The following is a 127,785-nucleotide window of genomic DNA, read 5'->3' as shown; positions in this document are numbered from 1 at the left end:
AACCAGAGCAGCACACGGAAACGCCGTTCACCTTACCTGGAGCGGTACCTATTTATCTACTTGCATTTTGACGTGCTTTCGAACTGCTAGGTTGGCAGAAGCAGGGACCGAGCAACAGGAGCTCACCTCATCGGAGGGATTCAAACCGTTGACCTTCTGATCGGCAAGTCCTAGGCTCTGTGGTTTAACCCACAGCACCCCCCGTGTCCCGATGACCCTTGTGGTCCCTTCCAATTTTACAATTCTATTATTTATTAATTGCATTTATATACCATCTCCCCCACCCCCCAAGGAGCTCAAGGTGGAATATGTTCTCATTTTATTTCCACAACAACTCTGTGAGGTAGGCTAGCCTGAGGAGCACTGACTAGCTCAAGGTCAGCTAGGTAGCTTCATGGCTGAGCGGGGATTTGAACCCTGATCTCCCAGGTCCTAGTCTAACACTAACCACTACACCACATTAATAAAAAATACCAAAGCTGCTGCCCAGATAGCTGCAGTTCAATGTTGCAATTTTAAAAAAATAAAATAAAAATAAATTTATTTATTTGAGAAACTTGCTGTTTCCATCTGTGGATTTTTGGGTAGCTATTTTTTTAAATTGATCATTAATTGTTCTCCTTGTTCATTTTACTGGCAGTGGTGTTAAGTGGTTTTTTTAATTTGAACAGTGTATAAGAAATATTTTTATCCTCTCTTAGCTCCAGCAGTTCCCGGAAGTAGTACAGGTGGCTTTTAACCTTGAACTTCAGGTGTGCTGGGCAAATGCAAGCCTCTCCGGTGTGGGGGACAAGCAGTGGGGGCGGGGGGTGGGAATGTCCCTTCCCTGATTGCTTTGTGATTTGCAAGGCCATTGAGTCCCAGGCTTTGCTGGCTGAGGCAGAGCAGGAAGAGAGGTACCTGGATGCTGTGTCCATGGCAACCTGCCACCATCAACCTTTGGAGGAAAGACAGTGTGTGTGTGCAGATGGGAGCCTCTTAGAGAGCAGAAAGCAGGAGAGCGGAGTTGGGGGGGGGAAGCATTTCCCCAAAATAAGCAGGTGGATTATCAACAACTCGTACATTAGGAAGCCCATTACTTTCCCAATTACTGGTGGCTGATGATCAGGGTGCGTTTGTGCCAAATGAGGTTTCTTATAAAGATCAAACCTGTGTCTATTATTATTATTATTATTATTATTATTATTATTATTATTATTATTATTATTTCCTTCTGTCCTTTTTGTTCCCTTTCTCTCTAATCCTCTCTTTCTTGTCTTTTTGATTCTATCTGTTCTAGATATTACTCTATTGCATTGTGAAAACTTTAATAAAAATTGAGGGGGGGTTATTTTAAAAGTTGCACACTATTACAGCAAAAGAACATGTTCTTGGTGAATTGGTGAGCTGGATTCTCCACATGGGGCAGAAAAGGACTCCCCATTTGAAGTCTTGCAGAGTTGCTTGCCAGTCAGAGTGGGTAATACTGAGCTAAATGGACCAAAGGTTCAACTCAGTGTCTGTGTGTACTGTATGTATGTGTATATTTAGCAATCTTTTAATCAATTTTAATTATAATCAATCTTTTAATGTGGGCGGGCACACTTTTCAGAATCTGCTTAAAACATTTCAGCCTATTGAGACATGTAGAAGTCATGTGCTTTTATTGTCAATATTAATTATTCCCTTTCTTAAAAATAATGTTTTTAACTCGTATCTCTTATTGTCAGTGTGGAGCAGTGGTTAGAGCACTAGACTCCAACCTGGGAGACCAGGGCTCAAATTTCCACTCAGCTACGAAACCCACAGGGTGAATCACTATAAAAATTCCTTCCAATAGCACCTTAAAGACCAACTAAGTTAGTTCTTGGTATGAGCTTTCGTGTGCATGCACACTTCTTCAGATACACTGCATGCACACGAAAGCTCATACCAAGAACTAACTTAGTTGGTCTTTAAGGTGCTATTGGAAGGAATTTTTTTATTTTGACTATGGCAGACCAACACGGCTACCTATCTACTACTGGAACCAGGGTGAATCACTGTCTCTCAGCCTTACATACCACACAGGGTTGTTTTGAGGGAAAAATTGAGAACTATGTACATCCCCTTGTGCTCTTTGGAGGAAAAAAATAGGATATTAATGTAATAATAATAATAATAATAATAATAATAATATTTTTGTAACCCACTTAGATGTTCTATGTACAACCAAGCAGTATGTAAATTTTATTAAATAACTGAAAATAGACACCGGCTCCATCGTCATAACAACCACTTTGAGGCCTGCCAAACCATCCCTAATGTTGTGATTTTCCCAGAAGCCTCCAGGTTTGCCTGTGGTCTTTCTCTCTCTTTTTGGCTTCATTTGGCGTTCCACTTGGGACTCTGTGTTTGGCAGATTGGCTGTTTCTCTTTTCCTTTTGTAAGGCTCATGGATGAAAGAGATTTATTTCTCAAAGGCAAGGACTTCAACAAGAAGGGAGGGTGGGGAGTTTGGCTTTCGGAACAAAGACTGCAAATGTTTCCCACGAAATTACAATGGGCACTTTTTCCTCCTGGCTTCCATGGCGATCAGTCCCGGTTACGTAACAAGTTTGGACTCTTTTGCAGAGGACAACTGGAGGGAGGCGGAAGTGGCCAAAGGGGCAGTGTGACATTGGCCGGCCATCAGCTTCCAGAGCGGTCATCTGGGGTGCAAGTGGAGAGAGACACTTGTGCAGTGGTCAGTGGTAACAGGCTAGGTCCAGGCAACATGGGGGGGGGGGGACTAAGAAAATTCTTGGGAGAAACTAGGGGCCTAGATTGGAGAGATAATCGTTCCGGCAGAAAGGAGAGCTCCAGAGATTTATTTGTGGTCTTTGTTTTTTGTTTAATGAAGAGTTTACAAGTGGGAATTGCAGCAAAAACATTGCAGCATTGAGCGATCCTGTTCAGGGTTCTAATTGGCCAGCCATGCCCCACTTGGGGCTACTCCATTCCATGCCCTCTCTACCCAGTTTCCCCAGTTTCCTTTCCCAGTGGACACTTAATGTTCTGTGGCTCCTTGGGCCTCACTGGAATGGCTCCCAAGAAAGGACACGCGTCACCAAGAAAGAGGAAAAAGTGGCCGTGTTTATGTCTCGGTTCCATTTTAGAAAGAAAGAATGGCTACAATTGCAATAGGAATACAAGAAATCTCAGCCCAGTGGCGAAGACAGCCCTGTGTACCTGCTGTAGTCTAAGCGCTCATTGTGAATGGTCCACTTCAGGGCTCCCTCCTGCCCTCCCTATTTCAGGTTTAAAGTACACTAGACAGTCCTTTAGGCAGAAGATACATTCAAATAAGGTGTTTCGTAGAATTCGTACCGTTTAAACGGAAAGGGTTCTAACCATCGCAATAGGTGTTGAAATTCTAGGAGGTTGGATAGTTACGATGGAAAGGTCTCGGGGTGACATGCACATTTTTATTCCTATTTATTTCTTATTATTACTTTGTAAAAAAAAATACCTTCAAAGAGAGGACTATCCTCTGTAAAGGACATACAACACATACGTATAAGAATATGAGCCAATGGTCCATCTAGTAATAGAATCATAGATTTGTAGCGTTGGAAGGGACACCAAGGGCCATCTAGTCCAACCCCCTGCAATGCAGGAATCTCAGCTAAACATGGCTGTCAACTTGCAGATTTGAAAATAAGGGACCAGCAGCCTCAGAAATAAGGGATCAGCAGCCAAAATAAGGGATTTTCCAAGCACAGGTATGTTCATCTTCTGAGCCCCTCCAAGCCAAAGGCAGAAAGCCCAGCCAGCAGCCAAACAAAGCCTCAAGCGGTGGTTCCCACAGCGCAGCAACCCGGCAAAGGGAATGCAGCAAGAAAAACCACTGTCACCTCTCCTCTGGGAAGTGCTGAGCAAAGGCGAGTCCCCAGGCAACGCGGCAGATTTGATCGGCACAAGGCATGCAAGCTCCACCCCCCAGTCTTTCTTAGACTCCTTATTGGGTGAGCAACGCAGCCAAGCAACACAGCTGGAGCCTCCCTCCTCCCTGGCCGGCAGGGAGGGAAGGAGAGGAGCTGCTTCTTTTGAAACCTGGGATATTTAAGGGACATAATAAGGGACAGCTGCAGGACATGGCACTGGGATAAGGGACTTTCCCGCCAAATAAGGGACGGTTGACAGCTATGCAGCTAAACATCCAGTCTAGCATCCTGGTCTCAGAGCTGGCCACCCAGACCCTTGTGGGAAACCCTCGCCTATCCCGCAGCTTCCAGCAACTCTTATTCAGAAGCAATGATAGACCTCTCCTCCGTGAATCTGTCTGATCCTCTTTTAAAGCCTCCCAAATTGTCAGCCATCTTGCAGGTGGGAGTTCCACTGTTTAACTCAGCGCTGTGAGAAGAAGGTCTTCCTTTAACACTCCCGATCGCTTCATCGGATGTCCCCGAGTTCTAGGGTCATGAGAGAGAGAAAAATCAGTATTCTCAATCCACTTTCTCGATGGCATGCATAATTTCATAAATTGCTTTTGTGTCACCTCTCACTTTTTCTCTCTAAACTCCCAATGCTGCAATCTTTCCCCATAGAGGAGTTGATTCGTCTCAATGATCATTTTGTTGCCCTTTTCTGAACTGTATAATACCCATCTTAATTGTTGTAACCTGCCCAGGGACCTTAGGGTGAAGGGCAGATAGAAGAAGAAGAAGAAGAAGAAGAAGAAGAAGAAGAAGAAGAAGAAGAAGAAGAAGAAGACAGGGCCTGAGTGGATATTTTTGTGGGGAGGGGATGTGTTTGGTACTTTTGCAAACTTAATGTTTCCTTAGTCTAAGCATACAGAAACCTCCCCAATTACTCCCCTTTGGAAGTATTTGTGTTGGCACTCACCACCACCTGATTTCACTTATAGAAGGAACAAAGTAAATTTATACACACACACACATCATAAATCTATTCCGTTTTCAAAGTCATTCAAAAGACTCGGAACAGAAGGAACAAAAAACTGCATCAGCCACTTGATGCAGCTGTTGTTTGAGCCAGAGCGAAAGGCGAGGGAGCAAGGAGGTGGTGGGAGGGGCCTTAGCTCAGTGGGTGGAGCATCAGACATAGGTGAACCAATGATATGGCTCAGATGTCTACACTTCTATTTAAATCAGCCCTTCATTAAGAACGATGAGGACTATAATAATTTGGGGGGGGGGGGGCAAGCGCCATAACTCAGTGGGTAGCGCATCTGCTTTGCTGGCTGGAGGTCCCAGATGCAATCCTTGGTGTCTCCTGATGGGACTGGGAGTCACTGCAGACACAACTAAGCTGGGTAGACCAGTTGTCTTAGTTGGTAGGCAGCATCTGACATTCCTATTTAAAGCAGCCCTTCATTTGGACTTGGTTAGAGTGTGGTGCTGATAAGGCCAAGCTTTCAGGTTCGATCCCTGTATGGGACAGCTGCATATTCCTGCATTTCGGGGGGTTGGACTAGATGATTGGGTCCCTCCCAACTCTGGCTCTATGACTGACGAAGACTAGATTCTTACTTTGCTTTGAGGGAGAGTGTATTGCAGGCATGGCCAAACTCAGCCCTCCAGATGTTTTGGGACCATAGCTTTCAACATTTCCTTTTTTTTTTTTTGCAAGGAATCCTAGTCAGAATAAGGGAATTTCCGTTTAAAAAAAGAGAAACGTTGACAGCTATGTTTGGGACTACAACTCCCATCATCCCTGACCACTGGTCCTGTTAGCTAGGGATGATGGGAGTTGTAGTCCCAAATATATATGGCGGGCCAAGTTTGGCCATGCCTGGTGTATTGACAGCAGATTTGCATGCAAAAGAGCCCCAGCATCTCCAGGCGGGGCTGGGAAAAATATCCCCTGCCTGAAACCCTGGAAAGCTGCTGCCAGTTGGTGTGGACCAGGTTTCCTCAACCTCGGCCCTCCAGATGTTTTTGGCCTACAACTCCCATGATCCCTAGCTATCAGGACCAGTGGTCAGGGATGATGGGAACTGTAGTCTCAAATCATCTGGAGGGCAGAGGTTGAGGAAGCCTGGTGTGGACAGTACAGTACTGAGCCAGGGGGAGCAATGTTTTGACTGAGTATAAAGCCACTTCTTAGGGGAGGGCCAGAAGGCTCTTACAAGTGGGCCCCAGCAGACCCATCCATAGCTGTCAACGTTTCCCTTTTATTAAGGGAAATTCCCTTATTCCAAATAGGATTCCTCGCAAGAAAAGGGGAAAGTTGACAGCTATGGACCCATCCCCAAACGCCCAGCTGGGCTAATGTGTCTCCAACCACAGAATCTTCTTGAGCTCAGATTTCTTTCTTTTTTGGCCTCAATATTTTCCTAAGACCATTCTGAGACAGTCGGGTCTGTTGGTTTTCCAAGTAACCCTTCACTAATGGGCCATTTCGAGTCAGCACCCTGCAGTTCCTTCGGGAAGTATCCGATGCAGATCCTCGCCGGCCGGAGGCAACCTTTGCATTTAATGCAAAGCGCAAAACGCCTCGCTCCTGAGAGTTTGGAGGAGACGGGAACCCCGCTGCTCCTTCTGCATTTGATGTCGTTGTCTAACGGGATGTGAAATTAAAAGCGATATTTCTTAAACGAACCCGTCCTGCTGCCTAGGGCAAGCAGGACGCGGGCAGAGAGGTGTAAAGCATATGGCACCAACCACCATTCTTGCTTCAGAAATAGCATTAATGTGCTCCATTTGGTGGCTAACGCCCAGGAACCGTTAAGTGTACTATCTAAGCGCACTTTTCACAAACTGCACAGTTGGTGCCCTGCGCCATTTTACCCTTTGGTAGGCCAGCTATCAAGCGGGTTTACTGCCTTTCGTCTTCAGGGGGCTTTCCGCATCCTGCTGCCCAAATGGTTTAACCTCCAGTGTTACACAACAGTCCCCTCTTTTAATATTCTAATTAAATAATCGTCCTTCAACAGCCAGCAGTCTGTGGCTACAGAGCAGGCTCAGGGGGCCACATTTGAGACTTTATCGCTTTAGAGAAAAGGAGAGTAAGAGGTATACAAAAATATCTATAGCACAGAGGGGAGTTTTTCCTCCCTCGTCAACATCCAAACTGGTGGGAATCCAGTGAAGGTGAATGTTGGAAGATGAAAGAAAGTACTTCTTCACATAAAAGGTAAAGGGACCCCTGACCATTAGGTCCAGTCGTGGCCGGCTCTGGGGTTGCGGCGCTCATCTCGCTTTAGTGGCCGAGGGAGCTGGCGTACCGCTTCAGGGTCATGTGGCCAGCATGACTAAGCCGCTTCTGGCGAACCAGAGCAGCGCACGGAAACGCTGTTTACCTTCCCGCCGGAGCGATACCTGTTTATCTACTTGCACTTTGACGTACTTTTGAACTGCTAGGTTGGCAGGAGCTGGGACCGAGCAACGGGAGCTCACCCCATTGCTGGGATTCGAACCGCCAACCTTCTGATCGGCAAGCCCTAGGCTCTGTGGTTTAGACCACAGTGCCACCCGCGTCCCTACTTCTTCACATAGCACATCGTTAAACTGTGGAACTCACTCCCACAGGAGGCAGTGATGGCCAACAAATTGGGTGGCTTTAAAAGAGGAGTGGGCAAATTTGTGGAGAACAGAGTTATGTGAATGGCTGCTAGCCGCTATGGCTCTGCTCTGCTTCCACAGCCAGGGGACCAATGCTTCTGAATACCAGTTGCTGAAAACCACAGGAAGGGAGACCTGCTTTTGTGCGCAAGGGGGCTTCCTATCTGGCTGGCAACTGGGAGACCAGGATGCGGGACTAGATGGAGCACTTGCCTGATCTAGCAGGTCTCTTCTGTTCTCACTGGTCTGGTTTTGAGCTTCTTTAATCTCTCCTAGTCCCCTCCACCCCCACTTTTGGTACTTCTGCTAAATTCGGGTGTTCCTTGCATTTGGTTGGTCACTCTTTTGGCTTCCCCTCTATTCGCAGTCTGAACACTGGAAATAGAGAATGTTAATTCGTACAGCATCATCAGAATGTCTGGTTTTTGGAGAGGGATGGCAGATCAGTAGTGCACCCATAAGGTCTCAGGTTCAATTTCTGCCATCTCCGGTTAAAATGACCGGGAGATTATGGAAGATACCACTCTCTGCCTTGGGGGGCTTCTGCCAGTCATAACTGGTGGTACTGGGCTTGATGGGCAAACAATCTGACACGGAGTGAGGCAGCTTTACAGAGCAAGCTTAAGGGCAAGTCCCTGACCCGAGGAGATTACAATTCAGGGAGGGAGGAACAGGTAAATAGCACTGATGGCTAGGGCCCATTGGGGCTGGTAAGGCAAGGAGCCAACAGTAGGTGGCGCCAGAACCAATGAGAGGCCAGGCCAAGAGATTATAGCTTTGCCCCTGAGAGAGCTGAGCCTCTTGGTCAGAGAAGAGCTTTTTGCAAACACTCAGCTGCTTTTTGTGTAAACGGATGTAAAATGCATCAAGACTGATACTCCTTTTCTTCCTGGCCTGAATCTTCCAACCTTCCAAGCTTCATAGGATGACCTCATGTCCTGGTAAGAGGAGACGGCGAAAACTTATCCCATCCACTTTCTCTCCTCCCTCTGAGGTGGGAATACATACTCTCCAACATTTCTCTGATGAAAATAGGGACGTCCTGTTGCATCATGATCATTTTATTATTTATCCTCTGCCCATCTGTTTTTTGTTGTTGGTGGTGGCTCAGCTGCGGCTTTCTGCTTCCAGAAAAGAGAGAAACAGCCACTATGTGGTACCCTGCCCTCTTCTGATATGGAGTATCAGAGGTTAGATGGCCCTCTGCCATGTATTATCTCACTGATATTCCTGCGTTGCAGGGGGTTGGGCTAGATGATCCTTGGGAAGTCATCCAGACCCTAAGGAAGTCATCCAGATCTGTGGCCATTTCTCTCTTTCCTGGAAGCAAAATTCATAGTACAGTGGTACCTCAGGTTAAGCACTTAATTAGTTCCGGAGGTCTGTTCTTAACCTGAAACTGTTCTTAACCTGAGGTACCACTTTAGCTAATGGGGCCTCCCACTGCCGCCGGAGCCCAATTTCTGTTCTCATCCTGAAGCAAAGTTCTTAAGCCGAGGTACTATTTCTGGGTTAGCGGAGTCTGTAACCTGAAGCGTCTGTAGCCTGAGGTACCACTGTATGTGCTTTGGGTAACCATATGATACACCAGGCATAGGCAAACTCTGCCCTCCAGATGTTTTGGGACTACAATTCCCATCATCCCTGACCACTGGCCCTGTTAGCTAGGGATGATGGGAGTTGTAGTCCCAAATCATATGGAGGGCCGAGTTTGCCTATGCCTGTGATACACCAAGTCCCTATTCACTCTGGGGATCAACTCTCATTTCACTGTATGTCATATGTCTTTATATGCAGCTTTATTCAGTCAGGTCTGTCTGCACTGACTGGCAGCAGCTTTCCAGGGTTTCATAAAGAAATCTATCCTGGCCTCACTTGAAGATGCTGCCGGGGATTGAACCTGGAGAGGCCTCTCGTTGGACATTTTGGGAATAGAGTGTTGGACTAGAAGGAATCACAGAGCTGGAATGGGCCACGAGGGTCATCTAGTCCAGCCCCCTGCAATGCAACAATCTTTCTCCCAAGGTGGGTTTCGAACCCACAACCCTGAGATCAAGAGTCTCATGCTCTATCGGCTGAGCTATCCCAGACCTGGCCTGATCCAGCAAGGCTCTTGTTACTTACGCGAACAAACATACATAGATTAAAGAGAGACATATTTATTTGGTTTGGAGTTATTTCACTCCATCCTTCCACGTGCTCTCAAGAGGGATAGAACTGACTGGCAGATAGACTTGTTGTTGTCGTTTAGTCGTGTCTGACTCTTCGTGACCCCACGGACAAGAGCACGCCAGGCACTCCTGTCTTCCACCGCCTCCCGCAGTTTAGTCAAACTCATGCTGGTAGCTTCCAGAACACTGTCCCACCATCTCGTCCTCTGTTGGCCCCTTCTCCTTGCGTCCTCCATCTTTCCCGACATCAGGGTCTTTTCCAGGGAGTCTTCTCTTCTCATGAGGTGGCCAAAGTATTGGAGCCTCAGCTTCACGATCTGTCCTTCCAGTGAGCACTCAGGGCTGATTTCCTTCAGAATGGATCGGTTTGATCTTCTTGCAGTCCATGGGACTCTCAAGAGTCTCCTCCAGCACCAGAATTCAAAAGCATCCATTCTTCAGCGATCAGCCTTCTTTGTGGTCCAGCTCTCACTTCCATACAGCACTACTGGGAAAACCATAGCTTGAACTATACGGACCTTTGTTGGCCCTTCATGGATCACTGCCTTGCCGTGGCGAAGGGGCTTGAATAACTCAGAGAAGCTATGAACTATGCCGAGCAGGGCACCCAAGATGGACAGGTCATAGTGGAGAGTTTTGACCAAACGTGATCCACCTGGAGCAGGAACCGGCAAGCCACTCCAGTATCCCTGCCAAGAAAACTCCATGGACAAAGACAACAGGCAAATAGACAGACTGGTATAAATGAGATCAGGGAAGCGATGGAGAGAGCGAAGGCAGACACACGCCGGCGGGTGAAAATCCCATCGGCAAAGCTTCGCAGCGGATGCCGGCGCGCAAAGCTTCACCTGTTGATCTCCCCACCTGCCTCACACACCCCACCTCGGTGCGAGCGAGCCCTGCCGCGGACTCCTGCCTGGGCTCGCGTGTCCGATGGCTCAGCCTCGCGCGGCGATCCCGAGGGAGCCAAAAGCGCAGCCCAGCCGTACGCCCAGTCGAGGGCAAAGGCGCGGCGGACTCCAATTCCCGTGGTGCCGCGGGGCGCGCACAGGCGCACTGGCCGCCGGTGCCTTTGGGGAGGGGGCGGCGGGCGGGGGAGGGGGTGATGTCAGCCCGGCGGCTGCTCCCGGGCAGCCAATGAGCGGCCTCCGACGGCAGGTGGGCTTGGCTGGCGGCGCGCGCGAGAGGCAGCGCTGGCTGGCTGTCCATTCAAGCCCCGCTCGCGGCTCGGCTGCAGCAGCTGGCGCCGGCAGCTCCGGGCCGTCGCTTCTCCTCCTCCTCCGCCGCCTCGCCACCCCCCCCCCGCAGGCTGGGCATCCGAGGGGGCCGCTTGGATGCCCCTGCCCTGGGGGAGGCAGCGCGCTGAGCCCGGGCAGGGGCAAGCCAGGGCCGGGAGATGGAGCCGTCGGGGCCCTTCCACGACTCCGGCGTGGGCGATCTGGACGCCGACGAGTCGCGCCCGCCTTGCCCGCCCTCGGGGGACGAGCCGCGCCCGTCCGCCGCGCCCCCCAGCTTGGCTCCAGCGGCGGCGGCGACGACGGCGGCGGCGGCGGGTCCCCTGCGGGCTCCTCCCCCGGTGGCCGCCCTCCGCCCTTCCTCCCGCCAAGGGAGCCAGCCCAATGTAAGCGGCGAGCACTGGGCGGCCCCGGGCCACTCGCCCAGCTCCAGCGGCGGCGGCGGCGCGGGCGCGGGCGGCAAGCACCGGCAGGCCAGCCCGCTGGCGCACCGGCGGGACAGCAACCCCTTCACCGAGATCGCCATGAGCTCGTGCAAGTACAGCGGCGGCGTCATGAAGCCGCTCAGCCGCCTCAGCGCCTCCCGTCGGAACCTGCTGGACGCCGAGGCCGCCGCCGAAGCGCAGCCGCTGCAACTTCTGGGCGCCGGGGCTCACCCGCCGGAGATCGTCATCTCCCGGGAGGACAACCACTCCCCGCAAGGGCTGCACCCCAACACGGCAGCGCTGTCGGGGACCGGAGGTGCCCCCCACAAGCACCCGCCCGTCGGGGGGCCCTCCTTCGCCAAGGCGCCCAAGCGCAAGAACCAGAACATCGGCTACCGCCTGGGCCACCGGCGCGCCCTCTTCGAGAAGCGGAAAAGGCTCAGCGATTACGCGCTCATCTTCGGCATGTTCGGCATCGTCGTGATGGTCATCGAGACGGAGCTGTCGTGGGGCTTGTACTCCAAGGTAGGCGCCGCTCCCCCCGGAGCCTCGGAAGGCGTGTGTGTGGTTTTATTGGGGGGGGGATGTCCTGGAAGGCGCCTTCCAACCTCTCCAAAAAGCGCGCACCGGCGCTCTCCAAACCAAGAAGGCAATTTCTCAATCGCGACGCGTGACTTTGTTGGGGAGGGAGGGTGGAAGGAAAAAGGGGAGCCACGTCTAAAAATGGGTGAGGGTATCTAGCATCTTGTGGGGGGTGGGAGGTGGCGTTAACATATCTCAGTCGTAAAGGGGGTGGGATAGAAAGCTGCTCCCCCCCCCAACAGCAACCGAAGTTGCGCGCATGAATGTGCTCCCCATGGTAACGTTAGCGCCAATTGAAGTTTGCCTGGGTTTTCCCCTCCCTCCATTCACAGTTGCGGTTGGTTCTTTTTTTGGGGGGGGGCGGAAGGGATGGCATGCTTAGGTGAGAGGGAAGACTGGTGGCTCCTTCCGCCCAAATTGCTACCTTACCTCCCCAGAAAGAAGGCTTGATGGACCCCCCCACCCCCTTCTCCAGTAAGAGAGGGATACAGGTGGTATGGGGGGGGGGAGGTGGTAGATAGAGAAAGAGAGAGAAGGGCGGGGTCACAGTGCTTTCCCCCCTGCTGTGTAATCCAAACCGTGCCTATTCGGAATTAAATCCCATTAAACCCGGCGGGGTTTACTCGCATGTAAATGGGATCGGGCATGCAGCCTGGAGTGCATTTTCCCACCTAGCCAGCGTCCATCTCTATAATCGCTATTGGAAGATGCTTGGGGGTGGGGAGCAGGGGGGAAAATGGTCAGTGGGTTTCTGCTCACAGTATTCTCTTATTTTCCACCCACCCGACTTGACTCTTTGGCTTGCACGCCCTACTGCTGTCTCCATAGGAGAATATTCTGGGATGGGGGGGGTGGGCATTGGTGGCTGCCGTTTAAGGCTTGTAATACATCATAGCGGAGGGGTGATGGGTTGCATTTTGAGAGCTCCCCCACCCCCTGACTCAGAGCCGAGATTGTCCTCCATGTTCCCCCTCTTTCCTCAATCAGGGTTTTCTATGGGGTAATCTGGCTGTTGCTTTCTGTAGGGAGCTACTGGGGTTTGCAGCTGCTTTTCAGCTTGCAATCATGTGATTTTTGACAAGAGAGAGAGAGAGAGAGAGAGAGAGAGGAGGAGGATGGACAGGAAACCCCTTAATTATTTGAGACATGAGGCACCCCCTTTCTGGGCCCTGATGCTGCTGGGTTCGTGCCCCCCCCCCCCGAATCTGAAATGCACAGTGGTTCTTCTTCCCTCCTCCCTTCTGCTGCTGCTGTAGCTCAGTGGCAGAGAATCTGATTTTGCATCAGAAGCTATCTGGTTCGATCCTCGGTGGCATCTCCAGGTAGGGAGGTCCCCTTCCTGCAACCCTGGAGAGCTGCTGCCAGCCTGTGTAGACAATATTGAGATCAGTGGTCTGAACTCAGGCAGCTCCCCATGTTCCCTTTTTGCTGGCCCTTTTTAATAAAAAAAAGCACTTAAGAAAAGCCTGGCTGGATCCGGCCAAAGGCCATTTAACATGTTGCTCTCAGTCGGGCACACCTCTTCCTCCACTATATTTATGCAGGAATTAAAGGGCTTTGGGGGCTGAAATAACTCCTCAAACCCTTGTTTAGGGGTCCCTCTAACCTGACATTCGAGCTTCACGGGCACCAGAACTGTAGGGGGCAGAATTAAGGATGTTGCTCTGGCTTGGTATCTGCTGAGAGTTTTTATTGCTTGGGAGTTGCCTTCCCCTTGGGGGCTGTTGGCTCCCTATCTGAGCCCAGTTAGCCTTGCGCTGCCCTGTGGCACGGAGTTCCAGAGGTGAACTCTGTGCCGAAAACTCCCCTGCTTCAGCTCATTGATTGTGGAGATGGGGAAACTCAAAGCACTCTGTATGTTGCTGGACTCTCGAAGGATTGGTCATGAGTGATGGGAGCTGGAATTCCGCCACAGGTTCTCCATCCGTTGTTAAAGGAGTGGTGCTGGAGGAACGAATGTTTAAAGAATAACAGTCCTCGGCTGTGTGTACAGCTAGATACTGCCACCAATAACTGACATAATATTAAAACGTATTTATTTATCGTTAATTTTGTTGACAAATAATTTCCCAGCGGGCATCCCAAAGCGTTTTGCAATATCATGAAAGCATATATCAAACAGCTGCATGTGTTTAAAAACAGCTAAAATATTAGCGTATTTTAAAGACAATCTTAATTTTATATATAACACCCATCTTAAAACAGTAAGAACAATCGCTCATATATCATATAGATACAAGTGAGCTTAGCATGTCAGACTCAGACCTGGGAGAGCAGGATTCGAATCCGCACCCAGCCGTGACGCTTAGTAGGTGATCTTGAGCCAATCGCTTACTCTCAGGCTAGCCTACCTCCCAGGGTTGTTGTGAAGATAAAATGGGGTGTAGGGGAACAACGTAACCCGCCTTGAGCTCCTTGGGAGGAAAGGTGGGATACAGATGTAATTCATAATAATAATAATAATAATAATAATAAATTATAGTATCATTTGTGCATATGATCCTTTGGGAGGGCAGGATCTGTTCTGAATCCTCGCTGCCAATTAATGTCATTGGGTCATTCCCCAAATTCCAATATTAGGAAGAAAAGGCAATCGCTTTTTCTACCCATCCCCTTGACACCACTCTTTTCATAAGTTCTTGTTATGCACACACGCATCCCAAATCAGTCACCTTATTTTCCAACCTGAGGATGAGGAATCCAGTGGCCCTTTCCGATATTGCTGCCTTCTGACTCCCATCTCAACAGGCCAGTGCTGGCTGGGGATGATGGGAGTTGTAGTCCAACAACATCTGGAGGGTGACAGATGTTAACAGCCCTTCTTTATGCCACATTTCAAGCACCACAATACCACTTTAACTAGTCATGGCTTCCCTCCCTACTCCCACAAGACTTATGGGAACTGCAGTTTGTTAAAGGTGCTAAGGGTTGTTAGGAAAACCCCAGTTCCCTTCGCAGAGCTACAATTCCCAGTTCCCTGTTAAGAGGCATTGATTGTTAAACCACTCCTTAGGGAGGAAGAGCAGCATAGAAATTTTATATATATATATATATATATGCAGGTTTTGGTGTCTTCGGGTGTCTTCCCGTGTAAGAGTTGGGGTGTCTAGGCGACGTTTCGACGAGGTCTCACTCGTCATCTTCAGGCTGGTGCTGAAGATGTGAGACCTCGTCGAAACGTCGCCTAGACACCCCAACTCTTACACGGGAAGAAACCCGAAGACACCAAAACCAAGATGTGGTCATAGGGCATTGCCTGATGTTTGCTCCCCTCCGAGGGGCCTGGTATGGAGAGATAGACTGCCATGGGACATGGAAGTTCATACTTAGGTAAAAGTAAAGAGACCCCTGACCATTAGGTCCAGTCGTGTCCGACTCTGGGGTTGCGGCGCTCATCTCGCTTTATTGGCCGAGGGAGCCGGCGTACAGCTTCCGGGTCATGTGGCCAGCATGACTAAGCCGCTTCTGGCGAACCAGAGCAGCGCACAAAAACGGTGTTTACCTTCCCGCCGGAGCGGTACCTATTTATCTACTTGCACTTTGACGTGCTTTCAGACTGCTAGGTTGGCAGGAGCAGGGACCGAGCAACAGGAGCTCACCCCATCGCGGGGATTCAAACCGCCGACCTTCTGATCGGCAAGTCCTAGGCTCTGTGGTTTAACCCACAGCACCACCCACACACAGGTGGATTGATTTTGCCCCCTGAACTAGCTCGTTTGGAAAAAATTGTTCCATACGCCACAGTAGTGGGGTAGAGAATTTTAGGCTTGGGGGTTCAAGCCTCTCTAACTCCCCCCCTCCCCAGCCACACTTTTTAAAGTCTCTGCTTTGCATCCTCCATGGATGTTTTTGTGTGGCTGGAATGTGTTCTTGAACTCTGATAATGCGCCTTGTTTTCCTTGGAGGAAAATGTCGTGGGAATGTAGAATCATCGCGTTGGAAGGGACCGTCCGTGTCATCTAGTCCAACTCTCTGCAGTGCAGGAATCTCAGCTAAATGTAGAAACTAGCTGGAAGTACAGACGTGAAAATGGGCATCCGTTGCCCTGCCCACTTTGTCCTCTGGCCCCGCCCATGCCTGGCATGTGGCCCCCAGCAGGCAGTGTGGCCCTCAGACTGAAAAAAGGTCCCCTCTTCTCCTCCCATCACTGAGCATGTCCTGTCTCCCTCTGTTCAGCCCCTGCCCCCATTTGTGTGTTTGGCACTGTAAGCTCCATGGAGGCGGAGACCTGGCTTCCCCTCTAGGAATCTCCCTCCGGGGACATCTATGCTGCTGCTTTTCTTTTCACAATGACACTCTGCAGCATTTCAAGGTGCCTTTCCTTTTGGGAGGGCAGAAAGTGGCTGCAGTGCTTTAGCATCTGACCAGCAGGGTTGATGGGCAGGGCTTGAGCTACATGAGTGCACAGGGGGCTGGGGAGGCTGCAACTCTCCAGGTGTTGTTGGACTCCAACTCCCAGCAGCCCTAGCAGCTGGCATGGCCACAGCAAGGAATGATGGGAGCTGTAGTCCAACCAATAATCTGCAGGGCTAAAGACTCTCCCATCCGTGGCCCAGGTGAAAATTTTAATTTTGGTTTTTTTATTTTAATTTTGCCGCTTCTTCCTGGCCTCTTGCTAAACACAGATAATGGGGGGGGGGGCAAGCACACCGCGCCAGGCTTGCAAAGTTGTGGGTGCGATTGGGAATCTTAAGGGTGAGCATGTGTCCACCTGGACCTCTCTGTCTGGCTCGCCACACCCCTCGCTGGTTCTGCATTGCACCCTGATTATTTCCCCCAGGCTGGACTGTGTCCTTGGATTCCCGATTGTGGCTGCCTCGATTCCCCGCCCCTTCCTTAAGCTCTCTGCCTCCATGCCCTATCTGCATTATGGCTATAACAACAGTCATACTGCCCTGCCTTGCAAGGTTGTTGTGAGGATACTGTGGAGTGATGCATAAATGAGGGTTAGGGGAAACTGTGATTCCCCCCCCCCAACATTGATTGCATTCATATCCCACCATTTTCTCCAAGGAGATCAGGACATCTCCACAACAACCCTGTGAGGTAGGTTAGACTGAGAGGGAGCCACTGGCCCAAGGTCACCCCACGATCTTCTTGGTCAGGTGCGGATTTGTACCTTGGTCACCCAAGCCCTAGTCCAACACTCAAACCACCACACAACTATGGCCCTCCCAGATGCGTAATCCCTGACCATTGACCATTCTGGCTGGGGGCTGATGGGAGCTGGAGTCCAGGAGACATCACTGCACCCTTCTGTGAGTGCATTTAATATGTGGTCCCTGATTGGTTGGGACATGTGTTTAGGAAGCCACCGAGGCCCTCCAGGTGTTGCTGGCCTCCAGGTCCCATCATCCCTGACCATTATCCATGATGATGGGAGCTGGAGTCAAGGAGACTTCACTTCACCCTTCTGTGAGTGCATTTAAGATGTGGTCCCTGATGGGTTGGGACATGTGTTTAGGACACCGCCGAAGCCCTCCAGGTCTTGCTGGACTACAACACCCATCACCCCATGTGCTGTCTGGGGGCTGCTGGGAGCTGGAGTCCAGCCGCCTCCCCCGAGGGCACTGGGTCCAACCCCACCCAATCCCTGGGATGAATGCTAAGATATTCTCCCTTGCCCTGATTGCTTCTGATTCCGACACCACCTTCCCCGCTCTCCTGCCAGGCTCGCCTGGGTACCTGCGTGTCTGCATTTAGAAGGCTGGGGGAAGGAGTGAAGTTCTCTGCGGGGAAGGGAACGTTGGCATGGGAACTCTTTCCAGGGCCTGAGAAGCCTGGCGGGGAGGCAGGGCTGCTCTTTGGGGACTTGCCAAGGAAAATCACACACACCCTCACACTCTTCTCCCCCCCCACCACCCGGAAAAAAACCCACACAAAACAAAACCCCACGAAGAATGTGTGTGAGGCTGGCACTTTGCCACCTCTGGGGTTGGTGTGATCCGGAGCCTGCCCCTTGTTGCAACACAATAGCAGGTCCCAAGGTTAGGCTGGGGGAAGCGTTTCTTTGCTTTCTTCTCATGCCAGTTGGGAGCTAAATATATCTCTTGCCTTCTCTCTCTCTCTCTCTCTCCCCCCCCCCCCAATCTTGATTCTGCATTCACTCTTTTCCCAGCTCTGAGGAAGAGCTGCACTTGATATCTTTTTTAAAAATATATATATATTAAGGAGGTGATGGAGTCAGCTAAGCAGTGTGAGCTCCCAGCCCCAAATCCCTGCTTCCTTGTGAGTTGAACTGCTTTGTGCGGGGTAATCTGCGCATCCTCAGGGGCACCCTTGTTTTATGCAGATCCTTACCTTCTTATTTTGCTTTTTTTTCAAACCCCCCCCCCCCCAGTTGAATTTTAATAGCAGCTTTCAGGAAAAGGAAATGGAAGGAAAATAAAAGGAACTAGAAATATTAAGTCGCCAGAGTTCCAGGGTCGGGAAACCAAGCCTTATGAGGAACGGTTGAAGGAGCTGGGTATATTTAGCCTGGAAAAAGAGGAGATTGAGAGAAGAGAAGATAGCCATCTTCAAATATCTCAAGGGCTGTCACATGGAAGATGGAACAATATTGTTTTCTCCTGCTCTGGAGGGTAGGACCTGAACAAATGGATTCAGGTTACAAGAAAGGCGATTCCGACTAAACAACCCTCAGGAGATTGTGGACCTTTGCATTAGTTGAGATTCCTGCATTTCAGGGGGTTGGTCTAGATGACCCTTGGGGTCCCTTCCAACTCGACAATTGTATGATTCTGTGATTTACTGAGTTGACCATTCCCTTTGTTACTTAGAAAAACATTAGTGCATTTTTGTTTCCTTTTTATCAACATATTTGTTAATCTTTAAAAACTTCATACAGAGGAAACAATGGAAAAAGCACAGGATGAAAATAGGCAGACCCAGAAATGTATCTGCTTGCTTGTTTAGTTGCTCAAGTTTGTCATCTGAATCAAAGCTACAACAGTGGTACCTCGGGTTAAGAACTTAATTCGTTCTGGTGGGCCGTTCTTAACCTGAAACTGTTCTTAACTTGAGGTACCACTTTAGCTAATGGGGCCTTCCGCTGCCGCCACGCGATTTCTGTTCTCATCCTGAAGCAAAGTTCTTAACCCGAGGTACTATTTCTGGGTTAGCAGAGTCTGTAACCTGAAGCGTATGTAACCTGAAGCGCCTGTAACCCGAGGTACCACTGTACACACCAGATTTTAATCAAACTGTTCTGCTGCTGTTGGAGGGTTACTTTCCTTGGGCCTGCAGGCTCTGTCTGTGAGGTTCTGGATATTCAAAATGAAATTGCAGAGATGCAACAGTCAGAGCTAGGTTTCCTCCTTCCCTCTCCCAAACTGACTTTTATTCTCTCTCCCCTGCTGATGTGTAAATAAATCTTGCCAGCCCAAGGTCTGGTTGGAGCGTAGCTGTTGTGCCTGTTATGAGCTTGAGCTGAAATCTAGGAACTGTGAAATTTTTAGGAGGGGTGATGGGACAAGTGAGATCCTGGAAGGAAAAACTTAAGCACTCCTGAAAGCTGTCATCCTCACTTTGTTTTGTTTTTTTTTTTTTTACCTGGGAGTAAATCCCATTGGACACAGTGGGGCTTCCTTCTAAGTAGACTGAGGACTGCACGGTTAATCTTGTTTGTTCAGTGAGAGAGGCCGTAGGCACTGTCTGAAATTTCTCAAATGAATCTGATAGAGCTTAAAGATCACCATAGAACCGTAAAATTGTGGAGTTGGAAGAGACTCCAAGAGTCATCTAGTCCAACCCCTCTCAGTCTCCTCTTTTCCAGGCTAAACATACCCAGCTCCTTCAACCATTCCTCATAAGGCTTGGTTTCTAGACCCTAGATCATCTTGGTCGCCCTTCTCTGCGCATCTTCCAGCTTGTCATCAAGGCCACATTCACAACATACACCATAGCTTCTCCCAAACAATTCTGGGAGTTGTAGTTTGTCAAGGGTGCTGAGAGTTGTTAGGCGGTTCCCCCCTACAGTTCCCAGAATGGTTTAACAATCGATTCTTTTCCCCAGGGAATGCTGGGAATTGTAACAAAAATAAGAACACGTTATTGTTATTTTGGGTGTGTCTGGTGCTATACAGAGCCCATGAGGACAGGGCCCTGCCCCATGAGCTTACAGTCTTACAGGTTTGACCACAGGTGAAACAATAGAAGAAAACTGGAGGGCTATGTTATGTACTGAAGTTCGCACCCTGGGCCAGCAGGGGGATACTGTAGATAGTTATGCAAATAAGGGATCGAAAGTGACGTTCAGTGATTGGAAGTTTTAGAAAATTGTTACAGTTGCATTGTACAGGAGCGCTATATAAGCAGGCTGACTGAACCCTTCAGTTCAGTTCTGTTCTGGCCTGTGAATAAACAAGAGCTGTTTGAAGAATCGCTGTGTCGTCTGATATGTTCCCCCACAACTTAACAGCCTAGGTAAACAAGGAAGTGATATGCAGTGGTTAAGCTCAGTTAACAGGCACATTTTGAATGTGAGAGCACTGAGGGCACCTGTCACAAAAAAGCTGCTTTTAGGGGAATGGACATGGCCTAACGCAAAATGGCCGCAGTGTGACACAAAATTAGAGAGACAGCCACCCCATGCAACTGTATTCTTACCACAGGAAATCAGTTTTTTCCTGCTGATCCTGATTGTGGCGATTACACAATATTGATTTTTTTTTTTTACACACACAAACAGATGCTGTTGCTGTCTAACAGTAACAGGGAGCAGCATTCCTCAGTACCAGGAAAAATATGCAAGGTGGCCACAGTCACTCTCATTTTGCAGAAATCGCTTAGGATGTCCCTGCACATTTCTTCGTATTTATTAAGGGTGCTGAGAGTTGTCGGGGACTCATATTCCCCCTCACAGAGCTGATTTCCAGAGTGGTTCAACAATCGATCCCTCTTCACAGGGAACAGTGGGAATTGTAGCTCTGTGAGGGGAACGTATGCCTCCTCTGAAGAACTCTCAGCACCTTTAACGAACAACACTTCCCAGAATCCTTTGGGGGGGGAAGCCATGACTGTGATACCATAGTGCAGGCATAGGCAAACTCGGCCCTCCAGATGTTTTGGGACCATAGCTGTCAACTTTTCCCTTTTCTTGCGAGGAATCCTATTCGGAATAAGGGAATTTCCCTTTAAAAAAGGGAAACGTTGACAGCGATATTTGGGACTACAACTCCCATCATCCCTGACCACTGGTCCTGTTAGCTAGGGATGATGGGAGTTGTAGTTCCAAAACATCTGGAGAGCCGAGTTTGCCTATGACTGCCATAGTGCTTTAAACAAGGATGTGAATATGGCTTAACAGAGGCAATTTCAAGTACAGTGATACCTCGGGTTACATACGCTTCAGGTTACAGACTCCGCTAACCCAGAAATAGTGCTTCAGGTTAAGAACTTTGCTTCAGGATAAGAACAGAAATTGGGCTCTGGCGGCGCGGCGGCAGCAGGAGGCCCCATTAGCTAAAGAGGTGCTTCAAGTTAAGAACAGTTTCAAGTTAAGAACAGACCTCTGGAACGAATTAAGTACTTAACCCGAGGTACCACTGTACAGGATCCGGCCAAACAACTGTGGTGGTAATAATGGTCACATACACTATCCATTTAAAGCAGTGAGTGCTGTAACCAGTCATGGTTTCCCCCACGGAATTATGGGAACTGTAGTTTGTTAAGGGTGCTGAGAGTTAGGAGACCTCCTCTCTTTCCCCTTGCAGAGCTACAGTTCCCAGAGTGGTTTAAGGAACAGTCCCTTCTCCTCTGGGAATTATAGCTCCGTGAGGGGAAGTGGGGTCTTCTAACCACCCTTAACACATGTCGTCTCCCAGAATCCTTTGCGGGGGAAGCCATGACTGTTCAAAGTGGTATGATGCTGGTTCACATGCAGACTGCAGATGGGACCAATCTCTTTCTGCCCTGCCAGGGCTGTCGCTACCCGCTGTGCCAGCCGGACCAGGGCAGAGGAGGTGGGGGGCAGCATCCACAGTTGAGGGGACAGCTTGGCAGCTTTCTGCTCTCGATTCCATGCCGTTTGGCTCAAAGGAGAGGGTGGCACGCTTTTTGCGGTGGAGCTGGAGATTCCTGGGAGCTATAAATAATGCTCCGCAACCGCGCCTCTCCCCACCCCACCGCAAAAGCCCCAGTTCCTTCCCCCTGCCCTTCCCCGGCCAATCCTATTGTGTTCAGGAAATTGGAGCTGAGTTGGCAAGGGGCACCCTTTGCGTGGGCGGCTGGGGAAGAGGGGAACTAACAGCTGTGAGCAGAGGCGGGCAGAGAATTCCCTTCCACCAGGGCTGGGCTCGGGTGGCGCCTTGCCAGCAGTGCCCCTGCAGGGATGCCAATCAGCCTGCCTTTATCCTTAGAAATCTGCATGTTGCAGTTTTCTTCTTCTTTGAAATGGGCAACATTTTGTGCCGAAACCTTTTCCAGTTCCTCCCTCTCGCTGTTCTGCTTTGAGCCCCCATGGTCTCCCAACTGGGTATGCCTTTTTATTTTGTGGGGTGGGAGAAACAGAGTTTTTCTTTTTGGAGGGGGGCTGAATGCAGAGGAGCGGCTTCAAGCTGATTATTTATTGCATGCATATCCCACCTTTCCCCCCTGTACAGACTCTCCCCCTCCTCTGTTCATCCCCACAACAACCCGGTGAGGTAGGATAGGCCAAGAGGCCCTGACCCCAGTAAGCTTCATGGCCGAGTGGCGATTTGAACCCTGGTCTTCCAGGTTGTCGTCCAACACCTAACCACTGCACCACACTGCCTGTTATTACATTTCTATCCCATTTTCCTCCAGGGACCTCCAGGTGGCATACATGGTTCTCTCTCCCTCTCCATTTTAAACTCACAACAGCCCTGGAAGGTTGGATAGGCTGAGTGATTATGGCTACAGTGGTACCTCGGGTTAAGTACTTAATTCATTCCGGAGGTCCGTTCTTAACCTGAAACTGTTCTTAACCTGAAGCACCACTTTAGCTAATGGGGCCTCCTGCTGCCGCTGCGCTGTTGGAGCCCGATTTCTGTTCTTATCCTGAAGCAAAGTTCTTAACCTGAAGCACTATTTCTGGCTTAGTGGAGTGTGTAACCTGAAGCGTATGTAACCCGAGGTACCACTGTATTTTGTTGCCTTAGAACCGGACCCCTGGGGCGCCAGTCAATGTGGACAATGTCCAGGGAATTATGGGAATTGTAGTCCAGCAACATTTAAAGTAATCCAGGTGAAAATAGATTTCACGCAAAAAAACCCCCCCAAACCTCCAAAGTTACATGTGAGTGGTTGTATTTTCATGAAGTTATCTTCCTCTTGCTTGAGTGAAAGGTCTGAAAGTAGACATAAAACAAAAACGGGGAGGGGGGAAAGGTTAAGCCTGTTTCCCTCACATCCTCAGACCCAAGGTGTGGAATAATGGCAAGGGGAGAGACTAGTTCTCCCCAACAGCCTTGTGATGGGACCCAAGACATGGCGACCGTCCCAAGCTGACCTTGTGAGCTTTGTGGCTGAGTGTGGATATGACTGCATCCCTTTTCCACCCTAGACTGACACTCTTGAACCACATGGTTAGAGTGCTGGGGTAGGACTTGGGAGACGCCAGTTTGAATCCCAGCACAGCTTCATGAGTAAGGCACTTGGCTTGAGTTGAATGGATGTGGCTAGACTCCCAGCTCCTATCAACCACAGCAGCCGTGGCCAATGGTCTTGATTGCTCATGTTTAGTTGATTTGATCCAGGTAGCGTTTAACAAAGAGAGTATCAATTTTTCCCCGGTCTCTTTCTTGTCTCTCATCTTCAAATACATAACGCAGCAAGGCCAAACTATTAAGAGAGATTGCTCCATCCCAATTTCTGTGCTTCTTCCTTGCCTGTTCTCTGCCAGCAAGTCCAAATCTATTCCAGGCTAACATAATAAAAAAAATGAAATCCTTCCCTGATTTCTCTGGCAGGAGGATTTTACCTCAGACCTTGCCATCCAGCATAGCTACCTGTATGACACCCCTGTTTAACAAGGGGATGGAGCAACATCAGGGCTTTCAGTGTTCGAAACTAGTCATGCGCCGGGCGCATTTTGCACCTGGCTTTCGACCACAAGTGAAGATTCCTGGGCGCCTAACATCTCTGCCATTTTGAGGTGAATGCCTGGGGATAATCGGATCTGGACTGCTTTCACCTACTAACACCCTGATCATGTAGAATTCTATCAGTTATATTTTATCTGCACAATCGGAATTAATTTCTGGAACCAAAATGCTTTTTTTGTGCAACCTGATCACGAGCAGTCACCATTAAGAAAAAGGGGACGAAATAGGCCAATATATATGTGGACTGTCCCTGGATCAAGCGACTTTTCTTCTTTAAGTTCTCAAAGCTCGTAACCTAGCTCAGGGTTGATATCTGAACTAGCCAGATGCTTAGCTGAGAATCAATCACAGCCAGTCATTTATCTGAAAAATAAGGCTTTAGAGCTGTTTTGCCCCCAAATGGCAACTAGATGTTATGTTTTGGCGACTACAACCTTGGTTTAAAGGAGCCATTTTGGCGCCTAGCTTACATATCTGAGTTCCTAACACTGGCAGGCTTTATGGATTAGAGCAGGGGTCAGCAAACTTTTTCAGCAGGGGGCCGGGCCACTGTCCCTCGGACCTTGTGGGGGTCGGACTATACAGTTGTACCTCGGGTTAAGTACTTAATTTGTTCCGCAGGTCCGTTCTTAACCTGAAACTGTACTTAACCTGAAGCACCACTTTAGCTAATGGGGCCTCCTGCTGCTGCCGCGTTGCCGGAGCACGATTTCTGTTCTCATCCTGAAGCAAAGTTCTTAACCTGAGGTACTATTTCTGGGTTAGCGGAGTCTGTAACCTGAAGCGTATGTAACCCGAGGTACCACTGTATTTTGAGAAAAGAAGAACGAATTCCTGTGCCCCACAAGTAACCCAGAGATGCATTTTAAATAAAAGCACACATTCTACTCATGTAAAAACACCAGGCAGGCCCCACAAATAACCCAGAGATGCATTTTCAATAAAAGGACACATTCTACTCTCTTAAAAACATGCTGATTCCCGGACAGTCCACGGGCCAGATTTAGACGGCGATTGGGCCAGATCCGGCCCCTGGGCCTTAGTTTGCCTACCCATGAATTAGAGAAAAGGAGAAAGGCTGGAGGTGTGGATAGGGGAGTTTCCCATAAAGCGGAATGTTGGAAGGTTCAGGGCAGGCAAAAGGAACTACTTCTCTGCACATGGTTAAAATTTGGAATTGGCTCTGAGAAGTGTGAAGGCCACCAACTTTGATGTCTTTAAAAGAGGATTGTACAAAATCATGATGGGCATGGCTATGTTCTGCCTCCACTGTTGGAAGCGCTAATGTGCACCTGAATACAAGTGGCTGGGAATGGCAGGTGGGGGGAGTTGCTGGTGCGCTCAGGCCATAGCTGTCAACTTACAGATTTGAAAATAAGGGGCCAGCAACCTCAGAAATAAGGGATCAGCAGCCAAAATAAGGGATTTTCAGAGCACAGGTATGTTCGACTTCTGAGCCCCTCCGAGCCAAAGGCAGAAAGCCCAGCCAGCAGCCAAACGAAGCCTCAAGCGGTGGTTCCCACAGCGCAGCAACCCGGCAAAGGGGATGCAGCAAGGAAAACCTCCGTCAACTCTCCGCTGGGAAGCGCTGAGCAAAGGCGAGTCCCCAGGCAACGCGGCCGATTTGATCAGCACAAGGCATGCAAGCTCCACCCCCCAGTCGTTCTTAGGCTCCTTATTGGGTGAGCAACGCAGCCAAGCAACGCAGTTGGAGCCTGGCCGGCAGGGAGGGAGGGAGAGGAGCTGCTTCCTTTGAAACCCGGGAAATTTAAGGGACATCATCAATAAGGGACAACAGCGAGACATGGCACTGGGATAAAGGACTGTCCCGCCAAATAAGGGACGGTTGACAGCTATGGCTCAGGCCTTACATGCGGGCTCCCCCCCGGCGTGTTTGGCCAGCCACTGTGAGAACAGCAGGCTAGACTTGATGGGCTGTTACCCTGACCCAACAGGCTGCTGTTATGTTCAGTGGGGATTGGCTATGTTCTGGATTGCAGCCTGTGGATTTTGTGAGGAAAGCAGTTTTGGGATGGGCAGGTGCATGTGGGGGTAACCGCCGCCATTTGCTCTTTCCCCGAGCGATTTGCAAGTGGCTAATTTCAGGTCGCTTCGATCCATCCAGAGACACTAATTGGGTTTTGCGCTAGGCTGGGATGAGAAATATCTAAAGCCTCGAGAGGGTCAGGGCAGGAGTGTGTGCTCCTTGCGGATGGTACTAAGCATAATGAGGCTTTAATGCCTTTTTTGGTAAATGAAGGGGCTCTTTCCAACGGAGGGCTAACTCCTCCGTTCCTCAACGAGGGAGAGAGAAATCGATGGACAGTAATGGAGAGGATCAGAAGGAAATCGTTCTGAGAAATAGCTTTGGGTTCTCTGCTGCCTGGAGGGCCTCTCCTTTAAGCTCTCCTAAAAATTGCCAGCAGTCCGTTGCTCTGCGGGGCTCCTGTGCCTTTTTAACAGCTGCAAAAATCCAGCAGGGATGTTTCACCTCTCCCCATTGTCAGCCCTGTTGAATTTCTGCAGGCGGAAGGGTGATAACGCAGGTTCACAACCCCCTTTCTAAGATCCACACTGTTAAGTTGTGGGTGAACGTATCAGACGACACAGCGATTCTTCAAACAGCTCTTGTTTGTTCACAGGACAGGACAGAACTGAACTGAAGGGTTCAGCCAGCCTGCTTATATAGAGCTCCACTACAACGCAACAGTAACCACTTTCTGTAACTATCCAATCACCGAACGTCACTTTCAATCCCTTATTTGCATATGTGGACCTGAGTGAAAACTATCTACAGTATCCCCCTGCTGGCCCAGGGTGAGAACTTCAGTACATAACGCCCACCACTGCCCAGTGGGTTGGGAAACAGCTGAATAAGCAATAAAGAGGGATGGGGTGGGGTGCATTGTGAACCCCGCTTTCTTAGTCACACCCACTGCCAACATGAGGACCCTGCTGGGTTTTGCTCTGAGCAGATGAGGCCCCCCATTTAGCAGAGCTATTCTGTACCTGGCTCTCAACTCTCTTCCGCTTTGACAGGGAGCTGCTTTTCGATGAATAAAAATAATAAACGATGTGCCCCTGAGCACATGCCGAGTGCAGCCCTCATAAATGCATCTCGCGGCCAGGAGAGGAGCAGCAGCAGCGAAATGCTGCTAGATGCTTACTGTATTCTGCTTTTGCCTCCTGAAAAAGAATAAATCTGTATTTCTTTTTCTGTAAAATGAAAGAAGCCGGAGGGAGTAAGGGGAGGGAGGACGGCATACAACAGCCAATACAAGCACGGTGGAGAAATGGAAAGGACACAGTTATTACCCAAGCAATATCCTAAACTAATGAGTGTGTGTGCACAGGAAAGTGTAGTGGGGCCACCGAGGAAGCAATTACCATTAAAAAACAAAAATCAGTGAGGGATGTGTGCTCAGTAAATGAGGGCATGAATGAAAATGGTGATTATTTTCGCTCCAAGCTTTATTTTGCCCTCCAGGAACAGCAGGCACTGCACCCCTTGCAAAAGCAACTGATGGAACAAAATGCTTGTTAAGAAATCGAAATGCCTTTGCACTTCTTTGTGGCTTATTCTTTTTTTGGGGGGGGGAGGGGGAGACAAGGAGACACGACCGGATCACTTTTATTTGACCTTAAAGCACCCAAGGATGGGGAAGCGTGTAAAGTCCCCACCCCCCTGCCCGCTGCTGTTTCAAAATCATTCAAAATCATCTCCCCAGCTCAAGCTGTCCTTAGTTGCTGAGAAATGAGGCTGCAGTCCTCACCCCAATTACCGGGGAGTAAACCCCATTGAATTCAGTAGGACTCCCTTCTGAGTAGATGTGGTTAGGACTCTGGTGCAAGTTAATAAATAGTCCAGATGGGATGAAGGAGCGTCTCCACCCCCATTGTTCAGCCTGGACACTGAGGTCCAGCTCTGAGGGTCTTCTGCTGGTTCCCTCACAGCGAGAAGTGAGGTTACAGGGCCTTCTCGGTGGTGGCGCCCGCCCTGTGGAACGCCCTCCCATCAGATGTCAAGGAAATAAACAACTACGTTTAGGGAAGTTTGATGTTTTGTCGTGTTTTTAATATTCTGTTGGGAGCTGCCCAGAGTGGCTGGGGAAACCCAGCCGGATGGGCGGAGTATTAATAATAATAATAATAATAATAATAATAATAATAATAATAATATGATCCATGGGGTCTTTTCCAACTCTACAGTTCTATGATTCTATGTTTAAAGTGGTATGATACTGCTTTATATGTATGGTGCAGACAGCGGCCTCAGTTATGTGGATTTCAGTGAATGTACCATGAGTAGGACATGTATAGTTTGCAATCCTGTTATTATTGCTATTCATCACCCTAAAAACCCCTGCTGCTTCACACCCCTTGTGAAAGGGAGAAGGGCCTGCTCTGCAGGGTTATTGTGTGTGTGTGTGTGTGTGTGTGTGTGTGTGTGTGTTGCTTTGAACTTTACAGCTAACCTCTCCCTTCCTTCTCGGTTTGACAGGGCTCCATGTTCTCACTGGCACTCAAATGCCTTATAAGCCTTTCCACCATCATCTTGCTGGGACTCATCATTGCCTATCACACCCGAGAAGTTCAGGTAATGCCCCTGCGGTCCTACGAGTTGATGTTACATTGATTTCTCTATTATTATTATTATTATTATTATTATTATTATTATTATTATTATTATTATTATTTATTACCAATTGCTTGAAATTCCCCAGATGTTGTTGAACTACAATTCCCATCACCCCTAGCTAGCAGTGCCAGAGCTCAGGGATGATGGGAGTTGTAGTCCAACAACATCTGGGGACCCACAGGTTGAGAACCGCTGAAAGGTTTCAGCAGAACAGCAGTCTTCTCCAGCTGGCAGTGCCTGGTGGGATTTGTAGTCCAAAAACCCCCAGAGGACACACGTGCTGGCGATGACTTTTGTGTATTTATTTATTTATAATTTGACGCAGTTTATTTATATACTGTTTTTTAGCCTAAAGGGACCCCGAACGCAAGGAATGGCATATTAAAACGAAATACACACACCGTAGGGTGTGATAAAAGTGGCATAAATCAGTCAGCAAAATCACATCAGCCGGGGCACCCGCAGAGAGCTTTCCCTAGCTAGAGAACAAATGGGTGCTGTCGCCAGCTCTTCTTAAGGACTAGAAACCCCGAATAGACTTTTGAAACCCCAAACCAGTCTGTTAACATTTCTTCTTTATGCTTCGGTGAAGAGTTTCATTCGCGCTTCTATGTATGCCACCTTGGAATTCCTTTTTGAGGAACGGCAGCTGAAAGATTTGAAGCTGCAGGGTAGCTAAGCTGTGGTCTTCTAGGGGTAAAGGTAAATGTACCCCTGCCCATATGGGCCAGTCTTGACAGACTCTAGGGTTGTGCGCTCATCTCACTCTAGAGGCCGGGAGCCAGCGCTGTCCGCAGACACTTCCGGGTCACGTGGCCAGCGTGACGAAGCTGCTCTGGCGAGCCAGCACCAGCGCAGCACACGGAAACGCCGTTACCTTCCCGCTATAAAGCGGTACCTATTTATCTACTTGCACTTGGGGGTGCTTTCGAACCGCTAGGTGGGCAGGAGCTGGGACCAAATGACGGGAGCTCACCCTGCCGCGGGGATTCGAACCGCCGACCATACGGCAAGTCCTAGGCGCTGAGGTTTTACCCACTGCGCCACCCGCGTCCCTTCTAGTGGTAGTCTGTGAATATTGACCATATTGGTGAATATTCTGGTTTGACGGATGAGAGTTGGGGACAGCAACATTTGGAGGGCCACTGCCCGCCTTTGCTTTAAATGAAGAGTTTTGTGGGTACAACTTGAAGTAACCCCAAGTCATAGAAGGAAGGGGACTGGAATGAGACCTGACAACTCCCAACATGCAGCAGCCTGGAGGGGAAATTATTATTTATTAAATTTATATTCCGCCCTATACCCGCAGGTCTCAGGGTGGGCAATAAGTGTGGAGAGAGGATTAGGTTTGTCTTTGGGGTTTAGGCATTGCTGTGCAGCTCCTCGTCTCAGCCCATTGACGCCATCCTGCCAGTAAAACGAGATCCCTCCCTGCCTCTCCCTCAAATTTTGGGGTTTCTTTAGAGCAGGGGTCAGCAACCTTTTTCAGCTGTGGGCCAGTCCACTGTCCCTCAGACCATGTGGCAAAGGTAAAGGTAAAGGGACCCCTCACCATTAGGTCCAGTCTTGACCGACTCTGGGGTTGCGGAGCTCATCTCGCTTTACTGGCCGAGGGAGCCGGCGTACAGTTTCCGGGTCATGTGGCTAGCATGACTAAGCCGCTTCTGGCGAACCAGAGCAGCGCACGGAAACGCCGTTTACCTTCCCACCGGAGTGGTACCTATTTATCTACTTGCACTTTGAGGTGCTTTCGAACTGCTAGGTTGGCAGGAGCTGGGACCGAGCAACGGGAGCTCACCCCATCGCGGGGATTTGAACCACTGACCTTCTGATCCACAAGCTCTAGGCTCTGTGGTTTAACCCACAGCGCCACCCGTGTCCCTGACCATGTGGTAGGCAGGACTATTTTTTTGGGGGGGGGCGAAATGAACAAATTCCTTTCCCCCCAAAAAAGATATTTATTAAGGTTTTTAAAATATAACTATGAAAAAAAAAATACAAAAATACAACATAAAAACAGTTAAAAAACAAATAATTTTCCATAACATATCTTCTTTACGCTTATTTCCCCAGACCTCCTCGTACCTCCCTTCTTTGTATTCCACTTCAATTTGTTAGTTCAGCAAATCCTTACCATTAAGCTTTTACCCATTTATAAACCTTTTTTTTCATATCTCCTAAAGCATTACAGCTGGAAACCCCTTAGTTTCTATCCAACATCCTTCTAACATTCATTAATTTTACAATATTTCTGTAAATAGTCTTTAAATTTCTTCCAGTCTTCTTTCACCAACTCTTCTCCCTGGTCTCGGATTCTGCCAGTCATTTCTGCCAATTGAAATGAACAAATTCCTATGTCCCACAAATAACCCAGAGATGCATTTTAAATAAAAGGACACATTCTACTCATGTAAAAACATGCTGATTCCCTGGGCCGGATTGAGAAGGCGATTGGGCCACATCCGGCCCCCGGGCCTTAGGTTGCCTACCCCTGCTTTAGAGAGCTGATTTTCGCATCTGTGTGAAAATATATAAAGTAAAAAAAATATGTGTGGATGCGTTGGGAGAGGGAGCTTCCCCTTTCTCCCCTTCCCCAAAATGCTTTGTGATCAGTAGGAAATGTTCCATGGACCCAAATGGCTTGAGATCCCATCCTTTTTTTTGGGGGGGGGGTGTAGCCCAATGGGTGACAACTAGGCCTCCTCCTTGCCACTGTCTGGCTGTGGGTTGCCAAGGTTACCAGAGCAATTGACACGGCTTCCTGGCATTTTTGTTTTTGCTGATCGCATGTTCTCCTGCCGCCTTCCAGAAGGCTTGAATCAGGGGCTCACAATCAGGCTTCGGGTTTATTTGGGGTTTTTTTTGATGGGGTGGTGGTATGGGCACTAAACTAAACCCACAACCTTTCATTGCCAGGCTCATCTTCCCCATGAGGCATTTATTCCTCTTCCTCCTCCTCCTTTTTAAAAAAAAGTTAGACCCCACATGTGTGGATTAGGTCTGGCCTCTGAACATGTGCAGAGTGCCCTTCAAACGGTGCAGAAACCAAAGTGGATGAGAGGCATGGAAGCGAGTGTCAAACTTCAGCGTGTGGCGATACCTGACGCTTTTATGTATATACGAAGATAATTGGGTGGAAGAGGGGATTTTATTATTAATTATTAGATTTCTTGCCTGCCCTTCACTGTTAGTGAGGCGACGCCACAGTTTCAGATGGGCTTGTTGACAGCACTGATCAGTGAGCCCCTCTTTGAAAGCAACATTCAGGAGCTCTCCTGAACCTTCCCAATGCTCCTTTGGAACGGTGCCTTTTATTCTATTTTATTTTTTGCAGAAAACAGTCTCACAGGCCAAATTAGGAGCCGTGTTGGGCCTAGTAAGATCTGTAGGCCGGACGTTCCCTAACCCTTTCCTAGTCCAGCCATGACTGGACTCTGGCTCCTTTACACCCCCCCACCCCTCAGCTGCCAATATTTAAAAGCAATGAAAGAGGAGCTGGGGAACAATTCACACTGTTTTTCTTTCTTTCCGTATTCTGCTTTGGCCTTGGCTTAGAAAACCCACCCCATTCCCCTCCGCAAACGAGTATACCCAGTGGTTCCCTCTGAAATCCACCCTTGCCGGGGTCACCCTGACCCCATTGCTCATCTCCTCCTACCCCACAGATTTTATTAGCTCTGCAGCGTGCCAGGAGAGCGATGGGAGAAGGAATTACTCCTTCAGCTGTGTGTGTTTTCCTTGCTTGTTAAACAGGAACCGCTGCCAGATGGAACTGATTCTCGGTCTGAAGCATTCATGGGGGTCTTTGGGTCCAGGGTGGGTGTTTGTTGGGTGCAAGCAACTGGCCTTTTTGTGTTTTTTTAAAGATATTTATTAAAGTTTCCAATTTTTTTGCAAACAAAAGAAAAAACAAACATAAAAATATTAAAAACACTTAAATTTCACACCTTATTTTCTTGTAACTTATTTCTCCGACCTCCTCATACCTCCCCTTCTTGTATACCCAGTTTAAATTGTTTGTACAGCAAATCCTTATCTCAACATCTTAGATTATTATAGCTTTAAATTCTTGCTTACAAAAAGAAAGTCGTTTTATCATAGTTACAGCTTGAAACCACTTAATTTCAATCCAGCATCATTCAACATTCCTTAATTTTACAATGTTTTTGTAAATAGTCCTTAATTTTTTTCCAATCTTCTTCTGCCAACTCTTCTCCCTGGTCCCGGATTCTGCCAGTCATTTCTGCAAGCAACTGGCCTTTTTGGAGTCACACTCCCCATCGCAACCCCCATCTCACAGAGACTTCCCCTATTGCAAATCACAATTATTTCTGTGCATTTCAATGTTATTTTGTTGATTTATAGCAGGAATAGGCAAACTCAAGCCCTCCAGATGTTTGGGACTACAGTTCCCATCATCCTTGACCACTGGTACTGTTAGCTAGGGATGATGGGAGTTGTAGTCCCAAAACGTCTGGAGGGCCGAGTTTGCCTATGCCTGATTTATAGCATTTATACCCTTTAGCCAAAATGGCACTACAAAAGGGGTGATGTTTTGCCCCTGCACCTCCAGATATCAAGCACAAAGTTGGGGGTGATCTCCAGAACCCCCCACCCCCATCCCTTTCCCCAGCTCTAGGCTTGGGGACGGGGAGGTAGTTTTGGGGGACTGATCCTGCAATGGAACTGCAAGTGGATCCCAAGCAACTGGGGAAATTGGCTGCATTATGATGTCATGGTAAACTGTGGTTTGTCATTTTGGGGTTGAACCTAGCTTCTGCTGGGATTGTGCATGCCCCGCCCCCTTTTCACCTCCATTTTTGAACAGTTTAACCACAGTTTAGGGTGTGGGTGCAATCTTAACTATGGTTTGTTTGAAACAAGCTGACTTTGTAAACTGTGGTTTGAAGTTGGCTTGTTTCAGACAAACCACAGGGTTTTTTTTTTGCTTCGGGTGACAAGACACACTGTAGTTGATCAAAACTGGAAGAAGAAACCTTGAAGTTTTTCCTGGTCAGGCCAGCAGTGAGGTGGGGAAGAGTAAGAGCCCAGGGTGGAAATTGGGCTTGCTCCCATTTTGATAAAACCATGGTTTGTTGTGATGTCCAAAGGCAACAGCCTTTCTTACAGCTCCAAGGCTGGAAGGAGAGCGAGGGCTCATCATGCCCTCCAACAGAATTGTGGCCTGCTGTTTCTGTACTTACACAACTGCTTCGTGGCAGGTAGGCATTCAACAAATGTAGCAACTCAGAACGCTGCTGCTCAATACCAAGAGAAGCTTCAGATTTTGAGTTTCTGCCCGTCAGACACTAAAAATAAATTGTGTTTGAGAGATTTGTTTGTGATGAGCCTGCACACTTGCCTACGTCTTTCGGGCTTCTCGGAGTTAATGATATTTTGTCCGCTGAACTCCTTTTTGCTGTTGTCATTGCTGAATTTTCTGTGTGCTTGTCTTGCTGATTGTTTTATTTTTAGAATGCATTTTTACATAAGCCAACGAATCTGGGAAAGGTAGCATATAACGTTTTAAATAAATGAAGCACACCCACCCAACCCAAATTTGTATATCTAGTAAAAGCTCCCTTGATAAATAAATAGATCCAAATTTGCATGTGCCCATTGGCATACATTATTTTACTTCTCTCGAGGCTCTCGCTTCTGAAATTTCAACTTTTGGCCCATGTATTTTTAAAACACCTATCTTGAGGTCTAGAACCATTCTTATGAAAGAAAGAAAGAAAGAAAGAAAGAAAGAAAGAAAGAAAGAAAGAAAGAAAGAAAGAAATTGGATATTTCCGGATGTGGAGTCACTCATCTGGTATAAAGCCTGCATTTTGCAATTATGGGGTCTCCAGAACCATCTAATAATAATAATAATAATAATAATAATTATTATTATTATACCCCGCCCATCAAACATTAAAAGCTTCCCTAAACATCTCTAAGATGTGGGATTTCATCCTAATTGGGACCAGCCCACCCATAAGGCAGAGGGAGGCAACTGGAAGCAGGGTCCGCAGGGACAACAGATTCTGATGCCTATCTTTCTCCTCCTCCTCGTTCCTGCCGTAGATCTTCCCTCGCCCCCTTCTTTCCTGGTGCCATTTTGGAGTCTGTCTTGGGATGGCGCTGGGTTCTCCCGTTGGTGGTTTCCCGTCTCGATCCTCCCAGCATTCCTCTGCTTCCAACCATGACAGTGGCTGTGTTCTGCCCACATGGCCGGAGGCAGCAATGATTCTGAATGAATACCAGTTGCTCTTGCGCCCTTCTAAACCTGTTTTTCCAATAAGGGCATGCTGGCTGCTTCTCCTGTTTCAGTGCCGCCACCAGCTCTCCCTCAGGGCTCGTCTGACGCCTGTTAACGGATTGCAGCTCTCTTTAGAGGGACGTGTTCTGTTTGGGAGTGCTCTGTCCGTATCAATTTGGAGCGAGCCTGCTCCCGTGTTGGTGGAGGGAGGGAATTGGGGGCACATTTGTCCGTTGTCAGGCAGCTGTCAGCGGTCCTAAGACCTAATGGAGAAGTGGAAGGCTGTAGGGGTGGGAGCGCGGAGTTAACCCTCGACGCCATGGACTGGCTGGATGCAGAGGAGAGGTGGGACGCTCCAGCTGGGGAACCCCCAAAGGTAGAAGACTTGGGGATGGGTGGTGGGACTGTTAAGTTGTGGGCGAACATATCAGACGACACAGCGATTCTTCAAACAGCTCTTGTTTATTCACAGGCCAGGACAGAACTGAACCGAGGAGCTCAGTCAGCCTGCTTATATAGAGCTCCAGTACAACGTAACTGTAGCAGCTTTCTAAAACTATCCAATCACTGAACGTCACGTTCAATCCTTCATTTGCATACAAGCTATCTAATCACTGAACGTCACTTTCGATCCTTCATTTGCATAACTATCCACAGTATCCCCCTGCTGGCCCAGGGTGAGAACTTCAGTATATAACAGGGACGGCGATAGGTGGTCAGAGGGAGAAGACAGGGAGGAGGTGTTGCCCGAAGCTGAAGCGGTAACAGGGTTTAGTGAGCAGGGAGGCCAAGAGGCGGATATGAGTCTGGCTGGTGAAGAAACATGGGTGTCTCCTCCCTCGCCCTGTCTCCCAGGAACAGGGGAGGTGTGAAGTGGGAGGAGCAAAGGCAGGTGTGCCGGCATAGTCTCAGATTGCTTCTGAAGGACTGGGGAAGGAGTAGATTGAGGCAGCTGTGGGAAGGGGGGAGTGGATCTTCAGCCTCCACAACTGCATCGTAGGGGCAAGACCTACCAAGAAAAATTGCTGTGCTCATTAGGCCAGGCCCTCCTGAGCTGACCTTGTTTCTTCTAATAAAGAGTTGTCTTCACTTACTACATGTGGTTTATTGCTGGCTCGCTTCTGACACTTAGGGTGGTCTTTCTCTCTCTCTCTACAGTGGTACCTTGGTTTCCAAACAGCTTAGTTCTCGAACAACTTGGAACCCGAACGCAGCAAACCCGGAAGTGACAGTTCCGGTTTGCGAACGTTTTTTCGGAAGCTGAACCTACCCCGTTTTTAGTATTCTGCTTCCGATTTGAGCGTTCCTCTTCCTATTTGAGTGTTCCATTTCTGATTTGAGTCCCCCGTTTCCGATTAGATATTTGGAGCTTATATTTGGTGCTTTTGTTTTTGCGGCTTTTTTGGTTAATTTGTTTTTGGGACTGTGTAGAACCCAGTTCAGCTACAGATTGATTGATTGTGTGAGTGAAGAAATGGATAAAAGCTGCAAAGCCAAGAGAACCATTAACAGAGCAGCAACAGAGGTAGTAAAATTCATGTTAAATTTCTGATTTAGGGGTTGTTTTTTTAAAGTCTGGAACGGATTAATCCATTTTGCATTACTTTCTATGGGAAAGCGTGCCTTGGTTTTGGAAAGCTTTGGATTTGGAACAGACCTCCAGAACGGATTAAGTTTGATAACCAAGGTACCACTGAATATACCATAGATCTGTGTACAGAAAGTCTCAGTGGGGCAGTCCCCTGTCCCCTCGGCTTAAAGGATCTGGAAATCAGGGGTGGGGAGCCTCCACCCTGGGGCCAAATATGGACATTGAGACCTCCTTGTCTGACCCTCAGGACTCTCCGTGCATTAGTTGCTCCGCCCACTTTTTTGCCTCTGGCTCCGCCCACCACTGTCATATGCCTCTAGGCCCCCGGAAGGCTGCCCAAGAGGGAATGTGGCCCTCATTCTCAAGAGGGTATGTCATGCAATCGTAGCATGGGGACAGCTTTGTTTAGCACTGCTGTGAATGGGGCTGCCTTGATTATTGAATGAGCTGTCAGGCCGACTCATAAAACCATGTTCCTTTGATGGACCCCCGTGGGCGATTTACCTGCAGGGATGGGAAGTCGGCTGTGCTCTAGGCGTGGGTGGCGAGGTATAAGAAACAGCAGTTTTGGAATAACACGTACCAAAATACATAAAATCTGTCAAAAGAGCAAACCCTAATATATTGTGAAGGAGATAAATCATTAGTTTTATCATTAACGAAAGTGATAAAAATCCTAACACTGTCCGGCAAAGTAATATACAGTGGTACCTTGGGTTAAGAACTTAATTTGTTCTGGAGGTCTGTTCTTAACCTGAAACTGTTCTTAACCTGAAGCACCACTTTAGCTAATGGGGCCTCCTGCTGCTGCCGTGCCTCCGGAGCACGATTTCTGTTCTCATCCTAAAGCAAAGTTCTTAACCTGAGGTAATATTTCTGGGTTAGCAGAGTCTGTAACCTGAAGCGTATGTAACCTGAGGTACCACTGTATGCCGTATTTTTCTGTGTATAAGACAAGGTTTTCCCCCTAAAAAAATAATGTAAACAATTAGGGGGCATCTTATACTCTGGGCCATCTCCTCCCATTTTCTTAAATCCGAGTCTCCAAAAATAAGGGGGCATCTTATACATGGGGGCGTCTTATAGACGGAAAAATATGGTATATATTGCTTGTCCCCTGATTACTTTCAAGTTAGGTCAGTTTTCCTTGAAGTTCTGTAGGAGACTTTAAATCCCTAGAACAGCTCAGTCGGTAAGAGCATGGGACTCTTAATTTCAGGGTCAGGGGTTCGAGCCCGACGTTGGACAAAAAAGATTCCTGCATGGCCTGGGGTTAGACTAGATGACCCTCGTGGCCCCTTCCAACGCTACGATTCTGCGAGTGGTTCAGAGGGTGTATGACACAGCTGCATCTAGGAGCCTATGATCCAGCCTGAAGCTGGGATGGCTTGCACGCTATTGTACAGATGGCCTCCTGCTGCTGCTGTGACAATACACAGCCGCTCCCAGCTGCCCTTTCACCCTGAGTACACAGAGAGAAATCGGCTTCGTGTAACTAAGCATGAACCCGGCAGCTGTGGAGGGTGCTAATCCCACCTCCTCGCCCTGTGCAAAACATCTGCTTTCTTCCGCTCTGCTAGGCTCAGCGTCTCTTCCCGGTTTTTCTCAGGCCCCCGTAACCCAAGACACGGTGTTTTTGATACTGGTGGGAGCCGGGAAAAAAGGAGGAGAATTTGCCTCGTTGGCAATTTCCTCCTCCTTTTAAGAAAAAGATGCCTGGAGATTGCAGTGCAGAATGCTCTGCTGTTGGTCAGGGATGCATTTCAGAAGAGGAGTCCAGAACAGGGGTCAGCAAACTTTTTCAGCAGGGGGACTGTCCCTCAGACCTTGTGGAGGGCCGGACTACATTTTGAAAAAATATATATATAAATGAATGAATTCCTATGCCCCACAAATAACCCAGAGATGCATTTTAAATAAAAGGACACATTCTACTCATGTAAAAACACGCTGATTCCCGGACCGTCCATGGGCCAGATTTAGAAGGCGATTGGGCCGGATCCAGCCCCCAGGCCTTAGTTTGCCTACCCATGGCCCAGAAGGATCAGGTCAAAGTTTGACCGTCAAAGCCCATCTTGTGCAGTATCCTGTTCTCCCAGTGGCCACCTCGATGCCTCAACAGGAAGCCCACAAGCAGGACCCGGGTTCAGGAGCTGCTGGCCCCTACTGTGTTTCCCAGCAGCTGCGATTCAGAAACATTACTGCCCCTGACTGTGGAGGGAGAACGTAGGGAGATCCTAGCCATTGTGGCTAGCAGGCATTAATAGCCTTCTCTGCGTATTTGCCTAGTTAGTTCCCTTTTAAAGCCGTCCAAGTTGGTGGCCATCCTTGCCTCTTGTGGCGGGGAGTTCCATAGTTCAACTGTGCCTTGTGTGAAGAAGGACTTCCTTTGATCTGTCCTGAATCTTCCAACGTTCATTGGATGTCCCCATGTTCTAGTTACGGGTAGGTAGCCGTGTTGGTCTGCTGTAGTCGAAACAAAATAAAAAAAATTCCTTCTAGTAGCTCATACCAATAACAAACTTAAAGGTAAAGTAAAGGTAAAGGGATCCCTGACCATTAGGTCCGGTCGTGACCGACTCTGGGGTTGCAGCGCTCATCTCGCTTTATTGGCCGAGGGAGCCGGCGTACAGCTTGACTAAGCCACTTCTGGCGAACCAGAGCAGCGCATGGAAATGCCATTTACCTTCCTGCTGGAGTGGTACCTATTTATCTACAAGCACTTTGTGCTTTCGAACTGCTAGGTTGGCAGGAGCAGGGACGAAACAATGAGAGCTCACCCCGTCGCGGGGATTCAAACCGCCAACCTTCTGATCGGCAAGTCCTAGGCTCTGTGGTTTAACCCACAGCGCCACCCACATCCCACCTTAGAGACCAGCTAAGTTTGTTATTGGTACCATATGAGCTGTATCTGAAGAAGTGTGCATTCACACGAAAGGTCATACCAATAACAAACTTAGTTGGTCTCTAAGATGCTACTGGAAGGAATTTTCCCATGTTCTAGGGTTATGAAAACCCATCCCCTTTCTCGACGCCATGCATATTAGCATAAATTGCTTTTGTGTCATCTCTCTCTCAGATTTTCTATCTAAAACTAATAAATTCCAAGTGCTGCAATCTTTCCTCCTAGGGGATCTGTTTCATCCCCTTGATCATTTTGTTGTCCTTTTTCTGAGCTATGTAATATCCATCTAATTGTTGTCACCTGCCCTGGGACACCATCAACAACATCAACATCATCAACAAGAACAACAACGGACAAGATCCAAGTGCAACAGCAACTCTCCCTTCAATTCCCAGCTGCTGGTATTCAGAGGCATGCTGAGGGAGAACATAGTCTCTTCTTCCATAAACTCATGTCATCTTCTCCAAAGCTATCCAACTTGTTCGCCATTATTTATCTTGCAGGGGTGAATTCTAGAGTGAATTCTGAATGGAGCCTTCCCATTCAGAGGCAGTCTACCTCTGAATAGTGGATGCTGGGGGAAGAACTGTGGGAAGTCAGAGAACATACAAAGATAAGAAGAGCCCTTCTGGATCAGGCCGGGGGTGAGACTCTAATGCAAAATGGCTGCCCTCCCACCGAAAGAGCAGAAAAGAGAAAGGAACGTAAAGAGACTGGGGGGAGATAATCTACAGTGGTACCTTGGGTTTATTTGTTCTGGAGGTCTGTTTTTAACCTGAAGCACCACTTTAGCTAATGGGGCCTCCTGCTGCTGCTGCGCTGCTGGAGCACGATTTCTGTTCTCATCCTGAAGCAAAGTTCTTAACCTGAAGCACTATTTCTGGGTTAGCGGAGTCTGTAACCTGAAGCGTCTGTAACCCGAGGTACCACTGTATTCATTTGTTGTTGTTGTTCATAAATGAACATGTTTGAAACCCTTTCTTCTTTTCTCAGCACTGTTCCATCTTGGTTGTTATATCACCTGTCACTGGTGTGCTGCTGAAAACATTCCCCCCCCCCCCCGAACCCAGGAATCATTTTGAATTACTGCAGCCAGCTATAATATGCATAGCCACAAATGAAAAGGCATAACTCAACGCTGGCTGGCAAATTTTTAAACCGTCTTTATGGAATAGAAAGGAATTCAAGGAAAATACACAGCAAAACCAACAGAGCATTAAACAGGAGGATTCTGGCACGCCTTCCCATAATTGTACCAGAAGAAACTTAACCTGTTGAATTTCTGCCTGCTATACAGCACAAGTGGCGCTGTGGGTTAAACCACAGAGCCTAGGACTTGCCGATCAAAAGGTCGGCGGTTCGAATCCCCGCAACGGGGTGAGCTCCCGTTGCTCAGTCCCTGTTCCTGCCAACCTAGCAGTTCGAAAGCACGTCAAAGTGCAAGTAGATAAATAGGTACCACTCCGGCGGGAAGGTAAATGGCGTTTCTGTGCGCTGCTCTGGTTCGCCAGAAGCGGCTTAGTCATGCTGGACACATGACCCGGAAGCTGTACGCCGGCTCCCTCGGCCAATAAAGCGAGATGAGCACTGCAACCCCAGAGTCGGCCACGACTGAACCTAATGGTCAGGGGTCCCTTTACCTTTTTATACAGCACAAGAGCCCCGTCCCCCCCCCAGTGCCAAACAAAGCCTAGGTTGCCATCCTGTACCTGCCTACCTGGGAGTAGGCCCCATTAAGAGACTTCTGAGTAGACATGCCATATCTTTCTAACACAAGTTTTTTAAAACAATGCCTGGTGTTTAGCTCCCGCACAGAAAGAGGCATGCCTGAGCCTCTTTGTAAAGTTTTTGGATTTGCTTTTTGGTGAGCGAGGGGGATTTTTAAATTAAAAAACCATTCCACTACCTTTATTGTATAGTAGTATTTTCAGAAAGTAACTTCTATTTCTATGGGTTCCAAGCTGTTTTTGGACTACAACTCCCATCATCCCTAGCTAGCAGGACCAGTGGTCAGGGATGATGGGAATTGTAGTCCGAAAACAGCTGGAGACCCAAGTTTGGGAAACACTGGGTTAGACGTTTGGAAGTCGGAAGACCTTCTCGCTGATCTGGCGTAGATCACTTGAGCTTCTGTCTGCTGTAGATAATGTGTGAATACTGGTGATCTGGCGTAGATCACTTGAGCTTCTGTCTGCTGTAGATAATGTGTGAACACTGATTATATATTTCTTAATGTCTTTATACGGCCATTGCATCAATGCTCTGTGCTATCCAAAAAGGAGCCTGCTTTGTAGACTGGTCCAGGCTTTGGTGGATGGTGTGGAGGTTGCCGAAATGCAGGTGGAATTTCTCCCCAGGGGCTCCTCCCTGCTTGGCTCCAGGTGATGCAGATGTTATTGATGTGTCTCAGGTAAAGGTCAGGCCTCTGGGGGAGACGAGGCAAGAGAGCTTTGTTCCGAATCAGACACATGATTGAATTCTGGCACTCTGCAAAAGCACCCATGGCGTTGCGATGCTGCTCGTGTTCCCCAACCTGAAATTATTGCGGGTTGGCATAGAAAGTTGGTGGAGGAAATATGGGAAGGCCGGGAGGGGGGAATGAATGGTTGTGTAATTACAAGTCTGCAACAAAATGTTGCTGCGTTCTGTTCAGCAGCTCTGTTCCTACTCTCCCTGGTTTTCCACTCTTGACCCCCCCCCCCGGCATTTAGCATTCTGTGCTCGTTTGATTTCTCCCCCCCTGCAAACGGGTTTTCCCACCTCCAGATCTTTTTATTGTTACAGAATGGGTATAGCTCAGTGGTAGAGGATCTGCCTTGCGCGTTGAAGGCTCCGGGTTCAATCCCAGGGACGTCTGGGAATGTCCCCTGCCTGAAATGATGAGGAGCCTCTGCCTGTCAGTACAGTGGTACCTCGGGCTAAGTACCTGAAGGAGCGTCTCCACCCCCATCGTTCTGCCCGGACACTGAGGTCCAGCGCTGAGGGCCTTCTGGTGGTTCCCTCATTGCGAGAAGCGAAGCTACAGGGAACCAGGCAGAGGGCCTTTTCGGTGGTGGCGCCCGCCCTGTGGAATGCCCTCCCATCGGATGTCAAGGTGATGGACAACTACCTGACATTCAGAAGACATCTTAAGGCGGCCCTATTCAGGGAAGCTTTTAATGTATGATATTTTAGTGTTTTTTGGTTTCTGTGGAAGCCGCCCAGAGTGGCTGGGGACACCCAGCCAGATGGGCGGGGTACAAATAATAAATTATTATTATTATTATTATTATTACTTAATTTCTTCCGGAGGTCCGTTCTTAACCTGAAACTGTTCTTAACCTGAAGCACCACTTCAGCTAACGGGGCCTCCTCCTGCTGCCGCGCTGCTGGAGCACGATTTCTGTTCTCATCCTGAAGCAAAGTTCTTAACCTGAAGCACTATTTCTGGGTTAGCGGAGTCTGTAACCTGAAGCATATGTAACCTGAAGCGTATGTGGCCCGAGGTACCACTGTATAGATAACACTAAGCTAGGTGGGCCAAGGAAGTGTAAGATTGGCAACAGAAGGTAATGGAATACTCAGAAATACAGTGGTACCTTGGGTTACATATGCTTCAGGTTACGTATGCTTCAGGTTACAGACTCTGCCAACCCAGAAATAGTGCTTCAGGTTAAGAACTTTGCTTCAGGATGAGAACAGAAATCGTATAGCGGCAGCGGGAGGCCCCATTAGCTAAAGTGGTGCTTCAGGTTAAGAACAGTTTCAGGTTAAGTACGGACCTCTGGAACGAATTAAGTACTTAACCCGAGGTACCACTGTAGCTAAATTAACAGGGAAAATCCAACAACAGGGCGATGAAACATTTCAAAAAGAATGGAAAAAAATTATGCTGTACATAGGAAAGATATGCGTGAAATAGAGAAACCAGTAGAATTGAAACAAACTTCATAATGTGCAATACAAATAACTTTATTGGAAAAATAACAACAATAAGAAGAAACATGTACAATGCGATCAAAATAAACAATAGTTGCAAATGATATATAGATAGACAATAAGAACTGTATATATAGGATTTATTCATCTACAGACATTTTATGGACAAATGTGGAAGCAGAATAACAATATATAAAATATATAAAAATATATAAAATGGATAAAGATAATGCGAAAAATTTAGAGGTGATATAAATAAGTCAGAAGAAGGAAGGAGGGAAGTCAGCTCTTAGGAGCAAGTACAAATGTAAAATGTAATATAATATGTATGTGTAATATGAAATTTGTAAAACTAATAAAGATTATATTGGGGGGGGAAGCTAGGTGGGCCCAAGGGTCTGTGAAAATTATAAGGCAGTTTCCTACGTGTGAACTGTGCTACCTTTTAAGATGTGTTAGTTTGCACTAGGGAAGTTTCTGGTGACAGATGTCCACTGCGAGAAGCAATTTCATCTTGTCTTCTTTGCCAACTTCCGTGAATTCTGCTCAGAAAGTTACTTTTATCTGTCTTCAAGGGCTGGGCTAGGAAGCTGTGTGTTTCCAGACTCTGGGCTTTGCACAAAGCCAAGGATTAGCTTTGGAAAGGTGGTGGGTCATTAAAAGTCTGCAAGGTTGCCTAACCTCATCTATGCTTGCTGGACCTCTCCAAACTGCAGAACTGGTGGTGTTGTTGTTGCGGCTGTTGATTAAATTTGTATACCCTCGGGTCTCAGGGCAGTTCACAACGTAAAATCACAATACAGTGGTACCTTGGGTTAAGAACTTAATTTGTTCCGGAGGTCCCTTCTTAACCTGAAACTGCTCTTAACCTGAAGCACCACTTTAGCTAATGGGACCTCACGCTGCCGCCGCCTTGCCGCTGCTGCGCAATTTCTGTTCTCATCCTGAAGCAAAGTTCTTAACCCGAGGTACTATTTCTGGGTTAGCGGAGTCTGTAACTCTTCGTGAACCCCTGGACCAGAGCACGCCAGGCACTCCTGTCTTCCACTGCCTCCTGCAGTTTGGTCAAACTCATGCTGGTAGCTTCGAGAACACTGTCCAACCATCTCGTCCTCTGTCGTCCCCTCCTCCTTGTGCCCTCCATCTTTCCCATCATCAGGGTCTTTTCCAGGGAGTCTTCTCTTCTCATGAGGTGGCCAAAGTCTTGGAGCCTCAGCTTCACGATCTGTCCTTCCAGTGAGCACTCAGGGCTGATTTCCTTCAGAATGGAGAGGTTTGATCTTCTCGCAGTCCATGGGACTCTCAAGAGTCTCCTCCAGCACCAGAATTCAAAAGCATCCATTCTTTGGCGATCAGCCTTCTTTATGGGCCAGCTCTCACTTCCATACATCGCTACTGGGAAAACCATAGCTTTAACTATACGGACCTTTGTCGGCAAGGTGATGTCTCTGCTTTTTAAGATGCTGTCTAGCAGTAAGTGCTACTTAGCGGCAAATACTTCTGGGGTGAGCTGTCCCTGGCAATGAGTGGCGGATTCTGGAGTTAACACCTGCCTGAGTTAAAGCTCCTTAACAGGCAAGGGAATCCTTGCCATGCATGACAGCACCCCCCCCTCGCTCTTTCATTAATTAGCATTTCACTCTGGGCAATTCCAAATGGGTTTCCTCTCTGAATTGCAATGCAATCCCACCACAGCCCCAAGAGAGACTTAAAAAGGGAGTGTTTGTGGTTGGGAAAGCCAGGCATTTAAGCTTCTGGCATGGAGTGTGGTGTGTATTTATTAATGCTGCTTTATTTATGCAACGAGAGAGGAGGGGAAAGGTTGTTGGTGTGGGCCTGAGGATCCCCAATTGTCCTTGATTTGATTGGCTTCCATTATGCTTCGGGGGCAGGTGGGCAGTATTGAGTAAGTGGCATTTGGTAGTCCCTCCTCCTCTGTATTATTACTGTTATTATTATTGTTGTTGTTGTTATTATTATTATTATCACCTCCCCCCCTTAATAAGATTTTCAAAAAAACAAAATACAATATAAAACCAAACTAATCTAAACAAATATGAAGTGGGGAGGGGAAAGAGTACAGTGGTACCTTGGGTTACAGACACTTCAGGTTACAGACTCCGCTAACCCAGAAATATTACCTCGGGTTAAGAACTTTGCTTCAGGATGAGAACAGAAATCGTGCTCCGGTGGCGCGGCAGCAACAGGAGGCCCCATTAGCTAAAGTGGTGCTTCAGGTTAAGAACAGTTTCAGGTTAAGAACAGACCTCCGGAACGAATTAAGTTCTTAACCCGAGGTACCACTGTAATACAAAGTCCTTTTTCACGGGTTAATCTTAACTTGACCCACACAGAGAAAGGTGAATATATACATTACCAAAAAAATGTTATCGTAGTTAAGCAGACCTTAACCTAATGCGGTATTTATTGCTGAATTTGTCCATGGAAAGTCTACGTTTGTCCACAGCTTGTTCATGTGTAGTGAGTTTGTATATACCTTCAATCTATTTGTTAAAGGGAACTGCATTTTTTATTTTCCCTGTTCATCAATACCTCTCTTTTTGCCGTAGTACTGTAATGCTCCTGTAAACGATCATGGTTTCCCCCAGAGAATTCTGGGAGCTGCCTTTCGTTACACTTGCAGAGAGTCGTTAGAAAAGCCCCGTTCCTCTCCCAGAACTACATTTCCCAGAGTTTTTTGTGAAGAGGGACTAATTGTTAAACAATTATGGAAGCGATAGCTCTGTGATGGGGCCTATTGGGGTCTCCTGACAACTTTCCTCACCCTTAACAGCCATGGCTGCCCCCAGAGAATTCTGGGAGTTGGCGTTCATTCAGTTTAGGAGAGCCCTAATTCCCAGAGTTATCTGGGATGAGGAGAAGGTCTATGATTTAACCTCTCTGGGGACTATAGCTTTAGGAGAGGAACGGAGTGGGGGGGGTCCCTAAATATTTCTTGGCACCCTTAAACTACAGCTCCCAGAATCCTTTGGGGGAAGCCATGAGGTATCATAGTGCTTTAAATGAATGTTGTAGATGTGGCCTTCCCCTCTGCTCTCTCTTCCCCTGCTGCCAACTTAGCATCAGGGAAGACTAATTAGGTACCTCTGGACTTAGGATGGGGTTGCCATGGAAACCTGGTGGCAACGTTCACATGTTGTTGGGTAGGGTAGGAGTGAGCCCGTCTCCGAGAAATAGATCCATTCTGTTGTTGTTTGGGGTAGAGGGAGGACGGATGTCAAGAGAGATCAATGGAATTTCTGTGTGTATGTAATGGAGCCCCAGGCAGGAAGGGCTGAGTTGCTGGCTGGCGGTTGGCCCAAGGCCTCTGGCTCCCTTTAAATAGACTACAGCTGCCTTGCAGATAGGCAGGCATGAAAACTTTCCAAGCGGGGAGCCCAGACGCTGCTCTTGGTCACGATGATGGCGGAGGGTGGGAAATAATAGTCTGCAGTTCTCACACACAATCCCATTAATATACCTGCAGGAAATCTCGACTCCCCCCCTCCTCTCCAATGGGGAATATTTCCTGCAGGTGTATTAATGTGATTATCTGTGACAAATGCAGGTTGTAATTAAGCATTGGTTTCCTATACACACAATGGAAGATCTCCACCTTATTGGCCAGCAGTTATCCTCCCTGCTCTGTGAGGACAAAGGTTGCCTAAGAGCCCACTTGAATCGAGTCCCCGCTGTCTCTGGCCCTGCATCCTGTTTCTCACACTGGTCCTCCGGCCCGATGTCTCCAGGAAATGGACAAGTAGAGACTATTGAGGTGAAGAAGAAGGGGGCAGAGGCCGGAGTGAGATCTGTGAGTTGGAAAGGGTGTCTTTTCTTTCCATCTTCTTCAGTATCCGCTAGGAAACACGCCAAACTTTGGTACTTGGGACTGGGTGTGGACTGTGTGGCTGCCTGCTGAATGGGACACAGATATGGGTTCTGCGGAGAGCGGGGGGTGGTAGATGGGTGGGGACTATGAGTGACAGCCAGGAGGCTGAGAGGGAAGGTGCGTCCAAAGTTTGTTTATAGTTTATAGTTGGTTTATAGTTATTGGTTCATAGTTATTAGTAATTTTGTATTAATGTAACATTTTTATAAGCTAACTATGCATTTTTTAATACTCGATGTTTTAGTCAGTACATTGGTTAGAATTACACACGCACACTGCTTTTTTTTCTGGGGGTACGCATGCCCCTAAACATTTTGTGAATCTAAGTTTGGCCTCATTGAGGGGCAGTATGAGTAGGAAAATGAGAGTACTCCTAAACATTTTTAAAGAAAAAAAGCAGTGTAGATGTGTGTATGTGTATATATACATATACATATACATACACATATACAGGTATAAGTTTATATATTTATGGGGCAGTATAGAAATGGTGTAAATAACAATAATAATAATTATCCACTATAGCCCTAAGTTAAGGTCACTTATGCTTGACCCCAGTGCTTTTTTCCTTAAGAAATGTTTAGGGATATTCTCATTTTGACTCAAGAAAATCACCACTTTATAGTTCAAATCGGGAGAAATAAATACAGCAAATGGACAAAAGTACAAAGATTCACCAAATGTTTAGGGGGGAATGCTTACCCCTGCGCCCCCCCCCCAGGAAAAAAACACCACTGCTTGAACCTATCCACTCACAAAAGGGAGGTATTGACACATCTTGAGGGAATCCCCAGAAGAACAAGAGAGAGAGAGAGAGAGAGAGAGAGAGAGAGAGAGAGAGGAAAAAACTTTTCGTGAAAAAAAATCCTAAACTCAGTGAGGATTCATCATTCTCAATGTCCATTGAATGTTAAGTATCTGCTGGGGAGAAACTGGGGGAGGACGGAATGGAGTATTGTGGAGTGGGGCACGGCTGGGTGACTGGCAGACATCCTTTTACAGGATGCCCCACGCTGCGACGACATTCTGCTGCCAGCCCTGCCCACCCATCTCTTCTAACCCTTGCCGTTTTCTCCCTTCCCTCCCCCCCCCCCGCCAGCTCTTTGTGATCGACAATGGTGCTGACGACTGGCGGATCGCCATGACCTACGAACGTATCCTCTACATCAGCCTGGAGATGTTGGTGTGCGCCATTCACCCCATCCCTGGGGAGTACAAGTTTTTTTGGACGGCCCGGCTGGCCTTCTCGTACACGCCTTCGCGGGCGGAGGCGGACGTGGACATTATCCTCTCCATCCCCATGTTCCTGCGTCTCTACTTGATCGCCCGGGTCATGCTCTTGCACAGCAAACTCTTCACGGACGCTTCGTCCCGCAGCATCGGGGCCCTCAACAAGATCAACTTCAACACCCGCTTCGTCATGAAGACCCTCATGACCATCTGCCCCGGGACTGTCCTCCTGGTCTTCAGCATCTCCTTGTGGATCATTGCTGCCTGGACGGTGCGTGTGTGTGAGAGGTGAGCTCGCGAGTCGCGCACGGAGACGCAGGGGGTGTGCCGTAGGGAGGTGCCTCTTGTGTGTGTCCGGCTGGGGGCTGATGGGAGTTGGGATCCAGGAATATTCGTTGAACTACAACTCCCATCATCCCTGTCTATTGGCCGTGCTGCCTGGGACTTATGGGAGTTGGGACCCAGGAATATTCATTGAACTACAACTCCCATCATCCCTGTCTATTGGCCCTGCTGTCTGGGACTTATGGGAGTTGGAATCCAGCAATATTCAATGAACTACAACTCCCATCATCCCTGTCTATTGGCCGTGCTGTCTGGGGCTGATGGGAGTTGGGACCCAGGAATATTCGTTGAACTACAACTCCCATCATCCCTGTCTATTGGCTGTGCTGTCTGGGGCTGATGGGAGTTGGGACCCAGGAATATTCAATGAACTACAACTCCCATCATCCCTGTCTATTGGCTGTGCTGTCTGGGACTTATGGGAGTTGGGACCCAGGAATATTCATTGAACTACAACTCCCATCACCCCTGTCTACAGGCTGTGCTGCCTGGGGCTGATGGGAGTTGGAATCCAGTGAAATTTGGAGGCCTATAGGTGCGACCACTCCTGCCAAGGGCCTATATTTGTGTGAGGAGGGGAAAGGTTATTCTGTGAGCTGAAAAGATGGATGTTGGCAAATCATTCCTCTGCAACCTGGGCCATTCTGCACCATACAATTCAAGCACATTGACAGCCATTGTTTCTCACAAGGATTTTGGGGGACTGCCATTTGTTAAGGGCACTGAGAGTGCCCTATTCCCCTCACAGAGCTGCGGTTCCTAGAGTGGTTTTAACCATCCATCCTTCTTCCCAGGGAACTCTGGGAATTGTAGCTGGGGTGTGTGTGGGATAAGAGGCCTCCTAACCCTCCCTTGACAAACAACAGCTCCCATGGTGCTTTCGGTGAAGCCGTGATTGTTCAAAGTAGTACGGTACTGCTTTAAATGTGTAGTGCCGATGGGGGTCTTACTCGCCTGCCCTAGGCATTTGAAACTCTTATGATACCACTTTGTCGTAGCTTTTCCTGTAGAATCCTGGGAGCTGTAGTTTGTTAAGGATGCTGCGAGTTGTCAGGAGATCCGTACTCCTGTCCCAGAACTACAGTTCCCAGAGTTTTCTGGGAGGAAGGCTTGATTGTTAAACCACTGTGAATTGTAGTTCTGTGAGGGGAATACAGAGGTCTCCCAACAACTCTCGGCACTTTTAGCAAACCACAGTTCCCAGGATTCTTTGGGGGAAGCCATGACTAGTAAGGTAAAGGTAAAAGGACCCCTGACCATTAGGTCCAGTCGTGACACACTCTGGGGTTGCGGCACTCATCTTGCTTTATTGGCTGAGGGAACCGGCGTACAGCTTCCGGGTCATGTGGCCAGGTCATGACTAAGCTGCTTCTGGTGAACCAGAGCAGCGCACGGAAACACCGTTTACCTTCCCACCGGAGCGGTACCTATTTATCTACTTGCACTTTGACGTGCTTTTGAACTGCTAGGTTGGCAGGAGCAGGGACCGAGCAATGGGAGCTCACCCCGTCGCGGGGATTCGAACCGCCAACCTTCTGATCGGCAAGCCCTAGGCTCAGTGGTTTAACCCACAGCGCCACCCGAGTCCCAGGATTCCCAGGGTTCTCTGGGGGAAGCCATGACTAGTACCAGTGCTTTATTGATATGGTTTTGTGTGTGCCAGCATGCAGCTCTGCCACCCAGCAACTACAAAAAGTCAACATTTGTGCACTCCTCTTGTTTCGTTGCTTTGCATAAGTTCTGCTGGGGTTTTTTGCCACTCACAAAGTGATAAGGGCATGGAAAGGAAGAGCTGTGGTTCATGGGTAGAGCGCTTGCATGCAAAAGAACCTAAGAAGAACTAAAAGCCAGTCTAGTCCACTGTTCTCACGGTGGCCAAACACATGCTCAGGGGAAACATGCAAGCAGAACCCGAATGCAATAACACTTTGCGCTTCTGTGGCTTCCACCAGCTTCTTGGGCTTGCCAATTGGAAGGTCGGTGGTTCGAATCCCTGGGACAAAGTGAGCTCCCGTTACTCTGTCCCAGCTCCTGCCAACCTAGCAGTTTGAAAGCACGCCAGTGCAAGTAGATAAATAGGTACTGCTGCGGCGGGAAGGTCAACAGCATTTCCATGCACTCTGGTTTCCATCACGGTGTCCCATTGTGCCAGAAATGGGTTAGTCATGCTAGCCACATGACCCGGAATGCTGTCTGTGGACAAACACCGGCTTCCTTGGCCTGAAAGCGAGATGAGCGCCGCAACCCCATAGTTGCCTTTGACTGGACTTAAGTGTCCAGGGGTCCTTTACCTTTTTTCCTTATTCAGAAGCACGGCTGCCTCTGACCGTGGAGGCAGAGCACAACCATTGTGGAAATAATAATAATAATAATAGTAGTAGTAGTAGTAATAATAATATTTTTTTATTTGTATCCTGCCCTCCCCAGCTGAGCCGTGCTCAGAGCAGCTAACATCATAAAAACAACACAATATGCATAAAAACAGACATCAATTAATTAAAATACATCTTAAAATTAATTCAGACACGTTAAAATCTGGGCAGGTGGCAATTAAAGTGGTACCTTGGGTTACATACGCTTCAGGTTACAGACTCCGCTAACCCAGAAATAGTGCTTCAGGTTAAGAACTTTGCTTCAGGATGAGAACAGAAATCGTGCTCCGGCAGCAGCAGGAGGCCTCATTAGCTAAAGTGGTGCTTCAGGTTAAGAACAGTTTCAGGTTAAGAACAGACCCCCAGAACGAATTAAGTACTTAACCCGAGGTACCACTGTATCAGGTTGGAATTGAGAGTGGTTCAAGCTGGTCCCATGCCCAATGCCCAGCATTCCCAGATTGGACTGGAAAAGACTCCTGTTTGGGAAAGCTCTGGAGAGCAGCTTTCAGTCAATGCAGGTCAAGAATTGCCAACCTGGTGTTCTGCAGATGTTTCAGACTGCAGCTCTGATTATACCTGACCCTTGTCCGTGCTGGCTGGGGGTTGGCAGGAGTTGGAGTCCAATGACATTTGTGTTTACTCAGATTTAGCTCCTTTTCTCCGGCAACCACTCATGGGCCCATCGGTTCCCCAGCCAAAATTGGGTAGCATTTGTTGGCCAGACCTTCCTGTCACAAAACCTCTGCCACAGAGAGAGGTGGCATTGCCCGGCGACAGATGACTCAGGACGAACCAGCTGCCTCCGATTGGCAGGAGAGGCCTCTGGCGAGCAGAGCACGAGACAGGCGACCCCCGCCTTCAGCCGTCAGCCTGGTTCCTGTTTTGACAGGGGATCGGTTTAAAGCGGCAACTGAGTTTCTGCTCTTTTCACCCGTCCCCAGAAAACCTCAGCCACCCACCCACCCACCCAAAAAAGACCTATTGCCACGGGCAAAAGTCAACCCGCAGTTGAAGAAGACAAAAAAAAAAAAAAAACCTCCCAAAGATGCGAGATTGTGTGTGCCAGTCTCCGAACCGTTTGCAAGGCTGGGTGCCAAGGAAGAGTCACCACTCGTGGGCATTCCTGCAAAAATAATAATTAAGGGAAAGGACTGACTAAGCCTTGCCCCCACCCCAAACGCCCACGACCTCATTAGTGCCTGGCAAGCGATGGGAGCGGCTTAGAGGGTGGAATATACCCCTGTTGCCAGGCTCCCTAGCAGCCAGGCTCCCTGGGAAGTGGAGGGAGAAGGGAGAGAAGAATGAAAGACTCAGCGAGCGGCGGATCTTTGCCAAGGTGGGGGAGGTTGGCAGGATGCCAGCGGGTGCCCTGCGGAACGCCAGATGCCAACAATTCTCTAGCTGCCAGCTTCTTTTACTCCCCCTTCGCCTTCCACACTGAGTAATCCGGTCCACCCTAATTCCACGTGTGTGCGTTTAAGAAGAAGAAAAACGATTCATTCTCCACATTCTATCTATCTATATCTATATCTATATCTATATCTATATCTATATCTATATCTATATCTATATCTATATCTATATCTATATCTATATCTATATCTATATCTATATCTATATCTATCTTTCTCTCTCTCTCTCTCTCTCTCTCTCTCTCTCTCTCTCTCTCTCTCTCTATCATCGATCTATCCATCATCTATCTATCTCTCATCTATCCATCTATCTATCTCTCTATCTCTCTATCTCTCTATCTCTCTATCTATCATCTATCTATCTATCTACAGTGGTACCTCGGGTTAAGTACTTAATTTGTTCCGGAGGTCCGTTCTTAACCTGAAGCTGTTCTTAACCTGAAGCACCACTTTAGCTAATGGGGCCTCCCGTTTCCGCTGCGCCGCCGGAGCACGATTTTTGTTCTCATCCTGAAGCAAAGTTCTTAACCCGAGGTAACATTTCTGGGTTAGCAGAGTCTGTAACCTGAAGCGTATGTAACCCGAGGTACCACTCTCTCTCTCTCTCTCTCTCTCTCTCTCTCTATCTATCTATCATCTATCTATCCATCTATCCATCATCTATCTATCTATCTATCTCTCTATCTATCATCTATCTATCTATCTATCTACAGTGGTACCTCGGGTTAAGTACTTAATTCGTTCCGGAGGTCCGTTCTTAACCTGAAACTGTTCTTAACCTGAAGCACCACTTTAGCTAATGGGGCCTCCCGCTGCCGCCGCGCCGCCGGACCACGATTTTTGTTCTCATCCTGAGGCAAAGTTCTTAACCTGAGGTAATATTTCTGGGTTAGCAGAGTCTGTAACCTGAAGCGTATGTAACCCGAGGTACCACTCTATCTATCTATCTATCTATCTATCTATCTATCTATCTAATCTGTACCCTGCCTTTTTTCTCCAAAGACCTTGAGGTGGCCTACGTGGCTCTCTCCCTTCTCATTTAATCTCCATGACAACCCTTTGAGGTAGGTTAGGCTGAGAGGACACAGGGACTGTCTTAAAGTTGCGCTCAGTGAACTTTTGTGGATGAGATGAAGGTTTGAACCCTGGTCTCCTAGGTCCTAGTCAGGTTGGATAGCTCAGTTGGTTTGAGCGTGGTGCTGATACCGTTGAGGTTGCAGGTTCGATCCCCGCAGGAGACAGCTGCATATTCCTGCATTGCAGGGGGTCAGATGAGATTATCCTTAGGGTCCCTTCCAACTCTGATTCTAGTCTGATGCTGTAACCACCACACCATGCTGGCTCCCCAGTGGATGATGTCTACCTGCGCTGTAAGAGGCAGTGGTATGCTGGGCATCACAGGTGGGGTGTGTGAGGTGCTCAGGTCCTGCTTGCAGGCTTTCCAAAAGGCAACTGGTTGGCCACTGGGAGAACTGGATCCTGGGACTAGATTGGCCATTGGCCTAATCTAGAAGAGCTCATCTAGGTTCTTAAGAAGCCCCTTAAGAGTCAACATCAACACAACAGTCATTTCGCAGATAGCAATTCATGGGCACGTGTTGTTGTTGTTGTTAAAGGTAAAGGTAAAGGGACCCCTGACCATGAGGTCCAGTCGTGACTGACTCTGGGGTTGCGGCGCTCATCTGGCTTTATTGGCCGAGGGAGCCGGCGTACAGCTTCCGGGTCATGTGGCCAGCATGACTAAACTGCTTCTGGTGAACCAGAGCAGCGTACGGAAACGCCGTTTACCTTCCCACCAGAGTGGTACCTATTTATCTACTTGCACCTTGACGTGCTTTCAAACTGCTAGGTGGGCAGGAGCAGGGACCGAGCAACGGGAGCTCACGCCGTCGCGGGGATTCGAACCACCGACCTTCTGATCGGCAAGTCCTAGGCTCTGTGGTTTAACCCACAGCGCCACCCGCGTCCCATTTAGGACGCCCATTTAGGCTTCATTCCTGATGGTGAACAAACAGCAATCTTTAATCAGGACTACACCTGGTAGGAAGCAGATGCTCCACCAGTGAACTACATCCCTTCTGAGGAACATAGGGATCTGCCTTCTACTGAGTCCACCCAACTCAGTATTGTCCACACTGACTGGCAGCGTCTCTCCAGGGTTCCAGACAGGGACACTTCCCAGCCCTACGTGTCGATGCTGGGGATTTTTCTGCATGCAAGGACCTTTTGCACGCAAGGCAGATGTCGTACCACAGGCAGAGATGCAGCTGCATTGAAAGGGTCAAGTTAAACACAGACACCCCTTTCTACCTCTGTTTCTCTGCTTGCAAGGGGTCGATCTGTTCAGCGGTAGGGGAGGGGTGGTGTTTAACTTGACCCTCATCTCTTCCTCTTTGCGAAAGGGTGTGCGGACAGCCTAGCTCTAGGAGTCTAGCATGCAGAATCCTTGCTCTTGGAAAGGAACCCTCACCCACTCAACACGCACCGAACGCAGTGTGGAGAGAAACCGTTTGTCGGGTGACAGTGTGCATGTGCGTGAGAATATGCATGCGCACGCCAAGGGTCCAGATGTTTTCACCGAAAGCAGGAACAGCTCACATGAGAGCAACAGCTGGCCTCCAACCAGACTCCCCCAAATAAAAAACTCCCAAAGGGACGGAACAGAAATTTGGCTGCCGGTGCCAAGTGCAGATATCATCTGCTCTCTGTGGACACCCAACCTTGTTTGTTTCCTTGGTTGCCCTCCCCTCTTCCTCCCCACACCCAGCAAGAGGGAGCAGTAGGGAGGGAGGGAGTTTCCTTCCCTGGCTGTGGTACCCCAAATTAACAAATCTGCTAAGCGCTGCTAAACAGGGCAAGGGTGGCTCAGTTGAGGAGGCCTCTGTTCTGACTGTCACTGTCTGTTGTTCTGTGTTTTAAAAAAGGAAAATACAGTGGTACCTTGGGTTAAATATGCTTCAGGTTGCATACGCTTCAGGTTACAGACTCTGCTAACCCAGAAATAGTGCTTCAGGTTAAGAACTTTGCTTCAGGATGAGAACAGAAATTGTGCTCTGGAGGCCCCATTAGCTAAAGTGGTGCTTCAGATTAAGAACAGTTTCAGGTTAAGAACAGACCTCCGGAACAAATTAAGTACTTAACCTGAGGTACCACTGTAGAGAGATGGAGGGCATAGAAAACAGGTAGAGTGGTGGGGAAGGGGTTAAGATAACCGCCACTCGAATTGGGGGGGGGGAGAGAAAGGGTTACGTTAGCCACTACCCAGAGAGGTGTGTATGAGGGATGGGGTGAAGTTAACCCCCCCCTTGAATGGGTGTATGTGAGGGAAGGGGTTCAGTTAACCACCACTCGAAGGACAGGTGAAGGAGGAGGCAGTGAGTTTAGTTAGCCACCCCCCCTTCCTGCCTGCGGGTTTTTCCTCTACTAAAAATACCCTTCCGCTGTGCTATGGCATTATTCAGCAGATACAGAGCTGGGAACCGGCACCCGTGCTTGGAATAAATGTGCAGTTAGAGAGAGATGTACAAACACTCTCTCTCACTTTCTCTCTCTCTCACACACTGAGCCTTGGTGTTCACAAACAGCCTTGTACAGGAGTTGCATGTGGAAGAATCGTGAGGAGGGGGGGGCAGATAACACGCACATGGGGTGCAGGCGGGACTCCCTGGCAACCGGGGAAGAGAGCCAGGAATAACCACCTGTCTTGCAGAGTAGCTCTAATTTAGAAAATGGGGAATGAGCAGGGATGCGGCGGGGACAAAAAGGCATGTGTCGATCGGTTTTTAAAACCCCGTTCTGCTCAAGGGATCTCTCTTTTGAGTTGCTGGAGGCGGCTGGCATTGGCCGGCACTCTGGCACCACATTTCCTTATGCGCCCCCCCCAGGCATGCACCTCCCCCCCCTTTCATTGCCCCACCCACCCACTCACTTGCAGAATCATGGCTTAGCAGCAGAGCTGGTCCTGCAGGAGATCCCAGCTTCAATCCCCAATGGCCTCTCCAGGTCGGGTTAGGAAACCCTGCTTGCAACCCCGGGGAGCTGCTGCCGGTCAGTGCGGACCATGCTGAGCTGCATGGACTGGTCCTCTGACGCAGTGTAGTGCATGACTGTAGCTCAGCGGTAGAGCATCGGTTGGTTGCAGGTCCAGCAATCTCCTAAGTAGGGCTGGGAATGCCCTTCGTCTGAAATTTTGGAGCGCTGCTGCTGGTCAGTGTAGACAGTATGGAGCTAGATGGACTCAGTATAAAAGCAGCTCCCAGTTCTCTTTAAAATCAGCTGTTGGTGCAAAAACATGAGGGCTGGTATCCAGTGGCGTAGTGCGGGGGGTGCAGGGGGGCCAGCTGCACCGGGCGCAACATCTGGGGGGGCGTGCTCGCACTCTCAGCTCTCTGCCCCTACCTGGCTCACTCACTCTCTCTCACTGCAGTGCTGGCTGTGCGAATCCGATCCGAGCCGCCGGGTCGCCACCCACTGTGGAGGGGGTGGGTGCCAGGCGTGTGGTGCGGAGAGAGAGCGAGGGACTATCTGGGGGAGGGACAGTGCAGCGGCCGCCCAGCGCAGCGCTGAGCGCGGGAGAGAACCACACCAGACCAGACCAGGCAGCAGCAATAAGAAGCTGGCAGCGGCGGCAGGTTAGGGGTTAGGGGGCGCAAATTACTTGCCTTGCCCCGGGTGCTGACAACCCACGCTACGCCACTGCTGGTATCTTTGTAGGAGGAAAGTAGCTTGGATCCTGGCCAGCTTTCTGGTTGCCCCTCATTTTTAAAGGGTAGAAAAGCGGTGGGTGCTGCAACAAAATGTTTCAGCAGGAAATGTTCCTGCCCAGGGTGCCAGCCACTTATCGCTGCCATTTTATCCTCTTCTCTTTCCCCTATGAATCCATCAGTCTTCTGTGCCTGCTGGACATGCTCAGTCCTCACTGGTTTGCTTTTTTGGAGGGGGGGGTTCCCCTCCTTGTAGAATTCCTTCCAATTTCATTTTTGTACTGTTGCAAAATTTGGGGTTTCCCTCAAACCGCTGCGGTTTCTCTTGCACCTAGTGCTGTTTTGGCTACATGAGGATACAGCTGGCGGAATGAATTTGCTTATTAATATATAGCAGCGGGGGTGGGGGGACCTTTTCCAAAGCCCAAGAGCGGCATTCCACCCCCCTTTTTAAAAATGCATTTTCCATTTTTCTATTTACAAATCATACTTTACTGTCAAATATTCTTTCCAAGGCATTCGTAATAGATCCACTATTGCTGCATATCCATATATTAATTCACCCTACTTTCCCCCTTCCAGTCCTCCTTTTTATTTGTTGTTCAGAGGATTACCCCTATTTGTAGTTTTGATTTAGCATCAACTCCCCAAAAGTTTCCCCATTAGCCCTTCATTTGTTTTCCATCCTGATTCCTTATTTTGGCTGTTGTGCTCGTGAGTTTGGCATCTTCTGTCAATTCATACAGCCATTGTTCTTTTGCTGATGTTTGTTTTCCTTTCCAACTTTTAGCATGCACTATTCCAGCCGCCGCTGCTGCATAAAGAAATAAATTGAGTACCCTCGAGGGGAACTCATCACCAATTATCGCTAATAGAAAGGTTTCTGGTTTCTTTGGAAATGCATTTAAAATAAATAAATTAAAAAAGCTCACCATAGACGATCTCTTAGTATTTGGCGGCATAGTATTTGCCACCACCTATGTATAATAATAATTTTTTATTTATACCCCGCCCTTCCCTGTTAAAAAACCGGGCTCAGGGCGGCTAACAACAAATTTAAAACACTTAATTATAAAAGAAGCATTAAATACAGGATAAAAACATGAATAACAATAAAATTCAAAATTCAAAAATCAATTTAGGGGAAATAAGCATTAGATATGTATGAAAGATCCCTCAATCTCTTCACATTTCCAACACAGTTTGGACCCTCTCTTGTACATTTTAACCAATTGACTGGGCGTCAGATACCAACCATAGAGACTTTTTTGTATGCTTTTCTTTATCAAATAGCAGGCGGAACAGTTTATGGTTCTGTTCCAGGGCTTTTCCCAGGCTATGATTTCGATGTTCTAACCCAGGCATAGGCAAACTCCAGTCCTCCAGATGTTTGGGACTACAATTCCCATCATCCCTGACCACTGGTCCTGTTAGCTAGGGTTGATGGGAATTGTAGTCCCAAACCTCTGGAGGGCCGGAGTTTGCCTATGCCTGTTATACTCCGATACCTATAGCCCAGTGTACCATTGCGCCGGAGGCCTGCATTCCCACCTGGGCAACATTCTGGGGGCCACATGCCACTGACGGTCAGGACCGGGGCAAAAATGGGCAGTCCAGTGAATATAAATAAAACAATAATAGATTGTAGGCAGGGCCAGCCACAACAGTTTTATAATCTCCACACCCGCCTTTGAAGTTATATCTGTGTTCTATTTCCCAGCTTGGTTTCAGTGACATGCTGGCAGACATCCTTGAGACTTCTCTTTTTATTCGCGAGCGGCTCTTGAGGATGTGCAGAGCGCACAGCTGAGCAGCCACACTGGACCGCCTTGTGGCTGTGCTTGGTTTAGGGTGGACGGCTAGCGGTCCTGCAAACTGCATTTCCAAGCACACTTGAAACCATCAACGCCTCCCCTCTGGAAAGCGAATGTCTTCCCTGTGGGATCAGAATATTTGGGGAGAGAGCGGTTGTATCCTATGCTAGCCCTCCTCCGAGTTAGACCCATTGAAATGAACAAGCAAACTGAGGCCCTTGTGCCTACTTGTGAGTAGGATTACACCCCGGGCCTCTTTCAGACGGGGAGGCAAGCAATCCTTCCTTCTCTGCTTCTACAAAGGCTGTGGGTTGATTTGAAATGGATAAGGGGAATTTATCTGACTCATGGGCGCCACCTGCTGAGACCTAGTTTCTTTCCTCCGCTTAGCCAGAGTCTATCAGCCACAGAGGATTGCTTTTGGAGTGGGGGGGGGGCGCGGCGGCGCTGCTTTCCGAAGGGACTCCTGCTAAGCTTGCTGGGTTTTAAGCCGGGAGAGCACTTCTGATGCCAGGCGGGGCTGTGACTTGAAAACGAGCTGCACAGAAACAGAATAGCTCCTGAGCATGCACAGAGTACTGACAAAACTGCTACCCCTACCCCACCCCTTGGAGCTGGGGTGCTTGGATTTCCATGTTTTGCCAGGTGTCGAATGTCATTCTCATAGGGCTTGTATGAATGCCTTTGATTACTGGTTGCGGGGGGGGGGTTCTGTTGTGCAGGCTTCCCTGCTGGGGCATCTGGTCGGTTATTGCGGGGTCAGGATGCTGCGGTCGACAGATCCCTTTATTTAGCCTTGTCACGCAGGGCTTTTCTTACCCTAGAGAATAAGGCTACCGGTGACTATTAGCTGTGATGATTCAGTAGTGCTTCTGAATGCCAGAGAGAGGTTAGAGCTCTCTTATGCTCAGCTTCTGTTTGCATTGGGTTGGCTGCTGTTAGGACAGGAAGCAGGAATAGATGGACCATTGGCCATCTCCGGCAGGACCCTTCCTGGGTTCTTCTGCAAACAGTCTTAAGACTGAGCTGCTTCTCTTGAATGAATTTTATTATTTCGGTCACAGACCAGGTCCAGCCCACATACAATATCAAGGAAGTCATAAAACACGATAGGGATACATTTGAATTTGCAGTTAGGTATAACAGGGACGGGACGTGGGTTAAACCACAGAGCCTAGGGCTTGCCGATCAGAAGGTCGGCGGTTCAAATCCCCGCAATGGGGTGAGCTCCCGTTGCTCGGTCCCTGCTCCTGCCAACCTAGCAGTTCGAAAGCACGTCAAAGTGCAAGTAGATAAATAGGTACCGCTCCGGTGGGAAGGTAAACGGTGTTTCCGTGCGCTGCTCTGGTACGCCAGAAGCGGCTTAGTCATGCTGGCCACATGACCTGGAAGCTGTACGCCGGCTCCCTCGGTCAGTAAAGCGAGATGAGTGCCACAACCCCAGAGTCAGCCACGACTGGACCTAATGGTCAGGGGTCCCTTTACCTTTACTTATAACAGGGACAATACAGATATAGCAACAGTTAAAAATATATATAAATTAAAACTTACTCACTAACATATAACCTAAAATTATCATTTAAAACCTTAATCATTATGATAGCACAGCTTGTTCCCTAAGTTTTATGGCAATTGCACAGAATTTGGCTACCCTTAACGTGATCTCAGGATCCTTGTCCTCTCCCAGGAATTTAGACATGGAAGTTCGGATTCATTTGGAGATTTTTGCATAGCAGGGGTAAGAAATACCGAGTGTATATCCCCGTAGAAACGGCAGCGTAACAAGGCATGAGAGACAGTTTCTACCTCCGTCAAGCCGCAGGGGCAGACTCGTTCCGCGTATGGTTTACCCTCAAATCTGCCCTGCAATAAGGCAGGTGGGAGCACGTTGAATATAGCGAGGGTAAATGACCGTCTGTATTTAGGTATTTGTGTGAGCTGCTTCTCTTCCCTTCCAGTGCCATTGGAGGGTGAACCTGGGGGGCTTCTGCACGCAGGGCAGGTGCCCTACCCCCAAGCTGTGGTGCTTTCCTTAAACGTAACAGCAAGACTGCGGTTCTGAACAAGGGGCTGCTTTAAACAGGGATTTGAATAGTTGCCCCATAGCAAATTGGACCATTGGCCCATCTAGTTCAATGCTGTCTACACTGACCGGCAGTGGCTCTCCAGGGTTTCAGGCGGGTCTCTCTCCCTGATGCCATCAGGGACTGAACCCAGGACCTTCCACGTGCAAAGGAGATGCTCTGCCACTGACCTGTTGAACTCCACTGCCGTCAGAGGTCTTTTTAACTGGAGATGTGGGGAATTGAAGCCAAATAATTTCTTGGGCTCCATGATCACTGCAGATGGTGACAGCAGCCACGAAATTAAAAGACCCCTGCTTCTTGGGAGAAAAGCAATGACAAACCTAGACAGCATCTTAAAAAGCAGAGACATCACCTTGCCAACAAAGGTCCATATTGTTCAAGCTATGGTTTTCCCAGTAGTGATGTATGAAAGTGAGAGCTGGACCATAAAGAAGGCTGATCGCCGAAGAATGGATGCTTTTGAATTCTGGTGCTGGAGGAGACTCTTGAGAGTCCCATGGACTGCAAGAAGATCAAACCTCTCCATTCTGAAGGAAATCAGCCCTGAGTGCTCACTGGAAGGACAGATCCTGAAGCTGAGGCTCCAATATTTTGGCCACCTCATGAGAAGAGAAGACTCCCTGGAAAAGACCCTGGTGTTGGGAAAGATGGAGGGCACAAGGAGAAGGGGACGACAGAGGACGAGATGGCTGGACGGTGTTCTCGAAGCTACCAGCATGAGTTTGACCAAACTGCGGGAGGCAGTGGAAGACAGGAGTGCCTGGCATGCTCTGGTCCAGGGGGTCACGAAGCGTCGGACACAATTAAACAGCTAAACAACAACAGCAATGCCAGCTGCTGAGGATCACCACCAGGGAGAGAGCTGCCATTGCAGTCTCGTCCTGCTTCCGGCCATCCTGGAAGAGGCATCTACTTGACCTCTGGGAGAAGAGGCTGCTGGCCTAGATGGACCGTTAGACTGATCCAGCAGCCAGGCTGTTATTGCATCCTTGGGCCGTGAAGCCTTCCTCCTGCATCCAAGGCTTGTGTCAGTTTTTCTGCCTTCTTGAGAAAGGAAATGCAGCCCTTTCTCATTAGTGTACTGGGAGCTGTCCTCCTCCTCCTCTTCCTCCATGTAAACCTCTGTTTGTTTGTTTGTTTGTTTGTTTGTTTGTTTGCTTGCTTGCTTGCTTGCTTGCTTGCTTTCTTGCTTGCACACACCTGCCTGCCTCCAATTCCCTTAACGAACACAGCCAGAGATCTGCAATATTCCTGTCTGTCTTCTTCAGAGAGGAGACGTTTCCTTTATCTTATATTGAGTGGTGGGCTCTTGTGCTTTGCCAGTGCCTTCCACGTGGCCCATAATAGCAGGTCTTCTCCCTAGCGGGTCTTCTCACCCTGACCTTGTTGCTTGCCTCGCCATCCCAGTGCTGGGAATCACAGCAAAGTTTTATTTTTAAAAACTCTTTTGGATAAGTCTTAGATAAGTCATCCACGTCACATTAGGGTGGATGCGGCTTTCTGACTTGTTAGGTCCTGTTCTCTTTTAATAATGTGAAAACCCTAATTATCTATAGAAGATTTTAAAAAGTGAGCACCTCCTTATATGCCCAGAATATTTCCTTGTCCAGGTTTTCATTGAATTGCTGAGCTAAGAACATCAGAAGCTGCCCCATAGGAGGCAGCTTCCTAAGACCCTGTTTTAATCAACCCTCGGTTCAGAACCATGAGGACTAGAATCTTACTATCATATTTAAGGAAAGGGACACACAGTTACCTCAAGCTAAACATGAGTGGCACCTCCCAGGAGTGGCACCCCATGACCCCATTGGCAACCTTTGTCTCCAAGGAAAACCCTGAAAAACGAAAGATTCCCACAGGCTACTAAAGAATGCTAAAAGGTGGAGGCCTATGCAGTGGTACCTTGGGTTAAGAACTTGATTCGTTCTGGAGGTCTGTTCTTAACCTGAAACAGTTCTTAACCTGAAGCACCACTTTGGCTAATGGGGCCTCCCACTGCTGCTGCACAATTTCTGTTCTCATCCTGAAGCAAAGTTCTTAACCCAAGGTAATATTTCTGGGTTAGCGGAGTCTGTAACCTGAAGTGTATGTAACCTGAAGCATATGTAACCCAAGGTACCACTGTATGATATATGGGGGCGAGAACCCAGGTGACAACAGCCACAGTCTGGCCGCCATGGTCTAGACTAGGTAGGATCCTGCTCGCACCAGGCCTGATCCCCTTGGTGGAAACAACAAATATCAGCAACGTTAAGATCACAGGCCATGCTCCAGTAGAAGCTACCCTCAAACTAGGAGAGGAAATACAAACCACCCCATCATGGTCCTTCAAACACCCCATACTGGCCACAGACCAAACAACAAGGGAGAGTCTCTTGACAGCATAACCACCCACCTCCTCTGGGATGCAACGAAAGCAGTTTCCAGGTGAGCTCGTATATAAAAAAAGGAAAGGGGCACTGCATGGTGTCTCCCTTGCATGCAGAAGGCCCTGGGTTCAAATGCAAATAACATTTCCAGATAGGGTTGGACAGCCTTGCAAAACCCTGTCTAGTTCAGCATCCTCTTCTCGCAGTGGCCATCTGGATTCCTGCAGGAAGCCAAAAGGCAGAGCGTAAAGGAAAGAGCCTTTCTCTCACTGTTATTCCTGTTGTTGTTGTTTAGTCGTTTAGTTGTGTCCCACTCTTCGTGACCCCCTGGACCAGAGCACGCCAGGCACTCCTGTCTTCCACTGCCTCCCGCAATTTGGTCAAACTCATGCTGGTAGCTTCGAGAACACTGTCCAACCTTCTCGTCCTCTTTCGTCCCCTTCTCCTTGTGCCCTCCATCTTTCCCAACATCAGGGTCTTTTCCAGGGAGTCTTCTCTTCTCATGAGGTGGCCAAAGTCTTGGAGCCTCAGCTTCACGATCTATCCTTCCAGTGACCACTCAGGGCTGAATTCCTTAAGAATGGAGAGGTTTGATCTTCTTGCAGTCCATGGGACTCTCTAGAGTCTCCTCCAGCACCAGAATTCAAAAGCACCCATTCTTCGGCGATCAGCCTTCTTTATGGTCCAGCTCTCACTTCCATACATCACTACTGGGAAAACCATAGCTTTTACTATACGGACCTTTGTCGGCAAGGTGATGTCTCTACTTTTTAAGATGCTGTCTAGGTTTGTCATTGCTTTTCTCCCAAGAAGCAGGCATCTTTTAATTTCGTGGCTGCTGTCACCATCGGCAGTGATCTGTTATTCCTAGGAATATAATTAGAGGCCTGCTGGACCAGGCCAGTGGTCCATTTGTTCCAGCATCTTCTCACAGTGTCCAGCCAAATGTATCTTGGGGAGCCTGCAATGGGAACCTGAGAGCAAAAGCAGCTCTCCCTGCTTGCGATTCCCAGTAACGGATAATTCAGAGGCCTGCTGCCTCCGACAGGGGAGGCAGGACACGACTCTTGTTCCTCACCCCTCTTTGCGTGAGCCTTGTCATAAATCATCTCTGACCTTTCAGTTCCCTTCCCTATTTAGCTCCGACCTTTAACATGGGACCTCGTTTTCTTGACAAGTTTGTCCCTGTGTGCACAGTTGATCGGCAGCTTACGTTTTATTTGCAGGAGGGGTCACTTTGAAGTCAGTTGATGGGCAAATTTTGCCTCCCTCCCTGTAGGATAGCTGGCAAATCCCCATTGCCAAACCAGCCACCCCTTAACTGCCAAAGACCTGTGCAGAGAGGTCTTCAGCATAAAGCAAATGTTCCGCAACACAGATGTTCAACGCAGCTCTGTGGGGTGGGAGTTTCACAATTTAGTGCTGTTGACATGAATCACCTTAAGCTGGGGCAAGAGTCCTGACTTCCTAGTCAAAGGCGTTATCCGTATTCATCCTGATGCAGAGCTCTGTGTAACTTCAAACCTTGTGTATTCTAAGAGTTCTGTGTAACATGGAAGATGATTTTTTTCTATAACAACACTACTCCCCACCCTTCAACCTGGACAAAGTCCTAGACTTAATCTAAAAACACTGAGAGATTTTCAAGTGTTCTTTAATCCTTCAAATTCCCTGGGTTGAGCCTTAGCTTAGTAAATGGTGGCCTGAGCTTTTGGTTGAATTGCCCCCTGCCCAAACTTCCTCCACTTTCTGCAAAATAGAATTCGGGGAAGGCAAGTGTTTCAGGCGAACATTGAGTGGGCCTGTTTGTCTCTGTGTACGTACATCATATTTCACTTTTATGCTCCCATACTTCACGAGCCTCTTCACATCCAGGAGATGTTGGGAATTAGATTTCCTCTCCCCCCCTTCTCCTTCTTTGGGAAGAAGAAAAAATTGCATGCCAAAACCCCCATAATTCTGAGAGTGATGGGTTGAGAAACTTGGACCCAACTGATCCCTCAAGAAACCAAGCCAAAATAACCCCATCTGGCTTTTGCCTGTTTAACGATCTGGTAGAGAGGCTGCGAAAGACGAGGGAGACGTACTTTGGGATCCCGTTGCTGACAGCTGGGCCCTCTGTCCTCGCCCAAAAGCAAGACAAATCCCATCTTTAAGATGAGAATGTCCAGCGTTGTCAACTGGCCGGCAACTTGATTTTATGTTGCTGTTGTCCGGCCGTGGCACCAGGGTATTGATAGGGGTGGGCCCGGCTTCAGCTGGGGAGGGTGGGATATAAATAAAATTATTATTATTATTATTATTATTATTATTATTATTATTATTATTAACCCTGTCTTTTCCTGCCTGGTTCAAGTGCTTCTGGGTAGGAAATGATTTCCTCTCTCTCTCTCTCTCTCTCTCTCTCTCTCTCTCTCTCTCTCTCTGTGTGTGTGTGTGTGTGTGTGTGTGTGTTGAATTAGAGCGGGGAGAAGGGGGACTTCAGGCATTTGGGCTGAATGTGGCCCTCCAGACCTTTCTGTCTGGCCCTTGAAATTCTCTCCAGATGCCACCTCCCCAGTGTTTCCTTCCTTGGTTGCCAAAATATGCCTTTCTAGCCAACAACCTTCCTGGTTGCAATTTTAACCCGTTGGTTCTCTAATCCTGCCTTCTGGAGCATCGGAGTACAAGTCTACTGTTTCTCCTGCATGCATTGTTAACAGGATGCAAATGATTCTTGGCAGTGTTTTCTTTCTTAAAAACAAAATAAAATGTTTAGGTGTACTCCTGTTTGGACTCAAGAAAATGACCATTTTATAGTTCAAATCGGGAAAAATGAAAACAGTAAATGGACAAAAGTAGAAAAAGTCACAAAATTTTAAGGGTTATGCGTACCACTACGTTCCCCCACCCCCCAAAAAAGAATTTTTTTTGCATCTTCCAAGGGAATAAGAGTGAACAGGGTTGCAGCGTTAGTGTTTTTGCCAGGGGTGTGGAAACTCTGGCCCTCCAAACCCCTTTTCCTGGCCCTGGGGGCTCCCCCCAGGCCACACCCACTCCCTGGCCTTCCTCTGCCCTCTCCTGGAGTGTTTTTGCAAGACTGGCATTTGTCCTTGAACTCTGATCACGGCCAGATGAGGGATAGAGAGGGGGCGCAAAAGCATCTACAGAAATGAGCCTATGGTCCTGATTGGTTTGCAAGGAGATCAGGCAATGTTGTATCAAATAAAGGGGTAGCTCAGTCGATAAAGCACGAGACTCTTAATCTCAGGGTTGTGGGTTCGAGCTTCCTGTTGGGCGAAATATTCCTGCATTGCAGGGGGTTGGACTAGATGACCCTCGTGGTCCCCTCCAACTCTACAGTCTTATGACTTTTTGCCCTTTCACTGCATCTCCTCCCCTCCATGACATTCCTTATTGTAATTTGTCCAATTTCTTCTTTTGGGGGTGGGGGTTGGAGAGCAGGTTTGTTGTGCTAGACTTTCCCTATTGACTGTAATTGCTCACCCTGCCTTTTCCAGTCCATGACTGGAGCCCACCCCCCAAAAAAGGAATAGCTTGGTTGAGGATGTAAGGACATAAGGAGGACATGGATCAGGCCAATGCCCATTCAGTTCAGCATCCTATACTCACAGTGGCCAACTAGATGCCTGCAGGAAACCTTCAGAGCAGGACCCCCCAAGCACAAGAGTCCTCCCCCAACTCGGCCGTTTCCAGCAGCTGATAATTCAGGGGAAAAATGGCTGCTTCTGACTGTGGAGGCAGAACGTAACCACGGTGGTTTGTTGCTTAGTTGTTTAGTCGTGTCCGACTCTTTGTCACCCCATGGACCAGAGCACGCCAGGCCCTCCTGTCTTCCACTGCCTCCTGCAGTTTGGTCAAACTCATGCTGGTAGCTTCAAAAACACTGTCCAACCATCTCGTCCTCTGTCGTCCCCTTCTCCTTGCGCCCTCCATCTTTCCCAACATCAGGGTCTTTTCCAGGGAGTCTTCTCTTCTCATGAGGTGGCCAAAGTACTGGAGCCTCAGCTTCATGATCTGTCCTTCCAGTGAGCACTCAGGGCTGATTTCCTTCAGAATGAATAGGGTTGATCTTCTTGCAGTCCATGGGACTCTCAAGAGTCTCCTCCAGCACCAGAATTCAGAAGCATCCATTCTTTGGCGATCAGCCTTCTTGATGGTCCACCTCTCACTTCCATACATCACTACTGGGAAAACCATAGCTTGAACTATACGGACCTTTGTTGGCTGGGTGATGTCTCTGCTTTTTAAGATGCTGTCTAGGTTTGTCGTTGCTTTTCTCCCAAGAAGCAGGCGTCTTTTAATTTCGTGGCTGCTCTCACCATCTGCAGTGATCATGGAGCCCAAGAAAGTAAAATCTCTCACTGCCTCCATTTCTTCCCCTTCTATTTGCCAGGAGGTGATGGGAGCCTTATTCCTCCTCCTTGAGTTTGCCCAATCCTCTTAAAAACCCATCCCTTTGGGGCTTAGTTTCAATTGCGCTGCAGCTGCCTGTCCAAGCAGTGCTTGTGCTTTTGCAAATGTGATGCAGGAGCGTTAAATGTTGGTGCCATTGGCAGCCTGGCGCCTGGGTTGGCCTGACAGCAGTTTTGCTGTCCTCACGGGTCATCATCACCTGTCAGAATCTGAAGCATCACCTGTCTTCAGCTGAGCTCCCTCTCACTTCTTTCCCACTCAGACACTTCCAGCCAGTGGAGGCCAGTCTGTTAGGGCAAATAGGGCACCACTGCCTCAAACTCTCCACCAACACCGGTCACGTTTTTATACTTAAAACCAATAGGTTGCACTGTGACCTCCTTAGTGGCTGTGTTGCACTTACCCTTGTGTAAATTAAACATTAATAAATAAGGAAAAATGGTACGATGTGTTATAAGAAAGTACTAGAAAATATATTAAGTGTAAGGTAATAAGTATAAGTACTGTACATTCAATGTTGTAAATGTAAAGTACATCGGGAAATGAGAGGAAGTCTGTCTTGACATAGTTTAGTTTATTGGATTCGACTGTGGTTTATTTTTGTTTAGTCAGAAAGTATAAGAAAAGAGCACATATAAGAGCACGTGTAAGTACAAGTTTAAATCAATATTTAACGGTATAATTATTTAAGGCTGTTGTTATTATTATTAGTTTTACCTTTTCTTTGTACGTTTTACCTTTAGTTTTACCTTTTCATTGTCTGTTTTCACTATTTATTTCACATTTTTGTTTTTGTGGCTCTTTTTTTTGTTTTTTGTGGTTGTGTGGAACCCATTTCAACTACTGATTGTGTGACTGCAGTACAGTGGTACCTCGGGTTAAGAAATTAATTCGTTCCGGAGGTCCGTTCTTAACCTGAAACTGTTCTTAACCTGAGGCACCACTTTAGCTAATGGGGCCTCCTGCCGCTGCCACTGCGCAATTTCTGTTCTCATCCTGAAGCAAAGTTCTTAACTCGAGGTACTATTTCTGGGTTAGCGGAGTCTGTAACCTGAAGCGAGAGTGAGAGATTTTGCTTTCTTGGGCTCCATGATCACTGCAGATGGTGACAGCAGTCACAAAATTAAAAGACGCCTGCTCCTTGGGAGAAGGGCAATGGCAAACCTAGACAGCATCTTAAAAAGCAGAGATATCACCTTGCCAACAAAGGTCCGCATAGTTAAAGCCATGGTTTTCCCAGTAGTGATGTATGGAAGTGAGAGCTGGACCATAAAGAAGGCTGATCGCCGAAGAATGGATGCTTTTGAATTCTGGTGCTGGAGGAGACTTGAGAGTCCCATGGACTGCAAGAAGATCAAACCTCTCCATTCTGATGGAAATCAGCCCTGAGTGCTCACTGGAAGGACAGATCGTGAAGCTGAGGCTCCAAGACTTTGGCCACCTCATGAGAAGAGAAGACTCCCTGGAAAAGACCCTGATCTTGGGAAAGATGGAGGGCACAAGGAGAAGGGGACGACAGAGGGCGAGATGGTTGGACAGTGTTCTCGAAGCCACAAACATGAGTCTGACCAAACTGAGGGAGGCAGTGGAAGACAGAAGTGCCTGGCGTGCTCTGGTCCATGGGGTCACGAAGAGTCGGACACGACTAAACAACAACAAACCTGAAGCGTATGTAACCTGAAGTGTATGTAACCCGAGGTACCACTGTACATTGTTTATTGCTTTCATTTTATGGATCAATGGTCTTGTTAGTAAAATTCATGTTAAATTGCTGTTTTAGGGGTTGTTTTTAAAAGTCTAGAACGGATTAATCCATTTTGCATTGCTTTCTATGGGAAAGTGTGCCTTGGTTTTGGAACGCTTTAGTTTGGAACAGATTTCCGGAACGGATTAAGTTTGAGAACCAAGGTACCGTTGTAATTAAAAATAAAATGATCGAACCCACTACTCTTCAGAAAGTAAGCACCCTCCCTCCCCCTTTTCGTGTGGTCAGGCACAAAGTTTTTCGTTTGGGGTGGGGAACAGTGGATATATGCAGTTCCCAAATTCTTGCCAGGGGCATTTTTGAGGATGTGGGTTTCTTTGATTCACAGAAATGTCCCTTTCCAGCTGCACGTTTTCTTGCTGCCCCAGAATGGTACATTTGATGTCTGGTTGGCATTCTAGGAAATAAAAAGTCCTGGGCTGCCTCCCCTTGAGAATATTTTGAGAACGCAGTACCCGTTTTTCAGTTTGAAATGTTTTATGGTCCCTGTCTAACGTGCAGCGATACTTTTTGCACAATGGCAAGAGTTGATTACAACTCCCGGAGGTCTCTCTGCACTAGTCTGAAACTGTCTCACCATTCCTGCTCATTCTCACCACAGACATATTTTATTTTATTTTTTAAAAACCCTCTAAACGGGTTTACATAAAATGTAATACTACAGATTAAAATTGCCAATGAAAGTCAGAAGCTAAAAGCTGACGTTTGCATTCAGTGCTAATCCTATTCAGAGTAGACACATTGGAAGTTAATAGACATGGTTAACTTAGATTCGTTCATTTTGATGGGTTTACTCTAGAAGGATCTAGGAGTCTTGGTTGACCACAAACTTGACATGAGCCAACAGTGTGACGCGGCAGCTAAAAAAGCCAATGCAATTCTGGGCTGCATCAATAGGAGTATAGCATCTAGATAAAGGGAAGTAATAGTGCCACTGTATTCTGCTCTGGTCAGACCTCACCTGGAGTACTGTGTCCAGTTCTGGGCACCACAGTTCAAGAAGGACACTGACAAACTGGAACGTGTCCAGAGGAGGGCAACCAAAATGGTCAAAGGCCTGGAAACGATGCCTTATGAGGAACGGCTAAGGGAGCTGGGCATGTTTAGCCTGGAGAAGAGGAGGTTAAGGGGTGATATGATAGCCATGTTCAAATATATAAAAGGATGTCACATAGAGGAGGGAGAAAGGTTGTTTTCTGCTGCTCCAGAGAAGCGGACACGGAGCAATGGAGCCAAACTACAAGAAAGAAGATTCCACCTAAACATTAGGAAGAACTTCCTGACAGTAAGAGCTGTTTGACAGTGGAATTTGCTGCCAAGGAGTGTGGTGGAGTCTCCTACTTTGGAGGTCTTTAAGCAGAGGCTTGACAGCCATATGTCAGGAGTGCTCTGATGGTGTTTCCTGCTTGGCAGGGGGTTGGACTCGATGGCCCTTGTGGTCTCTTCCAACTCTATGATTCTTGATTCTGTGATTCTACTCTGAGTAGGGCTAGCATTGACTACAATCCAGGTTGGCCTTATTCCCCCCCCCCACCTCCCATTATAGTTAAAATTGGATAAAAATATGTAAGAATGCACATCAGCTTTACATAGCTGGGCAGGCTTGCCTAAGCAAAAAATATTTTTTTGCAGGCACCGAAAACTAAAGCGAAGGTGCCAGTCTAATCTCAACGGGCGAGTTGTTCCAGAGAATAAAAGATTGATTCTGTACACAATAAACAATTATACGACACCTGAAGGCAGCCCTGTATCTGGAAGATTTTAATGTCTGCGATGTTTTGCTGAGTTCTGTTATATTCTGTTGGAAGCTGCCCAGAGTGGCTGGGGCAACCCAGTCAGATGGGCAGGGTACAAGTTAATAATAATAATAATAATAATAATAATAATAATAATAATAATGGGATAGCCTCTCTGTTTGGCCCATGGGGCTCTCTGTAGGCCCCACCCCTTCTCCCCAGGCCACACCTTTCCCTGCTCCTGTTTTGACTCCTTGAGTGTTTCTGCATCTTTCAAATCTGATATAATGCCTTCTTCCATGGATGTAGTCTTGCGAGAATTGTGTGTTGAAACCAGGCTACTGTAGGAAGGTAAAGTTTGCATTTATTGCTCCGCCACTTTTGCTTCTGGCCCCTCCCCCTGCTGCCATGTGGGCCCCCAGAAGATTGCCCCAAAGGCAATGTGGCCCTTGGCTGAAAAAGATTATTTATGTATGGAGCTGAGGCTCCAATACTTTGGCCACCTCATGAGAAGAGAAGATTCCATGGAAAAGACCCTGATGTTGGGAAAGATGGAGGGCACAAGGAGAAGGGGACGACAGAGGACGAGGTGGTTGGACAGTGTTCTGGAAGCTACCAGCATGAGTTTGACCAAACTGCGGGAGGCAGTGGACGACAGGAGTGCCTGGCGTGCTCTGGTCCATGGGGTCACGAAGAGTCAGACACGACTAAACGACTAAACAACAACAACTACTGCGGCCCGTGTTTTGTTAGTCCCAAAAATGGAAAAGGAGCAAAGTCCCAACTGAAGAAGAATGGCAACTTAAGCGGAGAGAATATGCGCAGCTTGCAGATTTAACATACAGAATTAGAGAACAAGAAGAACATAGCTTTAGAGAAGATTGGAAAACGTTTATTGAATATCTGGGGGGAAATTGTGCACACCTGAAAACGTTGGCAGGGTTAAGATAAACTCGACAGTGTAAATAAGTTTGATGGGTGCAATAATGGAATACTGAATGGTTTAGTTTTTGAAAAATATGCAGTAATCTATGATATGTGTTAAGTTGTGGGTGAACATATCAGACGACACAGCGATTCTTCAGACAGCTCTTGTTTATTCACAGGCCAGAACAGAACTGAACTGAACTGAAGGGTTCAGCCAGCCTGCTTATATAGAGCTCCATTACAACGCAACAGTAACCATTTGCTGTAACTATCCAATCACTGAACGTCACTTTCAATTCCTTATTTGCATATGTGGACCTGAGTGAAAACTGAGAACTTCAGTACATATCAATATGCAAAACAAACAATGGAAGGAGAAGAAGGGAAGTCACACTGATATTTTCAGGATGTCAAATGAGTATTTTAAACTGTGTAACATAAAATTTAATGAAAATTTTATTTTTTTAAAAAACGTTCCTTACCTGTGCCTGTATTTCCTCGGCAGGTACCATGACCAGCAGGACGTTACCAGCAACTTCCTGGGTGCCATGTGGCTCATCTCCATCACGTTCCTGTCCATCGGCTACGGCGACATGGTGCCACACACATACTGCGGCAAAGGCGTCTGCTTGCTCACAGGCATTATGGTAAGTGGGAACCTCGTGGGGGCAGTCCTGGGGGAAGATTAAACATTCTGCGTCTCGTCTGAAGTGCTGTTTCAGGGCTGGCAGCCTCCCGATGCTGTTGGACTCCAACTCCCATCAGCCCCAGCAGGCACTGGCCAATCCCTTTGTTCCCCTCGGAGAGCTACAGCTCCTAGAGCGGTTTAACAATTGGTCCCCTCTTCCCATGGAACTCTGGGAACTGTAGTTCTGGTAGGGGGAAACAGGGAATCTCCTAACAGCTCGCAGCTCCCTTAACAAACTATAGCTCCCAGAATTCTTTGGGAGAAGCCACCACTAGTGCTTTAATAATAAGAATAATAAAGGGACGCGGGTGGCGCTGTGGGTTAAACCACAGAGCCTAGGACTTGCCGATCAGAAGGTTGGCGGTTCGAATCCCCGCGATGGGGTGTGCTCCCGTTGCTCAGTCGCTGCTCCTGCCAACCTAGCAGTTCAAAAGCACGTCAAAGTGCAAGTAGATAAATAGGTACCGCTCCGGCGGGAAGGTAAACAGCGTTTCCGTGCGCTGCTCTGGTTCACCAGAAGCGGCTTAGTCATGCTGGACACATGACCCGAAAGCTGTACACCGGCTCCCTCGGCTAGTAAAATGAGATGAGCGCTGCAACCCCAGAGTCGGCCACAACTGGACCTAATGGTCAGGGGTCCCTTTACCTTTACCTTTACCTTTACCTTTACCTTTAATAAGAATAATAATGCATTGGGGAGGGGGCATTATTGTGTTGTTCTTGTTTCTATTTTTATTATCTACCTTGTGTTTTCCGGTTGTGATTTTATGTGGTGAACCGCCCTAAGACCTGTGGGCGTTGTGCGGTGTACATATTTAATTAATAATAACAATAATTAATAAGTGCAGGCAAGTGGGGTCTGCCTGGCAGCAGCCTCCGCTGCTTGCCTGTGTGTGTGCAAACGAGGATGTTGAATGAAGATGGCCGTTCTCGCCTGAACCAGCAGAGCCTCTTTGGCAGTGGCGTAGCGTGGGTTGTCAGCACCCAGGGCAAGGCAAGTAATTTGCGCCCCCTAACCCGTGGATTTGCGCCCCCTAACCCTAACCCCCAGATGTTGCGGCCGGCCCCCCCTGCACCCCCCACACTACGACCCTGCTCTTTGGTAAGCTCTGCTGGTTAGGAATGGAACCTCCATGTCCAGTGGCAACCTGCCTCTAAATACCCAGCTGCTACCAGCTGTAGAGGACAAAGCACAGGAAGGGCTGTTGCCCCCGCGCCCTGCGGGGTGTGATTTCTCAAGAGCCTCTGGCCCAAGACTGTGGGAAACAGGATATTGGACTGCTGGACGGGTCTTTGCTTGTCCCATCCAGCAAGGCTCTTCCTGAACACTTTCTGCCGTGGTTCCAACCTCTCCAGAGTTGTCCCAGATGTCTTCCGGAGCCAGCTGTGGAGCGTTCTCGCCTGCCCACCCCCAGCCCACTCCATTAATCCAAGCTACTTACACACACAGCACCATTTCTGGTTTGTTTATCTCTCTTTTAATTAATGAGCTGGATTGGGCTGCCCTACCCCACCCAGGGGAAATATACAGCAGCAGCAAGTCCTCTCCCCTTCCGAATGTTGCTGAAGGTTTGCAACTGGGTGGAGATATTCCTTTGACAGATTTATTTCTCGGAAGCCGGATCCACAGCCTGGTGAGAATCCTAGAGCTTTATGAGTCAACGAGCAACGGTCCAAAACTTGTGCACATTCAGGGTTCAGGGAAGGAGCACAGGCTCTGCGGCAATGTCCAGCTCCCTGAGAGGCATGGCTTTAATTTCAAAACCATGCCTCTAGGCCTCATGGTGGAGAAGAAGCTCTTGAATCCAGTATACCTGAAGGAGCGTCTCCACCTCCATCGTTCTACCCGGACACTGAGGTCCAGCACCGAGGGCCTTCTGCCGGTTCCCTCACTGCGAGAAGCCAAGTTACAGGGAACCAGGCAGAGGGCCTTCTCGGTAGTGGCGCCTTCCCTGTGGAACACCCTCCCACCAGATGTCAAAGAGAACAACAACTACCAGGCTTTTAGAAGACATCTGAAGGCAGCCCTGTTTCGGGAAGCTTTTAATGTTTGATGTATTATAGTATTTTAATATTCTTTTGGAAGCTGCCCAGAGTGGCTGGGGAAGCCCAGCCAGATGGGCGGGGTATAAATAATAAATTATTATTATTATTATTATTATTATTATTATTATTATTATTATTGAATTGCCTGCTTTGGATACCATTCCTATAGGTGTCTACCAAGAACTGAGGATCAGCTCAATACATTTAAAGCGCAGTGTTATGTGGCTTCCTGCAAAGGATTCTGGGAGCAGTTGCTTGTTAAGGGTGCTGAGAGAAGACCCCAGTGCCCCCCACATAGAGCTACAGCTCCCAGAGTTACCTGTAAAGAAGGTTTGATTATTAAACCACTCAAGAGAACTGTAGCTCCGTGGAGGAAACAGGACTCTCCAAATAACTCTCAGCTCCTTTAACAAACTACAGCTCCCAAAGTTATTTGGGGGAAACCGTGGCTGTTTAAAGTGGTACCATGAGGTGTTAAATGAATGGTGTAAAGCTAAAGGTAAAGGGACCCCTGACCGTTAGGTCCAATCGTGGCCGACTCTGGGGTTACAGTGCTCATCTCGCTTTACTGGCTGAGGGAGCCGGCGTACAGCTTCCGGGTCATGTGGCCAGCATGACTAAGCCGCTTCTGGCGAACCAGAGCAGCGCATGGAAACGCCGTTTACCTTCCCGCCGGAGCGGTACCTATTTATCTACTTGCACTTTGACATGCTAGGTTTGCAGGAGCAGGGACTGAGCAACGGGAGCTCACCCCATCGCGGGGATTCGAACTGCTGACCTTCTGATCGGCAAGCCCTAGGCTCTGTGGTTTAACCCACAGCGCCACCCGCGTCCCAAAATGAATGGTGCAAATTAGCATAAATCCCATGGAGTTTGGCAGGTCTTATTCCCAGGTCGTTGGATGGAGGGATTGCAGCCTATATCTCAGAAAAGGCAGCTGAATACAGATTTCCCAGCAGTTGCTGGGTTGCTTGAAAACCTTTTCCCCTTGCTGGAAAAGGTTTGGAAAAGGCCAACCAAAATCTTACAACATTTGGGGCTTTGGGGTTTAGAGGAAAGGGGGAATATGACATGATAGAGGTACCTAAAAGCAAGCACGGCATGGAGAAAAAGTTCACAGAGAGAAGCTTCTCTCTTTTACGCTACTTGGAGCCATCCGATATAGCTGAATGTCGGAAGATTTGGGACAGATTAAAAGAAGGCACTTCTCCACTCCACATGGTTACTCTGTGGAACTCCCTCCCACAAGGTGTATTGACAGCCACCAACTTAGTCAGCTTCAAGAGAGGATTAGACACAATTCATGGAGGAAAAGATTATCAGTGGCTACCAGCCACAATGGCTATTTTCTGCTTCCACCGTCAGAGGCCGCATTGTTGGGGATCGGAGGTGGGGAGAATTGCTGTTGCTCTTGGGGTCCTGCTTTGGGGTCTTTGGGGCATCTGGGTGGCCACTCTGAGAACAGGATGTGCTAGACCGGATGGGCTATTTTCCTGATCTAGGAGTCGGGCTCTTCTTATGAGCAAAACCCAGGAAAACGATTTGTGCGAATGGGTAAGCCTGCCCTTCCTTTTGCAAGAAAACGTTCCTGTTTATTTATTTCACTATTCAGAAGCCTGCCAGCGCAATGTTTAAGAACACCATTTCCCCGACTCCCCAGAGGTCAGTTCTCTGGGATGTGCAGTGGTGCCTTGACAATTCTTTGCCATCAATCAGTCGTCAATAAATAAATACCACGTGCTTTATTTGGAAGGGCTTGGCCAGCCTAGACCCTTTCCTTTTGTCCTGTCCTCTTTTCTTCTTCTTCTTCTTGGGAACTCTTTTTTTAAAAGACCCATCATTAATCTGAGACTAGGGAGGTTTCCACACGATTTATCAGTGCTTTGGCACGGCAATCTTCAAGGATCGTCTCCATTGCAGCTGGAGAATCATTAATTCAGCAGCACCCAAATAATCCTGGTGTGACCTCTTGATGCATGTTGGGATGGATTCTGGAAAGACACACACACACACACACACACACACACACACACACACACACACAGCAGCTTCTTTAAAGTTTCCAGGGTTCAGCCTGGCTTCCTTTTGAACTTCAGCAGAGCTGGGGAACAATTTGCAGCCTGGAGGCCACATTCACTTCTAGAAGCTGGTGAGGGTCTATGGTAGGGTTGCCAACTTGAATAAAAGACAGTATTGGGATGTGTGTGTTTTGTTGACACTTTTCACAATACAGTCATACCTCGGGTTACAGATGCTTCAGGTTGTGTTTTTTGGGGTTACGGACACGTTGAAACCCAGAAATACCAGAACGGGTTACTTCCGGGTTTCAGCAGTCGTGCATGCGCAGAAGCGCTAAATCACGCTTTGCGCATGTGCAGACGCTCCGAACCTCAGTCCGCACATGCGCAGACGCACTGCTGTGGGTTGCGAACGTGCCTCCTGCATGGATCACGTTCGCAACCCAAGTGTCTGCTTTACAATAGAAGACAACCTAATCTACATAAAAAGAGGAAGAAATTAAATGAAAAGAAACAGAAGAGAACGAAAAATGCAAGATCCCCTCTCACAAATATTTCTTAAACTTTGCCCCATACAGAAAAAGGTGCGTACCCCCAGCTCTCACCTGGGAGCATCCCTCTCTTCTCCCACCTCTCACCCTGAGAGATCTCGCAGCGGGTTGGATCCCTTCCAACTCTCCTATGATTCTATGGACCCAACAGTTGGAGCCCAGTGGTGCTGGGTAGACCACGTGTCCTTCAGCTTTGGGTCCCCCAGGTGCTGCTGGACTACAACTCCCATTGTCCCCAGCCAGCTTAGCCCGATGATCATGGATGATGGGGATTGTGGTCCAGCAATGTGTGCTTGGATCCTGCACGCTTGCTGGTTTCCTGGTTGGCTGCCCTGAGAACAGGATGCTAGATTAGGCGGGCCATCACCCTGATCCAGCAGCGCTTTTGTGTTCTCAACATCCCGAGACCCAAGATGAAAAACGACACCATAAATACTGAGCTTGATGTCTCTGGGGCCATCTGTGCTGGTCCTGGGGGGGGGGGGGTTACCATGAGGCATGGTCAGAGTCTGGTCCTGGGTCAAGGGACTGGAGACTGTCCACCAAGGGCGAAGCGGGGTCCAAAGCAAGAAGCCAGGCGTGGTTGGGAACTCCGGAAAAACAGGTCTGGGTGCTGGCAGAAACAGGTTTCCAACGACGTTGCTCCCGCAACCTGGGTCTGGGCTGACTGGCCTTTATCTCCTCTGGGGCCTAGGAGGCGAGCACTCCTCCTGCGGGAACTTAGTTCCCTCCGCCTCTCTGCCCTGAGCCTCTGCAGCTCAGGAGAGGCTGGAGGGTTACCGGACCCAGAGGCCGCCTCACCTTCCCCTGACGGGGCTGAGAGTGGAGCACCTGCAGGCAATGGGTCCTCCATCACCTCAGGAGCCAGAGCAGACTCAGCTTGTGCCTGCACCTGAGGATCCAGCACAGGTGAGGACCCTTCAGGCTCAGGCCCCAGCCCCGGCTCAGCTGGTTCTGGAGGCGGGGACTCCTGTGCAGGCTGGGATTCCTCCGGTTCAGCCTCTGAATCAGATTCCCAGGCCATCACACCATCTCACTGAACCAGAGGCTCCCTCCCTCTCTTTCTGACTGGTGGCTGCCTCTTGCTACTTTCTGACCCATACCAAGTGGAGATGAGAGACAAAACAGCGGCTTCTCTGTCTCCTGCCCCGCTGGAAACCTTGGAAGCTCGATTCCACCCTGCCTCAAGACCTGCCGTTTGTTCTCCGAGGTTCCCATCCCTCTGAGCTTGGCACCTGCTCTTGTTTATTTTCGCTAACCCTCCTTTGAACACCCGCCACTGGAAAGGGTTGATCGGCCATGTGCTTTTCCTTGGGGCACATAATCGGGATCTCTTAACGCAGATCGATTTCCCCTTAGTGCTGGTTAACAGCCTTTCTGTCCACAGTCATGTAGGTTTGTGTGTGTGTGTGTGTGCGCGCGCGCTTTTAACCCAGAGGAGCGGCCTTTACTGAGTCAGCTCAGCTTTCTCTCTCTCTCTCTCTCACACAGCCTTTCTTTTCTTCCTCTCTGTGATCCATTTACTGGTGATTCCAGGAATTGAACCAGCAGCCCTTCTGTATCTGTCAGAGCTGCTTGAAGATCCTAGCTCACAGAGGATCACGCTAGCCAGCGATCATTAAGTAAAAGTCTTTATTGAATTACAGTTTCCATTCTCACGCTGCTGCGCGCAACTCTACGTCTAGTAGCTAGATCGGCGAAGCTCCGTCTGAGTCTCCGCCCCGTGTGCACCAACTTAATATCCTAGCCTTGCTCCACCTTTTCCGCCTGACTGTCCTCCTCTGGGTCCCTCTACCCCCCGGGGCTTCTTCCTTCCGGGATTCTTCTGACGCTGACCCGGACCCTCCTGCCTCCTTGCGCCGGGCTTTAGGACCTGGTTCCCTTTCGGGGCTGCTTACTGCGCCGCCTTCCTCTGCATTTGAACTTGGCGCGCGCGCCCAACCTTCCACTTTCCGCTTAACCGTTTCTTCGCTCCCCGATGGAGGTGTGGCCACTCCTGACTCATGCCCTCCCTCCTGTGGTGAGCTGCCAGCGCTTCCCCCCTGGCTCCTTTCCTCTTCCCTGCTTCCTGGCGGTGACGCTGGTCCCGATTTCCAGCTGCTCCCCCCTGAGTCCCCTCTGGCTCTATCTTCCTGGGGTGCCCCCCTAGACTCCCCCCTTGCCCTGGCCACTGGTGCTCCTTTCTGTGAATCCTCTGATTCACTGGAAAGACTAGGAGATCTCGGGTCGTCGTCATCACTCATCTTTTCTTCTGCCTCCTCCCCTTCGCTCTCTGTTTCCTCCCTTGCCCATGCCTCTGCTCCTAAACCCCTGACATCCATCCCCCCCTCGAAGCCCCCCATTCCCCCCTCCCCTCCTTCCGGTGCTGGAGCTGGGGGCTGCTGTTGCAAAGGGACGAACGTCGGATATCGGTCGCTTCCCGTGGCGGGTCTCCATCTGAAGTCTCGCGGGTCTTCCTCCCTGCTCTCGTCGACAACGGTCACCTCCGCTTCCATCTCTGTGCCGCCGTGCTCGAAACCAGGGTCGTCCCCGAAAACGTCCATGTCCGTCTCTCCCTCACTTCCTCCTGGCGGTGTTGCTCGTCCTGGGCCTTCCAGCCACCGTCTGCGGAACTGCTCCTCTGGGCTATCGTCCCACCAATACGAGGGTTCTGATGCAGATCCCGAGGGTGACCCCTCCGGGGAACGGACGTCTTGTGTCGGGTCCTCGTCCGAGTCGAACCCCCGGAAAGTGCTGGCCGAAAGCGTGGGCGTGAAAAGCCAGTCGTCGAAAAAGTCTGCTGGCATAGGTCTATGGGGGAAGAGGGCATGAAACTCGTCTTTGAGGAGAGGTTCGTCCAAGGCGTAGCCCGGCACCCAGCTGTTCGCACTGGCCGGGGTGCCCTCCTTGGCGAGAAAGTATTCTACCCCCTCTTCCCCCCATCTGGAGTCCAAAATCTCCGTGACTTCGTTGATGCGCTCCTTCTGTGCCACTCCCGCGTGCCCTGTTCTGTCTCTGACCGGACTCGGCGCCGTTCCGGGTTCCTGGAACCTGTGCGGTGCCTTGTAGGGAGTGAGCACCGATCTGTGGAATACCGGATGCATTCTGGAACCCTCTGGAAGTGCCAGTCTGAACGCTACCGGGTTGACCTGCTCTTCGACTTGGTAGGGCCCCAGTTGTTTATGCCCTAGTTTCTTCTTGGCCAACGACCTGGCCGGCACTGCGTGGGCTGCTAACCAAACCCAGTCTCCCACGTGGAGCTCTTCGCCAACCCTTCTGTGCTTGTCCGCTTGTACCTTGTATGCATGCTTGGCCAGCTCCAGGTGGCGCCTCAGCTGATCGTGGACTTCCTGCAGCTCCGACGCGAACGCATCTGCTGTCTGCGGCTCCCCCTCTCCCATTCTTTCCAGTCCCGGGAAGGTTCTGGGGTGCCTCCCGTTGTTGGCGAAGAACGGCGTGACCCCCGTGGACACGTGCTTCGTGTTGTTGTAGGCGAACTCGGCAAGCGGCAGGTAATCCACCCACGTCGCAGGCTGTTGATTTGCATAACATCTCAGGTACTGCTGCATGATGGCATTGACCCGCTCCGCTTGCCCGTTGGTCTGCGGGTGTCTCGCCGACGCCAGGTTGATCTTGACGTTCAGGAAGCCCATCAGCTTCTGCCAGAAATTCGAGATGAACTGCCGCCCCCGGTCGGACAGAATAGACCGTGGCAGACCGTGAACCTTGAACACGTGGTCTATGAACAGTTTGGCGGTTTGCTCCGCCGTGGCCACCTTAGCACACGGAATGAAATGCGCCATCTTGGAAAACAGGTCTACCACCACCAGCACTGCCGTCTTGCCCCTCGAGCTGGGCAGATCCGTGACAAAGTCCAGGGCCACCCTTTCCCAAGGTTCGACCGGAGTTTGCAGCGGTTCCAACAGTCCGGCCGGCGGTTTGTGCACTGGTTTGGCCCTCTGGCAGGTGTCACACCTCGCCACGTAGTCTGCGACCTCCCCTCTCATTCCAGGCCACCAGAAATCCCTGGCTACTAGTTCCACCGTCTTCTCCTTGCCAAAGTGCCCGGCCGTGGGCGCGTCGTGCAGCTGCTGCAGCACCTTGGCGCGAAGGTCGTCTCCCGGCACGTAGATGGCCCCTTTACGGATGAGCAATCCATCTCGTAGCTGGAAACCGTCGGCCGCAGCCGTGCCCCTTTGCACCTCTGCCATCTTTGCTTGCGCGAAGGAGTCATCCTGCAACGCTCGTCGCACCGCCTCCAGGTCCACGGTGGCCGCGGCGCACGCCCATACTGTTGGTGCGAAGATGTGCATGGCGGCCGCTGGCGTTGCGTCCTCCAGATACTGTGGCTTACGGGAGAGGGCGTCCGCCATGATGTTAGTGTCCCCCGGGACATACTCTATGCGGAAGTCGAAGTTCGCAAAAAACTCAGCCCAACGTATCTGCCTCTGGTTTAGGAACTGTGCCGTGCGCCAGTGCTCCAGATTCTTGTGGTCCGTGCAAACCTGCACCGTGTGCTTGGCGCCGATCAGGAAGTGCCTCCACGCTTTGAACGCTGCATGAATGGCCAGCAACTCCCTGTCCCAGATGGTGTAGTTCTGCTCGGACTTGCTGAGCTTCCTGGAGTAAAACGCTGCCGGTCGCCACACCCCCTGCTGGTCCTTTTGCAGCAGGACCGCCCCCACGGCTCTGTCCGAGGCGTCTGTCTCCACCCTCATCGGCCTGCTGGGGTTGACGTGAAGCAGCTGCTCTTCCGACGCGAAGAGACGCTTGAGTGCCTGAAAGGACTGCTCCGCCTCCTCTGTCCAAACGAACTTCTTTTTCTTGGAGCTAAGCGTGTCTGTGATGGCCGCTGTCTGCATAGCGAAGCCCTTGATAAACTTGCGATAGAAGTTCGCAAAGCCGACAAACCTCTGGACCTCCTTCCGGTTGCGTGGACTCTTCCAATCCAATACCGCGCGAACCTTGGCGCTGTCCATGGCGAGCCCCTTGTCAGACAACTTGTAGCCCAGAAAATCCACCTCCGTCACGTCAAATTGGCACTTCTCCAGCTTGGCGTAGAGCCTATGTTGCTTTAGTCTGGTCAGCACTTCCTTGACGTGTCTGTCATGCTCCTGCTGCGATTCCGAAAAGATCAGGATGTCATCTAAGAAACAGACGCACGTCTTGTAGAGAAGTCCCGCCAACACGTGATGCATGAAAGCTTGAAAAACGTGGGAGCCATTCTGCAATCCAAAGGGCATAACTCTGTATTCGTAGGTACCCAGTGGCGTGAACATGGCCGTCTTCCACTCATCTCCCTCCCGCATACGAATGAGGTTGTACGCCCCTCGCAGGTCTAACTTGGTGAACACTTTCCCCTTCCGCACCTTCGCCAGGAGGTCGTCGATTCGGGGCATGGGGAAGTCCGACGGCTTGGTCCCATTGTTTAAAATGCGATAGTCCACGACCAGTCTTTTTTGGGGTGTGTCTCGCTTTTTAACAAAGAATACTGGACTGCCCCCCGCTGCCTTGGACTCTCGGATGAAACCGCGCTCCAAATTATGATCTATGAACTGTTTGAGTTCCTGCAGCTCGTCCTCTGACATGGAATACAGTTTCCCCTTAGGCAGCGCCACCCCCGGCAGCAGGTCAATCTTGCAGTCATATGGTCTGTGAGGGGGTAGCCTGTCTGCCTCCTTCTCGCAGAAAACTTCCAAAAATTCTGCGTACTTGTGGGGAATCGCTTGCAGCGTGCCTAGCAGCAGCTGTGACTCCTCTTCCTCTCCTTCCTGCCGGGGCACGATGCAGTGTTCAGCACAAAAGGAAGAGCCGAAGATCAGCTGCCTCTGGTACCAAGCCAGCGTTGGGCTGTGCTTGTCTAGCCAACTCATTCCCAATACAATGGGCGTATCCGATAGTTGAGTGACATTGAAGCTGATGATTTCTTTGTGATTTCCAAGTCGCATCGCCATGGGCGGCGTCTGCTTCACCACTTGCCCCCCTAGCAACTCCCTGCCATCCACCGTGACAACCTGCAGGGGCAGTGTGGCCGGCAGCAACTGTATAGCGTGCTTGTCGACAAAGTCCTGCCCTATAAAGTCCGCGTTGCTGCCCGAGTCAACTGTGATGGGCACGTCAGTGGTGATTCCATTGGGCAGCTGGAGAGATGCGGTGAGCCTCACCACTGGTTTGGGCGGGAGGGGGTTCACGGGCTGTAAAACCTCTGGGGACTGCGTCACTAACACGTCTGGCTGGGCCCCAGGGCCTCTTCCTCCAGCCAGACTGCGTCGTTTCCCTGCTGTGGTCCCCCTTGCTGCGTTGCTGCAGTCACCATTGCCGAGGCTGCAGTAAGCTTGTGGAGCCTCTGGGGACACTCTTTTGCCATATGCCCTGGCTCCTCACAGACGTAACACTTCCTGTTCCCTCTAGGAGGCTTCGCTTTCACTGCTGCCGGTGCTAGGGCTCTGGTTGCTGACTGAGCCCTTGCACCTCCAACCTCCATAGGTTCGGCTCCTCCTCCTGGCGGAGGCGTGGATTGCGCCCGCGCTGCTTCTCTGGGAAGGAAGGAGGGGCCCCTGGCTGGTTCGCGCCCTCCACGCCCTTCGTCCCTGCTCCACGGACGTCCTTCCAGCCTCACCCCCACTGCCAGTGCCCTCTGAACGACCTCCTGGGTGGTTCGGGGTCTCTCCCCCCTCGCGATCTCATCTTTAATCGAGTTGTGCAGCCCCTCCCAAAAGAGGTCTCTTACAGGAGCCGAATCTCTGTCCCATTCCAGGGCACTGACCAAGGCGAAAAAGCGGGCATGATACTGCCTGACGCTGGCCCTCCCTTGTCTCAGCCCATGCACCTCCTTCCGTGCAAGATCCACGTCAATACTTGATAAAAAACACCCATCCATCGCTTTAATAAAGGCATCTGCATTCTGGAGCGCCGGATCCTTATCTCTCCATAAATTGCGTAGCCATGCTCTAGCATCCCCATGCAAATGGGACATGATGAATCCCACTCTCTCTTGCTCATCTCTAAAGTCTTTATGCAGCAGTTGCAGTGCGCACAGTACGTCGGCTCTAAAGTTGGGATACTGTTGCAGGTTCCCATCGAAGTGAGAGACCAGCCCGCCTGTCCGTCTCGCCAACCCAATTCCCTCCTGCCGGGGTGTCTGCTTTGTCAGCACGTCTAACCTGACCTGGAGATCCCTGCAGGCGGCAGCTGCTTCCTCCTCTCTCTTCCTGGATGCGAGAGCCTCGGCATTCAGTTGTGCCACTGCTTTTCTGAGTTCCTCTATCTGCTGCTCAGCCGTCATGTCGTCTGCCGTTCGTGAGCTCGCTAGTAGGCACCTGTTTCTCTCCCCTCCTCGAGGCTGTAGATGCCCACAATCGTGAGACGGAGCTTACTGTCAGAGCTGCTTGAAGATCCTAGCTCACAGAGGATCACGCTAGCCAGCGATCATTAAGTAAAAGTCTTTATTGAATTACAGTTTCCATTCTCACGCTGCTGCGCGCAACTCTACGTCTAGTAGCTAGATCGGCGAAGCTCCGTCTGAGTCTCCGCCCCGTGTGCACCAACTTAATATCCTAGCCTTGCTCCACCTTTTCCGCCTGACTGTCCTCCTCTGGGTCCCTCTACCCCCCGGGGCTTCTTCCTTCCGGGATTCTTCTGACGCTGACCCGGACCCTCCTGCCTCCTTGCGCCGGGCTTTAGGACCTGGTTCCCTTTCGGGGCTGCTTACTGCGCCGCCTTCCTCTGCATTTGAACTTGGCGCGCGCGCCCAACCTTCCACTTTCCTCTTAACCGTTTCTTCGCTCCCCGATGGAGGTGTGGCCACTCCTGACTCATGCCCTCCCTCCTGTGGTGAGCTGCCAGCGCTTCCCCCCTGGCTCCTTTCCTCTTCCCTGCTTCCTGGCGGTGACGCTGGTCCCGATTTCCAGCTGCTCCCCCCTGAGTCCCCTCTGGCTCTATCTTCCTGGGGTGCCCCCCTAGACTCCCCCCTTGCCCTGGCCACTGGTGCTCCTTTCTGTGAATCCTCTGATTCACTGGAAAGACTAGGAGATCTCGGGTCGTCGTCATCACTCATCTTTTCTTCTGCCTCCTCCCCTTCGCTCTCTGTTTCCTCCCTTGCCCGTGCCTCTGCTCCTAAACCCCTGACAGTATCCAAGGAGGCCGCTTTGTCAGTGAGTTACAGCTCCTCCCCAGGATCGCCAATCTCTTTCCAGTCCTCATCTGCACATGGAGCAGAATGATGAAATGGATTGAACCACCTTAGACTGCAGGCAAAGAGGAAATATTACTCCCTCTTTGAAACAAAAAAGATGCTCTCTTGCCTTTAAAAAGCTCCCTACAAATAGCCAGCCAGCATACATGTCCTAGCTCAGGCATAGGCAAACTCCGCCCCTCCAGATGTTTGGGACTACAATTCCCATCATCCCTAGCTAACAGGACCAGTGGTCAGGGATGATGGGAATTGTAGTCCCAAACATCTGGAGGGGGGAGTTTGCCTATGCCTGTCCTAGCTATTTTCCCCCCTACTTGTAAGGCTTTTCAAACAACAACAACAACAACCTAACAACATTTATTAAGTTTTACTTACATACACAAAAAGCAAATTATGAAATAATTTTATAGAAAGGAAATGATAAATACTATAACCAGCAACATTAACTCATGGTTCTCGGGCTTAATGCAATAAGGTATGTTATTTATATACAGTGATTTCTTCTATAGCTAGAGCAAATTTCTGCTGTTCCTTCCCCTTTTATATTTGCAGGGAATCCCGTGTGGATAGGAACCACATGCACAACACAATTTCCAATTACATTGCAGGAATATATGGAGTTTTTAAATCTGGAAGAGCACTCTGAAGTGGTCCAGTCTGAAATGGTGCCATTCGTTTTATTTACTTGTTCTGTAACATATGTTGATGGAGAATGATGGCCGACCAACGGTGATATCAGCTGATTGACAGCTGGGAGTGGGTTGGTTTTTTTTGGTGGGGGAATGGCCTCATGAACCAAGATTGGCATATAGGTCAATTACTGTTACATCGCTTCAAATTTCAAGCTGAAATCTGGTTCCCTGCCATTTTAAGTCATTGGTTCCAATCCTTCCAACTAACTTCTACTCAAAGTAGATCCACTGATATATATATATATATTTAAAAAGGTAGCAAAACACCTAAAGTTAGTCAGGCCCATTACTTTCAAGAGGTTTGTTCTGAGCATGCAATAGATAAAAAAACAAGAGGCACACATGAGAGTTCTTCTTATTTTAAACATGCGGTTTAAAAAGTAATGGACACACCACATTAATGTGGGTAAGTGCGTACACACACACACACACACACACACAGATACTGTACACCTCATGAACACAGACGCACCCAGCTGTCAGGCTTGAAATTAGCTATTAAGCCAAATTTTGTGTGTGAGAAAGAGAGAGAGAGAGAGAGAGAGAGAAAGAATGTGAATGAATGAATGAATTCTTCTGCAGGTTGCAGCTGGGAAGAGAAGGATTAACCCACGGGTCACCAAACTGTCCCTCAGACCTTGTGGGGGACTGGACTATATTTTGAAAAAATAAACAAATGAATTCCTATGCCCCACAAATAACCCAGAGATGCATTTTAAATAAAAGGACACATTCTACTCATGTAAAAACACGCTGATCCCCGGACCGTCCACGGGCCTGATCCGGCCCCCGGGCCTTAGTTTGCCTACCCATGGGTTAACCTTTCCAGGAAGATCACAAGCCCCTTGCCCTGCAATTAGACTGTGGGGTGGGGAGCCTTCTATTGGAGCTGATGTGAAAACTTTTTAAAAACCTAATTGCATCAGGGGAGGGGAGGAACATCCCCCCCCCAGGGGCCACATTTGGCCTGCAGGTTAGCAGTTCCTCATGCCTAGCTTAAGGGCTAGCCTCTTTATTCTTATTTTTTGTTCTTAGAAGAAAAACGGGTCTTTCAAGATGCCAGATTGTTGCGCTCCATGCAATATTCCGCACTTACACGGTAACACTTGTGGGATTGCGGGACACAGCCAGGGATAAGCTGATACAAGGCAGGGCGGTAATGGAGACGCAGCCGAGCTGCGCATTGGCTGCTTGGAGAGCTCAAGCTGAGCTGGAGAGGAAATCCCCTCCAGACCTGGCAAGAGTGACCTTTCTACGCCATTCATCCAGAAAATGAGTCTTTTAGCACCTGAGGCTTCTTCCCTGCCAGGGCTGGCAGATCTCAGAGCACAGAGGTATTAAAAAACAACAGCGAAATCTCCCGCTAAGTAGGATCCTGCTGCTTCAGGGCCGAGTGGGCAGGAGGGAGGGAGCGGATAACTGCAGAGTTCCTCCAGAGCGGCAGGGCTCTGCTTAATATTTAAAACCAGGGCTCGGTCGGCAAGTTACCGTATTTTTTGCTCTATAAGACTCACTTTTTCCCTCCTAAAAAGTAAGGGGAAGTGTGTGTGCGTCTTATGGAGCCAATGCAGGCTGCACAGCTATCCCAGAAGCCAGAACAGCAAGAGGGATTGCTGCGTTCGCTGCGCAGCGATCCCTCTTGCTGTTCTGGCTTCTGAGATTCAGAATATTTATTTTCTTGTTTTCCTCCTCCAAAAACTAGGTGCCTCTTGTGGTCTGGTGCGTATTATAGAGCGAAAAACACGGTACTTTTTATGTGAATGCTTAAATGAAGAATGATAAATTTTAGTAGGGCATCTCCAGGAGTATTGGATGGGTCTCACCAGCTCATCCTTTAGTTTGTCAATTTTGTTTTCTCGCTGTTCCCCCTTTCCACAAGCTTTTTTTGTGTGTGTGCATCGGCTTGCATTTTGGGGTGCATTTCTTCAAATACCCGTGACCCCAGTGTTTACATTTTTGCAAGTGCTTTCCCAGCGGTGGTGTAGCAAGTGTTTCCCAAACTTTGGGGGGCCACCCCCCCTCTTTGTGCCGTATACTCACCCCTACCCTGTAAAAAACAACATTTGGAATTATTCAGAATTAAAAAGCATTATTCCAAGCAACGTTCAAAATTTGCTGGGTGCAAGGTGCATTTTGCAACCTAGTGAAGATGGTAGAATGGCGTCTGAAGTCTCCACCATCTGAAGGTATATGCCTGGGGATTCTTGGATCTTGGCTGCTTTCACACACTAGCAACACATCCTGCAGAATTCTACCAGCTATATTTTATCTGCACAATCAGAGTGAATTTCAGGAGCCAAAAATGCCGGTTTGAAAAATACGACTTTCGAGCCCCAAAATGGCCACTAGGCGTTCCGTTTCAGCAACTGTAACCTTGGTTTAAGGAGCCGTTCGGCACCTGGTTTATATATCTCAATTTCTAGCGCTGGTTCTGAGTTACCGTGGAGCAGGCTTCTGAAATCTTTGAAGCTTGGCAGAGCATCTCTCCCGCAGATTCCAATTAGCAGATGATGCATCATTGACCATTCCTTTCACTGATATGTGTATTTTTGGCTGGAGAATTGCATTTCAAAATTCACGGCAGCTTTCCAGAGGATAAGTGTGTTTCGGTTCATGCATTGGTTTCGAGAAGGGGCACAGTTGGTAGGTTTGCAAGGTAAATTAATCCCCCTACTTCTCAGAGAGCTGGGATAGCTTTCGCTTCCCCGCTGAGTGCGCAGCTGGTAGCAAACCCAGGTTTAAGATGTGGAATGACACATAGGAGTGTTAAGATTTTTCCTGAGTTGAAGTACGCTTCCAGTTGGAGTGCAACTCTGCTTGTATCGATGCTGATGGGATCTGCCTTGGAAGGAAGGTGGTAGAGAGGATAACCTCCCGACTTCCTAGACTGTGTTTCTGACCTAACCTGTGCTGACCTTCCTTCTGCTTTTGGACGGATGCTCTCAGGGTTGCTGACCTCACTTCCTCCTTCTCAGCGCCACCTTGGGAGAGAAGACCGCTATCCTTTGTTTCACCCACCTGCACATATCAAAGAGCAAGCGTGGTTCTATGCATCTCCATCTTGCAGCGTTTGAGAACTTTAAGTTGAGAGAAAAGGCGAAGGTGGCATGATAGAAGTTTATAAAAGAGCCAGTGTGGCGTAGTGGTTAAGAGCGGTAGTCTCGTAATCTGGTGAACCGGGTTCGCTTCCCCGCTCCTCCACATGCAGCTGCTGGGTGACCTTGGGCCAGCCACACTTCTCTGAAGTCTCTCAGCCCCACTCACCTCACAGAGTGTTTGTTGTGGGGGAGGAAGGGAAAGGAGATTGTTAGCCGCTTTGAGACTCCTGAAGGGGAGTGAAAGGCGGGATATCAAATCCAAACTCCTCCTCCTACTCCTCCTCCTCTTCCTCCTCCTCCTCCTCCTCCTCCTCCTCTTCTTCTTCTTCTTCTTCTTCTTCTTCTAAAGTTATGAACTCTAGAGGACTTGTGGACATCCAACAGTGGAAGCAGAGCAGAGCCACCATGGCTAGTAATAATAATACTAATAATAATAATAATAATATTTATTTATACCCCGCCCTCCCCAGCCAAGGCCGGGCTCAGGGCGGCTAACAAGCAATAATAAAAACAAGTTGAATGAATACAACTTAAAAACAAGATTAAAATACAACATTAAAATATTAAAATGCAGCCTCATCACAGGAGGAGAAAGGAAAAAGAAAGAGGGGGAGGGAATCAAATTGGCTCCAAGCCAAAGGCCAGGCGGAACAACTCTGTCTTACAGGCCCTGTGGAAAGAAATCAGATCCTGCAGGGCCCTGGTCTCATGAGGCAGAGCGTTCCACCAGCCCGGAGCCAGTGTTGAAAAGGCCCTGGCTCTGGTTGAGGCTAATTTAACTTTCTTAGGGCCCGGGATCACTAGGGTGTTGCTATTTATGGACCTTCAGGCTCTCCGTGGGGCATACCGGGAGAGGCGGTCCCGTAGGTTCGAGGGTCCTAGGCTGTGAAGGGCTTTAAAGGTCAAAACGTAGCACCTTAAATCTGACCCTGTACTCCACCGGGAGCCAGTGCAGGTGGAAAAGCACTGGGTGAATATGCTCCCATGGCAGAGACCCCGTGAGGAGCCTCGCTGAAGCATTCTGCACCCGCTGGAGTTTCTGGGACAGCTTCAAGGGCAGCCCCATGTAAGCGAATTACAGTAGTCAAGCCTGGAGGTGAACATTGCATGGATCACTGTGGCCAGGTCAGGGCGGGAAAGGTAAGGGACCAACTGCTTAGTAGACTTTGTTGGGGGCACCAATGTTTCTGAATACCAGTTTCTGGAAACCACCAGAGAAGAGAGAGCTCTTGTGGGCTGATCTAGCAGGTCCTTTTTCTCTATTCTTTATATATATAATTTTTTATTGAATTTTATTAAAAAAAAATTGACAAAACATCCATCTTACATATAATATATAAAGACCACTTGGCCATCTTGGCCCGTGACTTCCCTCCTCCTCAACTAATGGTTTTCCTAATTATGGTCTGATATTGCATTTTGTTATTACAGTGGTACCTCGGGTTACATACGCTTCAGGTTATAGACACTTCAGGTTACAGACTCCGCTAACCCAGAAATAGTACCTCAGGTTAAGAACTTTACTTCAGGATGAGAACAGAAATCGCGGCACGGCAGCAGGAGGCCCCATTAGCTAAAGTGGCGCTTCAGGTTAAGAACAGTTTCAGGTTAAGAACGGACCTCCAGAACGAATTAAGTTCTTAACCCGAGGTACCACTGTATTATTATTACCTTTAAATCCAGATCTTAAATACAACATTTAAACATCATATTGATAATGATTGATATCTCTAACCTTACAAAACTTCTTGTAGCCCTACTAACGATGTCAATTGTTTACAATTGTCTCTCAAATACAATGTAAATTTATTCCAGTCTTTCAAAAAGGCCTGGTCCTGCTGGTTCCGAATTTTCCCGGTTAGTTTCGCCAACTCTGCATAGTCCATTAACGTCACCTGCCACTCTTCTTTTGTTGGGATCTCTTCCTGTAGCAGGTCCTTGTTCTCTTCCTCCCTTGGATAGAACTAGAAACTTTTCTATCAAGCCTGCATTTCCTTTAGCAAGCTTAGCTTTCTCATTTTCATACTCAAATGTCTCAGTGGGGCCGCATATCACAGGGAACTGAAGTCTATTGTGCAACAGCATGTGTGAAGGTCACGTGCTTAACAGCTCTTAGAAAAAATCAGTCTACCCACACATGGGGGACGCGGGTGGCGCTGTGGGTTAAACCACAGAGCCTAGGACTTGCTGATCAGAAGGTCGGCGGTTCGAATCCCCACAACGGGGTGAGCTCCTGTTGCTCGGTCCCTGCTCCTGCCAACCTAGCAGTTTGAAAGCACATCAGAGTGCAAGTAGATAAATAGGTACTGCTCTGGCGGGAAGGTAAATGGCGTTTCCGTGCACTGCTCTGGTTAGCCAGAAGCGGCTTAGTCATGCTGGCCACATGACCCGGAAGCTGTACGCCGGCTCCCTCGGCCAATAAAGCGAGATGAGCGCCGCAACCCCAGAGTCAGTCACGACTGGACCTAATGGCCAGGGGTCCCTTTACCCTTTACCTTTACCTACCCACACATGGCAGCGGGCACCTACAACTTGCTGCCCAGTCTCCTGGCAATTGGAGAGATGCCTTTTTTTGAAAACGCCCCCCTGGCCTTGGGTTCAGACTCCAACATCATCCTTGACCAATGGCATTGTTGGATGGGACTGGTGGGAGTTGGAAGTCCCACAACATCTGAACGGCCCCAGGTTTTTTTGAGGGCTTCTCCGGTTTAGCTGACGCCTCTCGCATCCAGCTCACTTCAGGTGGCTGCTCATTCAGAGTCTCTCTGAAGATGATTTCCTCAAAAGGTTTGTCGTTTACTATCACTCGAAAACAGCAGGCTCACCATTTTCCACACCGCTTGGGTTTTGGGTTTCTTTCTTTTGCCGCAATAGGATTTTGCCTTAAAAGAGCGGCCTTAAAAAGAAAACCTTTGCATATTCAGGGAGAGAGTGTGGTGTGAACATGTGTGTGTGTGTGTTTGGAGATAACAAAAGCCCTAAACCCCACCAGGCCAGGGCTTATGGGAATGCTTCAGAATTGAGATCGGACCAGGCTTGTTAATTAAAGACTGAGATGGGCTTACTGGAGTGTCTAATCTCCAGGGTGGTGGCAGGGCGGGGGGAAAGCAAAGAGAGAGAGAATGAGAGAGAAAGGGCAAAAATAGATGTGTGTTTCTGTCAAGTTGGACATGCGTTCATATGCCAAACACCTGCTGTGGACATGTACACCGACACACGCCATGACACCCATAAAACAACGCTTCTACCTAAACTGTTTGGAGGCCTGGCATCTGTCTTCGTTTAGCAGAGGAAGCGGCTCCTTTGCCCACCGTCCCTCTGCCAGATGCGCCGTTCTGCAGCCCCAGCCGGTCCTGATTGGGATGTAATCACTCGGATAAAGAGAAAAGGCACAGCCCAGCTGTCATTCTTCTGGGCCGGCAAGGGGGGAAGGCGGGCAGGGAGGCACAGGCTACAATCTCTCAGCGCACCCGGCCTCTGTTTTGTAACCCGGCGCCCGGAGCTTAAGAACCTCTTCACTCTTTACATGGCAATTTGTGACGGCTTTGCTGCTCCCTCCCCTTTGGCCAGTGGGCCAAGGGGGGATGGGGAGGGGTGGGGGGGTGGGGAGCCTTTGAGGGGCTGAGGGCTTCATTCTCTTCTGGTCCACCTTCTGAGGGCCGCTGGATAATAGCAGGCAAAAGGAGGCAGAGCAAAATGTATGCACGTTTTGACCTTTAAAGCCCTTCACGGCCTAGGACCCTCGTACCTACGGGACCGCCTCTCCTGGTATGCCCCACGGAGAGCCTGAAGGTCCATAAATAGCAACACCCTAGTGGTCCCAGGCCCTAAGGAAGTTAGATTAGCTTCAACCAGAGCCAGGGCCTTTTCAGCACTGGCTCCGGCCTGGTGGAACGCTCTGCCTCATGAGACCAGGGCCCTGCAGGATCTGATTTCTTTCTGCAGGACCTGTAAGACAGAGTTGTTCCGCCTGGCCTTTGGCTTGGAGCCAATTTGATTCCCTCCCCCTCTTTCTTTTTCTTTTCTCCTCCTGTGATGAGGCTGCATTTTAATATTTTTACTGTTTCAATATTTTAATGTTGTATTTCAATCTTGTTTTTAAGTTGTATTCATTCAACTTGTTTTTATTATTGCTTGTTAGCCGCCCTGAGCCCGGCCTTGGCTGGGGAGGGCAGGGTATAAATAAAAATTATTATTATTGTTATTATACACGTTTTACCCTTGCACGACGGGCTAGTTCCAGTGTTCACTCACACATTCTCCTCTATTCTCGCCAAGGGAAGCGAGGTCCACAAACAGAGCTCCAGGGCATCTTCCAGCCAGGCAGAAACACTCAAGGAGGGTGACAAAAGCAGGCTGGTCTGGGGAGAGGCTGGCGGGCCAGATGGAGAGGCCTGGAGGCCACGTTCAGCCCCCAGGTGTGTAGTTCCCCCATCACCCGTGCAGGTGGCTGTGATAAGGTCATGGCAGCAAAGGGTGTGGGAACCTCTGGTCCTCCAGATGTTGTTGGACCACAACTCCCATCATCACTGACCATTGGCCCTACTGGCTGGGGGCTGATGGGAGTTGGAGTCCCAAGCACTTCTGGATTGCCCTGGATCAGGGAGGGCTGCCTTAGGTTGTAAGCCTTAAAGAAATTGGAGTTCTTGTTGGAAATGCACTGAAAAAGATATACCAAGAACTCTGGCCACAACTTTCAATTTAAGGAATAATTCCTACTCAAGAGTTGAGATGAAAAACGTGTATATTCTGCTAAGAATCACAGTTTGAAGCTAGTTTAAGTACAGAAATAATGATACAACGTTTAAGTACAGAAATAATGTAGTTTCAAATATGCAGTGATATGGTACAAAGGTACATGAAATACCAGTGCACAACAATTGTTTTATACAAGTCTCAATGGCAGTCAAAAAGAGTCCATATAAATAAAAACAGGATAAAGAATAACGAATAAAGGATCAAATAGGGCCAAAACGGAGTATCCGGAGTGTGGATCAGATGTACGGCTCAATAGTAGAGACCAGGACAGGGCCCTGTTTCGGAGTAAACGCCTTCTTCAGCTGGTAATATCAAATAATATGTCAAGGTAGATTGAGGTGCTTCAATGCCATAAATTATAAATAAAATAAATTATATACATTCTAAAGTGTGTTAACACACATCATAATATTTGGTTCCATACCTCGGTTTTTTTTGAGGACTATAAATCTGTTGGAAGTCTGTATCATTTAATTCTTTTATGTTTCCTTTTTCGACATGTGTCTAGGTTGTAAGCCTGCAGTCTAGCCCGACTGTGTTGGTTTACAGTTCCTAAGTGCTTCTTGTTGCTTGTAACAATACCAATAAAAGGCATTTATCCTTAATGTTCTCATTAATAAGCAAATTAATTAAAAAAAAACCAGTTCTTTTAAGGCAATTTCTTGCTTAACGGGGCTTGTGGATGAACAGCAGGCACCACTGTCCACTTTTGGAGCAGGCAGGTGCTGTTTCAGCACCACGGATAGCGACTCAGATGCAGATCTTTAGGGCAGAGGCTGTTGTATATGTTTGTCTTTTTCTCCTTGCTATGTGGGGAGTTTTGAGGTCCCAGGACAACTGTGAGTGGCATATTCTGTCTGACACTCCCCCCCCGCCCTTGATCATTCACCTGCCAAATGGTGGCGCTGGAGGGAACCAGGACATTGCAGCTGCCTTGGACGCTGATGATGATGATGATGATAATAATAATAATAATACAGTGGATGTTCAGGTTGTGAACGCGATCTGTACAGGATGCACGTTCACAACCCGCAGCATTCACAACCCGTGTCTGCGCATGCGCAGGTTGCAATTCGGCGCTTCTGCGCATGCACAGCCACCGAAACCCGGAAGTAACCTATTCTAGTACCTTCAGGTTTCTGCGGTCTGCAACCCGAAAAGACGCAACCTGAAGTGGCTGTAACCCAAGGTATGACTGTATTGAGGACAACAATAGCAGCAGCAGCAACAACAACAACTGTACCCTGCCCATCTGACTGGGTTGCCCCACCCACTCTGGGCAGCTTCCAACAGAATACAGTGGTGCCTCGCAGGACGTTCTGTGATTCTCTTCGTCTAGCGGTTTTTTTGTCTTGCGAAGCAAGCCCATTGACGGATTAGCGGATTAGCGCTATACGGCTTATCGGCTTATCGGATCAGCTGATAAGAGGCTTAGCGGCTTAGAAAAAGGGGGGGAGGGGAAAAAAACCCACAGGAACTCGCAAGACATTTTCGTCTTGCGAAGCAAGCCCATAGGAGATTTGTTTTGCGAAGCACCTCCAAAACGGAAAACTCTTTCGTCTAGCGAGTTTTCCGTCTTGCGAGGCATTCGTCTTGCGGGGCACCACTGTATAAGAGAACACACAATACATCAAAAACTTTCCAATATAGGACTGCCGTCAGATTTCTGTGGCAGGTTGTATAATAGTTTCTGTCTTTGATATCTGATGGGAAGGCATTTCACAGGGCAGGCACCCTGTGCTGTCTATTATTACGCTTTGTATTATGTTTTTATTATTATGGTTCATAAAATGTCTTCTTAATGTTGTACACTGCCCTGGGATCTTTTGATAAAGGAGGATATATCTATCAATCAAACAATCAATCAATCAATCAATCAATCAGGGCTGAAGAATCTTTTATGTCTGTGATTGCGGGGGGACAGAGAGGCGAGAGTGGGCAGAGATAGGTTTGTTTCTACACACACGTTCCCCTCTCTATCCTCCCCTCAAGACAAGCCAGAGGCAGTATCAGAGTTCAAGTGTTGGTGCTGACCTTTAAAGCCCTAAACGGCCTCGGTCCAGTATATCTGAAGGAGTGTCTCCACCACCATCGTTCTACCCGGACACTGAGGTCCAGCACCGAGGGCCTTCTGGCGGTTCCCTCACTGCGAAAAGCCAAGTTACAGGGAACCAGGCAGAGGGCCTTCTCGGTAGTGGCACCCTCCCTGTGGAACACCCTCCCACCAGATGTCAAAGAGAACAACAACTACCAGACTTTTAGAAGACATCTGAAGGCAGCCCTGTTTAGGGGAGCTTTTAATGTTTGATGTATTACAGTATTTTAATATTTTTTTGGAAGCCGCCCAGAGTGGCTGGGGAAGCCCAGCCAGATGGGCGGGGTATAAATAATAAATTATTATTATTATTATTATTATTATTATTATTATTATTATTATTATTATTGAATTGCCTGCTTTGGATACCATTCCTATAGGTGTCTACCAAGAACTGAGGATCAACTCAATACATTTAAAGCGCAGTGTTATGTGGCTTCCTGCAAAGGATTCTGGGAGCAGTTGCTTGTTAAGGGTGCTGAGAGAAGACCCCAGTGCCCCCCACATAGAGCTACAGCTCCCAGAGTTACCTGTAAAGAAGGTTTGATTATTAAACCACTCAAGAGAACTGTAGCTCCGTGGAGGAAACAGGACTCTCCAAATAACTCTCAGCTCCTTTAACAAACTACAGCTCCCAAAGTTATTTGGGGGAAACCGTGGCTGTTTAAAGTGGTACCATGAGGTGTTAAATGAATGGTGTAAAGCTAAAGGTAAAGGGACCCCTGACCGTTAGGTCCAGTCGTGGCCGACTCTGGGGTTGCAGCGCTCATCTCGCTTTATTGGCTTTATTATGATGATGATGATGATGATGATGATGATGATGACACGCCCAAGCAAGAAAAAACACACAGCGAGGGTGCAGAGCAAGGCCAGCAGGAGTGTGTGGCCTTGGGGATAGAGGTGGGGTTGAGGAAGGGGCTGTGGCCTAGGGAGAGTTTCTTTTTTTTAAAAAAAGATTTTTATTGAAGTTTCACAGATTATATAATAACAAACAAGACAGTAATACAAACAAACAAAGAAACAAAAACAAGTATAATTTCAATCCCTTATTTTCTTGTAACTTACTTCCCCGACTTCCTCATACCTCCCCTTTCTGTATTCCAATTTCCAATTATTAATTCAGCAAATCCTCTCCCTTATTATCCATTTAAATTTTTAGACTTTCTTTTCTTTTTACTTAATCATTACAGCTAGAAACCACATAATTTCTAAACCCACGTCATTCTAACATTCAATAATTTTACAATGTTTCCTAAGATAGTCCTTAAATTCCTTCCAGTCTTCTTCCGCTGTCTCTCTTCCCTGGTCTCGGATTCTGCTGGTCATCTCTGCCAATCCCATATAGTCTATCGCCTTCATCTGCCTGGCCTAGGGAGAGTTTCGAGGGCTAAGATTGAGAGGCCCGGAGGGTCACCTTGGTATCCCCCAGGCCTGAGGTTCCTCACTATACAAAATGGTTGGAGGTATCAGCCAGAAACAAAACCGTGGGCTAGAAAACAAAAATACTAATGGTAGTAGCCGCAAGGGCAAGGATTTCTGTCCTTGGGGAAATTCAAAGCAGCAGCCACGGCGATTTCAAAGAGGCTGCGGCAGCAGTGCAAACAAGAAGCTGAGTTAATATTTGGGTTGGATTTCTGGCTAACTCTCAGTATTGTGTTTTGTTTTTGGTTCTCTCCTTCGCCTGCCAGGGGGCTGGCTGCACCGCCCTGGTAGTGGCTGTCGTGGCACGGAAGCTGGAGCTCACCAAAGCCGAGAAGCACGTCCACAACTTCATGATGGACACACAGCTCACCAAGCGGGTAAGCGGCCTGCGAGCAGATGGGGGGGAGACCCTCCCGTGGCATCTGCCTTGCATGCACAAGGTCCCAGGATCAGGCCCCAACATCTCCAGGTCTGACTGGGGATGCCTCGTGCCTGAAACCCAGGGGAGCTGCTGTCGGTCAGTGTAGACAGTATTGAGCTGGGTGGACAGTGAATCATAGAATCATAGAGTTGGAAGAGACCACAAGGGCCATCGAGTCCAACCCCCTGCCAAGCAGGAAACACCATCAGAGCACTCCTGACATATGGTTGTCAAGCCTCTGCTCAAAGACCTCCAAAGCAGGAGACTCCACCACACTCCTTGGCAGCAAATTCCACTGTCAAACAGCTCTTACTGTCAGGAAGTTCTTCCTAATGTTTAGGTGGAATCTTCTTTCTTGTAGTTTGGATCCATTGCTCCATGTCCGCTTCTCTGGAGCAGCAGAAAACAACCTTTCTCCCTCCTCTATGTGGAAGAAAGGTCCCAGGTTTACTTAAGTAAAGCTGGTATTCAAGGGTAGACTGCCTCTGATGCTGGAGGTTCGTAAGAAATCACGGCTATGAGCTGCCGATAGACAGACCCTCCACAAAGTTGTCCAGCCTGGGACTTGAGTACCTGATATTACAGCAATGCTAATTGGCAACGGAACGGGTCCAATGTAGACATTAAAACATTCCAATTTCGTTCCTCCTTATGCTTGGATTTGGCGGAAAAGGCTGCATCAGAACCTTCTTTTTTTAGGCTGTTGCTTTTGCCTAGCAACTTCCCCTCTGGTCCTCCGGGGCCACCTCTCCTCCCCCCTCCCCCTTCCGCCAGATTCATTATCTAAATTGCTTTCTCTCCGGCCTCTCTGGATAATTTTGCTTGCTTATGGAAGGCTTTTTTTAGATGAGGCGGAGAACAGGAGCTCTTGTTCCCCAGGGGCAGGTCTTGCAAGATCCCTGAGCTGCCCGAGGTTGGAGCCGGGAGAAATGTCAGAGGTGTTCTCTTTGAAGGGGAGTGAGAGAAAGAGGAGAGCGGCCTGAAAGGCTTGTTCAGAGCAGGCAGGGGCTGTGTGCATGTCCATCAGGGGAGCACTAGAGCAAATTAACGATTCGAGAAGCTGTTTCTTCAGAGGCCCCGTATCATGACAAGTTCCCCAACACTTCCAGGCCTGCGTGAAGATCTCCCAGGTCTCGTGCATGTCAGACAACTGGAGGGGGAGAGAGATTTCTCTGGCAAGGCAGCATCAAGGTGTTAATAAGGTTTTTGTGTGCCAATTGTATTTTATTTATGTATTTGTTTCTTCTGGGTTTTGTTTTTAAAGTACTCTTAATTGGATCAGATCCCAGAGCAGGATACATTTTTCAAAGCATTCAACATTTTGGGGGCGAAGGGGTGTCATCAAACAACTTTGGGGGCTGCATGATGATTGTAAAGGTAAAGGGACACCTGACCATTAGGTCCAGTCAAGACTGACACTGGGGTTGTGGCGCTCATCTCGCTTTATTGGCCGAGGGAGCCGGCGTACAGCTTCCGGGTCATGTGGCCAGCATGACTAAGCCGTTTCTGGCAAACCAGAGCAGCGCACAGAAATGCCGTTTACCTTTCCACTGGAGTGGTACCTATTTATCTACTTGCACTTTGATGTGCTTTCGAACTGCTAGGTTGGCATGAGCTGGGACTGAGCAACAGGAGCTCACTCCATCACGGGGATTCGAACCACCGACCTTCTGATCGGCAAGTCCTAGGCTCTGTGGTTTAACCCACAGCGCCACCAGCATCCCTTATGATGATTGTGGGTAGGGCTAAAGTCAGAGGCGGACAAGATGAAACCCAAACCAGGACAGGGCCACCCCCCTTTCTCTCTTCCCTACATCCTTCCCATCTTTTTCCCCACCAGGTGGGATGCTTGGGGAGAAAGAACTGGCTGTTTTCAGAAGGAACCTGAACTGATTGCTTGCAGAAAGCTTTTAAGAGTGGGCCAATGGCCCTCTAAGACAGCCAGAAGTGGAGAACCTTACAAAACAAACACACACACACACACACATCATCATCATCATCATCTACAAGCAAGAGTTGTAAGTCACTATAGAAATAAATTATGGGGAAACTGTTTGTCCCATCAAGTCTCACGAAAACAAATTCAAGTAGGTTTTGAGGGTTTTGAAATGACAGAAATCCTGTCATTTTTATGCTAAATAATATTTTCTTGCAGAATGTTACGACCCGGTGTGTTTTTTGTCCTAGAGCAGCTTTGTTAATAATTGTCAAATGATTTATTTGTTTTATTTAAAAGAGGGTTGTGCCAGCCACAATAAGGAAATAAACCCCTCCAAAAGAATCTCGCCAGAAGATCCAAACAAACTGACAGATCTGTAAAGGGGCAGACAGCCTTCCAGGTAATAAGGAAAGAAAACCTCTCCCTTAAACTAAACCCCGTTCCAAATCTACAGAAGATCATCCCAGGAGAGTTCTTAGTATGAGGAAGCCGATCTTCAATTTTACACTCACTGAGATGCAACATGCAATCAGCCAGCCTCTTCCTTCTCCAGCTCCACCCAGGCAGGGACACAAGTTTCACAGGTGATGAGCAAAGCACAGCTCCCAATCCATCATTTTTATGTTACACATGCATGGTGGGTTTGCTTCCCTCCCAGGTTGCTAATTCCAAGAATCCATTTTCTTTGAGAGTTTTTTCCGAAGAAGCCCTTGTGCGTAGCAAGAATGATTCATGGACGGAACCGGCCTTCCCCGCCTCGAAGCTGCTTCTTTTTAGCTCCTTGAAAAGGAAAAGGAAAAAGACGAACTGTGAAGGGGGAGTCGAGAGAGCAAGGCTTGCTTTTTCACATCTCCCTAGACGTGGGGGGTGGCAAGAGAGCCTTGCCCTCTGAAAGACCAGGTACATAGCTTGGGGATACTTCTGATTCCTTTGCTGTCATTTGAGGTTCAGGTGGCCCCAGTGGCACAGAGTGCCTTCCATCAGCTTCAGGGGTAGAGAATCTTTGCCTTGCATGCAGAGGGTCCCGGCTTCAATCTCTGACATCTCCAGGTAAGATCGGGAGAGACCCCCAACCCTGGAGAGCTGCTGCTAGCCTGTGTAGGCCACAAGTGGGGAACCTTTTGCCACCCCCAGATGTTACTGAAGTATAACTCCCATCACTCCTAGCGAACATGGCCAAAGACCAGGCATGATGATGATGATGATGATGATGATGATTACTTATACCCAGTGCTTCCCCCCCCACAAAAAATGTTTAGGGGTGCTCTCAGTTTCCTACTCATATTGAAATACTGCCCCTCAATGAGGCAAAACTTAGATTTACAAAATGTTTAGGGGTATGCGTACCCCCAGAAAAAACAACATTGCTTATACCTACCCACCTGGCAAGGAAATCAGCCCCGAGTGCTCCCTGGAAGGACAGATCCTGAAGCTGAGGCTCCAATACTTTGGCCACTTCATGAGAAGAGAAGACTCCCTGGAAAAGACCCTGATGTTGGGAAAGACTGAGGGCACAAGGAGACGACAGAGGACAAGATGGCTGGACAGTGTTCTGGAAGCTACCAGCATGAGTTTGACCAAACTGCGGGAGGCAGTGGAAGACAGGAGTGCCTCGTGTGCTCTGGTCCAGGGGGTCACGAAGAGTCAGACATGACTAAACGACTAAACAACAACAAACAACCCATCTGGCTGGGTTGCCCCAGCTGCTCTGGGTGGCTTCCAACAGAATATAGAAAACATAATGAAACGCCAAACATTAAAAACTTCCCAATAGAGGGCTGCCTTCAGATGTCTTCAGAAAGCTGTATAATAATTGACTGAGTCAGACCACCAGTTCAGTACTGTCTACACTGACTGGCAGCCATCTTCCCAGGTTCCAGGCAAGATTCTCTTTCTTTGGGGCAGGAAACTGCACTGCTGCTGCTGTGAGCTGCCTGCCTGCCCCTCTCCCTTCCGCCAGTTGCCAGCCCCACCCCCTTTGCAAATGTCTCCATAGCCCTGTAAATTAAAAAGGTATTAGCTACTCGGTGTGGCATCTCCAGGGCTGGGGAATCAAAGTGGAAATTGAGTTGTTATTGGCATTAGCTTAACCACACATTGCAGATAATTTAATTGGATCCAGAAGGAAGCTCCTTTCCTCCAGAGGGAGGGGCTCTGCCACTTAGCGGGCAGGTCACATGCTTTGCATGTAGAAGGTCACAGCTTGAGTCCTCATCGTCCTCTGTTAGAACAGGGGCAGGGGCCCTGTGACACTCTGGATGCTGTTGCTGCCCCCATCAGACCTCGCCAGCAAGGCTCAGGGTTCAGGGACAGGCAGGAGCCATCATCCAGCAACAGCAGCTGGAGCATGGGTAGGCAAACTAAGGCCCGGGGGCCAGTTCTGGCCCAATCGCCTTCTAAATCCGGCCCGCAGACAGTCCGGGAATCAGCATGTCTTTACATGAGTAGAATGTGTCCTTTTATTTAAAATGCATCTCCGGGTTATTTGTGGGGCCTGCCTGGTGTTTTTACATGAGTAGAATGTGTGCTTTTATTTAAAATGCATCTGTGTGTTATTTGTGTGTTATTTATTTTAGTGTATTTTTTGTTTCTGTGGAAGCCGCCCAGAGTGGCTGGGGAAACCCAGCCAGATGGGCGGGGTACAAATAATAAATTATTATTATTATTATTATTATTATTATTATTATTATTATTATTATTTGTGGGGCATAGGAATTCGTTCATATTTTTTTCAAAATATAGTCCGGCCCCCCACAAGGTCTGAGGGACAGTGGACCGGCCCCCTGCTGAAAAAAATTGCTGACCCCTGATCTGGAGGTTCAAGGATTCCGTGAGTTAGAAGAGTTGTTCAGATCTTATTTTTGCTTAACTACAACTCCCATCAGCCCCAGAGAGCATAACCTACGTCTGGGAGTGATGGCAGTTGTAGTTCACCAACTCCTGGAAGGCCAAACGTTCCCCATACCTGCTCTAGGGTAGTGGTTTGGGGACACCTGGGTTCTTGTCCACACTCGGCCATGAAGGTGACCTTGGGCCAGTCTCTGACTCAGCTTAGCCCACCTCCCAGGTGTGTTGTGTGGCTTAAAACAGGGAGAAGGACAAGCATGCAACTGCCTTGAGCTCCTTGGTGGAAAGCTGGGATATAAATATGAATGAATTAATCATTAATATGATAATAATTAAAAAAAGCGGAGACATCACCTTTCCAACAAAGGTCCGCATAGTTCAAGCTATGGTTTTCCCAGTAGTGATGTATGGAAGTGAGAGCAGGACCATAAAGAAGGCTGATTGCCAAAGAATGGATGCTTTTGAATTCTGGTGCTGGAGGAGACTCTTGAGAGTCCCATGGACTGCAAGAAGATCAAACCTATCCATTCTGACGGAAATCAGCCCTTAGGGCTCACAGGAAGGACAGATCCTGAAGCTGAGGCTCCAATACTGTGGCCACCTCATGAGAAGAGGAGACTCCCTGGAAAAGACCCTGATGTTGGGAAAGATGGAGGGCACAAGGAGAAGGGGACGACAGAGGACGAGATGGTGGGACACTGTTCTCGAAGCTACCAGCATGAGTCTGACCAAACTGCGGGAGGCAGTGGAAGACAGGAGTGCCTGGCGTGCTCTGGTCCAGGGGGTTACGAAGAGTCGGACACGACTAAATGACTAAACAACAACATGATAATAATTATAATTAATACTACTAATAGACAGGGGTAGGCTGCATGTAACTGCCACACAACCCCAGCCAACATGATCGGTTTAGGCTGGTGGCCCAGCTACAACCAGACCAGGGCATGGGGTAACTTGGCTACAGGAATCTGTGGCCCCGGTGGTAACTGGAAGGTCGGACTACTGCAATGTGCTTTAAAAATGATTCAGAAGCCTCAGTTAGGACCGAATGCGGCTGCCCGACTTGTTGACAGCTTCAAGGCAAACGAGATCGCATGACACCAATTCTGTTAACAGCTACATTGGCTCCCCGTGCAATTCAGAGTGCTGGTTTTGACCTAGAAAGCTCTTTACAGCTCAGGACCCCGATACCACCTGGAATGCTTCTCCTGATTTCAACAAACCCAGGCCGTTAGAGTTTCTTTGAGATCCTTCTCTGGGTTGAGGGAATGGGTGACAAGGGGGTTATTATTATTATTATTATTATTATTATTATTATTATTATTAAACCTGCCTTCACCCTAAGGTCCCAGGGCAGGTTACAGCATTAAAACACAGTATTAAAAACAGTTTTAAAAATACAATTAGAGTTAAACTGGATGCAAAATTTAGCACAGCAGCTTATTACCAGAGGGTTGGGGAATCTCTGGTATTTTTTGGGTCAGACCATTAGTCCATCTAATGCAACTCCTTCTGTGTATCTTGGGCTGGCTGCTTTTCAGATCCCAGGATGCCACGCTTTGGCCTGGGGCGTCCCCAGAAACGCAGCACGCAGAGTGCAGTTCCTTCTGTACTAAGAATTGTCACCCACCCGGGATTAAAAGGGAGGCAGAGAGGCCTTCGTGGAGAGAGGGGCGGCATGGAGTCTGGATCTCAGGCCTGGCCCACCTCTCCCTTTACAAATTAAACCCACGAAAATGGCTTATGCAATAAAGGGGACCTTTCAGACATACCAAATATATACCGTATTTTTCGCCCTATAGGATGCACCGGCCCATAGGACGCACCTAGATTTGGGGGGGAGGGGAAATAAAGGGGGAAAATTTATTTTCCCCCCCAGGCACGGGGCTGGGGCGTGGGAAGCCCGAGCTACCCCCGACCCCAGCCCCCAGAACGGGACCCAGAGCGATGCCGAAGCTGCGGGGCTGGGGGAGGGGGAAGCCAAAGGACCCTCATCACCTTTTACAGTTCCAGTAATTCTTTGGGGGAAGCCACGATGGTTAAAAGTGGTGTCATAGCTCTTTGAATGCAAGGCGTGAATGTGTTCTGGGTTAACCACAGCCAGCCTCCGCACCTCTTAACACTGATTTGCAGTTGTGAAATTTTACGGAGGTAGCCACTAGCTCAGGGGAAAGCCGTCCCGACAAATGGCGTGTCGGTGCTCATCGGTGGCTCTGAGCTGTGGTTTCAAAATGGAACCTCTTTGGGCAGGCGCAGTCTACCTTTTCCAGGGAGAGTTCTATGTGTGTGTGTGTGTGTGTGTGTGTGTGTGTGTGAGAGAGAGAGAGAGAGAGAGAGAGAGAGAGAGAGAGAGAGAGAGATGATTAAGAGGGCCTACTCAGCCCTCATTGGACAGTTTTGGGGTCGTTGTCCCCACTTTTAGGATTATTATTTTTTCGCAAATAAAGATCTGCTGTTTTATACAAATGTTGAACTTTTTCCCAGACTGCTGGTCCCTCCTCCTTGGGCCTGGAAGGAACAAAATGTCAGCTGCAAAAAGAATTGGCACGTTTTTCCTGAAGATGGAAAATACTTGATAAGCAATTGTAACAAACAGATTACGCTAGTAGGATTGCAAGAAGTTCTGTAAGGAGGACTGTTTGAAATATTGCAAGAAAGACTATGAAGAGAATCATTAGTTAATGATAATTAAGAGTAACAGAGAAATTAAGAAATGCAGAATAAGCGATAAAGAACGGGAAATCATCAGAGGTTGTTGGCGGAAGTCTAAAACGTTGTGTAAGATAAGAAGTTAGGTTAAATGGTTGTTGAAAATGATATGTAAAAAACCCCAATAAAAATGAATTTTTTTAAAAAAGGAAAATAAAGGGCTTGGTGAGAGCCCTCTGCTCTGTGAGCTTGCCTAATCCTTCATGGAGATGTTGGCTATGTGCTGTTTTGGGGGAGGAAGAGAGGGAAGGAAAAGGTGCACTTCACCTGGGCAGGTGAGCTAACCCCGGGGCCCGGCTTTCTCTTCTTTCCACTTGCAGATCAAAAACGCGGCTGCCAATGTCTTGCGGGAGACCTGGCTCATCTACAAACACACCAAACTGCTGAAGAAAATCGACCACGCCAAAGTCCGGAAACACCAGAGAAAATTCCTCCAAGCCATTCATCAGTAAGCTGGGCTTTTTTCTCCTCTGTTCCGCCACGCTGGCATCTCCTAACTATAAGGAATAGCAGGTTGCAGAGCCTGCCGAGAGCTGCTCCTGGGACGTCAGGAGTCGCTGTAGCCATTTGGAGCAAGGCTTTTCTGCGCTAGGGGCAGCAAAGGGCTGCTTCCGCCCTAAGGCAGCTGAGGAAGGGCTTTGGGTCCGTGGAACAGCAGCCGCCTTGCACGCAGAATGCTGTGAGTTGAGTCCACAGCATCCCCAGGTTGCTGTTTTGGGAAAGAAAAGTTTTTTTAAAAAAAGTCAGTTAACAAGTGACAGGGGAAACAAGATTTACCAACTATCGAAGAATGGCAGATGAAGATGATGGACTATATGGAACTTGCCGAACTGACCGGGAGACTCCGAGACCAGAGAGAAGAGACGGTGGAAGAAGATTGGAAGAAGTTTAAGGAATATTTGAAAAAAATGTGTTAATAAATCTTAGAATAGCTTTGGAAGTGGATATAGGCGGTAGGGTTAGAAGTAGAAGATAATGTATTTTATAAGTGATAAAATGTGAAGTTTTTATGGTTAAAGTAAGCGGGGGGGGGGAGATGGTTAGAAATTATGATATATGTAAACTGTTAAAGATGAAGTAAACTGAAAATCAGGTAGGTGGGATAAAATAAACCGTCCCGGTGCGGGTGCAAATTTAGCCAACATAAGATTAATCCAGGATGGTGTACAGGTGAATGGGAAGGGGCTCATCTACGGGTCTTCCTCCGGTAGCGCCGCCGGCAGTGTTTGACCTCCAGGCAAAGGCTCGGCTTGCCAATGTTCTAGTCCTCATTGGGAACCCAGCAAGGCAACAGGTGGAATCAGAGCTCTGGGCTTTGGATTGGGTGGGCAGGCGGGACGCACCTTTTAATGCCCGCGAGCTGATTGGTTGCTCTTTCGCCCCTTTTCCAGGTTAAGGGGTGTGAAGATGGAACAGAGGAAACTGAGTGACCAAGCCAACACCCTGGTCGATCTTTCTAAGGTAACCGTCTCTCTCTCTCTCTCTCTCTCTCTTTCTCTCTCTCCCGGAATTTGAGACAAGAGTGGGGAAACTTTTCCCAAAACCCGAGAGCCGCATTCCCTCCTGGGCAACTTTTCAGGGGCCATGTGCCTGGGGTGGGCGGGGCCAGAGGCAAAAGTGGGTGGAGCAACGAATGCAGATTTTACCTTTATACAGTAGGCTAGTTTCTGCATATGTTCTCGTCCAAAGAGGCATTACCTAGAGCTCAGGAATGGCAGAAACGCTAAAGGAGGCAGGTCCAGGGAATGGTGTGGCCTGGGGAACAGAAGTGCTTTGGGGAGAGTCCTAGGGGCCAGACAGAGGCTCAGAGGGCCACATTTATTATTATTATTATTATTATTATTATTATTATTATTATTATTATTATTATTATATTAAAGTAAAGGGTAAAGGGACCCCTGACCATTAGGTCCAGTTGTGGCCGATTCTGGGGTTGCGGCGCTCATCTCGCTTTACTGGCCGAGGGAGCTGGCGTACAGCTTCCAGGTCATGTGGCCAGCATGACTAAGCCGCTTCTGGCGAACCAGAGCAGCGCACGGAGATGCCGTTTACCTTCCCGCCGGAGTGGTACCTATTTATCTACTTGCACTTTGACGTGCTTTCGAACTGCTAGGTTGGCAGGAACAGGGACCGAGCAATGGGTGCTCAACCAGTCGTGGGGATTCGAACCACTGACCTTCTGATCGGCAAGTCCTAGGCTCTGTGGTTTAACCCACAGCACCTTCTAAACCATCGTCTCCAGGCTATTTACACACAAAACAAATAGAACAGTTAAAGACCCATTGAGCTTGGCCTGGTTGCAGATTGCCAACCAGTGCAAATTCCTCCTGCCCTTCAGGTGCCCATACACTAGCAGGAGTTTGCCCCCACAAGCCACTGTGTTCTGCAACAGCAGCCTCCAGACCAACCCCCAAGGGCAGCCCCACAGAGAGCTCATTGCAGTAACCAGGTTACCAGTGCATGGACCCCTGTGGTCCAAGCCGGAGGTCCCCCCCATGCCTGATTTAGGAGATGGGGGATAGGATGAGGCGATTTGAGTCCTACAGTATGTATCTGTGGACTGGCTTGGACTATACCATGCCCGACGTCAGGATGGTACCCAAATTGCATTGTTCCTACAGTGGTACCTCGGGTTAAGAACTTAGTTCGTTCCGGAGGTCCGTTCTTAACCTGAAGCACCACTTTAGCTAATGGGGCCTCCCGCTGCCACAGTGCCACTGCCGAGTGAGTTCTGTTCTCATCCTGAAGCAAAGTTCTTAACCCAAGGTACTATTTCTGGGTTAGCGGAGTCTGTAACCTGAAGCGTCTGTAACCCGAGGTACCACTGTACTTGGGTTTGATCTGAAGATGCTCACCAAAGGAACCCCAGAAGGGAGATGAGGGTACCCCACATTGCAGCCGTGATCTTTCTTCCGAGCCAGCTCCAGTCCTGGACAAGGCTGCCTCCTCCCCCTTGCCCGAAATCCATTCCCTCCAGCCTCTCTCGGCTGCATGGGGATTCTGAGTCAGGGAGCGGTGGCAGAGGTGGGAGGCAGCGATCTGGCACCTTCCATGCGGGGCTTCCCCGAACGTTTGGTTGCCAGGCAACCCTGTGGAAGGAAGTGATAACACACTCTCTTCTCGGCTCAGACCTGCGACGGGTGGCGGTGCGTGGAGCAGGGAAAGAAATGTGTTTACCTAATGGAGCTCACTGCTTCCTTGCTTGCTTGTTGCTTGCTTGCTTGCTTGCTTAAACGGCCTCGGTCCAGTGTATCTGAAGGAGTGTCTCCACCCCCATCGTTCTGCCCGGACACTGAGGTCCAGTGCTGAGGGCCTTCTGGCGGTTCCCTCACTGCGAGAAGCCAAGTTACAGGGAACCAGGAAGAGGGCCTTCTCGGTAGTGGCACCCTCCCTGTGGAACGCCCTCCCACCAGATGTCAAAGAGAACAACAACTACCTGACATTCAGAAGACATCTTAAGGCAGCCCTGTTCAGGGAAGTTTTTAATGTATGACATATTAGTGTATTTTTGATCTTTGTGGAAGCCGCCCAGAGTGGCTGGGGAAGCCAGATGGGCGGGGTATAAATAATAAATTATTATTATGGGAAGCCCCCAAGCAGCGCCTGAGCCTCAGAGCTCTTTCCCCTCCTGTGTTTTCCAGCAGCTGGTATTCAGAAGCATACTGCCTCCCAATTAGCCTTTGTGGCTAGTAGTTGTTGATAGCCCTATTCTCTGCGAATTTGTCGGGCCTCTTTTTAAACCATCCAGGTTTGTTGGTTCCTGAAGCCTGTGCCACCATTCCTAGATACTTATAATTTGTGACTTGTTCTAATTTATGGCCTTGAAGGTTCCCAGCTTCTAAGCTTTGGTTTCCCCCCGAAAGCGAGTACAGTGGTACCTCGGGTTAAGTACTTAATTCGTTTTGGAGGTCCGTACTTAACCTGAAACTGTTCTTAACCTGAAGCACCACTTTAGCTAATGGGGCCTCCTGCTGCTGCCGCGTCGCCAGAGGACGATTTCTGTTCTCATTCTGAAGCAAAGTTCTTAACTTGAAGCACTATTTCTGGGTTAGCGGAGTCTGTAACCTGAAGCGTATGTAACCTGAAGTGTATGTAACCTGAGGTACCACTGTATCTTGGTCTTTTGATAATTGATTTTGAGACGTTCAGTTTCACAGTATGCTGCGAGTTTTCTTAGTGCTCTTTTGAGGCCAATGGGGGTTCTAGATAAAATTGCTTTCCTTCTGGGATTGTACCCCCAAGTGTGTTTTATAAGCTGGTCTATCATCTATCTATCTATCTATCTATCTATCTATCTATCTCTATCTAACCATCCAGGTTGCTGGCCATCCCTGTGGAACTAAGGTCCACACGCTTATCCCTCTCTGCCCTCCCGTTTAAGCTGGTTTTCATGACACGTTCCAGCTAGGCAAAAACACTTGAGGAGGGTGCAAAGCAGGGCTGGTGAAGGGGTGTGGCCTGGAGAGACGGGTGGCTTGAGGAGAGGGGGTATCCCCAGGGCTTGTTAAAGGTAAAGGGACCCCTGACCATTAGGTCCAGTCGTGACCGACTCTGGGGTTGCGGCGCTCATCTCACTTTATTGGCCAAGGGAGCCGGTGTACAGCTTCCGGGTCATGTGGCCAGCATGACGAAGCCGCTTCTGGCGAGCCAGAGCAGTGCACGGAAACGCCGTTTACCTTCCCGCCAGAGCAGTACCTATTTATCTACTTGCACTTTGAGCTGCTTTCGAACTGCTAGGTTGGCAGGAGCTGGGACCGAGCAACGGGAGCTCACTCCATCGCGGGGATTCGAATCGCCAACCTTCTGATCGGCAAGTCCTAGGCTCCGTGGTTTAACCCACAGCGCCACCCGCGTCCCTCCCCAGGGCTTGTTAGAGAGGGCCAAACTACAGTTCCCAGGAGTCTTCCGGGGGAATCCCGACTGTTAAGGGTGCTGAAAGTCATTAGGAGAGGCACCCCCCCTCCCCAACTTGAATAAAATATTGGAGGCGGTCGGTAAGCCCCGCCCCACATAATCACAGCCCCCTCAGATATTTTATTGGGAGCGACGCCCTTTCAGCCCCTATGAGTTGGTTCCTAGGCCCACATTCCCCTCGCAGAGCTTCAGTTTCCACCAATTTTTCTAGAAAAACACGGGCCGGGGCTCACCATGGACTCATTCGTCCTTGTTCTCTTGTAATGGCAATGGCGCCCACCTGAGAGGTGCCGGAACTGAGCTCCGTCGAGTTCCAACTGAATAAAAGCCCTGATATCCACAATGGTTTAACATTTATTTATTTATTTATTTATTTATTTATTTATTTATTTATTATAATATTTTATTAAGTTTTATCAGTAAAAAAGTTCAGAAAAATACAAAAACAGAAAAATACAAAATTACAAAATACAAAAATACAAATTATGTTTTATATAAACATAAAAAAGAAGAAGAAAAAAGAAACGCATAAAAAAGAAAACAAAAATCCCTCTTTTTAAATTTCTCATCTTTAGTTAACTTATTTTCCTGACTTCCTCACGCCTCCCTTTTTTGTATCCCTTTTAAGAATTGGTTCAGCAAATTCATTACAATGGTTTAACATTTAATCCCTCTTCGCAGGGAGCTCTGGAATTTGTAGCTCTCCAGGGGGGTTGCGGGGATCTCCTAACAACTCTTTTTTCCCCCTTTAAAAAAATAAAATGTGATTTTCAGTTTTATACATTTCAATAATATTACGGTCATTTTAACGTTTCAAAACTTGACTTCCTTCTCTCTCCTTCTGTGGTTCCTTAAATTTATTTTTAATACCTTCTGCGTATCCAAATTAACTTATTCATTTATTCAAATATATACCCTTATGGAACTGCAGGTTATTACAATAATCCCACCTCTCCTCGCAAGTCCCAGTACCCTTAACAAACAACGGCTCCCAGAATCCTTTGCGGGAGCGAACCACTGCCGTTTGAAGTGGTATCGTAGTGCTTTAAATGAATGTTGCATTTGTGGGATACAACCCTAAGTGACCCGAATAAAGGTAAAGGTAAAAGGACCCCTGACCATTAGGTCCAGTCATGACCGACTCTGGGATTGCAGCGCTCATCTCGCTTTATTGGCCAAGGGAGCCGGTGCACAGTTTCTGGGTCATGTGGCCGCATGACTAAGCCGCTTCTGGTGAACCAGAGCAGCGCACAGAAACGCTGTATACCTTCCCACCGCAGCAGTACCTATTTATCTACTTGCACTTTGACGTGCTTTTGAACTGCTAGGTTGGCAGGAGCAGGGACCGAGCAACGGGAGCTCACCCCGTCACGGGGATTCGAACCGCTGACCTTCTGATCGGCAAGTCCTAGGCTCTGTGGTTTAACCCACAGCGCCACCCGCGTCCCTTCTGACTTCAATGTAGCCTGCTAATTTGCCTCTTCTTTTTTTTAAAAAATAAAAATTCTTCTTTCACATTTTTTTTAATTAAACAGATGCAGAATGTCATGTACGACCTCATCACGGAACTGAACGACCGGAGCGAAGACCTGGAGAAGCAGATAGGCGGGCTGGAGTCCAAACTGGAACAGCTGAACAGCAGCTTCCACTCCTTGCCCTTGCTTATCACGGACGCTCTGTGCCAGCAGCAGCAGCAGCTCCTGGCCACCATCCTCGAAGCCCGGGGGGTGAGCATGGGCGTGGGCGCCCCCCAGACGCCGCTCTCGGACAGCCCTTTGGGGGTCAGCTCAACCTCTTTCCCCACCCCTTATACCAGCTCCAGTAGTTGCTGAGCCCCGTCGGACGTGAGGGAAACGACAACACACAAACGCACACGTGGGTCTTTGTTATCCGTGTGGGGGTGTCAATCCTGGCCCCGGATGTGGGGGGAGGGGAGAGCAGAGGACCCCGGCCGCCGCCTTGTGGGGTCGCCTGGAAACAATGCGGGCTCGTCTCGGTGGTAGCGCCCCCTGTTGTCGGGGTTGGGTGGGGTGTGAAACAGGCGTTTTCGGCAGAGCCCCTCACAGCGGCGTTTGGTGGACCGTAGGAATCCACGTTCAATCTCAGGTCTTCAAAAATCGAAAAACAAGCCAACTCCAAGGGCATCGATGCAACGGCGCAAGGTAGGGGGACCATTCCACTGTGTTGGACCCCAAGCCACTGGCATTGGGGTTGTTCATCTCCTTCTTTCTTCCCTGGTTGTTTTTATTTTTATTTTTAAAAAACATTCTTATTCCTTCTTCCCCTCCGCGCATTAAGTGTCTTGCCGAAGAAAGTCAAAAGGCGACCGGGGAGGTGGCGAATTGGCCGAAACACAGGTGCCCCCCCCTTCCCCCCCTCCTCCTCTGCTGAATCTTGGCAAAGGTCTCGAGGTATCATTCCAGCTCCCTCAGAATTGGTTTTGCCAAAGAGACCGCCGTAAAGGTACCCTTTGTGGCCTCTTCTGCTCTTTTTGTTTTGTTTTTTAAGAAAAAGGGGAAATGGCAGGTGTCACCTTTTCCTGAGGCCTAAGAAGAGTTACCTTGACTTGGAGAAATCGGAAGTTTTCCACCACTAAAGCTGTTCTTGGCGGAGACGAAGCAGCGATTTCGACGCATCCAGATGGCTTGGCGTTTGCCCTCCCCTCGCTACGGGCAAGGTGGTTGCCACTGAGGAAATGGGTTTGCTCAGATTCTGAGCGCTCCAAGAAACACAAAGCGAAAGAGAAGTTGTTCTCCATTGTCCTCCCGAGAGAATCGCCCCAAGCCCCTTCAGTTCGCCAGTGGTGCTTTGAAAAATCACATCCCTTTGGACCACATCGCCACGACCCTTCTTTAAACGTTGCGGTTACCAGCCTGAACTGCGTTGCCGCTGCAGTTTCCAAGGGCCTATCCACATTACAAACCTCTCACCTGGGCTTCCCAGATTCATCAACGTTTTATTATTATTAGGGCTTCCCTCCCCCCTAAAAGCACCGTGGGAATTGTAGGTTTGTTTGTTTTTTATGGTGGTGGGCAGTCCTGCACTTTCAAAGGCTCCGCGGCTGACAGCCATTGGTGACTGAACTGGTTTGAACCCGGTTTAAATGTAATTCGCTATTGGCACTTAAATTGGTTTGCTCCCGCTTTGAATTGCCGTATAGACAATTAGGCTGCACACTGGTTAATGAAACTGCGGTCAAAGTGGTTGAACTGAATTGCCACTGGCAGTCAAATCAGTTCCAAGCTTGGTTTGAAATACCACTGGCTTGCATTTGAAGGGTGTACAAGCCCTGGGATTTTTCAGGGGTGTGGAGTGCACAGCTTCTTTGAAAAAACAATTACTAGGAATCATTAGGAAGCTGCCTAATGCAGAGTCAGACCCTTGGTCCATCTAGCTGTGTGCTGTCTACACTGACAGGCAGCGGCTGTCCAGAGTTTCAGTCAAGGGGGCGTATCCAGGCTCTGTTGGAGACACCAGGGATTGAACAGTTTGCCCGCCACCGCTGTCTAAGTCATGTCTGAATCCTACCATTGATTCATTGAGCCCAGGCTGAGCCCTTCCCACTCGGCTACAGCCCATTCGGAAATGCGTAAAATGCCGCCGTTCGCATTAGCGGTTAGCGTATCCCAGCCTAACCCTACCTCGCAGGGGTGTTGTGAGGCTAAAGTAGAGAGGGGCAGAGAATTGTGCCTGCTACCTTGATTGATCTCCCTTGGAGAAAAGGCAGAGTACCATTTTGCAGTGTGCAAAATCTAAGGCCTTCCAAACAATTCATTTTTGGATATTAAAATCCCTCCATACACCACAGGCTCAGATCCGGAGCCTACCTGAAGGCAGGGGATGAGAATGTAATAATAATAATAATAATAATAATAATAATAATAATAATAATAATTTTTTATTTATACCCCGCCCTCCCCAGCCAAGGCCGGGCTCAGAGCGGCTTACGAGCAATAATAAAAACAAGTTGAATGATTACAATTTAAAAACAAAATTAAAATACAACATTAAAATATTGAAACATTAAAATATTAAAATGTAGCCTCCTCGTAAGAGGAAAAAGAAAAGAAAAAAGAAAGGGAGGGAGGGAATCAAATTGGCTCCAAGCCAAAGGCCAGGAGGAACAACTCTGTCTTACAGGCCCTGCGGAAAGAAATCAGATCCTGCAGGGCCCTGGTCTCATGAGACAGAGCGTTCCACCAGGCCGGAGCCAGTGTTGAAAAGGCCCTGGCTCTGGCTGAGGCTAATCTGACTTCCTTAGGGCCCAGGACCACTAAGGTGTTGCTGTTTATGGATCTTGAGCCTCTTCGTGGGGCATAACGGGAGAGGCAGACTCGTAGGTACGAGGGTCCCCAATCCCCAAGAATGCACACATTTTCAGGGGAGACTATTAGATTCTCCCCTCTCTGCCCGAGTAACTTTGTGGCCCTGAGAACAATTCAGAGAAGCAACCCACACTCCCCACATTTGGATGTCAATGGCCTTGACCCAGCTTTGTTGTGTATGAAGCCTTAATGCTTAGCCCAGCCGCCTTGTGCTTAGAGTCATAGAAGTATAGAGTTAGAAGGCACCCCTTCTCCAGCACCCTGCAATTCAGGAATCACAGCCAAAGAATCTCTGACAGATGTCTACCCAACCTCTGTTTAAAAACCTCCAAGAAAGGAGAATCCACCACCTTCTTGTGTTGAACAACTCTTCCCATTGGGAAGTTCTTCCTAATGTTTAGCCAGAATCTTCTCGTTTCTTGTAATTGGTTCGAGTCCTGCCCTCCGGAGCAGGAGAAAGCTAGCTTGTTCCCTCTTCCGTGTGACAGCCCTTGAGATATTTGAAGAAGGCTATCATATCTCCTCTGAGTCTTCTCTTTTCCAGGCTAAACCCAACTCCCTTAACCGTTCTTCATAAGGCTTGGTTTCCAGGCCCTTGATCATCTTGGCCACACTCCTCTGCAAACCTTCCAGCTTCTCAATCTTCTTCTTCTTCAACTGTGGTGCCAGAACTGGACACAGTATTCCAGTGTGGTCTGACCAAGGCAGAATACAGTGGTACTATTACTTCCCTTGATCGGGACACTATACACTTCTGTTGATGCATCCTAGAATAGCATTAGTATTTTTTGCTGCTGCATCACGCTGTTGACTCAGATTCAGCTTGCAGTGCACCAAGACTCCTAGACCATTTTCACATATGTTACTGGCAGGTGCCCCCCCCCCCTTCTTATATTTCTGCAGCTGGTTCTTCCTTCCTAGGCGGAGAAACTTAAGATTTGTCCCTATTGAAATTCATTTTGTCAGTTTGGTTCCAGTTCTCCAATCTGTCAAGGCCATCTTGCAACCCGATTCTCTCTTCTGCAGCATTAGCTATCCCTCCCAGTTTGGCGTCACCTGCTGGTGGTAAAAAAGGGGTTTCTCCATTCTCCCGAAGGGGACTCACTCTTTTTACGCTGCCTGCTTTTAACACCCTTTTAACTCCCCAGAGACCCAGGGACGTGGGTGGCGCTGTGGGTTAAACCACAGAGCCTAGGACTTGCCGATCAGAAGGTTAGCGGTTCGAATCCCCATGACGGGGTGAGCTCCCATTGCTCGGTCCCTGCTCCTGCCAACCTAGCAAGTCAAAGTGCAAGTAGATAAATAGGTACCACTCTGGTGGGAAGGTAAACGGCGTTTCCGTGCGCTGCTCTGGTTCGCCAGAAGCGGCTTAGTCATGCTGGCCACATGACCCGGAAGCTGTACGCCGGTTCCCTCGGCCAATAAAGCGAGATGAGAGCCGCAACCCCAGAGTCGGCCACGACTGGACCTAATGGTCAGGGGTCCCTTTACCTTTAACTTCCCAGAGGGAGCGAGGAGCAAAACAGCCACAGCCCTCTGCTCTGAACCCTCCCTTCCTTTTTGTCAAGGCAATTGTTGGCATCACCCAACCGCTACCACCTGCTTTTTTGTCAGGCAAATGCCTCCCTCTGGCAGGGCTCCTCATTCAGGCTGTTTGGGGGGGGTTGTTGGGGGGGCCTTGGCTCGGCTTCTGAGCTCCGCGAGGCGGCCGCTGGCTCGTTCCAGCGAGAGCTGAGCAGGTGACTCTTCATGTTCCCTTTGAACAGGCAAAGCAAGCGTGTAATTGCTCAGCGATATTAATTACGCGCCGCCCCGCGGCTCCGGTTAATTGCGAGCGAAGAAAGGGAGAAAACACCCCAGGTAGATCTAAGTGCTTTTTAGTGATTTTTCGGCATGTGGGGTTTTTATTTCAGGGGAGGCGGGGGGGGAATGCGCGGTCTTTTGTCAAAACTCCCCTTCAGCAGCTGTGTGTGACTTTTCCGAACATCGCAGCACCAGAAAGCATTAAACGGGGAAGAGGGAGGGAGGGAAGCTGCCACTTAGCGAGGATGGTAGGTGGCCCGCATTCCTTGCAATTGAAGTTGCTTAGGAAACGGAGCGGAGCTTCAGGACAGGATCCTTACAACGCCCACTGGATTCTCTCCCCACCACCACCACCACCATGCCAGTTTGGGGCTTAGGAGAGGCCCTGCTTCGCCAGGAAATATTTGGAGGAAGGTTATATATGGTGCGAGCCACTCCGAGTCTTCTCGGTCAGTCCCCCGGCCTCCCAGAAAAGCTGGGATTTGTCTGAAGTGATCAGAACGAGGACATTTTGCCTGCCAGCCAGGGTGCAGAGCGCTTAGCTAGATGGGCCGAATGCTGCGACTGAATATAAGGCAGCTTCCCCTGTTGGGAAAGGAGCCGTGGCTCATCACTAGAGCATCCGCTTTGCATGCAAAAGGTCCCAGGTTCCATTCCTGGCATCTCCAGTTGGACTGTTACTGACCCCTGCCTGGAGAGCAGCTGCCGGTCAGTGTCTGTAATACTGAGTTAGATGGGCCACTGGCCTGACTCTATATAAGGCAGCCTCTCCCTGCGTTCCTTTAGCTACATAAAAGCGAGTCAGGGCACCTCCACCGCAAGGAGAGGAAGATAGAGACTGGCTTCACGCTTGAGCATCTTTGAGGACTAGAATTCTTATTTTGAAGGGAAGGGCCAGCCCTCATTGTTAAAGCATCTGTTTTGCAAGCAGAAGGCACCAGATTCAACCCCCGGCGTCTCCAGTTAGGGATGGGAATGTCCCTTGCCTGAAACCCAGGGCAGCCGCTGCTGCCAGCCTGTGTTGACATCCCTGAGCTAGGTGGGAAAGCAGTCTGACTGTATAAAGCAGCTTCCTGTGTCTTTATTCCTAGCACTTCAACTCATCTGCATGTTTCTTTTTGCTGCAAATCCTCGTTTGGCAGCCCTGTGAGACAGGCAGGAGTCTTCTGGCCCCCATGTGGCAGATGTGAAGATGGAGGCTCAGAGAGAGAGAGAAGGTCGGGTCCTCAAAGGCTCCACGCAGAGGGCAGAGGTGCTGTTCAAAGCAGGCACACCCACCCCTCCCAAATCCTCTTTGCCACACTGGTAGGGGGTAGCACGGTGGGCAATGGGCTTATGGGGAAATTCCAGGAAGAGAAGCAGCGGCAGCCCATATAGTTGGCACGGAAAGAGCCTCGTTCCATTTCAGAACCCTGGACAGCTGCACTCTCCCGTTCTCAAGGCAAGCCTCCCTCTACCTCAAGCTACTCAGAATGCAGACTCAGTTCCACATTGCAGGACTCCTAGCAGCTGGTTTCAACCATGGCAGAACTGCACAGAGTAGGAAAGGGTTAATTGATTACTCCCTTGAGCCATTTCGGATCCCCAATGGCTGTTAGTCTGGAAAAGTTACTAGCCTCCTCCCCACCCCACCCCCATGTTGATCATTTCTGGCATATCAGTGGCTTGGAGGCAAGAACAAATTTTTTGGGTCCAGTCTAGAGAGAGAAAATTGCTGGCTGCTCGGCTGGAAGGCCTCTCTGCTCACCCTGGCGACCAGGCGAACCCCTGTTCCCAAAGCCGCCTCATTCTTCCTACCCCGTCCTTCTGACAGGGATCCAGAGAAGGGAGCGTCAGATCCTATCTGTTTGGCTGGCAGGATCTCAGCCCCGCGTCTGCCCCTCCTCGTCTCTCCAGGTCAGGCCCCTTATTTCCGTGGCATCTCCCGCCATCGCTCAAAGCACCTGTGTTTCACCGGAAATGAGAAGAGCCCGTCAAAACCGCGCTGGGACCGGAAGCTAGAAAGAAAAAAATGGGCTGCGATGAATGCTTAAATGAATTTCGCAGAGCAGCCTGTTCCAAGGCAGCTGTTAGGCAATTAACTACAAATTGAAGGGGTTTTTTGGGGAGGCAATGATTACAGACTGCAGGATCAGATTTAACACCCCTCCTAGTAACTCCTTCGCTCACCAGAGAGCATTCTCGCCCCCCTTTTTTTCTTTTACTAAACAGAAATGAGCCCGAGACACTCAGTGCAGCCGGAGGTGCCAATCTTTCAATGCCTTACCAGTTATGATGGGCTTGGTTTTTATAGAAAGAGCTTGTGAAACACTGCAGCCTGGGGCTTTTCTTACACCGCTTTGGGCAAGGGGAGAAGATTGCAGGATCGATGCCCACCCCCTTCAGTTAAAACCCCTTTTTCGGAAAGTCACCATCTGAGAGAGAGAGAGAGAGAGAGAGAGAGAGAGAGAGAGAGAGAGAGGGGTTGCAGCTTAGCTTAGGGAGGTGGCACCCTGGCCCTGTGGAAGAGCCCAACCCCTGCTTTGCGTGCAAATTATGCCAGGTAGACATCTGCCAGCCCAGGAGAACTGCTGCCAGTCAGTGTGGACAAGCCTGAGCTCATCTGGCTCAGTACAAGATGGCTTCCTATGTTCTAGCATTCTGGTCATTTATGACATGAGGAGAAAGTGTAGTTTGGTGGTGCCTCCTGACATTCCAGAGTGGTACAGTCTCAGCAGAGCCGTATCAGGTGCTTAGTTTTTTCTTCTTGAATGTGTGCATCAGCTCTGGAGCGTATTTTTGACACCAAGTCACCTTGCGGCAGCCCCTGCCCCCCCCCCGGTGACCTTTTTTAAAAAAAATGTAAACAAGCCATCTCCGCCACTGAGGCGACACACCCAGGTATACAAAGGGTGGGGTGGGGAAATGGGACAAGAGGTCTCTGCAAAGACGTCCCCTTCAGCTAACCATCTGGCAAGGCAATGAGATGCCAGGCACAAGATAAATGTCATATCTGCACCGTTTGATGCACTATGATACCTCTTCAACAGCCACGGCTCTCCCCCCCCCCCAAAAAAAAGAATTTTGGGAGCTGTGGCTTGTTAAATGCAACAACAGTTATTAGGAAACACCACTATTCCTCTCTCAGAGCTACAATTTCCGGAGTCTCCCGGGAAGAGGGATTGATTGTCAAACCACTCTGCGAATTCTTGCTCCGTGGGGGGAATAGCGCATGGTCTGCCAACCAATCTCAGCATCCTTAAACTGCAGGATTCTTGGGGGGGGGGGAAGCCGTGACTCCTGAAATGGCATACTGCTTTTGAAACAGGGCATGGTATGTGCCCAAACTCAATTCTGCCCTTTTCCTTTCTGCCCCCGTTACCCTGCTCCCCAGGAGACAGTGTTGGCCACTCGCCTAAATGGTTTTGAAAGAGGATTAGGCAAATTCATGGGAGAGAGGGCTACCCATGGCTTCTAGCCACCATGGCTTTGAAGGCTGCTGTGCGTCTGAATACCAGCCTCTGGAAACCTCAGGCGGGGAGACTCCTCTTGTGCTCAGATCCTTCTTGCTGGTTTCCCACGGGCTTCTAGTTGGCCACTCGGAGGTGCACCACTGGTCCGGCACAGCAGGCACCCTATGCTCATTCTCTGGACTTCGCCATTGTGGGCTCATGTTCCAGCCACCTTCCCACAACTTCTCTCCGCTGCTAATAATCACCCATCATCTGGAAATGCCTGCGGAGGCGGAAGAATAGGGGACACTGGTACCACCGAGAAGGTGTTGGCAACGGCGGTCCTAATGCCACCTCAGCAAACCCACCATGGTCTGACCCACAAATGTCTACCTGCCCGCCCCCCACCATCAGAAAGGAGCCAAACAGCCGGAGCAACTGCACACCTTTACAAAATAGCTGCGTCTGACCTAGCCTGGCGCTTGACACGTTTCTCGAGACGATAAGAGCTTCGGTGAGGAAGCTGCACTTAAAAGCTCGCTTTTTTTTCTTATTTCTTTTCTTTTTTTAAAAAAAAAGATTATTAGGGGAAAGCATAACCATAGTTTTATTTTACCTATGAAAATATATTGCTATATTATAAAGGATAATATTGTAACTTTCAAAGTACTCTTTTTGTATCTGACGAGCTAGTTTATAGGCGGGCAGTTTGGGGAGGGTGGCCTTGCCTGAACCGTGCTCGCTCGTGTGATTGTTTCTGGGGTTACGGGTCGCTTGGCAGACCAAGGGGACGTGGCGTGGTGCGTCGACACACGGCGGAAGGTTTTCAACTGGTTCCAGGCTGGTTTGAAGTCTTCTGTCGTCATCCCGCCACCCAAGGAGAGGGAGCCTGAAACTGGGCTTAGAGAGATCTCTGCTGGGAATTATCCGCACCTGAAGGTAAGGCTTGAAAGGTCTGTAGCTCAGTGGGAGAGTGTCTGCATAGCATGCGAGAGCTCCCAGGTTCAGTCCCCAATGGCACCTCCAGACAGGGCTGGGAGAAACCCCCATGTCTGAAATCCTAGGAAGACGCTGACAGCAGAGATAATTAATACTGAGCTGAATCAACCAGTGGTCCGACTCGCCATAAGTCATCTTCCTGTGTTTCTGTTCCTAAGCCCCACAAAACAAAACATTCTCCACCAACAACCTGGAAACTACCGTATTTTTTGCTCTATAAGACACACCAGACCATAAGACACACCTAAGTTTTTGGACGAGGAACACAAGAAAAAAAATATTCTGCACAGCGAAAGCAGCAATCCCTCTTGCTGTTCTGGCTTCTGGGATAGCTGCGCAGCCTGCATTCGCTCCATAAGACGCACACACATTTCCCCTTTTTAGGAAGGAAAAAGTGCGTCTTATAGAGCGAAAAATACGGTAGTTCTGCAAATCACCAGCCTTCAGGTTTGGTGGAGAATGCGGGCAGAGGTTGTTGTTTTCTCTCCCAGTAGAGTTTTGGAGCTATCAAAGCAAAAAATGGACAGGCCACAGATTTCTGGCAAAGCGAACAAGCATTTTGTTTGCAGAGCTGACCCCTGGGCTTCCTAAGACTCCAAGAAGAGCCTCGCAGATCGATCAGGCCAATGATCCGTCCAGCCCTTCAAGGGCTGACCCAGATGCTTCTTTGGAGAAGATTGAAGGCAGGGCCTGGGCGCAAGAACAACGCTTCCCCCACTTGCGATTCCCAGCGGCTGGCGTTCAGAGGCACATCAATGCCTCTTGGCCACCCCACTCCCATGAAACCAGCAAGGATGCGCTGATATTTGAGGGGGAGTGAGGGCATGGACAAATGCTGGCTGTTAGGTGCGATGCCTGAATGGAACCCCTACCGTCCGAGGCAGCCTACCCGTGGGAAGCTGGGTGCTGCGATTGGTGGGTTTTTGCACTGTTCGTTTCCGTGCTTTCTCCACACACCTTCCAAACACGCTTGCTCTGTGTTCCTATAGCAGAAGGAGGATTTCATTGCAACAGTGAACAAGAAAGGGCAGGCAGGAAGGGGGTGTTCTTTCCAATGGCTTGTGCTTTGCCCAAACCACTCACTCCCCTGAAGGTCTTTTAGGAGCAGGGAGTGGGCACGAAAGCAGATTATAGCTACCCCCCTGCCTGGCGAGCTGAATAGGCACCTCATTAACTGCCGCATGGTCTTTTCTCTCCCAGACTCCACCGTTCAGCAAGGGCTGGGCAGGGCTTCCGCTGCCACCCTGAACTCTGCCAGCTCTTTGTTTTTCATTAAATACGGGGTGGCTGTTGGGAAAGGCCAGGCGCAGCTGGACACCCACTTTGCTGTATTGTGGCTTTAAAACCTTCCGTGGCTAATTGCCAGTTTGGCCTTCTTCCCTGCATTGGACCTGTACCAAGCTGGCTCTATGTTTTCTGAAGTGTGACTTGACTCAGATTTCATTGCCACCAAATGTTTTTAAAGCTCTCTTGCTCAGCCACCCACTCTCCACTCTTGCCCTCCTTCCCTCCGCTTCTCTCTCTCTTCTCTCTCTCTCTCTCTCTCTCTCTCTCTCTCTCTCTCTCTCTCTCTGCACCATACAGTTAAAGCACTATGATATAACTTCAACCAGTCATGGCTTCCCCCAAAGGATTCTGGGAGCTCTTGCTTGTTAAGGGTACTGAGAGTTGTTAGGAGACCCCTTTCCTCCCACACCCGGTGTGGCGTAGTGGTTAAGAGCGGTAGTCTCATAATCTGGTGAACCGGGTTCGATTCCCTGCTCCTCCACATGCAGCTACTGGGTGACCTGGGGCTAGTCACACTTTTCTCTGAAGTCTCTCAGCCCCACTCACCTCACAGAGTGTTTGTTGTGGGGGAGGAAGGGAAAGGAGAATGTTAGCCGCTTTGAGACTCCTTCGGGCAGTGATAAAGCGGGATATCAAATCCAAACTCCTCCTCCTTCCCTCAGGAAACAGCAATTCCCAGAGCGGTTTAGCAAACCCTCTTCATAGAGAACTCTGGGAATTGTAGCTCTTTGAGGAGAATGGGGGGGGGGACTCCTAACAGCTCTCAGTGGCCATAATAAACCGCAGCTTATTTGGGGGAAGCTATGAGTGTCAAGATTTGGCACCCTAGTGCTTCAAATGTAGAGTGTGCATGTGTCCACACACCCACACCCTGGCTCAGTCACGAGAGCATGAGACTCTTAATCTCAGAGTCATGTATTCAAACCCCACATTGGGCAAAACATTCCTGCATCGCAGGGGGTTGAACTAGATAGACTCTTGTGCTCCCTTCCAACTCTCTAATTCTATGAACATGTTTATATCCCACCTTCCTCCTAAGTTGGGATTCAAGGTGGCTTCCAGCATACAAAAACATGAAGCGCAAACCACCGTATTTTTCGCTCTATAAGAGGCACCAGACCACAAGTTTTTGGAGGAGGAAAACAAGAAAAAAATATATTCTAAATCTCAGATGCCAGAACAGCAAGCGGGATCGCTGCGCAGTGAAAGCAGCAATCCCTCTTGCTGTTCTGGCTTCTGGGATAGCTGCGCAGCCTGCATTCGCTCCGTAAGACGCACACACATTTCCCCTTACTTTTTAGGAGGGAAAAGGTGAGTCTTATAGAGCAAAAAATACTGTAGTTAAAATACATTGAGAAGCAGCAATTAAAATACAGTCCGCCCTGACAGCAGCCCAGTAACTGGCCTTGTCTGCAGCTTAGTTTTCAAAGGCCTGTCTGAACAGGCAGGACTTGGCCTGCCTGTGGAAGGAAAGGCCAGAAGGAGCTGGTCTGATCTCTCGGGAGGGGATTCTGCAAAATGGGAGCAGCCACAGAAAAGGCTGCATCTCTTGCCACCCCCAACCGTGCTTCTGGGAGAATGTGTGTTCTTGGACTTGTAGCTCCCATCAACCCCACAGCATGGCCTGTGGTCTGGGATGATAGGCAACAACATCTCGAGGGCCACCGTTTCCCCCTTCTGCATGCAGAGCAGCTGGTCTATTCAGTGAGCATCCAGTTGGCTCCTTACCTCTCTCGCCCTGACCTAGCCACTGTGATCCATGCGACGGTCACCTCCAGACTGGATTATTGTAACTCGCTCTACGTGGGGCTGCCCTTGAGACTGACCCAGAAACTCCAGCAGGTGCAGAATGCCGCAGCGAGACTCCTTACGGGGTCCTCGCTGCGGGATCACATTCACCCGCTGCTATACCAGCTGCACTGGCTTCCGGGGGAGTACAGGATCAGGTTTAAGGTGCTGGTTTTAACCTTTAAAGCCCTATACAGCCTAGGACCCTCGTACCTACGGGACCGCCTCTCCTGGTATGTCCCACGGAGGACCTTACGGTCTTCAACCAAAAACATCCTGGAGGTCCCAGGCCACAGAGAGGTTAGGCTGGCCTCAACCAGAGCCAGGGCTTTTTCGGCTGTGGCTCCGATCTGGTGGAACGCTCTGTCTCAAGAGACTAGGGCCCTGCGGGACTTGACATCTTTCCGCAGGGCCTGCAAGACAGAGCTGTTCCACCAGGCCTTTGGCCAGGGCACAGCCTGACTCCCTCCTTTGGCAATCTTCACAGAACTCTAGCCCCATGGTTGCCATCAATTTGATTTGAATTTATAATGAAATGATTTTAGAATGTTGTATTATTTTATTGTTGTTAGCCGCCCTGAGCCCGGCTTCGGCTGGGGAGGGCGGGATATAAATAAAAATTTATTAAAATTATTATTATCCTGCCTTCAGAACACAGGAATCTGCCTTTGTTATACCAGGTCAGGCTACTTGTCAATCTAGCTCAGTTCTGTTTTCTCTGAATGGCAGCGCTGGGGGGTGCGAGCGAGTACCTCTTAACATGGAGATCCCACCTGACTTCCCTGCCTTGTCCAGCTGCTCTGCCTTGAACAGGTGCTCCGCTTGCCGTTGTCACCTTCGAACATCTTCGGAGAACGCCGCTGTTAAAGGCAGAGAAGCAGCTGGCCGCTGGACAAGCTGGCAACCCTAGTTTTGATGTCTCTTGGATGCTGGCACTGCTGACAACCGCGCAGTGAGCCTCATTCAGCCTGGTCACCTGTGTACAACCTTCCGAGCAGTTCCTGGAAGGGCCTCTACAGAAGCTCGAGAGGGACAAAATAGGCCAGCAAAGCAGCAAGAGAGTCTAGTGCAGGGATGAGGGAACTTGTGGCCCTCAAGACATGGGACTCCCAGCTCCCATCAGCCCCAGCCAATACGATGAATGGTCAGGAGTGATGGGAGTTGCAGTCCACGAGCATCATGGACACAGGCTGCCTCTCCTCCCTGCACTAGTGATTAGGGCTGGGCGATACCTGGTTTTCAGCTTCATGATAAACATTGCAATATACCACAAGGCCCGAAATAAGGATGGAGCCAGGTAGAGGCGTTGGCTGGCTTCACGGTTTCCCCCCACATTGCGATTTTTGCATAGCACCCACCCACACATCTACGATTTGCAACACCGTATTTTTCGCTCTATAGGACGCACTCCCCCCCCCTCCAAAAATTAAGGGGAAATGTGTGAGAGCTCCCCCTGTGCTCCGGAGGCTTTGCGTTGCTTTCGCTGAAGCCGCCTGAAGTCCCCGGAGTTCCCACTGCGCTCCGGAGGCTTCAGGCAGCTATCCACAAGCCTTTGGACCCCCCGCTGCGCTCCAAAGGCTTGTGGATAGCCGCCTGAAGCCTGGAGAGCGAGAGGGGTCAGTGCACACCGATCCCTCTTGCTCTCCAGACTTCGCTTCGCTGGAGAGGCGCTGCACAGTTTTCCCTCTCTGCGCAGCGCCCCTTCAGCGAAGCGGGAGGAGAAATGGAAGGGGCTCCGTTTCTCCTGCCACTTCGCTGAAGGGGTGCTGAGCAGAGAGGGGGAGAATTTCCCCCCCCTGTTCTCCCCCTCCTATGGTCCGGTGCGTCCTATAGAGCAAAAAATACGGTATATTGCAAGGTCAAAAATGATAAAACCAATATCATGAAACCGGTTTTGGGCAGTATATCACCCAGCCCTAACATGCATCGCAATTCACAATTTGTTGCCAGGTCAAAAATTAGGAAATTGATATCACGATATGGACTTCAAAGTGGTTTTGGAAAATACGTTGATATATCACCCAGCCCTACTTGTGATGTCTTTCCCCAATTTCAAGTTTCAGAAGACTGATGGAGGAGGCCAAGGGCTGAATTTTAGTGGCTGGACAGAGGCTTGCAGACCATCAGTTGCAGACCTTGGGAGCTAGCTTGAAGGAGAATGAGGAATAGAAACTATTAGCAGCATGTGTGTGTGTGTTCCCCCTGCCTTCCCCGCCCCCTCTGGGCTTGTTAGTAAGGTTGCCAACTGACCCAATCACCAGCCTGCTCCTGTGCCTTTTAAGAGTAAACAGCAGGTGTGGCTATTTCCCCTCCACAGTGTGCTTGCAGGCCGTGCTGCTGCTTTGTGGCGGAGGAGCTGGCACGAGCAGGAGAAGTTGGCAACCTTAAGCAGCCATGCTTTATTGTGCCCGAGTTGAGGAAGAGCGGGGGGGGGTGTCTTTAACCAGAGGGGGTGGCACAGGAGGGGGAAAGGAGGAGATGGGAGGGAGCAATTGGCAATCTCCAACAACCGTGTCCCCCCACCACTCGAAAAACAACAATCAACTCTGTACCCAGAAACAATCATGTCTGAATCCAAACTAATGGCTTTAACCTGTTCACTGTAAAGAATCAAAAAAGTAAAACTAAAAAAAAGTGCCTTGGACTTGACTCTCAAGAGATCGTTCTCTATGTCTTCACCTATGCGGGTATATAATTTATGTAGATACCTACATAGAGAGACGCGGACACAGCGTATACGTGTTTAGACAGTCCTGATATAAAAGGCTTTGAAACCCTTTTGTGTTTTCTCTCTCTCTGTGTTCTCTGTTCTTTCCTTCCTTCCCCAGATCAGAAGATTACTCGGGCCCATTCTCTCCTCTAATTTTTATTAAGTATTCCCTCAATCCATTATCTATTTGCAATTTCAACCCTCGGCTTTGAGATAATCTTTCCGCACTCTCGCTGAGCTGGTGGGGAGACATGTCAAATCACAGGAGCATGCATCAGCCTTGCACAGAAAAGCAGCTGAATAGCTCTCTCTCTCCCCCCCCTTTTCTTTTTCTTGCTAATTTTACCTGGGGGGGGGGGGATCAGATAAGCCTGACACAAGGGAAGTCAAAAGGGAGGCTGCCGCTGTTTGAAAGCTGCAGAGCTAGGAGAGCTCCACCTGTCAGCTGACTGGAAAAGAGGTCTGGGTGGTTGTCAGGGGGGCTACGGAGTGTCTGCAAACATTCCAATTGCTCAAAAGGTTTTTTTAAAAAACACACACACTATGTCATGCAACATCAACCCTGCCTTTGGGTGTGTCAGTGGGATCATTGAGAGATGAAGGAAGGATCAAATTTAATTGCAAACCATAAATTTCCAGTGCAGACATTGCCGCAGTCATTTTGGAATGCGTCCCTCAAAAATCAGGTAAGCCAAATAA

General features: G+C 49.0%; 1 protein-coding gene across 1 annotated transcript; it reads left to right on the top strand.

Annotated features, from left to right (window-relative positions):
• Positions 1–10,978: 10,978 nt before the first annotated feature.
• KCNN3 (potassium calcium-activated channel subfamily N member 3) lies at positions 10,979–120,968 on the top strand. Its single transcript, XM_083477069.1, has 8 exons — positions 10,979–11,882; positions 28,506–28,601; positions 48,293–48,711; positions 72,878–73,019; positions 98,180–98,290; positions 106,150–106,277; positions 107,221–107,290; positions 112,279–120,968. Exons 1-8 carry the CDS (start codon positions 11,094–11,096, stop codon positions 112,573–112,575), a joined length of 2,052 nt encoding a protein of 683 aa, XP_083333195.1. The 5' UTR covers positions 10,979–11,093; the 3' UTR covers positions 112,576–120,968.
• Positions 120,969–127,785: the final 6,817 nt, after the last annotated feature.

The sequence above is a fragment of the Podarcis liolepis genome, assembly GCF_965112155.1.
Source record: "Podarcis liolepis genome assembly, chromosome: 15".
NCBI lineage: Eukaryota > Metazoa > Chordata > Lepidosauria > Squamata > Lacertidae > Podarcis > Podarcis liolepis.
This window is presented reverse-complemented; position numbering and strand designations above follow the sequence as displayed.

Coding starts and splice junctions, on each gene's coding strand:
- KCNN3 (XM_083477069.1), top strand. CDS start 11,094: ATGGAGCCGTCGGGGCCCTTCCACGACTCCGGCGTGGGCGATCTGGAC. Junction 11,883..28,505: donor CGTGGGGCTTGTACTCCAAG/GTAGGCGCCGCT, acceptor TCGGTTTGACAG/GGCTCCATGTTCTCACTGGC. Junction 73,020..98,179: donor GCTTGCTCACAGGCATTATG/GTAAGTGGGAAC, acceptor TTCGCCTGCCAG/GGGGCTGGCTGCACCGCCCT.